At 33.5% G+C, this 144,179-nt stretch overlaps 2 protein-coding genes across 3 annotated transcripts; both read right to left on the bottom strand.

The window, feature by feature from the left end:
* Nucleotides 1-34,344: 34,344 nt before the first annotated feature.
* Nucleotides 34,345-65,559, bottom strand: LOC118185280 (galactosylceramide sulfotransferase-like). The gene is made up of 5 exons (XM_035355125.2): nucleotides 65,403-65,559; nucleotides 45,602-45,720; nucleotides 41,887-42,317; nucleotides 37,795-38,059; nucleotides 34,345-36,158 (listed from the first exon to the last, which is right to left on the bottom strand). Exons 1-5 carry the CDS (start codon nucleotides 65,547-65,549, stop codon nucleotides 35,747-35,749), a joined length of 1,374 nt encoding a protein of 457 aa, XP_035211016.2. The 5' UTR covers nucleotides 65,550-65,559; the 3' UTR covers nucleotides 34,345-35,746.
* Nucleotides 65,560-74,140: 8,581 nt separating this feature from the next.
* On the bottom strand, nucleotides 74,141-109,542 carry LOC118185278 (uncharacterized). Of its 2 annotated transcripts, XM_035355120.2 has the most exons (3): nucleotides 109,357-109,542; nucleotides 84,984-85,473; nucleotides 74,141-74,807 (listed from the first exon to the last, which is right to left on the bottom strand). In XM_035355120.2, exons 1-3 carry the CDS (start codon nucleotides 109,439-109,441, stop codon nucleotides 74,744-74,746), a joined length of 639 nt encoding a protein of 212 aa, XP_035211011.1. In that variant the 5' UTR covers nucleotides 109,442-109,542; the 3' UTR covers nucleotides 74,141-74,743. The 2 variants fall into 2 exon arrangements, with proteins under 2 accessions (XP_035211011.1, XP_035211012.1); XM_035355121.2 differs by lacking the exons at nucleotides 84,984-85,473; nucleotides 109,357-109,542 and adding an exon at nucleotides 83,748-84,977.
* Nucleotides 109,543-144,179: the final 34,637 nt, after the last annotated feature.

Below are 144,179 nucleotides of genomic sequence, written 5' to 3'. Positions count from 1 at the left end.
TGCGACTTGTTTTGAAAATGAGGCGTAAAAGGTTACCAGCGAGAATATTCCGTTTTGCATCGGTTGTACCATTATTGGCGACTTTATCGCTTTCGCCGGCAAAACGGAAAAAAACCCAGATTTTTCTTTCTTTCTTTTTTTTTTTTCTTTCTTTCTTTCTTTTTTTTTTTTTTAAGTTCAAAGGGGCTTCGTCCCTGAAGGACTACTGGTTTCGTTTTCCAATTTTGCGTTGGTTCACTGTAAATGTCCGTTTCACTTTTCAAACTGTTGCCACCAAATGTTAGAGTCCTGCATTATATTTGAAGAAATTAAATAATAAAAAATCTGCATAAATGTATGTATATTTATCGCATTGGGATAAAACAACGGTTCATAGAGCCATCGAATTTTGAACGACGTAATCCTACTGCGAATATGTGCATGAAGAAACCCAAATTTGAAATTTGGAATTTGCTTTTATCGATTTCATATTTCGTATATCTTCAATGAATTTTTGATTAACAAACTCAAGGATTTCAAAGCGAGCCATGGCAACGTTGTACAGAAAAAACATTTTTATCTCCAGCGCGTGAGACCACGTATCGGAAATTCTAAAGGATATGCTCAATTTAAAACTATTTTGCGATATTGCTCTTGAACTGAATTTTATGGTTTGAGTGCGAAGAACGTGATATTTAATAAATAAAGGTAACACACAAAAAGTTAAAAAACCGCCCCTTTGGTCTAATTTAAAATCTGAAACCTTTTAGATTTTTATCTTTTCATATTTTTTTTTAAATTCACCGACTGACGATTTGAAACAAAATTCATTGTGGGGTTCCTGAATTAGGGCAGTTATCTAGATTGGTTAGCTTATATATCATACTGATTACAGTCTTTTATTTGATATGGTTAAGCGGCATTGTAAAGTCGCTGAAATGTGTAATCTGCGATTTTTGCAAATATGAGAGAAAATTACTGTCTTCAGAAAATCAGGGAAACCAGTGAATGTAAAATTAGTCAGAGGACATTTATCACAATATCTGTGTATGCAAAATGCATTAGTAAATTGCTTATGCATTTATGCATCTGATTGATATAATAGCTCGGATCGTCTTGTAAAGCATGATAAATGCTTCATAGTTTGACAGAAAATTATACGCAATTTGATGGAGCTAAAAAGGTTTTTTGTTACGACTGCTGTTTTCATTGAATCATTCGGGTAAATATTTTGGGGGGTGATTAAAAAAAAAACTATTAGATTATTTTGCAAACTAATTTGAATCCAAAGTGACAAATAAATCAATTTGGATTACGAAGAAAACTATTAGCTAATTATGAAATTGGTTTGATTAAATGAAAAATTAGTATCAAAACATAAATCAGAAGAAGCATTTAAATGAATCTTTATAAAAATTAAAATTCATAAATAGCTAGGAATATTTTTTGTTTTTATATTAGCCACATGAAGGAATGTGTTATTTATATAGCATTTCAGCAGATAAGCCCACTCTTCTTTATCTCCGCAATAAATCCTGGCAAAAATGATGAATTATTATCATGTTCCTGGGTATGGTATATTTTCCTTTTTTTACCTGCTTCAGAGAACCTAACGGTGCGTACAATGGCTCCTTACCTAAAATGTGATGGACTATAAATTGTCACCACCTGGATGTGTTTTTTTCATGTCTCTATTCTCTTTTTAAGTACGGAGAGTTTATGAAAACGTTTCATATTTTCCATGCGTACTCTCGAGATTAAGAGAGGAAACGGCAAAGGGTAACCTATTTGAAGGAGGTATGTAGAACAATACTCGAGTACCTGCTTTGAGCAGCTGCTTCATTTCCGTCCATAGCCCCATAGATAAAATGAATGTCTCGAGTAGCGATACACACCGCTCGAGATCTGTACGGGAAATGACGATTTACGCCAGAAAAACGGTTTTGCTTACCGCCTAGCAGCGCAGTGTACCACTTCACGCGCCATTTCCACACATATATTCTATTATAAAATTTGCGTATGTCGGTCCCTTCTATCTGGCTTTACATTTCTTTTTCCAGATATTTTGAATTACCCTATATATAATCCTACCAGCGATTGGACAAAAGTTTTTCGCAGTGCAGAGAAAGAGTGAAGTAACATGTTGCAGAGTGATGCAAAATGGTGCAAAACGTATTCTTGAAGAGGGTATGTGTTTAATTAAAAATTATGAAGTTAAAGGTCTATTGCCAATTCGTTACAATTGAATTTAAGAATTTCATTTTATATTTTACGTATCCTCCTTCAAGGAAAAAAAGCCTTGGCGAGAGTTGCTTTTGAGAAGAAAGCATTAGTGTGTTAACAAAAAAGAGAAATTTTGTAGTTTGTAAATTTTGTATATATTTTTGTAAAGTATTTACAGTTGCAATGAGACTGCAATTAAGGGACACAGCCTTTATGTTTCACTATGCCCCGTCATTTATTTCATAAACTTCCTCATATTTGAATACAGAAAAACATACAGAAATGTAATAAAATATTGTATGATTTGGAAATGGAATTAAAATTCAATTTGGGAGTCTCTGTGTGGTAAGTTTGTAAAGTTCTTAAAAGATTGTTGAAACATTTTCTCCAAATGTTTCCTGTATTTTTATTATCAACCATTGAAAACGTGCAGAGTTCTTGAAAAGCAATCTTAAGAGCACATGAAATTTACAGTCAGGTGAGTCTCTTAAAACTGCTTCAAAATGTTTCTGATATTGTTATAAAATTGTATTTTGCGCAGTATAAAACAAAATCAGATTTTGTTATTGTAAAGCAATGTAATAATTAATATACAAAATACAGTATAATAATAAGCTTCGACGAAAAACTGTAGCTCTGTACAAGAGAATCAGCGTGACTACTTGCTGATGGCTGTGAGATGCTTAAATACAGTTCGAGAAAAAAAAACCTCCGTTCTCTCATGAAAGGTAATTGGTTTTTAGTATTGTATGATAAAATCAAAGTTTTAATTTAGGTTTATGGCCATAAAAATTCTTTTACATTACGTACGTGTAATATAAATGAATGTACAAAATGTAAGATTCAAATTAAGACGAATAACGTGTATCTGCATGCTATGTTTTATGAATTTAGTGAGCAGAATTTCCATTCCCTATAATAATAATAACAATTTAAATGTGTGTGTTTTGTTTAATTAAAAATTATAATTTAAAGGTCTATTGCCTAGTGGTTCAAATTACGTTAAATAAGTTTCTTACTAATATACATATACTAATATATATATATAATACATATACTAATACACTGACTACCAATAAGTATTTGGACACCTGTGATAGAAAAGAAAAACTAACTTTATTCAAAATCAATAGTTGGTAGAGCCTCCACGAGAGGTAATTACAGCGTGGACCCTCCGGGGCATACTTTCGTTGTATGACAGCTAGTTGTATTTTCTTCCACTCGGCTTGGAGAAGACATAGAAGTTTCTTCACCGATTTTGCACGGGTAGTGCACCCCGAATTCGGCGATGCAACTCGTCCCAGAGGTTCTCGATAGGGTTCAGGTCTGGACTCTGGACAGGCCAGTCCATTCGATAAACTCCATTGGCACCATACCAAGCCTTGGTTAACGTCGAAACATGACAACTGGCATTGTCGTCCAGAAAGTAACAGGGGTCCAACCCGTAAAACTGCCACAACGTAGGAAGCACATTGTCATCCAAAATAGGGCAGTAGGCATCGGAGTTGAGCTTACCATGAATGGGGACCAAGGGTCTCAGCCCATACCAGGAGAAACACCCCCATACCATAATTCCACCTCCGCCGAACTTGACTGTTGGCACAATGCATTCTGTCAGGAGACGTTCTCCAGATAGACGCCAGACCCAGACCCTGCCATCGGAACGGTAAAGGGTGAACCTTGATTCGTCACTCCAAAGAACCCGTTTCCACTGATCTACGGTCCAATTTCGATGTGCTTTGCACCACATTAACAGAGAAGCGCGGTTGGACTGTGTGATCAAAGGCTTATGGGCAGCAGCACGACCATGAAAACCAAGCAGATGTGCTTCCTTACGGATGGTATTCATTGAAACAATACTCCCGGATGCCTGTTGAAACACCTCGCGGATAAGGGCCATCGGTTGGGTGCGGTTCTTCCGAATTTCTCTGGACAGCACTCGTCAGTCTCTATTTCCCAGTTTCGCTGGTCTGCCGACTCGGGGCACATTCCGACAATCACCGCTCACCTTCCACTTCTTAATCACATAGGCCACTGTCGATTTTGAATACTTCAGATCGCTAGATATGTCCCTTAAGAATCGGCCACATTTGTGATACTCGATAATTATACCTTTCTCGAAATCAGAGAGCTTCGAATTGCGAGGCATCTTGCATGCGACTAAAGGCGATGCTTTTTCCTACACTATATATAACGGCGGAGTCCGTGACGTACCTTAGGACCGCAGATATCGTCACTTGCATAGGTGTCCAAATACTTATTGGTAGTCAGTGTATATATTATAATAATACATATACTAATATATCTATAATACATATACTAATATATATATTTCTGGTTTTTATTGATTCTACCTGCATAGTACCTTTATTGAATAAATAATGTTTATTTTGTTGAAAATATTTATCAGGTTCTTAGAAGAGAAAGCGTAAGCTGGATTTTGTTGAAAAATCATCATCACAGAAAGACTCATTAAATAAATATGTAAAGAAAGCGCAACACTGCAATGTGATTGTAAGGAAATAATGTGATGATACTGGTAGTAAAGTGAATTGACAGTGTGAAAATGATATAAAACTTGTAATTTACTGGGAGGTACTAATTCTGGAAAAATTTAATCAGTGTAAAAGGACAAAGAAGGAAAGTCTTGTAAATATAACGCAAATTATTAGGGGAAAATGTAGATGAGATCGAAAGCATAGAGAGCAGAAGTATCAGAAAAAATTTCAAATTCAAATATGTGACAAAAATTATAGTTCTGTTATACTCCAACTCCAGGGAGCAAACGAAAAGTTATTCAAAATTAATTCTTTTCGTGCGTAATCGACTCAAAAAATTTGGGAACTGGATCAGAAACTGAAGAAAATAATTTAAGAGTCAGTTTCTTAAGGTATGTCATAGCTATTTTGTTTCACATTACCTATTGATAAAGGAAACACTACTTTTGTAACTGCTTTCATCGTCTTAAAAAAGGCTTTTGAGGCATTATTAGTTTGCATACTTACACACACACACACACACAAAAGAGTATTTATTGCTATTGTTGCAAATGTTTTAATTCTTTAATTCTGGTGAGATATATCTACGCGGACTGGAAAGAAATCTTTAAATTTGTCTTTAATCAGGAATAATCTTGAAACCGTATATTTTACAGTAGTACCTCTCTATAAGGAACGCCCACCGAATCAAACGTCTTGTCCCTAAAACACAGGTGACCCTGCTTCAGAGGGTAAGCTCCAAAAAAAGGTCATTTAATTAGAAATTCGAGTTGTACCAAGCTTTAGATAAATCATACGTAAATAAGTAACATGGTTACATATATTTATTTGAATTTGATGGGAATGAAAAATGAAAAAATTTTAATTAAAAAATGTTTAATTATTGCAAACATGTGTGAAATGAACAATAGAGTTTTTACTTAAAATTTCTTGAAAACAGTAATTTCTTGAAAGCAATTTCTTGAAAAGAATCCAACGGATTAAGTATTTTTTGCACCCGTGAAAGCATTTTTTTTGCACGTGGATATTAAAGTCACTGATGATGTTAAATCCTTCACTGTCACCAACATTTATCATTTTTTTTTAAATTGAGAGGTGTATTTTAAGGCAAAGGTAGTTTTAAGTGTGACATAATTAGCTATTTTTGTTCAAGTTCATATCATCAATTACAGTTGAAATAATATAATAATTTTGTAAATTCTCACCCTGTCATCGATTACAAAAAATTTCACGTTTAAAAAAAATCATGGTTCCTAAATGCTGTTATTTCTGGTACTGCCATATTCTGAGAGCTTAATTACGACCATTTTTTTAATTAAAGAATGTACATCATATAATTGGAATTATGTTTAATGGATATATAATGAATATTTTTGATTTTGCTATGGGGGGGGGAATTTACTTGATAGAATGAAATTAGTTACGTTTTGAATTTATTAACACGCCTGAATTTTTTTCTCTAAAGGTTCTAAGAGGTTTACTATTTCAAATTAGATAGTGCTAAATGGGTAGTTCTAAAGTCCGATGAAAGAAAACTTTAGAAGTGGAACGAAATTTCAACATCTAAAATGTACAACTTCTCATTGATTATTCGAATAAAAATATATATGATAACTGAGTATGCATATGCATATCTGATCTTGAATTATGCTTTAGAAGGAAAAGAAATGCCTCAGTAAAGGTTTTTTCAAAATTCAACAAATCTGTCCCGGCTGCATAAGATTAAGCTAATTTATATTATAATGCAATGTTTGATTATTGCAAAGAGCAACAGCTTTACGCAAATTATTAAAAAAAAAAAAAAAAGGTATATGTTAAAAATGAAGGTGTAATGCTGAGTTACTGTTGAACGCGAAGAATCTTAAGAAATGATAAGCGAATAATCGCTTAAGTTCGTGTGACAGGAAACAACAAGATGGAAGGGTAAATAACCCTTTATTGTTCAAATAAGATTTAACATAACTCCGTCTTGGAGTGTACAATAAAAGCCGACACTTGGGCTTGAACTTGAGAGACTAAGAATTAAACTAAAACTAATCTAAACTAATGAGTTCTAACTAAACTAATCTAAACTAATGAGTTCTAACTAAACTAATGACTTCGGCTATAGACCGAAGCTATCAAGATTCTTACCGAGTTGGCCACTTAACGTTAATGACTGCGAAGCTATCAAGGGCCTAAAGTACGGCCGAGCGTAATAATAGCTTACGAGAGAGTAGTCTAAAAAGGAGGACGCGCGCAGACAGAATACCTGGTATCTCTCTCGCTAAGACCGAAGAACTTCGCGATCAAATACCGCTTTTCCTCATTATGTGTTCAGACGGGATTCTGAAACTACGTTCTGGCCGGAAGTAGTAAGTTGAAGTTAAGAATCGACAGGAAAGGAACTTTAACTTAAAATTTAACTGTTAATAAAATTAACATAATCCTTACAATCAAAAATTAAAATTTAGAAAGAAATGATATTTTATGCTGAATTTCGGGAATTTTCATAAACAGCTTAGTGAAGGAATTTGGTGTTAAAATATTAATTAATCTAAAATAATCTATGAGAGATTCTGTATGCGAAGGAACTTAATAAATTACTGTCCACGTTTGTAATATCTGGCATTAAATCACTGGAAATATTACTTTATCGAATGTGCAATAAAATTGCACACTAGTATTAAGAATTAACCTTTTTACTTCCTTGTACGAAGTAAAAAGGAAGTATTGTAATCGTGAAAAGTTTCAGGCAGCATATTTCAACGAAAACATCCATTTTGACCGCTATCGAATGCAATTTAACGATGTTTTTGCGTGATATCTGTACGTAAGGACAGAATAAAATACTCTTTTCCTTCAAAAAATTATAAAACTGCTTTAAAATTAATTCTGAAGAGAATTTTTCGTGGCATCTGTACGAACGTATGTACGTACGTACGTGCGTACGTACGTATCTCGCATAACTCGAAAACGAGTAGCCTCAGAACGTTGAAATTTTGTATATAGGACTGCTACAACATGTAGATGTGCAGGTACTACTTTGGTAGACGGTTGCACGGATTTTGGCGATTTTTTGGCGATTTTCCTTTGGCTAGTAATACAACTTATGGTAAGCCCATTGCTGGATAAGTTATTTATGGTAACCGATACTTTGTTGTCATTTTATTTAAAAAATAATGCGTTTTATTGTGCATAAATTCCGTGTTTAAAATATTATTTATGGCTTTTAAATATTAAAAGTCAATTTAATTTTGCATTTTTATTTGAAATAAAAATTTTATTGTTTATCATATTTTATGAAATTTTATGTTGTGGATGATGTAATCAATGACGTCACCTTACTTTAAAAGTAATTCGTTTTAATATGTATAAATTTAATCTTATGTTTTAAACATTATTTATGGCTCTTAAATATTAAAATACAATTTAATTTTGCATTTTTTAAAAAATGATTTTATTATGTATGAATTTTTAAATAATTTTAATTCTAGCCGTGATGTAATAAGCTCTCTGATTGGTTATAGAATATTTGTGCATTAACGAGCTGTAATCAGCTCCCTGATTGGTTACTGACAATTTGTGCATTTCCCCGCCGTTTTTAAATTTAATTCATATCTTCGTATTCCTTCAAAGTTGTTATCTAAATAATGATTCTGATTTTTTTTTGTGGTACTTATCAATAAACAACATGTTAAATACTCAAAAAAATGTAAGTACATATTTTTCTTTTATTTCATAATTGTATACTTCAATTTTTGTTAAAAAAATTAATACTCTATTTTCAGAAATTGCTGAGATAATTATTGTCCGTATGTTTTAATGTTAATATTCTATATAAGGTATTTTAAAGTATTTGAATTTAATAATATTCTAATGCTTTTAAATGTTGGTAGGATGGTTTTTAATTCGATATTCAATTTCAGAAATATTTTAATCTAATTAAACGTTGGCCCAATGTTTTTATAGCGGTGTTTTTATTCTCTTCTTTGCTATATGAAAGTAATAATAACCTTACTTTAGTATTTTATACTCATAGTAAATGTATTTATTTACACTTGCTTGCCATCTTAAAAAACGACATTTTCAACAAAAAATTAATCCATTACTTTTAACGATATTTATTTATTTATTTATTCATTTTTTAAGTTTCGACTACTTTACTATGCGTAAAAACAGCGTTTTTCAAGATGGCTGACGTTTGTAAAAATCGCGCCAACAATTGCGCCAGCGTAAATCGCCAAAAATCCGTGCAACCGTCTACCAAAGTAGCACCGATGTGCACCTAGTATTTTGGTTGCAATCGGCCGCATCAAACGTATATAAATATATTTATATATATATCCACTCTATTACCCGGCTCAGTGATCTCAGTTTCTTTACTCTTATATGTTTGTAAATTGTACATTTTTTGCTTTAAAAATTATTGAATTATGTTGTTTTTATCTTCCGATTAAGGATTTTATGCCTTTAGTAAATCTGTGTGCAATATTTTTTAGAATTATCAGAAATTTTAAAGTTGTTTAATTGCCGCTAAGCCTGTTTTTAATGGCGGACATTGATGTTTACATTTCAAACAGGAGACTAGTGGATTTCTTGCCAGTCTAGAGAAACTTAGCTTCGCAACAACAAAGATAACGCATTCATTTATTATTGCCAATTAAATCATGCTTAATTCTTTCTGGAATTTTTTCGAGGAAATAAGCGTTTGAGATTTACTTCGTAATTTTTAATATAGATATTTTGAGTTTTTATGTATTTTTGCCTTCTCGCGAAGTGAGAACTGAATTAATTAATTGAGAAATACTCAATCGTCTGTGAAAAACTGTTTCTTTTTTCTTTTGTTTGCTTAATTTCTTTTATGCATAGTTCTAGCTTTATTATAGTATTTGAATAGAACATGTGGCAACGATTAGATAATTCTTTAAATGATATACATTTTGTGCATTCTGAGTTATAATATGAACGAAACATAATACTGTTAAGTAAACCTAGCGCCAGAGTGTCGCTATGGTAAAAAGTGAATTTTAAAGAATGCATTTATTCTATTGTGGTTTATGCGCTGTCGGCGAAGTAGGTTTAATTCAATTTAATAAGTTTAAATAAAATGCAAGAAAAAATGCGTATAATTTAATATTCCGTACAAGGAAGTCACGTGGTGTACACATGAGATTTTTTAATAAGAAAATACTTATGGAGATACAACATTTTTAAAAATACTAAGCTTGTGTTTCCTTCCGTCAGCGTCGCGTGTTAAAAACGAACGTGGATTATTTCAACGAATGATTAAGATTACATGCTTACAAAAGTTTTTAGGGTTTTTAGAAAATCTGCTACCTATAAATAAAAGAAAAGTCTGTAAACTATTAAAGAATTACTAACTAGAGCTATGTGAGTCTAATAATTGCAGTCTATGATAATTTGAAATGTAATATAAATTGAAAGAAAACTTGAGAACGAATCTGCTGTAACATTTTATTATTGTATATTCTGAAAACACATATAAAATAGGAAACAAATGACAACAGAATTTTGATCAACAGTCTGAAGTTTTGACAGTTTTGCTTATTTCTTCAGAATTTAACGTAAGCCAGAGAAATATATTCGGTTTTTCCATATTGAAACCTAAAAGAAAAAAAAATCTGTATTAATATATATGCAGTTTTAACAGGAAAATTTTTAATCAAATAATTAATTTTTATGCTAAATTCACTTATTTATGAAGAAAAAAGGGCCAAAATCGAAACAAAAACTCGAAATTATCGAAATATGATTTGTTTTGCTTACCGTGATAACTTATCAATCTTCCTTTTTAGGTACTTTGTGAAAGGAACGGGAATTCATAAAATCAAGATATCAAACAGTTAGGGTCCCATTAAGAGAATCTGTGGCTCAAAGCACAGCATTCTTCCAGAAGCCCACAATTAGCTATTTTTCTTAATTTCAAGCCCAGCAGCGCCCGAGCGGTAAAGTCGCTGAACACTGGTAGTTCAGTTGGAGGCTCGATTCCAGGCGAACGGGCTGGCTGCATGGACGTTTTCATGGAATTCCTCATGTATAACATGTATACGAGCCAGTTTCACTGAGAGCGTCCTCTACGAAGCATCCCTCAGCTTAGACAGATACCTCTCGAGTACTTTGCCAAAATCAAGTAAGGAAAAAACTTTGATTTCAAGGAAGCAAAAAGAAATCACGAAGAGCTACAGGGTCTCTAAAACGTGGCCTGGAGATCCCGGATTTTGTGTGCCTAAAGTGTCCTATAATTAGTAACGCAGATTGTTCAAACATACATTAAAGTGACAGAGAAAATGCAATGCCTTGAACTCATGCGCAGATAGTGATGAAAATTGGCAAAAGGCGAGACACCGCAACGAACAATAAGCAGTGTTTGTTACAACACATGTAAAGAGTGATTGATTATACACTATTCTAAGCTGGGCGACTATACAGCCAGCAACACGTCTTGAGTACCGACGCAAGGAGCGGACGGATTATCCCCTAGGGGATAGATATCCATTCATCACAGTCATTTTCTGAACGCGGTGGTGCAACTTACACAAGCGACGCCAAATCACGTTCCAGACATGTTCGATAGGTGAGAGATCCGGCAAGACAGGTGGTCGGGCTAGCACCTGGCTACCTTACAGGGTATGATGGCCGATGAGCGCCATGGGCGATCTGACGTTATCCTCCTGGTAAATTGCATTCGGCACTCCATGAAGGAAGGAGATAGTGTTACCGAATGGAGCACGTCATTCGTGTTTCATTGGACCGTCATACTGCCAATAATACTAGTGGTGATCTGTTAAGCGATGGTGCCTCAAACCATCACGGCGCGATATCGCACAGTGTAGCTTTCCACATTGTGGAACCTGTCACGATGTCGCCGCCAGACTCCTAGACGGTGACTGTCATTGCTTAAACAAAAGCGTAACTCGTCGGACAACATCACATTATGCCATTCCGAAACGGATGTGGTTCTATCTCGATATCGACGCTAACGGAGCCCCCTTTGTTGATGGATAAATGGCAGCCTTCTCAATAGACACCACTGGTTTCTAATAGGGAAGTCAAGGTCCTTGCTGATATGGAAGAATCAAGAGCGTCCTGCACCAGCCACAAAATGTTGACAGAAACGGTCTTCGGGGTCGCCAACGCATGCCTGGTGATGCGTTGGTCCATGTGTGCTAAAATCACTCTGGCAGCACCGCCGGCCCTGAAACATGCCAAATTGTCTCCTACCAACCATTTTGTCCACAGTCGGTACATTGTAGATGCGTGTAAGTGCCTATCCGCTGCGATTTTGCAGCGGAACCAACCTGTTCTTCTTAGTCCGATCAATATACCTCTAGTGTACTCGTCTGTCTGCAGGAAATGTCTCGGTTGTCAGCTTCCTGGCATTCTCCATACTAACTTTCCTCTGCCCGACTTAGTAGCTCAACTATTGTCGATTCTGCAGATTCCTGCCCTTATTTCTCATTTAACCTGCACGAGAATACACATTTTGCATCATTTGCATAACTTGGTACACTGTATCTACCATGCAGTTTGCATTTTCTTTGAAGCATGTGTTTATATGGTTACATTTTCATTGCCACGTAGTGTATTTGTTCAGAAACACTTCTATGCGCACGCTCGTTTATAGGATTTTAATTGCAACTTATGTTTTCGCTTGTTTAAAATATCATACTATAAGAAAATGACATGTAAAAAATTCTAGGATGTAGATGAAAAACTACCGAACATGTTTTTCTTGATTCTGATATTGATATTGATTATGGTAATAACAATTGTTATACACAAAATCGATTTAATAAAAATAATTATTTTGTTGCAAATTTAGAAACATAACACATGCCTTATGAATTACATTGTTTATGAACATAATTTATGTTATGAACACAAAAATACATCCATATTTCGTGGCGTCTTACGATGTCAAAGACTCCTTCTAAAACACCACAGTTGAATTCTTTGAAATTTTTCTTTCATTATTTGACAACAATACAGGTTTGAGCCAGAGCTTGTTTGCTGTACACATATATAGAATGAATGAAATACATACATATGTGTTTCATTCATTCTATATATGTTGTAATTCTCAAACTGAAATGTTGAAAAATACCCCATTTTCATCACACAATGACATATCTGAAGTCAAATTTATTGCAAAACGTCGCTATATTCTGACATTACAGCAATTCTTGGACGATGTTCTTGCCGAAGATAGCTCGAACTTATTTAATGATACTTAACTTCAGTAAGTGGACTGTAATATTAACAATAACAATTTTATTTTAACAAAAACAACATTATTGAATACTAGCACACGCATGTGCTTATAGTTACCTATGTAACTTAGCTAAAGAGCGAGCAACCATATGCTCTTACATCAAGTCAGAAATCATTCATACTAATAAAGCAAAAACGAAATAACTTTAGGGTTACACTAAATCCAAACTCTGCTTGGCGTAAAACAATGCTGCCAAGCAATACTCTTTCAGACACCGAACAGACGACATTCACAGATTTCATCCTTTAGTTCTCTTAGCATCCACGATGGAATTTCTGATTGCGTAATAAATTATCGCTCAAAAATCTCTTAGTCCTAATTCTCTCTTTTAACAGTACCTTTATTAACTTCAAAACGACGCCGTAAAAAGAATTCAATAACATATTCTTTCTTTAAAAGTTAACGATTGCAAAATCGTCTAAGTTTTAAAAAAATTATCTGCTCTGGAAGATGCTACGTTATTTCCACAGTAAAAATAGCTTAAGTTCTTTTAAAGTTCTTTTGTTAGGAATATAATCTCACATAATTCGTATACTTTTTATATATTTTTATGAAAATAATGCTTTTGCTTTTGGAAGTGATGAGTTTTGATCTTCTCGGAAGGGATGAGAATTATTCTGATAGAATGAAATCTGTTACTTAAAAAAAAAAAAAAAAAAAAAAAAAAAAAAAAAATGCAACACAATCTTTTTTTTTTTTTTTTTTTTTTTGAGATTTAAAATGGTTTACTGTTCTTAATTATATGATAGAAATTGTTATAATTTCTTCTGAATTTTAACATAATTAAAATTCTAGAAGAAATACTGTTTTCTAAAAATATATCTACTCATTCGTTATTCAGATAAAAATATGTGTGATTTTTGAATCTAAATATGCATATTAAAGCTCGAATATTCTTTAAAAAGGTCTTAACAAAGATTTATTCAACATTTAAGAGGCTTAATTTTTAGTAACAGATAACTTTATGTTAATTTTAGTCCGGTGTTCCTTGATTTGTTACATTACTCGCTCAGACCAGAGGTTTATCCTAATTTTTGGCAAACTGAATGACACCAGTTACTACATGGAATGGCTCTATCAATGCAACATACTGACATCACCACAGATGAAATGGACGAATGAAAGTTCAAGTAGGTTTTGATGTTTGAAAACAAATGTGCCATCAACTCCTAATGTAAATAATATGTAAATGGTACATAGAAATTATTTTGTTTGAAGCTGCCAAAGGATATCCTAATGGTCACTGTAACGAAAACATGAAATCCGATGTCGAAAGTGTTCAAAAACTCATAAAGCTGAAATTTTTGTTCTATAAACTCAACTGTTATAATTTACATATATTAACATTGGATTAACTGGAATTATTACACCAATGCATTTGCTTCAAATATGAAAGGCATTGTTTAACAACAGGAAAGGTGTAATCTCAACCAGCCACTTCGTTGAAAATGTTTTGGAATATTGCTGTCCAATTGCAGAATTTTCTCCCAAAGTAGAATTCAAAAGGCTTGGTAAAACTGCAGAAATCTAATTGTAAAAGCTCAGATCGTTTCAATTCTGAACGAATATGGTGTTGTAGATGTCAGTAGACTTTGTTGTTCTAGCCTTACAAGACGCATTACACACTTAAATATTTGTTTCTATTCCTTATTTATTAAATATTACATAGGTAAGAAAAACTGCATTTTATGTTGAATGTTGCAAATTCTTATACGCAGTTTCTCCATGCGAATGAATAATTTTGGCCGACTTAGGCTTGACCTCTACTGAGGCCTGAATGGGTAGCCACTTTATTGTGGAAGCACATGATAGGTGGGCCATCGTTACCTCCTATGAAGAGACTGGCAATTACAGTCATGCCTTCTCTGGGATTCGAACTCAGGTTTTTTGGTATCGCAGTAGGCTCCCCAAGCCACTATACCGTCTCAGCGGCAACGAATGAATATAATAAATCCCTTTCAACATTTGTAATATCTGCCACGAAATTATTGTAAATAATTTTAATTTTTCAAGACTCAACACAATTATGTACTAATATTAACAGCTAATTTCGGTAGCATGAACATTCTTCCTAAGATCTCTCTCTACACCAGGCTTTAAAAGGTTAAGGTCAAGAAAATCACTTCGAGAATTTAAACTTAACTAATCAGTAAAAATTATTTTACTACCATTTCTGTATATTGTTGCTGTAGCGGTATAATCGGATATAAATGTTATTCAGATAATCTTACATAAACTTTAGTTTTGTTTATCGTGTATAAATGTTGGGTTTGTTTTTGCAGCGTAATCGGGTAATCTGATATAAGTGTTAGCTTTGTTTCTATCAACATAGTGTGCTGAAAACAAAAATGGAATGTTAGAGATTATAACCAAAAGGTATATCTCTAAAACATTAAAACTATCAGCTTAATTACAAAACACTGCTAATTTGCACTGTGGTGAAAACTACGCAAAGAAGTTATATTAAAGGTTCAAACATAATGATTGGTTAATTAATGTAATATGCTACGATGTCTATTGTTTAACAGTTTTTAATGAACTAACCGAAAAGCATAATATTTTTCATGCAGTAAATTAACTGTTTTATTTAAGAACAATTTTACAAAAAGCTTAGGACAAAATAGCGTGCTTATATATACATATATGTAATGATGCAGATTTAGATGTAATTTTGTAGAAATAATTGATTACTCAAATGTTAAAACATAATGAACTGAAAACTTCACAGCCGAGGCAGATTCAATATTCATTTTTATTTCAATTAATGTTTGTGGGTATTTTTAATATTCTTGCGATAGGAAGAGAGCAGCGCGACAGCACCTTGGCGGTAACTACAGGTAGAAACAAAGAACGTAGTTATCTAATATGGCAGCTATTAAGAGAAAGGTTTCTGTTGAAGGAATTTGAAATTCCAAATTAGCTACGTCGTTATCGTTATGCAAAATGTCATATGATATGAATTAACCTGGAAATGACGATGACGCACTCTAAAAAAGGTTTTTTTTTTTTTTTTTTTTTTTTAAAGAATAGAAAGGGGAAATACCCAAATTAAAACGAAGAATTACAGGACTATTGAAAATTTAACCTACCTTAAATTTTACCTTAATTTACGATTTTTTTTTTAATTTACACACACACACACATAAATACATACATACACATATATATATATTGGCTGATCGTAAAAGAAAATTCTATCTAGATATAATGTGAATTATTGTATATGTAATTGAAGAAGCCATATTATATTAGAGTCAAAAATGTTTTAAAACCATAAATATCACAAATATGCTCATCACAAAAATATTATCCTTTTATGCCATATTCTCCTTTTCATGTATTGGAAAGAAATTTATCTCAAGTTTTGTAATTTAAATCTAAAAATCTGCGAGGAAGAAATTTTAGAATGATATAAAATATTATACAAATCATATAAATTATGTGGAAGTAAATTACAGAGAGATCATAGAACAAACAGTGTTTATATAATTTGTACTCGTGGATCACGGACTGCAGATGTTGGCGTTAGTTTTCACATTTTTAAAAATAATTTATGTCTTCGTTATGAGAAATAATAATTTATACAGCTTCAAATTGACGTTCATATAGTTCTTATAATGATCATTCCCATTAATGAAACTTTTTTTTTCCAATGGCGGGCACCTGCCTGTAACGGCATTGTCTTTCCTAAGGCTAGACGTGGTGGCCATTTTATTGTAGAGGCACCTAATAGACGGCCACTGTGACCTCCTATTGAAAGGACAGACAATTTTACATCCAATGACTACTGCGAGTTTCGAACCCGGGACCTTAGGTATCGCTGTCAGGCTTCCCTAACCACTATACAGTCTGGGCGGCACGTCAATAAAACTAATATTTCTAAACTTTTAGAACTTAAACATTTGATGGTATTTTAAGATAGGATTCAAAGGGTGGGAAAACGCGAAGTTTCAAATTTTTGCAAATATTTTCAAGATTGGAGAATTCGTGTATGACTCGTTTCTAAGAAGAAACGTTTTCTAAGAGTTCAAGGCAGCAGTGCCATATTTACATTTTTAAGTAAAGGATTTCATACGTTACTCCAGCAATAACATGAACTACAAAAAAGTTGTTTATGTAATTAATAAATTGATTTCATACTGAAAACATTACATCCATGCTTGCATGCGACATGCGACGGATGACGTGGGCACCATCCCTCTGCCAATTGGTTAATTGGTATAGCGCCACGTCCACCTTTATCTAGAGTTTGGGCAGAATAAGTAGTTGCAATACAGGGCCAAACAAGGGCATAATTATACATTTGGATGCACATTTTACAGAGTTTGTGAACACAGGTTACATTGAAAATTTAAGTACATTTGGTTACATTTTACATACATTATATACAAATTTAAGATATTTATATCATATACACTGCTTTCGTATGCATTTACTTATTAGGCTCATTAAATGGTGCTATTTACATTTATACTGCATTTACCTTATACATTTACATTACATTACACATTCACGTCTAAAAATAAACACTTATAGAGGGTACATGCTATGCTCATTGTTTACTGATTGCCTATGTGCACCACCTTTACAGATTCATTACTTGTGTTGTTTACATTAATATTACATTGAAATTATGTTGCTTTCATAATTAAGACATTTAACAGACATTTACAAAACATATACACTGCTTTCGTATGCATTTACTTATTAACTTCATTAAATGGTGCTATTTACATTTATATTGCATTTGCCTTATGATAGATTTACATTGCATTACCTTCACGTCTAAAAAAAAAAAAAAAAAAAAAAAAAACCTTATAGAGGGCACATGCTATGCACATTGTTTACTGATTGTCTATGTGCACATGTGCACCACCTTTACAGAATCATTACATGGTGTTGTTTACATTAATATTACATTTGCATTACATAGAAATTATGTTACTTTCATAATTAAGACATTTATTACACATACACAGCTTTCATAGGCATTTACTTATTCAGCTCATTAAGTGGTGTTATTTACATTTATATTGCATTTATCTTATACATTTACTTTGCATTATCTCCACATCTAGAACATAAAAACTTAAAGAGGGTACATGCTGTGCACATTGTTTACTGGTGCTCTATGTGCACCACCTTCACAATTTCTTTCATTACTTAGTGTTGTTTGCATTTATATTACATTTGTGTTACATTGAAATTATGTTACTTTCATAATTAAGACTTTTGTAACATATACACAGATTTCGTATGCATTTACTTATTATGTTCATTAAATGGTGCTATTTGAATTTATATTGCATTTACCTTATGATACATTTACATTGAATTATCTTCACGTCTAAAACATAAATGCTTAAGGAGTGCACATGCTATTCACATTTTTTTACTAAATCTCTATGCTTACAAAAATGCTTACATTATCCATGCTTACAGATTCAGGTGGAAATGTAGTGGGACACCCAATGTTTACTATAAGTAATGTAGGTATAGTCCCAATACACTTCGGTTTATTTTTAAAGTTAATATTAAAAAAATACATAGTATAATATAACACATAATATAGCAGTATAAATAGTATATCGCTATTTTGATTGATATCATATCTATAATTATAGAAGTTATAATAGGTATAATAATAGTAGGCTAACAGTCATAATTTATAACAGTTCATAATAGTTCCTTGAGATAAAGTTTATTTTATGAATCTGTATCTTCTTCCTCTTCTTTTTCCTTTTTTTTTTACTATATCAGTATTATTGCAAGGGTTTGCTTTTAAGATAATTTGATAAGAAATGTTTTTGATGAATTGCAGCTTCAAAAATGAGTATTGACATTAATTACATTTGTGCTCACATAAATTTTTGCCTATTGAAGATAGATATTTAATTGTATTTTCTATTTTACTTTTTAAATGTTTGTTGGTAATTGCAAAACGAAGGAAGGCATTGATATTTGAATTAGGCAATTTAATATGAGTTGACTTTGTTAAGGGACATTGAGTAATATAATGGATTGGATCACCTTTATTTCCACATACACATTGCTCAGAGTTTGAGATGTTGAATTTGAAGAAGTATGTGGGAAATGGCCCATGTCCAGTTAAAAAGCGGTTTATATAACAATTGACCATTGTTATATAAACCGCTGTTATATAATACATGTTATATAATATGACCATTGTTATATAATACATGCATCATTTACATGAGGTGCTATTTGATGTAATTGTCTTCCTATATTTATTGTTGTCCATTCTTCTTCCCACATTTGGAGGCTGATTTTACATAGATAGTTCTTGAGGTATGATTTCGGCCAGGAGATTTTTCTTGAAGGGATATTATTGTTGGTAGTAGCTGATTTGGCTGCTGAATCGGCTTCTTCGTTACCAAGAATTCCGACGTGAGCCTTTATCCAATAAATGTTTGGTGATATTTGAGGATATTGGATACTTTTGTTAAAAATATCTTGGATTATTTCAGATGTGTGTTTGGGATTTTGTAGAGCTAGTATTGCGGATTGACTATCTGAGAAAATATTGATTTTTTGTAAATTGTTATCGATTGAGTATTCTATTGCCATTCGAATTGCGTGTAATTCTGCTTGGAAGATACTATTTTCCTTGGCGAATCGATTTTGGAGAGTTATTTTCTGGGTTTGATCTATTTGTATTATACATGCACAGCCAACTCCTAAGTCCATTTTCGATCCATCTGTATATATTATTGGTGGAGATATATGACTGGTTGGAGGTTTTATTGTGCTATATATTTTAGGATTAGAGGCAGGATGTCTTCTGTAGGGGTTGACTGAAATTTCAAAATTGTTTGGATTAAATATTTCATCATGTAATATGCAGGATTTTTTAAATTTGAGAACTGTGGCTTTTGCATGTTCAGTTTGTGCTAAAGTATGAAGAGGTGCTATTCCTGAAAGTACACATAGGGCAACATTTGATGTTGTTTTATAACATTTTGTGATCCGGAGAAGGAATGGACGTTGCATGGCTTGCAGTTGTTTTTGTTTCCGAACAGTCATAGGCTGCGCCCAAATTTCTGCACCATATAATACTATTTTTGTTATTACTGTATTGAACAATATTTTTTGAATATGAGAATTTCAAATCCATGCTTACAAAAAGCCTCTCACTTGTTCTTTTCCTGCATCCGCATGCCTTCGCCGTATAACGGTAACACACTCGGCGCGTATTCGAGAGGTCCAGGTTCGATTCCCGGCGAGATTATTACTCATTATCCACTTCTCCTATTTCAATAAAACCTAATGTCTCTACTGGGGCGTCCGAGCTGAAAGATGGTGACAATACTTCGTAACCACCAGGATTTGGTCCCCTTATTCCCTGTCATGCTTTAAAAGGGGGAGTGTATAACGTATTTATCCCTCTTTCTGCGTGGTGTCACAGTAGCACATTAGTCGTCCATTCGAGAGGTCTAAATTCGAGTCCCTAATGTCTCTACAGCTGATAATGAATCTTCGGTATACTTCTAAAAGCCTTGCTCTTGTTCCACTTCCAAATTTCTCATTTTATCTGACACCTTTTTTCATCCATTGCAAAGACAGTTGTTAGTTGAGTGTTCGTCGCGAATACGCGAATCCTCTGAGGCCGTGTCAGGAAACTGGATGATGGGTTACCAAATTAATCCACAAGAAAGGGGAATTCGGTCCCATTTTTGAAGCAGAAAATCCTTAGAGAAGGAATTCAAGATTTTTACTTCTGTTTGAGTACCATCAACCTTTCAGCTCGAACATCTTTTAAGTAACTTCATGCATATAAAATACCATACAAAGGTAAGCATCCGTGCCATCTCCGAAGATCGAAATCTCAAGACTATGGAAGCCGTCATCTCTGTCAGATACGAATAAGGCGACTTTACAAGATAATAAATGAATTATGAATATTTAATGAAATAAAATTGCTAAATGAATAGATAAAAATAGTACATACCTACTTAAGGCTACCCATTTCAATCCATTTCCTATCCTCGGTAAGGGACATTTTTTCTTAAAGGGACGAAATTACAACCCTTGTAAGGCGTGGGAGGGCCGCCTGGATTTCTTGAACTTTGAAAGCGATCTTGTAGCTCAGGCAGAGCTCGTACGATTATTAATGCTAGCATCATCAGCATTGCGAGGAAAACTACTCTGCACCTTAAAAATGTCATGACGAATTTGAGCGATATGAATATCTTACTTTCAACCCTGCTTTTATAAAAAAAAAATTGCTGAGAAAATACGCAGTGTCACGAAAGTAGATTTAAAGAGTGCAGAAGTAAAGGCTAGTGTATTATGGCTAAATTTGATAGATGGAAGGAATGTTTTAATCAACTATTTGATTTATTACGATGATACAGCTGTATTTTTTTAAATGCATTATGTGTCTCGAATAATAAATTAAGAGAAGAAAAAAGTATGTGCTATGTCATTTGAAAAAAAAAATCAAATAATTTCAACACTTTGATTCTCCGTTTTAGACAAATTACTGAATTATACAAGAACTAAAGAATTCTTTTCCCGTTTCCATGCGAATAATTCCTATATTCTTTCCACTGCATTTTTTAGTGTCTTTACGCAATATCTCGCTCATTTAGCAATGACACAAGTGAAATCTTTTATTTTGCTTTTTGTATCGCAGTACTTGTAGAGTGGTCAGTAGAAGCTGAGTGCTGATCCGAACGTTAAATTGCGGATTTGAATCACGAGTAAAGTTTGAGGACAATTCACACCAATCTGATGGTAACGAATCAGAAATGAATTCAGATACTATATTTTCCGATGGCCGCAGGTTTGCATGAGTTGATCCAACTTTCTATTTCTTCCATTTGCCATGTTAAGTTTCAGATACCTCGCTTCAAAAGTCCAATTTTTACCACAGTTTTTTAAATGAAAACTAGCGGGCTACGGCCAAAGTAATATTTGTAAGTTCTGTGTACTGAAAAACTGAAAATAAAAGGAACTATTAATTTAATGTACTGTATACAAAGTTGCTAGTTGGAATCAAAGCAAAATTTGTGAGTTCTACGTACACCTGAAAAGAAATTGCATAAAAACATTTCAGTATAAATGAAATCAGTTCACATTTCCCAAGCAATAACCAATTAGTAAATCATTTTTTTGTTGCCAACCCAGGAAACAAAAACTTTGGACACTTTAGGTTAATACGTATACGTATGACGTCACTATTTAAATTTAAGGGGACTCGTACAACTTAAACCCCTAATGATCTTCTAATATGTGACTGTTGCCAGAATTGGGATATTTTACTTGTTTTAAAAGCAATTACTTCCAACTTTTTACAGCTGACTACATAATATAGCTGCTTTGGAAACTAGTAACCAGAAAGTTTGTGTTGCCACAAATATTTTTGTAATTTAATTCTCTTTGTCACAAAATATTTCGCCATGTTTCCACCTTGCGCGCATGATATTTTAAAAATGGCTAATGGTACATACTTAAAATTTGATAGAATTCTTTATATGGGCACTATTTTCTAACTGAACCAACAATCTGATGAATATTTTAATATTGAAAAATTTTATGGACGAAAACATTACAAATTTTTTTAATAAAATACATTTTATAAACTCAACTCAAAATAAAATAAAAATTTAACATGAAATTTTTAGAATTTTAGGTTCACAGTAGTTTCCAAATGTTATAAAAGCTATATATTAAATATGGAATTAAATTATGAAACAGAATGTTTTACATTGTGCGCGCAAGTTGGAAACATGACGGAAAATGTTGTCACAAAGCAGATGAAATTATAAAAATATTTGTGGCAACACAAACTTTCTGATTACTATTTCAGAAAGCAGCTATATCATGTAGTCAGCTGTAGAAAGTTGGTAGTAATGTCTTTTAAAATCAATAAGTTATCCCAATGCTTGCAACCGTCACCTATTCGAACATCTTATGGGTTTTAAGGTGTATGAGTCCCCTTAATGTAATAAAACAACTTTTTCTCAATATCAATAAAAGAATTAATGTGACAATAACACGTCGTGTCAATTCTCGTAACATGAAACAAAAATGGTGCCAACTGCAGCTCTTTATTTAAACTGAGGACTTTAATGAAACATTCTCGACATACAGTGACGCCACAGCGCGGGCTTTGTTCAACTTCATAATATGACCTCATATAATAATTATATGCTTACTGTTTGCCAATGCTATTTTTATTTCATATTTTGTAAAACTTACAAATTGTTGATTAACATATTATACGATTTGAAAGCGAGCGGTGGCAACACTTTTCGAAATAAAGCACATTTTTATCTCCAGCAGGCGAGACTGTAGTGCGAAAATTAGTGTTTTCAGAGCTTTTAATTAATATCTTGTCTGAATAAAGTAGTACGAAGATGAGAATAGTCGAAATGGCTTCCCACAAATTTTTAAAATCCGGCGGGTGCCTTCATCGAAACCTAACTCCCCGCCGTTCCGGAAGAGATAATGCCACAAACAAGCAGAAAGAGATGCACAAATTTTAATAGCATAGCTGATTTCAAAAAAATTTCTTGGAGAAAATATGAAATCAAATAAAATTATTTTAATACAAATTTCAGGTGATAATTAAAAATGTCAATTAATACAGTAATTAAACAGATTATCTGAAATACATTCTCAAATGCATTAAAGGTAACAAATCATAATTATTAGCCATAAATGAGGTATGGTTAATAATGTTGTACAATAAAGACCATTCATATCTTCAAAGAAACTCAGAAAAACTCATAAACCATAATTCTTCACAAAATCCCTACATATAGAACTCGGGATAAGTACGCAATTTTCACTTCCACACATATTAAGACTTTAATCCAATACAAAACTTGTCCAAAACTAGAATTAACCCCAAACTCTGCAACAACTCCAACCAAGAAAGAAAAATCAGTAATTAAATCAAATCCAGAACGATTCACTAGTAAATCTAAGACAAACTACCTGTAATCAACAAAAATTCCCACTCAGAGTGCAGAACAAAAGTAACTAATCTTCTCAACCATATTTAAAAGTTTTCGCAAAAAAATTCCCGTTGTTACCAAACTTCTCATTAAAATTTGCCTTCATAACTCACGAGACTAAACTCTCTGCTGTTAAAACAATTCTCACGTGACAACTTAAAACTCAGAAGATAGGCAATCTCGGTTACTCATTAAACAATTCAAAACTTCACTCAAGCTGAAATATTTAATCCAAAGAAAAAATTTTCAAATTTTAATTTAGCCAAACAAACTGTGACTGATCTCCGGCAAGAATTCCATATCTAATCCATGGTAACATTTTAAAACAATTTTGCAATTTGGAAAAAAAAAAAAAAAAAAAAAAAAAAAAAAAAAATCTGAAATTTTTCAGATTTTAAATTACGTCCAAAGGGGCGTTTTTTTAACGTTTTGAGTGTTACCTTTATTTATTAAATATCACGTTATTTGCACTTAAACCATAAAATTCAAGCCCAAGTTCAAGAGCAATATCGCAAAATAATGTTAAATTAAGCATATCTTTAGAATTTCCGATATACACAGTCTCGCGAGCTGGAGATAAAAGTATTTTTTTTCTATATAACGTTGCCATTTCTCGCTTTTAAAGCATTGAGTTTGTAAATCAAAAATTCGTTAAAGTTTTACAAAATATAAAATCTATAATAAAACAAATTCCAAATTTGGGATTTCAGATGCCCATATTCGCAGTAGGATTTCGTCATTCAAAATTCGATGGCTCTATGTACCATTGTTTTATCACAATGCGAGAAATAGACAATCATTTATGCAGATTTTTCATTATTTAATTTCTTCAAATATAATGCAGGACTCTAACATTTTGTGGCAACAGTTTGAAAAGTGAACCGACGTTTATGAGTCCGACGCAAAATGCCAAAACGAAAGCAATAGTCCTTCGGGACTGAAATCCCTTTGGACTAAAAAAAAAAAAAAAAACTACAATTTTAAACTCATTTATTTGTTGCATATATTGTTGGGACAAAATAATGGTAAGTTTTTGAAATTTATTTAAATATACACCAATTTAAGCTTGCTTTTAGGGTCTCCTGTTGCGTAATGAATAAGGCGTTGGTCTTCGGAGCCAAAGATTGTAGGTTCAAGTCCTGCAATATTTGGCTCTAGAGAGGTGGTGCTGTAAATGAATTGGTATGTTTTAAAATATTTATAGGAAAGTTTATCGCTAGCTTCAGAGTAGCATAGATTCTTATTCAGTTAGCTGAAGATGGAGATTAAAAACTAGTTTTGAGCGGACGGAAATACGCTAACATGGATATAATGCACAGAGAAAGGATCAAGTTTTACTCATACTCCTGCTGCTTAATGGAACTGTGGGAAACATGGAGCTCACACATTGCTAGGCGGAAGAAGCAGGTTGAGCGGATTTGTCATTATGGCTCGTGAGTGGTGTTTGAATCTCTATGTGAACACTCGGCTTGTCTCACTCCTATTAGGCGGCAGGAGAAGAATCTGATACTACGTTGAATGTTACTATTTTAAACAAAAGGTACCCTAAGGCTTAAAATGCGCCCAAACAAAGGGTCTTGCGGAGAAATCTCTGCTTACAGCATAACTGTAGAGGTTCCCTTATTTTGCATAACAAATTATTTTAAGTTTGATAAATTTCCTGAATTCCTCAAGCTCCCCTCACATTTCCTCGCCAGGATGTAAATTTAAAGTTGAGTGAAGTGAGTATTTAAAGGGATGAATCTCTGAGTTTATTCAGAGCGTGTTTTCGCTAGCCAGCGCACGTTTCATTGTTATCTCATTGTTATACTAGTATGCCACTTGGCCATTTCGGATAATCGTCACGCCTGTTACGCTTTGTTGAGTCAATCTAAGTTAGATGTAACTTAACGTGCTAATCCAGGACTATTATATTTAAGGTTTGAATTGATTTATATTCTACGTTTAAGGTCCAGTGCAAGTAATCGGTGTTAGTGTAAAGCACGAAGTTCGTGCTTTTCTGTTCTGAGTTAATAAAGGGTTTACTTTTCACCCTTCTTCTGTGCTGTTCATTCATGCCTGTGCGAGAATTCGCCAGGTTCATTTTCAATAAAGGAGCTAGTTTTCAATAAAGGAGTTCATTTTCAGAGCTAGTTTAGTTTATGTGGAATAGAAGAGACAAGTCTTATTCCACCACACCACGATCTCCAGGATTGGAAGTTTCTCTAGCAAGAATAATTGTCGCCAAAAAATCGCTATATTTTTCAGATTTCAGTCTCGATCTGCTTAGACTTTCCTTTCTATAAAATAAAATTACAGAACAAAACAAAATAAAAATAAACACAAATATTACAATATTTACAAAACAAAAAAAAAAAAAAAAAAAAAAAAAAGGAGATGCCATGCATTTTCACAGGAGTTACGAAATGGGTGGGTTATGTATTGATTAAAATTTTGACTCCTCGTCTACAACTAGTTTAATTATCATTTTGATTATCTTCATACCAACTGGAAATTTCTTCAAGTGCTTTAAGTTCAAAGGTGATAGTGAGGGGGGTTAAAACTTCCAGGAGAGGAGGACAACTAGTAATACAATGAAGCGCGTCTGCTAGGAATCCACAGGTGTCGCATGAGCACTTTACCTTTCATCCATCGAAACATCGTGTAGTAGTTGGAGAACTCGTGGATTAATCAGGGCCTGTATTTCATAGCGATCAATCTTTTGTCGCTTGGGAAAGGATATCAAACGACTTTCTGATGTAGACTGTTCATATAACCAGATTTGCCATTATTTAAGTATCAGTTGGCGAATTTCTTTTTTTGTGTCATCCTTGGAAAGGCTGTGCATTGTGCTCTGACTGTAGATATTAATGGACGTCTGAGGACAACCAAATGATAGCTTGGTTTAGCAAGTGAGTGAGCTTCTACCTGGACGACTAGTGCTTCATCATTTTTATCTAATTTGTTATTTGTGAATCTCCTCAGAGTTATTATTATGTGACAAAAGACTTTCCCCCTTCATCATTCATTTTAGAGTCGTCTGTATAGGCTTCTATACTTTTGTTGTCTGGTGTATTCTTTTCCCATTTAATTACCTCCTTTGTGCCTGCTGTTCATTTATTGCAGGGACTATATCTGGGACAATATATCTGGGATTCTATATTTGGTTTTAAGTCTATTGCGATTAATTCCAGTAGCACTCGAAGCTCTGATGTTGGGGCCGTTGAGAAGGCCTTTGTAATGCATAATAATGCAATTCTTTGGATCTGATATAATTTTTTTCCTTTTGTTTCTCGGTACCCGTGTACTAGATGGAGCATCCATACAGAATCCTCCTTTCAGTGGCCTGAAAGTACAGAGTTTTAAGGAACTTACCTTTTAAGTTCAATGTATGGGAAACCGTCCGGTTCAGGTGATTAATTAGTTTTTAAGTCCTTTCTTTTCTTTTCCCTAAATGAGGGATCTATTTTAATTTTTTATCCACTGTGTACTCCAGATACTTCAGCGCGTCGCATCGGCGGATCGAGGCGTTCTGCCATTTAATTCTCGGGAAGACCTTTGTAGCTTGCTTCCTTTGGGACATAAGATTATCTTAGTCTTTGCTACACTGAGTCTGTATTTTGTACTCCATTTGAAGTTTTCTTTGAGTTCTCTGAGCTTTCCTTTCCAAACGAAGTCTCTTACCTCTTACTATGATAATGACAAAATTATCCGCGTAGGCTTCTGTTAACACCGGCTTCTCGAAATCAATGTTGAGAGCTGTGTTGTTTAAGATATTTAAAAGAATGGGCTTTGGATTCGAGACCTGGTTGTCATCCTTGTAATATGGGTGGGTTATTGTTACCCTGTTTCTGTTGTAATGAATTTTCTGTCACTTAGGTAGCTTTTCAGTCATAAGGAAGATAATCTTTGGGTAGTTTATTTCTAATAATCTTTCTAAGATCCCTGGCCACCACAGATTGTTGAAAGCGGAAGCCATGTCTAGTGATAAAACGCATGAATGCAATTTATTTCTCTTGTTATTTTGTATATGCCTAGAAAGATACTCTAGGGCATCAAATGTACTTCTGTCTGGGATAAACCGAAACTGCTTCTCATTAAATATGTTCTTGCTAATTAGGAAGTTAGTCCTTTTGCAAGCAACATATGATATTTTTCGGCAAGCTAAAAGAAAGCATATAGACCTGTATGCTCCTGGAAATGTTCTCTCTTTACATTCCTTATGGAAGAGCACTAGATTTCCCGTTTTGCAATTGTTGAGGAAATACTCTGTTCTTAAACGGTCATTCAGAATTTTTGTGAAAAGTTACCATCTGCTATAAAGCCTTCTTCTGTTATTTCTATTGAGAGATCGTCCTGTCCCGGGACTTTACCTTTCTTTATGGAATTTATAATTTCTTTGATTTCCGCTTTTGTGAAATTAGGGTCATCCTCTTTGGGGGGGGGGATTAAATTGGCTTTTTTTCTAATTTCCGCATGATCCTCATTATCTTTTCCCCTGTCATTCTGCGTGAAGTGGAAATTAATTTGATTGCATTTGATTGTCTCTTCTATGGGTTTCGTCCAATCTTCATTACTGTTTTTAATTCTACACATTTTTATGGTGTTTGTATGATTACCTTTTTAAGATGTTATAATAACTTCCGATGATGATGACAATCTTTATTAAACTGTTCCAGAAATTCTTCCACGAATACTCTAGGAAGAAAATTCAGGTGTTAGTAAAGACTTCAGGTGTTCATTTTTTTCAACCTTTGATGACGTTGCGAATTCAAAAAACTTTTATCTACGACAACTTTTCTTTTCAGTGCGCAAGGATTTTAAATTTGTTTTCCAATGACTACAAACTTGATTTCAGCCTTCCATGAGCCACTTTGTTCATTGTCCATCTTATAACAATGAGGTTTTGTCATAATTCACAAGGTGATTTGTCTAAAAGCCGTTTCTGCTGAGGCTATACTACCAAAATTGATATTAGTATTGGCATAAATTTGCATTTTTTACCTAATTTTAAACAGCGAATCCTTAGTTTTAAAGAACTAATGACTAAAATATTTGTTTAAAAAATTTAGAAAAACTATTATTTATACAGAAAGGAAGTTTATCAATATGTGATATTTAAATTAAGACAAAATGTAGTCTGGGATTGATGCTTATTTTATGGAATTTTCTAGATATTTTAATGTCTCCATCTTTGTTTTCCTAAAACGGTATAAGGTATTTCTTCCACTTCCCTAGCGTGCCCTCGTGGTGTAGTGGTTCTGGACGCTGGGCCGGTATTATAGAGGTCCGTGGTTCGATTCCCGGCGAAGGCGGTTGCTAATTTTTCATCTCTCCGGCCTCCAAAAAAAAAAAAAAAAAAAAAAAAAAAAATCCTAATGTCTCTACGAAGGCATGACCGTTTTTCACGCAAATTTTATAAGTACCAAGCAAGAGGTTTAATTTTGATGCTAAATTTTCATTAGTTTAGAGAACACTTGTGTGAACATTAGCAAATTTACTAATTGTAGAATAAATTTTTCAAAACAAGAAAAAAAAATTACATAAACTGCAGTTACTTCAGTGACTTGCTAAGGTAGAATGTTTAGACCAGTGACGCTTCGTTTATATGAATGGTTATCTAATTAAGTAACAGTTATATTTAAGGATAAAAAAATATGTTTTAATATAGATTTTTAATTTTTTTTTTTTACAAACTGTGTGATGTTTGGTAGTCTTATAAATCCTACACACATTAACATAGCAAAATACATTTTTATTGGACTAGTTTCGATGGTTTTACCGAACCACCATCCTCAGCTGCAAAAGCGCAGATGGTGCATTTGATGAAGTTCAATCGCATCTCCTCAGTTAAATTATCTGCATCTGCTTGCTGCAGTTGTCTCTCACATATTGGTCTAATCCATTACCTTCTTCTTCTCTTTGCATGTAAAATAAGAAGTAAAATACGTTTTAATCTAGCAGAAACTGGATCCATTTTAATTAAAATATAAAATTACAGGAAGCCAAAATTCTACACAAAAATTCACGTTTTCTTCAGTTTCCGATGTCAAGCGCTGTCAAATGACAAGTTTAAAGCGAAAATGTCTACTCTGGTCAGCTTCCCCCCCCCCAAGCTCGTGTAAGCTTTCCGTGTATGTGAAACTTACACGGGAAGCTTATTTTTTCTCTCGCGTTTCCGCTTTCCGCATTAACGGAACAAAGTGAACATAGTTTAGCTGGAAAGCACGTCCGCCTGGCAATCCGGAAAGTCGGGATTTCCTTTTCTGAAGATGATATTGCATATTTTTTCCCTACTCCAAACTGCTTAATCATCCAAACTTACAGATTTACTTGAACAATTTGATGCTGAACTCGGAATGGGTTAAGCTGCCATTCCTTGTACGAAGGCAGAAAATGTTGGAGGTAGAAGAACCGATGGTGGATGCAGAGTTGGATCTATAAAATTCATATATTATTGTAATGTTGCTTCCAGCTCACTTTAATCCTCTGCTGAAAATACAACTTTCATTTAGTTTCTAATTATGTTGATATTGTCTAAGATTTTTCAAAAACAAAAATATATTTCTCGTATTTAACATTTTACATTCATTTTGCGAAAATGTTTGAATTTATTTTCTGTCTATAATTTTTTCACCCGTAGTTGTTAATAAACAGTTAAAATAAAATTTTGCTGCAGAAAGTTGCAACAAATCGAATGGAGATGTTGTAAGGATTATATTAATTTATCTAACGGACAAATTTTAAGTTTAACTTCCTTTCCTATCGCTTCTTAATTTGAACTTATAACTTCCGACCAAAACGTAGTTTTAGAATCCCGTTTGAATGCAAATTTGAGGAAGAGCGGTATTTAACCGCGAAGTTCTGCTGTTTTAGTAACAGAGAACCAGAGATTTTGGCTAGCACGCGTTCGCTTTTTTAGGCTGCTCTCTCTTAAGCTATTATTACGCTCGGCCGTATTTTAGACCCTTGATAGCTTCGCAGTTAATCAGCTTTAAGGGGCCAACTCTGTTAGACTTTTGATAGCTTCGGCTATATCTCTTTAGTTAAGATTAGTTTAGTTTAGTTCTTAGTCTCTTACTTTCAAGGCCGAGTGTCGGCTTTATTGTACAAATCCAAGACGGAGTTCTGTTACACCTTATTGGAATAATAAAGGGTTATTTCACCCTTCTTACTTGTTATTTCCTGTACCACGAACTCAAGCGATTATTCGCTTATCAGTTCTTAAGATTCTGCGCATTCAACTGTAAATTTATAGTACAGAAGCTTATCAATTTTTCAAAAATGCATGAAATTAAAAATAGCTTAAAATGTAAATTTCCAGTTAATACTTCTTAATTTCCTGCATTACTCGAATGATGTTTAGTAAAGGCAACGATTTCTTCATAAAACATACATTTTATATAATAACTTCAATGTTAAAATCACGTTATATTATCTAAGCTGATGTAGTTTTCGATATTGTGCAGTTTCACACCTCGAGCTTAGAACTGTTTGTTTGCATGTCTGAATACAGCAAAACATACGATGGGTATTTGCTTAAAGAGAGAATGAACCCTAAAAGGAAAGAATGAAGCCTAAAAGACCGTTATTATAATAAGACAAATTATTAAAACGGGATTATAATCGAACTTCAGAAAGATGCCAATGGTGACTGATTACATAATTTCCTTTGACTGAACAATGGAACAATTTTTAAATATTAAATATACTGATAGTTTTTATTCGATGTCTCATATAACTATACTCGAGGCAAACCTCGATAAATGAATAAGGAAACAAGCGTTTATACCCGAATACTGCAACATAATGTTTCACCAATTCGCTTCTTGCCAAAACGTTCACGAAAACGGTCATTTCGCGTTCATGAAACTTCAAGTGCTTGAACGTAGTTGCCAGGGGGAGTTAGCGTACTTTGTGTACGCAAGAAATATATGAAGTGACATCATTTGATACAGCATATATGTAAATAGAAAGAAAGTATGTTTCGATCATTCCGCACGAGATCTCATTTTGTGCAAAGGTCTTTGAAGCAGAGAATCTTGGACTTCTTTGGTCATAAACACAAGATTCAAGAAAACGGTTTCTCTTTACCCACAAAAGAAATCTGTATAAAAATTTTTCTGCTTCTGAAGAAGAGGAAGCTGTGTCTGATTGCCCTCGCAATCGATAGAGTTTTGTTCAAAACCTTTCCAAATTAAGGTTGCTTATTTTGTTTATTGGCCTAATTTAAAAATTTTCATGTTTTTCTTCCCAATGAACGTTAAATGAATGTGCACTCTAATATCTAGAAGAGTCGTGACTTCAACTTTTAATTATAAGCATTGTAGAGACATTAGGAGTTTTTTGGAAGCAGGCAAGATGAAAAATTAGCAACGCCTTCGCCAGGAATCGAACCGTGGACCTCTCAATTACGCGCTGAGCGTGCAGACCACTACACCCCGAATGCTCACTAAGAAGGTGACAGAAATATCTTATAAATTAAACAATTTTAAAATAATGTAGGCAGCATAGTTAGAAAATTAACACCGGAATTTACTATCAATTCCATTTTGTTCCTTTTTTTAGTTTTGGAAAAAAAAATGGTAGTAGAGCGTATTTTCCCTAACGTAATTAAAAACCCCAGTTTGAGGAATTTCAATAAACATCTTGAAATGTATACATGGATATCATGAAAAATATGTGCATTTAGTTGTTGCTTAGGCTCTTTTATCACGCTTAATATACTCAACATACTGAACGTAACATCATCCAAGCGTCGCTACTGTTCTTTGAAAGCTCGAAGCCATTTTTTGAAAGTTTCTTCAGAATCACAGAACCGTAAATGCTTTAGCTGTGATTCTGAAGAAATAGTACAACCTCGGTTATCTAAACAAATTAAAATCAGTATGGTTTGGATAGGGAAAAATTAGAATAATTGCAGATTCAAAAAATTCTTATAAATGCTCAGGGGTGACAATAATCTCTTTGTTTGTATTATCTAAAACTTGGTAATTAAATTAAGCATTTAATCAAATTATTTTAATATTAATATCAAAAACAACTAATATACCAATTTTAACAACTGTGAGGTTTGAAATAGGAGATTACATAACTTCAGTAGTTACTTAGTTTCTCTACCAATTTTTTGTTTTGGAAGCTGCCAGTAATCAGAACTAATGAATCATTCGGATCGCTTTAGTCTTCTTTATCATGCCAATCCATCGTAAGTGCATTGCAAGCTTTGGAATGATATCAAAATAAATTTGATCCAGTTAACTGTGCTGGAACTGTGTTACTGAATAAGCCACATGTAAAGCGCATTCTCTATATCAACAATCCTCGCCGCTTTCATAAATGTTTAATCTGTAGCTTAATATACACAAATGATGAGACCTGTGAAGGATTGCAGCTCATCTGTTTGAATTTTTGATACACGAAATCGTGGACAAACCCATATCATATTGATCTCCCAGTGACTTGCCACACGCATCCTAACTATGAGCATTCGTTCTATTTGTTTTGTTCTGAATAAATAAATAATAAAACGGATGGAAGTTTCGAAAAATAAATGACTATCGAAGTTTCTTAAATACACCTCGTATGCATAAGTTCGGTACAAATACTGCAAAGGTTTCAGTAAAACTGCAACATAAGTAATGTATGCTAGTGAATAAATTGTTCGATCATATTAACCTCTCGAAACGTTACATCGCTTACAAATATCTGAGTCTTTCCAAAGAAAGCTAAGTTTAAAAGTGAAAAACTAGCATAAGTTACAATGAAAACTAAAACTTAAATATCCACACCTGAGATGAGACAGTTTTTTTATATTTCTCATGGTTCATTCTCCAACTGCCGCAGTTACTACAAAACATTCATTCTTCAAACGGCCAACATCGAAGATTGCCTTTCCATGTACAGTAGAGGTAGTTCTCATCCTACATATGTTTTCTGTCTTAAACATTGTTAATATTTCTGATATTTAGAGAGAGACATCTATTCAAGTGTTTCTCATATCATTGGTTGGGCAAGAAATTATTTTTGGTTTTTGTACGATAATTATGATATATTCGAAACATAATAAAATATGCATCTTTGTCTTTAAGCTCATTCTAAAACATCGAAAATAACCAAGAAAAATCACTCTAGCGAAAACAGCAGAAATGTAAAATTACGGTTTCGTCCTGGTGCCGTCCTTATACATCTCTAAAGTTAAAATGTACAGTGTTGTTTTGAAAGATGGGTTCAGTTTTATCCAGCAGTTTGATGCACATTACAATACACGTTTGATGAATGCGATCGTTACTGAACCAAAATTCTTTAACAGGTTATTTGCTAACATAAATATTTTTAGCTGCGAAGGCTAACAAATATGTGCAAAATAAATAAAAAATGTCGTATTTTTGAACAGGAATTCTACATCATATTATTCAAAATATTTTTATTTTTTCCACATTTTTTTGTACATTTCGTATTTAACAGGTTACTTTTAATGCACATTCAAATATCAACTTGTGTAATAACGATTGAATTATTTTAATGCTTCTAAGTGCTCGAAATCACATATTAAAGTAGGAATCACAAGACTCCAGTAAGACATCTGCGTAGGGATTAAGAGAAATAATAGCAAAAAAAATGAAAGATGAAAATGAAAAGGTTTTTCTTGCGTTTTATGTATTAAAATCGTTATTTTGTACCTGAAACATCAAACTACATTTCTAGTCATCACTATTAAAATTTGTAAAGGCATAAAAACACCAGATTCTAAAAATTAAATGAAAAATTACTTAAAACAGGATTCAAATTTTTCTGCGTCATAATATGTATGCATTCCAGTTTCTTCTCCAAATGGGAATTTCAAATTTGAATGGAAGACAGGAGGGCTAAGCATACATGACCAGCATTAAGAAGATATTTAGTGATTTTCAGTGAACCGAGTAGATACATCTGAATTTTTTATTTTACCAGAATGCAATTAATATTTTACAATAGCCGCAAACGTATTTCCAAAATACGAAAAAAAATTAGGTGTTTTCAGCAACGAAAATTACAACCAAAATCTTAATGAAAAAAAAATTTAGGGATATTAAAAAAAAAAAAATCCTTCTTCTGAAATTTCTGTTACAATAGCTAACAACTTTGCGCAGCGCTTAAAATTCTTCATTTTAAGAAAAATAATTGAATATCTAATGCAATATCTGCTCACAAATCCTTTTCAGCAAAATAAAGTTTCATGAAAACATGCGAATGATAATTGTGTTAAAAACCCCATCGGAACAGATCACATGGGAGAATGTGCAAACCTTGCAGGTCGAATTACCAACTATTTTTCTTCTTGTCTCCCTCCTTGTTAACGTAATATATCAGAATAAAAAACTGTGCAAGACTGCCTGATACATTTCTTAAAATTAAAATAAAAGGTATATACAGATAATTTCCTTACTTTTCTTTAAAGTAAAATATAAATTATATTTAAATTAAAATACGCTAAAAACATTTCTTTGAAGTTTTTCAATTACTTATCCTTGCTTTTTTGTGCATCTTTCAAGAAAACATATTAAAATTTTCGAAAGGAAGCTTCATGGAGGTTATTAAACATTTGAACTTGAGTTTTTCTCGAAAATGCTTTTCATCCGCATTTCTTAAATATTTTATTTAATTGATATTTATTTTTCTCTGCTGTTCTTTTAAAAACAGCGTGTCTTTAACTGTTTGTGCCATGTTAATGTTATAAATAAAACAATATCTTTACAAACGAGTTTGAGCAAATGTTCTCACAACAATTCCTGAGTGAAGAATATGGAGAAAATTAACCAGAATTTTTTTTATTTTCTCCACTGCCGTACTCTATATTTGTAACGGGATCGATAAGTTTTTGGTTTGGGATACATAAATCTCTGTTTACGAAGCAATTTTTCAGTGAAAACCGGTTCCTGAGTTGTCAAATCATCACATGTTTCATTCTGGTTTTTTTTCACGTACGCCATGACCATACGGTTTGTGTAATATCGTTTGGAGTTGATGACTCTGGACTGGAAATCCTGTTTCTGCACACAAATGTTATACCACATGCTGGTTCTGTTCTTGAGCTCTTCAACTGCGACTGACATCTTTTCTGAACCGTATTCTTGTATTCTCTGTTCCAGCCTGCGCACAAAATACTTATATAAGATCATATCTGCGCTGTTGAACTTCAGTAGACGTTGCAAAAGCTCTGGATTCATTTTCCGTTTGTACCTGCAACACAAATTCAGAATAAAATCTCTCTCAATATGAAACTTAAATCAAAATGAATGTGTCGTTAAAAGGTAAGAATAAATAAATACAGGTCATATAATTAAGACACAATAACACGCCGAATAAATACTGATTCAGAAGTCAAACAACAAAAATCAGCGTTATATTTACAAAATTTTCACAGGACTAGTTTCAATGGTTTTACCGAACCATCATCTTCTTTAAAAAAATTTTTTTCATTTGCGGTTTTGCAGCTGAAGATGATGGTTCGGTAAAACCATTGAAACTAGTCCTGTGAAAATTTTGTAAATATAACGCTGATTTTTGTTGTTTGACTTCTGAATTAGTACAGGTCATATATTCATGTGGTACTTACTGCACGTTATGTTTAAAGAAAGTTACACATTCTTTGACAGTCAGTTATCAGATTAGATGCCATCTCTTCGTTAGTTAAAAATTTGATAACTTTGCAATGCATGCTGTTACTATGATGGGCAGGCTCACCCGATCAGCAAACATTGTGTGTAAAACCAAGTAATGAGTGTCGGATGCCCAGAAGTTGCACTATTGGAAAAAGTGTTGAAATACCCCATAGCTTTTAAATCCAGTTGTACTATTTTGTGAAGAGGTCATATTAAATTAAAGGCTTTGGAATTATTACAACCTTATAAAAACAGCTAAGAGATTTCACCTGCTTCTGTTGGCGACAGTTTTTGCCGATGGGTTTGTTGTCAAATTACTAAGCAATTTCTTCAGACAAGAACTCATTTCAGCTTGTTTGATAGGTGAGAGGAATATTATCATTGGTTGCTCTTCTCACTGTGGAAATATTCATTGGCTGAGATGCTTAACTGTTGGTTTAATTAGCTTAAAAGCAACAGGAATTTGTGAACTTCGTCACCTTTTGCTGCTTTTATTCTTCCAGCTGCCTTAGGCTTTTACCACTTTTTCGCGGTTGGCTTTCCTTCGCGTTCTATTGCGGGTATATGAGTGAGTGCTATTGCAGCATTATTACTGAAAGCAAGCACTTTTACGTGCAGATGTTGTGGTGATGGCTGCACTTATTCACACCCTCATTTAATGCGTGTTACAGTCTGTTATTTTCTTCTGGAGTTTGTTCCTTGGTTTGGCTTTTCACCCGCGCTCTCTGTATTGGAAGATGCTGTTGGCTGCTATTACGAAGGCTGAAGAAGCTGCATGCAGAGCATAAGAATACCGTTTTTCAGTGCCAGGAATATGAAGAATGATTCTGCAGTGGCAGAAATCGAATAATCACTGTGGTGCACAATCTAGCATGGCGCTACGATAAACTGTCTTTGTAAATGTAACAAGTCTTGTCATTTTTTTTTTGATTGGACAGATCACTATGACACGGCAAAGACTAGGAGCCTACTTTAGGTAAACGAAACCACTATACTTGTTTTTTTAACATCTTCACACCTAACACGCCACCCCAATTTAGTATTCCACCTTAACATAAGCTTAAAATTTATTGAACGTTTTTAATATGTTCCCTTCTGACTGAGGCATTTTTTAAAAATGCAATTGTACATTACTATTTAAAATTTTTAAAGTTTAATTTGTAAAAAGTAATGAACCTTTTGATAGGTTCTAGCTGTTTTGCAGAAACAAATACCTTTTATTCCTGGCATTCAAATGAAATACTATAACATCATCTATGCTCCAGCATAGGAGTTCCCGTAAAAGTACCAGGGATTCGTCCATCCTTTCTCTTACCATAACGAGGTCGAAAACAGAATCCAGATATTCCACGTATTCATGCACGGCAGTTGAGTTGGAAAACGCCTTACTGTCCATACCCAAGTCGAACAGCATTTGATTGAAACCAATTTTGCCACCCATTCTTTTCTCGTAAGCTTCGGGAGGCTTTTGGTGTTTTCCTGAAAAGACACACAATTCAATATAAATTTGCTAAGTAGTTAGGGCAAATATTAATACGAGAAGCATTAATTTTCCTTTGTTTTTCAGTTTATTTTCAAAACCTCTTACTAATTTTCGCAAGAAGTGATTTGGACTCTACTATTAGTCTTTAAGTATCTAAAAATGTATTATGTTAATTACAGAAACTAAAAAAAATGATTCTTTTTTCATCTAAATAAAACATTTTTCCTTTCTAAGCAAGCAAACGTGTTCATTTTTAAGCCTCAGAACTTTTTATGCTTGTAAGCATTAACAGATGCTTCATATTGAAGGATATCGTTACAGAAGATTATCTGAGAAAAGTGGTTACATCCCAAACAAATCTGCTGCACTTGCAATTTTTATTCATCTATTAGACCTCCATTTGGAATTAATTTCTGTACCACTGAAAAACCTTGAACTCCCTATCTTTTTAAAGATAAATTATGAGCACAACAGATAACTCTTCAATTATGAAAAATTACTTAGATGTCATTCGATATCAGCGATCTGTATTTAGGCTTTAAGGTTTGTTGTTTATCAATGAGCATCTGAGTTACATTTTGTACAAATGTATTTGTAAACTAAAGTGCGATGAGCCTTTAAACAAACAAAAAAAGGATAACAAAATATACGGTAGAACAGTACTATATAACTGAACTAGTTAAAACTGAAGATTATTCTGATAATGGAAAAATTCGAATATTCGAGATTTTCAAAAACGAAGAAAAAAAAAAGTTTTTTATCTGTTTGCAACGATGGATTCTTCATACTGCGTTCTTGAATAAGAAAATGTAAAGCGTATTCTTTACATGAATATTCCTGGATGATTTCTTAGATTTTTGTCCTTTTTTACATCCTATTTAGAAACCATAGGATTACTATGGTAGTCTTGGTTTAAACCATTAAATTCTAGACTAAAGAAATCTTGAATCGACCTAAAGTATACTACAAAGAGTTCGGCAATGAATTTTCACTCACATATTTCTTAATAGTTTCTCATCTTGAAGGCACAAAGCATATCGTTTGCACTTAGGGATTGCGATTAAAAATTTCAAGAAATAAGTAACGGATTTAATAAAATCTCTTCAAGATGCACAAGTCAGATATAAATTGTGCAAAACATTTACTACGCTATACATGGTAGAAAAGTACACATATGAGTAAGTATGGAGGGGACAGAAAGTCCTGGCAGTTTTTTAGATGAAATACTACAGTAAATAGAAAGAACTCATTTTAATCTATCTTACAGTATTATAGCTTTACAATTTATTACATGCCAATATTTAAAACGAAATTACTCTAATATTATGGCAGCTTTTAAGTGTCATCTTCGATCAACGCACGCCTGAAATCGATTACAGCAACTTGCATAATGTTTCTCAATATTTCTTTAATTGAATAGTGGCTGCCTCACATTGATTGCTGTTAGTTCAGGTACGAAACCTGGTTTATGTACACTGAGGAAAAAAATGGAACAGTTCTATATCTCCCGTTCTATTGGACCAATTGACGCAATTTAATTTGCGTTTTTTATGGTTTGAAACGCGGCTTAGGATATATGTTAGATTAATATAAAGCCTTATTTTAACATAGGTATTTTGACACGAAATCAGACGTTTTCTGAAAAAACACACCTATGTGTTTCATGTTTCGCTTCCATGAATCAAATTAAGCATAAATATTAAATTTTGTACTATTTGGCGAGAAACTTACTGAGAATTAAAAACATTATCTTGGAGCACTTTTTCCAGTTTTCTCCAAAAATGGCAAAATTCTTAATTTATAGTAACCTGCTTTCCTTTTCCTTTCATTGTGCACGAGTAGAAAAAAGAATTCTCCATTTGGTCTTACTATCGCTTATAACGAATATACCAAAATTCAAATCCTGCTGATATATAGATTCACGTATATCTTTGGAAATTTCGAATAAAAACTAATTTTTTTAGGTATGCCTAGAATACATTTTTTAAGATGATGGTAAAAATTTTATAATTCGAAATTTTTTTCGAAAAATGTATAAAAAGTAAAGTATACAAATTTTAAAAATAAATCAGAAACTCTCTGAGAATTTTATTTGGATTGAACCTAAATTTCGAATTGTGAAAGAAGAAATCAAGTAGGTTTAAGAAAGTAAAGATCTTAATAAATATACACTGAAGTGACAAAAGTCACGAGATACCTCCTAATATTTTATCGGTCCTCCTTTTGCCCGGCGAAGTGCAGCAACTCGACGTGGCATGGACTCAACAAGTCGTTGGAAGTCCCCTGCAGGAATATTGAGCCATGCTGCCTCTATAGACGTCTATAATTGTGAAACTGTTGACGGTGCAGGGTTTTGGGCACGAACTGACCTCTCGATGATGTCCCACAAATGTTCGATGGGATTCATGTCGGGCGATCTAGGTGGCCAGATCATTCGCTGGAATTGTCCAGAATGTTCTTCTAACCAATCGCGAACAATTGTGGCCCGGTGACATGTCGCATTGTCATCCATAAAAATCCCATCGTTGTTTGAGTACGTGAAGTCCATGAATGGCTGTAAGTGATCTCCAAGTAGCTGAAGATATTTATTTCCAGTCAATAATCGGTTCACTTGCACTAGAGGACCGAGTCCATGCCATGTAAAACAGCCCAGACCATTATGGAACCACCACCAGCTTGAACAATGCCTTGTTGACAACTTGGGTCGATGGCTTCGTGGGGTCTGCGCCACACTCGAACCCTACCATCAGCTCTTATCAACTGAAATCGTGACTCATCTGACCAAGCCACGGTTTTCCATTCGTTTAGAGACCAACCGATAAGCTCACGAGCCCACGAGAGCCGCTGCAGGCGATGTCGTGCTGTCAGTAAAGGCACTGGAGTCGGTCTTCTGCTGACATAGCCCAATTAAGACAAATTTCGCTGCACTGTCCTATCGGAGACGTCCCTCGTACGTCCCACATTGATTTCTGCGGTTATTTGACGCAGTGTTGCTTGTCTGTGGTACATTGACAACTCTATGCAGACGTTGCTGGTCTCGGTCGTTAAGTGCAGGTTTTCGGCCACTGCGCTGTCCATGGTGGGATGTTATGCCTGAAATTAGATACTCTCGGCACACTCTTGACACTGTGGATCTCGGAATGTTGAATTCCCTAACGATATCCGGAATGGAATGACCCATGCGTCTAGCTTCAACTAACATTCCGCTTTCAAAGTCTGTTAATTCTCGTCGTGCGGCCATAATCACGTCAAAGCGTCTTCACATGAATAACTTGAACACAAATGAAAGCCCTGCCAAAACACTTCCCATTTATACATTTTCTACGCGATACTACTTCCATCTGTATATTTGCATATTGCTATACCATGACTTTTGTCACTTCAGTGTATGTATAATTCAATTAAGACTGAGGAGCTAAAATTTTGAGAGCTAATTTTTTAAAACCTATTTTAAAACTACTTTTACAAAACTTAAGATTTTGTCATAGTCCGATTTTGTGTCAAAATACCTATGTTAGAACAATGTTATAAGTCTAAATTTTGTCAATTGGCCCTGTAGAATGGGAAGTATTGAACAGTCCCATTTATTTTTTGTGCAGAATGTGCTGTGTCTGAAATTACATATTTTAATTCTCCCGCGAATTTTTGAGATTTTGGAAAAGGTGTACGAATGAAGGAAAATAAATTGACTTGCTTGAATTAATTGTTTATTTATATTTTTCTAATCCTCTAATTTTTATCTTAATTTTCAGCTCACATTTTTAATACGTAAAATGTGGTGGATATCTGTTATCCTTCACATTTGTTTAAATTGTTCACTTACCAAGAGTATCAAACCTTTCTTTGTAGAATCGATGTAAACTATAGAATGAAAACAGAGATTCGTACAGTTCGACAGGCTGTCTGACTATTGTTACAAAAACAACATCGTTTGGAAAATTTCGTTTCATTTCATCGTAACTGAAGCGGCAATGGTGCGTCAAGATATTGTACCGAAGACCGAATTTCCTTGCATTCGGTACCATCGACCAGTTGAAAGGCTCCGGGTGGCCAATGTAACTTCCTTTTGCAGGCAACACAAAGGTGAGACCATTACGATAACCATATCTAGTGAAGATATTCTGTATGCTGGAACTGGCACACTTGTGTGTTTTGAGGAAGACGATGTTTTCTCGGGGTCTGCAAGAGTTTGTAAAGGTTTCAGAAGTCACTATTTCATCTTCCTCTTCAGCATTAAATACTCCGCTTAAGGAACTGAAAAAAAAAGGGTAATTAAATACAATGATTTTTTTCTGTCGCCGATATCGTGATACATAATATTAATTTATATTAAATACATGAACAACATTACCAGAGTAAGTTTTATAAAAATCATAAGATCCGTTATAAATGTGATTAGAAGATGAATTATTTAAAAAAATGTTTAGGAAATAAGTTACTAAAATACGATATGGAAAATTAAATTTTTTTTTCAATTGCATAATTTAAGAGATTTTAAGCAATGAATTTTTATAATTTTAAAGAAAAATTTTTTTTTCAAAAACTTTTAATTCATTAGATTTTAGATTGGACAACTTGTCAGGAATATGTTACTTATATTCTGCCATACTCTCATAGCTGTGTGAACTGTGATCAATCAAGTAGCTAAGGTGATCAGTATTGCGGTATCATTACGTAACTAAAATGATTGAGTCAATAGAAAAGTAATAACCAATAAAATAATTCGTTGCAAAGGTACTTCATATTTTTTCCTCTAGAAAGTGTAATTGGAATATTATAAAGCCACTTATATTTTTAATTAGCTGAAGCACCCGACATTGCCCGAGTTTTATGCAGAGTGAAAGGCTTCATTTAAGGCGATGGAGGTGGCTTTTTTCGAATTCGCAGGAAAACAGTTAATTTTCTCTTATTTTGTTTGAAGGTGGATTGTTCAGAATTTTACCAATCTGGAATAAAACTGCAGATATTATTTAGAGCAGAAAATAAAAAATATTTTTCTCATATCTTTTATTACAATGCAAATTTTATAAACGAATTTCATAATAATGGTATTATTTTGAACTCTTTTCACGCAGATTCAGTTAAAAAGTAATAAAGGGGGAAAATGGATCCTTGCTGTATGATGTCTTTCTTTTACAATTGAGAATTATGTCTTGCGAAGCTAGAGATGTTGTTGCTATTTCCCTCACAAACAACTGAGATATGAAATCTTAGATGCATCTGATGAACTGATTATTCAGTTTTCAAGTTAACTGATCGCATATCAGATGTTTTCCTTTTTTTCAATCAGGTTGATTTGTTCTTTTCCTAAATACAGCAGAACACTAAAGAGATATCTGGCTGGAAAAGTAACCCTTTGTAAGCCTTTGCCTGGATGTTGCCTCAGAAGAAAACTTTCTAATACGATAACTCACTGAAACCTCTTAGAAGAAGACGTAAGGAATATATATTGATGTCCAAAATTAAGAAAAAAATTAAGTACGAAACGGCAGATATCTCAAAATAACTGGTTATTGGAATGAAAGTTTCATATAGATGCCCAATATTATAAGACAGTCAACATTAAGATAGCAAAATAAATGAGAGGTAAAGTATTTTATCTTATGCAAATGAGAAAGAAAATATAACTGTAAGTAAATTTATAGTGTTACGCATTTGGTATTTAAATAGCTAATGTTAGTTGAATTGTAAATTAAATCATTTTATTTCCCGCGCAGTGCAGCGCGTGACGAATATTAAAAGAAAGCTAAGCCGGAAATTTGAAAATACAAGAGCGCGTGCATGTAACATTTAATAAATATCTCTTTTTGATTTCGAGAAAGTACTAGAAAATTCTCGTGCGCGATTTTAAAATCTTATAAAAAGAGGAAAACCTCTCAGTTCGTAGTAGTTACTTAGTTTGTTATTGTTTAGAAAACTGCTCTTGTTGACTGTAGCGAATTCGCGGATTAGCTTTCTCTAGCTGTTTTGAACTAAGTTCTCTTGAACGTTTGAGTAGTTAAAAGATAACTACTGTGAGATATTGTAATACTGCACGAATATTTTAGGAAATTTAAGCATTTTTGTTGTGATAATAATAAATTTTGTTGATTTTACATCGGTCTTGTGCATTCATTTCGTAACGAACCCGTACGACGCAACAATAGCAACAAATTCCATTCCTCTAAAAGCAAGGCGTTTATGGAAGGATGCTATGAGGTCTTATTGTCTGGCATCATCGTTCATAAAAGTATAGTTCTGTGCAACAACGGTATAGAAAAGTCTCACAAAATGTTCAGAAACTTCATCTCTGTAATATTATGCGGTCTGCCACAAATGTATGCAATGGCGTTAGAGCATTCAACAAGATGTCTTCCCACACAAGATTTCACAGCCACCAAAACTGTTGATTTACTTTATGTGTAGGTAAATAAACCTTATATTAGGGAATTCAATGTAAGGGAAAGTAAAGGTTTTCTTTCCAAATGTAGCATGTTGCAGACTTTCACCACATGAATGCTCACCGAAAATCACTCTGCATATTCAATCATCACTGAAGAAGACATGATTTCAATTTTGCTTATACGAGAATAACGTGCCTGGATGCGCGAAAGGTAAGCTCTATTTCGTGATCTGTTGAGACGGGTGCATATCGCTGGTGTCGGGTGTAAAAATGTCTGCCTCTTAGGCGTCTGTATACAGTTTGTTCCAGACGCAGCAGCGAGGACTCGAATGAGATTTCTGAGTAACATCGCGTATTTAATGCCACGTGTCAGTCCTCCATAAGTGTGGTAACTCAATTCCGGCCTTGACAAATTTGTCCGGTGACAGAACGTATAATTTGAAACCGTTTGCCATTTGTGATACTCCTGTCTATCAAGACGCATCCACTTGACAGCGACCAGCCTGAAGCCTACCAATAATTTTACATCTCACTCTATCGTCCAAACGATTTCAAAAATTCATTTTAATCGAAATTTGTTAGTACTGGAATTCTTTTCATACGAATGGCAGTTCTATAGACAAACTGATTCGCCAAACGATAGCTTTCATATTTTTTTGTAAAAATTGTATCCATGAAAGGAACGAAGTCTTTTTGCCATTACATCCATCAATCTACAAATCATGTGACATTAGTTTCTAAATTATTAGTGATAGTTTCGATTTATTACAAAAAAGTAACTAAAATCTTAAACATCAATGTAGTTTAGTCATAGTCGGATTCACCTAACTGTACATTTATTATTTTTTTGGCCTTTTACAAATGTGTTTATTATTAAATGAACTTTAATGCATGCCTTTTAAGAAAGGGTCTTGTTTAGTTATAGTTGGATTAGGCTAAAAGGTGTATTTATTAATTTTCGCCTTATATAAAATGTGTTTATTATTATTATTATTATTAATTGTATTTCAGCGCATATTCTTTAAAAACTGCTCAGAGATTACAATTGATATTATTGAAGAATAAGCCGCAAAAGATTTTTTTCAATGTTTAAAACCATTTTTACGTGGACATAAACTACTATGAAAAGAATGTATAAAAATTTGGCAATACATACTTTACTCCCGGTTGTTCATACTGAACGAAATAAACTACAAAAGCCATGCACACAACAAATGAAATGAAGTTGAAACTCCTTTGATTTGAAGATGTTTTCCATAATGCGTCATTCGCTTGCTGGAAAAAAAATAATAAAGGATAAATGCATAAAAAATCGTTTTTCTATGAATAAGCATTAATGGTACTTTTTGATTTTGAACAATTAAAAAAAGATCAAATACCAATCCTTAACTAAGCCTAACTTCACTCTGTATTTTCTACGTACACACTTGTAGTTAAAGTGAACGTAAATAAGCTATTGACTTTAGGCAATAGTATTTCTCTATTTGTAAAACAGGCAAAACTCACAGACTCTTACCATAATTTTATACAAATCTTATTGGTTTTCTCGAAACATTTTTACGGCTAGTTAGTAGTATTTTTAGTGCAGGTAGAAACAGATTTGGAATTTTTAATTTATTTGCTACGAAACATGAAATCAGTCAGACTAAGTCCAAAATTTAAATTCATAATCTTAATGATAACTTTCATGCTTTCGCAATAAGAAAGAAACTGTAATGTGTGAAATGAAACGGCAATAAATAATTAAGTAAAATTTTAAATGCTTCCAATGGAAATAGTTTTACTTTTTGCATAGTTCTAAAGCATAATATACAGTCTTTCTTCTTTACTTTCTGTTTTTTTAAGATCAAAAAGGCTATTAGTCCTGAAACATAATTTTGCGTTATTTTAATTTAATGCGTCATTTCATTTTTTATTCGAGTCTGTTGCCATTCGGAAATAAGTAAAATAGTTTCTTTCATATTTTATTAACGAGTTAAACTACCCAAAAGCAATAGATGCGTATCTTAAAAATATGATAATTTACTTTGTAATCTGTTCTATTTAAATAAAAATGCATTTAATTCGTGATTTTTTATTTATTATTATTCCGCCTGCTTCACCTCTCAATGGGCACTACAGGTCAGTCATGTTATCCTGATCCGTTTCACCAGCAACTTTTTTTGGTTGTTCATCTTTTCAACCTTATTACTGAAAAACAGATTTAACACTAGTGTATTACGTCTGTTGCGTACTCCAACTTACAATGTTTTGAGAATGTTAGTATAAAATTAGCAAAAAGGGTTAGTTAGTTTACAGATATTTACATATATACATGAGTAAAGGCTTGCTGCCTTTACATTTCGTCAGGTGCTGACCTGGTTATCTGCTATGATTATGTTTCTCATAGAATAGACATGCTCTATGATGGTTATGATTCCCCGCTCTCCGTAGTAATCCTGAAGAAGGTTTTTGAGGCTATGGTATCCCTGAAGCTGAGAAAGGAAGGTTCTGATGGGAGAAGTGAGTGGACAGTTGTGGATGTAATCTGAGACGTCTGCTGAAGAAGCTGAAGCACCGAGGCGTATTTGACGTTTTGATGGCAGAACCTACTGAGGTACGCGGGAAATCTTCCATGTTTTGTGAAAGCTTGTTGTAGATAGAAGTCTGCTTTGAGCCTCTTGGTGGAGACCACGGAAAAGATGAATAGGTGGAAATTTCTTTGATTTGCCGACCGGTCTCTGAGTCGTCCCAGCGAGCTTGCCAGATGAACATAAAGGCGCAGAAGATCTTGTGTTTGGCAGCGACTATGAAGAGTAGGATCTCTGCGTCCATGGAAGGATGATTTTTGGCTTTTTTAGTTAAAGAGTCGGTTCTTTTGTTACCTTGGTTACCTTGATGACTACGTACCCAGCATAGAAACACTTGTATAGAAGAATACAGTGTAATAAGCACTTCTTTTAATGAGGAGATGTGGAAGGCGTGCATTCCGTTCTTGTTGAGTGCCAGTAGGACGCTCATGCTGTCCGTGTAGAAGCTGATGGATGGAAAATTGGTGTTGCCTGCCCAAAGCGTTGCCTTCCTTAAAGCGAAGGACTCAGCATGGAAAACGCTAACCGTGCTGAGTTAATTTCTGTATTGCTGTGGAAAAGCGACCTAGGCTGCACCTACTTGCTCTGAAACTTTAGAGCCATCAGAAAAGATTTTTTAAGTCCTGTCCTTTTGGTAGATGTTTAAGCCATTTTAGATCTTTCGTGGGTGCTGGGTGGACAGGAGTATAGTGGCATTGTGGTTCTAAGGAGCGCTGGTCTATGAATGAGGAGTCATCAAGCTGAAAGGAGTGCTTAAAATGAATTAACCTGTATCTAATTAAAAATATTAAATATTTTCTATTTAATTACATTGCGTATTTTTTCTATTTTTAAATGTACAGAAGATGTATAATGTTCCAATGTTAGTGTAAATGCATTTTCTAAGTCTAACTGCGTCTAATATCGTATAAAATGTTTCGCTACTCCACCTAAGCCTATCAATATTCCCTACTGACAAACCATATTAAACTTGAATTGGGCGATATTTAAAATTTAAATCATTCCACATCTTTTTTTTTAATAATTTGCGCTTTCTTTTCTAAATTATTTTATTTTTTTTCCGACACATTAACGATGATCCACTGCACTCCCATTAATGCCTTCCTAATGAAATTCAGGTAACTTACAGATTTCGTTCCAGTGGAACATTTTTCCAGTCAAAAATGTTCCAGTGGAACATTTTTGACTGTGATGCAAAAAGTAACCATATTGTTTTTGTCGAAGAATAGCTTGCAATTCCGAAGCGTCTATAATAAAGGCAATTTTTAGATGATTATTGTGCATAATATGCCGTATGCGATATACCTTACAATGCAAGATCAAAATATTTTAGAAGGAAACTTTAGATATTAGCAGGGAACATGAAAAATCAGCTATGCTGTAACCGGGAGTGGAGCCACGAATTTTTATTATTTTGTTTGGGGGGGGGCAGAGGTGAGGAGATTGATAAATGAATTTGCATGGTCCATAAAACTACTACTTTCATATCCAAAATCTATTATCCGAGATTATAGCGCGACTTTCCTTATTCTCGTATAGGGAGTGTTCTCTGAACAATTAAAAAACTAATATTAGTTTATTTTTGACATTAAATCCTGCTTATCATGTAAATGCAACAAATTTAAAATTCATCTGACAATATCTGGTACTGTTGCAGCAACAGGAAAAAAAATCTGATGTGTATACACCACATGACTTTTCTTGTATGGAATATTAAATTATACGCATTTTTCCACATTTCATTTAAACTTATTTCCTTGAATTTCATTACAAATATATTTCTCATTCAATTAATTCAGTTTTCAATTCCCGACAAGGCAAATATACATAAAACCTCGAAATATCTTTATTAAAAACTGAAAAATGTAGAAAAATATAAAACACCAAAACAAATAAAACATTTAAACATTTTGTATAAATTAGATTAAGCGTTTCTACGCAAAAAAAGCAATTTGGCCAACGGGCAAAAAGGCAGATTTTTCGGTGCAAAAAACTTAAAGTTTACTTTTGGTCCCACACGGTAAAAAAACGCTGAAAGTTTACGCTGAAATTTTTTTTTTTTTTAAGTAAGAAAATTGCAAAACACATTCTCATATTTTTCAATCATATTATTAAAACTGGTAAGCTTTCGATATGGAAATCAATGCATTTTTCCTCTAATTTCGATATGAATGTTTTTTCTTCTTTCTATAGTTTGCAGAATTCCTATTTAGCGTTTAACTACACTGTGCACTTTTCCAATGGCTAGACACATTAATAACTAAAGACTAAAAAAAATCATATATCTTTAATGTACGAAATTATGCAGAAGTTTATTCATTTTATTTTTATTGAAGTTATTGAGTTTTGCTGGAAATATTTTCACATTAAATATATTTAAAACTGCTACAAGAAAAGCTACAAGAAAGTCCATGATCACTATGTACAAAGATTTTGATGTAATAGTGTTTCAAAGTGTGAATAAGTTACGGCTATTTTCTGAGACACTTACAAAGAGTCACTTACGAGTAAAGGTTGCTATAGAAAACTATTGAAAAAATTCAAATTTAAAAAAAGGCTTTTCTTTGTTTATTGTATATGTAATATACTATATACGTTTTACTATTACTACATGTGATCCGAAAAATACGTAGTTATAACACATGCAATGACTTCATGTTAACGGCATATATCAACTGATGATTGTATCTATATATACAAAGAAGAATGCCTGTGTATTTGTCCACGATTAACTCAGTCACTACTATAGCTATCGCCACTATAGTATCAAACTTTCTACAATTCTTTTCTGGTTCTGGGAAAGGTCGACGTCCACGTTTTTCCAAAAAATGTAGCTAAAATCAGAGATATTAATTAACTCTGAAAACGCTAATTTTCGCCCTCATTTTTCCGAGTGGCAACAGTTTCGCAAGCTAGAGATAAAAATCTGTCAGAAAAAGAAGTATTGCCACTTCTTTCTTTCAAATAATAGGGTTTGTTAATAAAAAAATTCTATTAGTTTTACAAGAAATAAAAATGGTATTGCCAAACATTAAATACATTATTCCCGATTACAAATGTTCGTGGGAAGCCATTTCGACTATTCTCAACTTCATTAGAATTTAATCAGCCGAGATATTAATTAAATACTCTAAAAACACTAATTTTCGCACTCATTTTTCCGATTGGCAACAGTCTCGCGAGTTGGAGATAAAAATGTTTTATTTCGAAAAGTCTTGCTACTGCTCGCTTTCAAATCGCAGAGTTTGTTAACCAAAAATTTGTAAGTTTTACAAAATATATATATATATCTGTTTGTGTGTTTGTTGGCAACATTTAATCGACTAAAATTGAATTAGATGAAATATTGGATGGAACTTGAGCTTTTAGGACCATTTGATTAGAAAGACGAAAATCATTAAAAACTGCATTTCATTGTTGCACATATAATGGGAGAGAATTAGTCTATTTTGCTATCGAAATTTTTATGTGGGTTCCATATCGCATCAGACTGAAAAATGTATGACTATGAATCGTATTTTTCTATCGATATTAGAGAAGGATTACAGCGTTATCATTCTCTTTGTTGTTGGATACATTACTCTCAATGTAACTTAACTGGCATCTTAACCGCCAGTTTAAAATATAGATAATATTTTGCTAATGTCCAAAAATGGGATTTTTTAATGTTGCTTTGCTTGACGTACATTTCATATAGAACAAGTTTTATTGAATAAAAATGCTACATTTTAGAATGTTTCGTGATAAAAATATTTTGTTTTTAACTTTCCACGAAGATAATGCTTAAAATGAAGCATGTTTATAATTTCCAAGAATATTTTGTTATACTAATTATAATCTCTACGTACGTAGAATCAGCTACTTGAACTTAAGTACACAAAATGTACAAATTTAATAAAAGATAACATTTCCAACTAAGCTACTTTTCTAATTTTTAATTACTTTTTGCAAAGAATTTTCTCTGTTCAATAATTTTCTAAAATTATTCTATTTATGAGATTAATGTTTTATTCAGAAAAAATTACGAAACTTTTGATCTAGTGGAAAATTTTCTTAAGGATTCGCTTCTTGTACACATATTTGTTAAACTAAAATAATGCTTTACTAAAACAAAGGTTCATCCTTGCAGTAAGTATTTTGTTTGTTGTACACGAAGAACTTATACGAACAGTTTTAAAAGTTATAACAAAACTTTAAAAGTAATGGAATTTTCTCCAAAGTGTAACTGTTCTTTTTCAAGTTAAATAAGCAGTAATTTTTCCTCTCTGCACTTTGTTTACATTTCTTTTAAAAATTAATAATATGCTAAATAAATAATCTATTATATATATATTTCCAAAGCTGAGTAAAAAATAAAATCTGTTTAACTACTAATATAATTATGGGCGTTCTTTAGCCAAAATTAAAGTAGGCTACTATTGAGAAATCTGCATCCTCTCTTGTAGAGATATTAGGATTTTTTGAAGCAGGATATGTAAGAAATGAGTAGTGCCATCACCGGGACTCGCACCCTGGGCCTCTCGAATAGGTGCTAAGTGTGCTACCGTTACACCATGAAGCCATGCTAGAAGAAGGGAGAAAATATTTTATATATTTCCACTTTTAAAGGGTGAATTGTGATTAGGGGACCCAATGGCCAAATCCTGGTGGTGATGAATTATTGTCTGCCACTTTTTAGTTCGAGATCCAGTGTAGAGATATTAGGATTTCTTGAAGCAGAAGGCGTGAAAATTGAGTAATGACCTCGCCGGGACTCGAACCTGGATCTCTCGGGTACGCTCCGAGTGTGCTACCGTTACACCAAAAAGGAATGCTGGAAGGAAGGAGAAAAATCTTTATACCGTTGTGGTTGCGTGGAGCTGAAGATGTGTAAAATTGAATGCTATATAGTCCCGCTGGTAGAAGCCAAGGAAATGTGTGTCCTCCCGATGTCCTGGTGATCGGCATGGTCAGTAGCCGCGACTCTCTCTTCAACGACGTGTGGCGATTTGATGTATAGAATCATAACATGAAAAGGAGTTGTACACGATTATAATGGAAATAGGAATCTAGCCAAAATGTTCTGGACATCATCGCATGAATAAGTTGTAACTACATACCTGATGTAAATACGCATATACATTCTTTGTCGCGTTCGCTAAAATATTCTAAAACTCAATATTCAAATCAAATAATAAAGAAACTTCGCTAACCTGTCAGAGGCAACAAGGATTCTCGCCTTTTGTCATTTTATCCAATTTTTATTGACGACACAATAAATACATTTACAATAAAGAAGCACATATAAACTTGGTTCGCAATTCGCACTTAAATTGATTTCCTGTTATATAACTCACAGTCATCCAAGTTCTGAAGTCCTCAAAAAAATTCAGGCGCACACAGCGCCATCTGGTGCAATTACAGTGTCTACACCTGATGACATGCCAGTCAAGTTAATCCATTATCCAACTTCCATCCTGTTTATGTTATGTTTATTCCTCACATGCCATAGGTTGACATATCATGTTCATCGGTTTTTGTTAAGCTCAAGGAAAATACCCAATAAAGTTTATGTTTAACTTACAGCACGTACTATGCCCTTTTGATAAGCAACCAAGTTTCACACTACGCCTACTTATCGTCATCCCAAATTAAAATTCAACAGCATTAAATTAAGTGTAGGTGAAAAATGAAATACAGTATATAGATATTATCAATAGTAATAAAATATATTTAAAATCATATATATTAAAAAAATATATGAATATTAATTTTTTAGCATCACAGAGAATGAATTTTATTAATAAGAGTTTAAGTATTAACCGGTTTTACTATATAGTCCTTTTAAGCTGCAGTATCTTTTAGTTACATTGATTAGAGTTCTTAACTACAATATTATTATTATATTGGCTTATTAGTGGTCGAGCGGTAAAATCCCTGTCCAACGGTCATTCAATCCAGGTTCAAATTACAGCGAACGAGCAGATGGCGAACATTTTCGTGTTTTCTATCCATGTTTAATGCAAATACAAGCCAGTATGCCCTAGAAAATCCTCTACGAAAGCATTCCTTCTCATAAGCAGATATCTCTTTAGCTGCTTTTATTTAATCGATTATCTTAATTATTCGTAATAATCTTACATAATTATTCAATCGTCTTTTTGCCAGGTTTCCTAAAATAACAGGCTTTAAAATAAATTTATTTTTTAAAATGACACAATAATGGAATAATTTATTCCCGAAGCTCACATATTTTCCCAATTTTATCAAATTAATTAAAAATTTTTTTAAATTTCGGGATAGCAATTTATATATATACATGACATCGTAATCTGATTTTATATATATGATATTATAGTTATATTATGTAATTTATGTACATGATAATCGATCTCTGTTAATTACCTATTACTCTAGAATTATAGTCCTCTATTAATTATATATTACATTAGAATTAAAGTTAATTTCCCTAATTTAATCGTTTCGGAGATGTAAAAGAAGATATCAGTGCAACAAAACATTCAAAATTTATCTGCTTTGGGAGAAATGCCGTTATAACAGAATTCTAAGAATACAATATACACCTTGATCACATAGGTCCTTACCCCGCCTTTCTTTTCACTACCGTTAATTAGAGATATATCGTAGATATATCACAAAAATGATTTAAATGGCGGGAATTTCTAATGGTTTGGTATTAAATTTAAATAAATCATTTTAATAAAAAATACGAAATTTAACTTTTTATACGGTCTCCAGGACCTTGTACTTATGTTTACTAAAATTGTGTACTCATTATAAAAGAAAAACACACTTGAATTCTGTATGATAAAAATTGACCGAGATATTTAATTTCAAAATTTGTGGCTTTTGATATCATTTTTTTATTTGTCTTGAAGGGCGGTTAATAAATAAATTAGAATAATTCGAGAATTATTTTACCCTCCTTAAACGCTAATCTGTACTAATCCTTTGCAATTTAGTAATAGGCAGCTTTATTTAATTTTTAATTTTGAAACTTATGGTATGCTATTACATTAATCAACACTTTTCACGATAATTTGCTTTAAAAATACCTGATACTTAATTTATTAACAACAGAAACGTTTTCCAAAACTTATTTTTAGTACATACAAATACAAAAACTGCACTTTTCAATTTGTGTACAATCCCTGATAAAGATGACCTCACCAGTGCCAGAGCGATAAAATCGCTGAACACTAGTAATTCCGATTTAGGTTCGAATACAACGTGGGGACGGGGTGGCTGTATGGGAGTTTTCGCGATTTTACCAACTGTAACGTGTTTAGCAGCTAGTTTTCCTTAGAAAGTATTCCACGAAGCCATCCCTCCTCTTAGGAAGCTAACCTTAGTGTGTTTTGCCGTAATGACCTAAATTATGCCAAAGCCTAATTAAGGTTTTCAGACTCGAACCTAAATATCTCGGCTAATTTTTGTGGTATTGGGCTCACGCATTTTGCATTTCATTTATCTATTTTTTATAATAAGCATAAAAGTTTGCTAAATATAAACGTACAAATATACATATACATATATATGATACAGATTGAACGGACAAAACGTTAGATTTCGTAATTTTTACGAAATGCATTATTTTACATTTAAAAATTTAAAACACGAATATTTGCATCATTTAAAATATTTTTATAATTGGACGTACCACAAATGTTTTTATGTTTATTACCACCCGCCAGTGACCGAGTGGAAAAGTCGTTGAACTCGAGTGCCCTTCCATAAGTAAATACACATATACATTTTTTCTATTATAGATATTCAGCCCACCAGCGGCCGAGCGGTAAAGTCGCTGAACACTGGTAGTTCGGTCCGAGGTTCGAATCCCGCGAACGGGCTGGTTGCATGGGTGTTTTCGTGGTTTTCCCCATGTGTAACGTGTATACGAGCCAGTTTCCCTTAGAAAGTCCTCCACGAAAGGCATCACTCCTCTTAGGCAGATAGGCCTAGTGTGCTTTGCCATAATTAAATACACCACTATTATAGATATTCAAATTCATAATCGTTCCTCTATTTTTGTCCATACATTAATATAATGCATAAGTTCCACTTAAGCAAACGGGCATGTGTGGAAACATATCGCAATACGAAATAAAGTTACTGGAATGCAAAGAGCAGAACTTTTTCAATTTCGATTTTAGTAAATCTTCATTACATGTACAACAAAATTCATTGTACTACTAACCCATGAGCAGCCATAGGTCAATGCTAAATAAGTGTTTATATAAATCACAACACTGTGCTGTTCAAAGTACTTTGCAGCAATAAAAACGACCAGATATGTATTAAGCAACAGGCCTTGTATGCCTGTAACAATTGTGTTGTTTCCTAATACTGCGAAAAGCCTAACAGCGGCTGAGCGATTAAAGTCGCTGAACACTGGTAGTTCAGTCCGAAATTTGAATCCTGCGAACGAGCTGGATGCATGGGTGTTTTCGTGGTTTTTCCGATGTGTAACGTGTATACGAGCCAGTTTCCTTTAGAAAGTCCTGCATGAAGGCATCTTTCCTCTTAGACAGGCAGTCCTTTGCCGTAATCACCTAAACCAACTATGCATGGAAAAAAGGTAAGTTGCGAGTTATATTATGGCTTCCGCTGAAATGGCATTCAATTCCATATGGCACGACCTGGAACGTCTATAGCTAATCTGTAAAGATCGTGACTTGTAAAGATCGTGACTTAAAGAGAACGTGAAATATAAATAATAGGATAAGAACTTGCATTTTACAGTGTGGCAACAAGAAGGGATTCGGAAGATTTTTATATTTTTTGTTTAGAGAGTTTAATTTTTTAGTATTTTAATAGTTGTAAGAGTTTAACTGTAGTAGTTAAGAGTTTAAAATTTTGATAGTTAAGAGCTGCAGCATCTATTTTTTTGGTTCTGTTTTAAAATTCAAATAAATGTATTTTGTTCATTCTGAAAATTTAGCTTTGTTCTTCCTACAAGGTTCAATATCCATTTTATTGAAATGAGGAATTTTTACTTAATCGATGGAGAAAAAGGAATGACTATGAATTCCTTTAATCTCCTAAAACGAGAAAGTTCTTTTCGTTGTGTTGACAAAAGACTTTTTTAACCGCTTGGTCAATATTACTAAGTAAAAAGTCTTAGGAAGCAAGAGTTTAAGCAGTGTAATTTGATCAAGAGCTGTCTTGGAGGAACAAACTTGGAGTGCTCGAAAACGAAAGAGTGAAAGGAAGCTAACTTATGTTTAGTCGGATGACAGGATCTGAAGTGCGGTGAAAGGCAAATACAGAAGGATTACGATATACAGTAGCATTGAAATTAGATATATTTCGTGTGATTAAGTTATCGAAGAACGGAAGAGACTTAAATGTCTCAACTTCGAAAAGGAATTGAATAGCAGGTTGAAAAGAACTCCTTACTGATAGAAAGTTATTAAATCTTCTATATAAGAACCAAAATAACAAAGTAAATATTTGAAACAAAGTAAATGTATCATCAGGGTAGCGGAATTACGTAAGGGAATTTAGTATTTCAAATAATTTGCGTATATATATCAGCAAGAATAGGACTGAAAGAACTTTCTTTGGCCAATCCCTCAATCTAGTGGTAATAGTTATTTCGAAAAACAACATTTGTATGTTTGAGAGTCCAGATGTCTAAGGGTCCAGGTACAGAGTATGAAAAATTAACTTCAATTTCGGTACAAGAGAAATTAAATTCTCGAAGTATAGTTTCTAGATGCTGAAACGTTGGGATCATCATGATTTCTTTTTATTCAAAATTGTTAAACTTCGCACTAAGAAGCACCAAACATATGTTAAGAAAAAAAAGACACATAAATCATTTTTTTCCCAACATTATTGGCTAAAAAATCCTAATTTCAATTTTTCTCCAGCCAAAATTCTTTAAAAAACATCTGTTGGTGAATATATATTGTAGAGGTATTTTACTTTCCTAAAAATCATAATTCTAATTAATGATCGAAATTCCAGTCTAAACTTAACTCAGCTTTTAAAGAAAGGTTTGTTATATTTTTGTTTAGTAGTTTTCATTTTTATCGATAGATGGCGTTAGTAGCTGTGTTTTTAGTTGCTAATGGAACTTCCTCGAAAATTCTAGTCTATTGTTTTCACTGAATACTACGTTGAACACCCACTTTCTCTTTCGTCATTTTCACTCCTGCAACTGAAGAAGTATTTTCTATAGTCAAACCTTCGAAAACTGGTACTGGAAATCTATAAAAATTGCCCGATTCCTGGTAGCTGAAGACTTAAAAAACTAAATAATGTAAATAATACAATGAAATAATATTAAATTTATACTCACAGGAAAATATAAATTCTGAAGCTTTTTGTTTATTTTAAAAATAGATTTTAAACCTAGGGCTGAGAAGTCTTTTGATTTGTTTTGAGGGGAGGAAACGAAACCTTTAACAACCAAAACAATTGCTTTCATTTTATTTCAAGTAAGTTTAATCTTCCCAGAACTTTCTGAGTTTCCTCTGCTTTTGAAAACCTTTTAAGAACATTAAATTCTCGATTATTGCAAGTAAATGATGGTTTTCTGTATTCACTAACATGTTATTCAAGGAGAAATAATTATTGTCATTCTTCCTGAAAATGAAACTATTCCATTTTAGTAAAATTGATTTGATAGCCCGTGGAAATGAGCATCAATCAGCATATTGAAAACTATTCTGTAATTTAATCTCATAGTGAGACATAGAAAATACTTTATCTCTTACTTAGGGCATAATTCCTTAAATAAAAAAAGTACAGTTTTAAAAATGAGACACTATTACTACGTGTTTCTTCAACAATAGAGAAATTTGATACTAGGAAATGTGATTTGATTGTCCGATAGAGTAATTCATTAGTAAATGCAACCAAATTTAATTATTTTAAATTTTATGAAATTTTAAAACAGTATTTAGGGGAAGATGTTTAGAAAAACAAACAGTGCTGTAAAATCTTTTTTGAATTGATAATTCTGTCTTGTAAGTCACTACCTGATTGCTTGCCACTAGCAATATGTTTATTTAGTTCCAAATACCTTTTCTTTACTTATTTTTTGATTTCGCTTTATATTTGTTCTAATGTGCTTTTGTGGGATTTTAATCTCCCCTTTCGTTTCCTTGTGCTGAAATATTCTTTCGACGTAATTGCCATGCTGCGGTTGAGTTAATCCTCTTTCGTTTTAGCTGAAGAATGTCTTTCAGTTTTAGGTAATTTCTTAAGCCTAATACATTTATAGGCCATTTTGTCTTGAAAAACTCCCAATACTGAATACTCGAAATTGTCCTTTCAGGTAAATGTCACACCATATATTGCAAATGTTACATTTATGCCTAATTGTAAAACATTACTTTAGATGGATCACATGAAAAGTATGCCTCATTTTTATTCTCAACTATTTTACAAGTATCACAGAGATTCAAAGATGTTATCAAATGCTTAATCTTATTATGTTTAAATCCTAAACTAGGAATGGTCTTTAGGCTGAATCCTTATAGCTTGATTCCAGTAGTTTACGTTTCTTAAAACTAATTCGATTACATGAATAACAGTTATTTTAATTGAAAGTTACTGTACATATTATTATTGCAAGTCATTTAATATCAAAATCAGCAACAACTTCTAATTCTCCTTTGCTTTGTAGCAAGGTCCCAAATTTACTGTAATCTTCAATTTGATTCCAAATTAAGTTTTTGAGTTGGAATACGGTTCCTTTTATAATCTTGGATTCTATTTTATAGTCTGACGTACACTGATTTTACCGCTGAATTCTTGTGGAGAAAACTTAAGTTAAAATTGAAATCAATATGCCATCCAATATCTAACCTAGTGGACACACTACTAACATTTAAAAAAACAACCACGCGTCTCCAAACTATATCCTGAAAGACTAGTTTAAATATGCATCATGTGCAAAAGATGGTAGCTTCATAAACTGCGAATAGATAAGTTTTATAGAATTTTCCCATTTTGGCATTAAATAATCGAACAGAAATACATTGCAATGTAGAGATTTATTTCTTGGTTGATGTTAAAAAACAAGAAACTGAAGCCTTTGTGTTCAAATAAGTTTTGAAAAAGTCTCCTTTTTCTCATTTAAAAAAAAATTTACAATTTCTTTAATTCTTCGTCATGCTTAACTAATGCCTAGTGCTGGAAAATTTTGTAATTCATATCATATTATGGACTAATACTAGATAATAAAACAGGTTTTATCGAAAATTTGCGCTAAGCTTTATTGAATATATGTATAGAGGCAATGGCACTGATGAGTGAAATGTAAGTACTTAAAACTTTGAATTCTTCTTTTTCACTTATATTCTGCTTATAGATTTTATGCAACGTTGTCAGTGCCTTGGTTATTGATAAAATTCAATTTTCGCCTTGTGTTTATTTTTATTACAATGTATGAGTTCTCTTTGAAAGCTAAATATCTCGTTTCATTGTTTAAGACAGCTGAAGATACGACACGCTAGCACATTAATTCTCTTGCTTAAAATACTTCTAAGCTGAAAAAATATAAAACATGACAGCTGAAGATAACTTTAAAGTGCCCTCTTACTGTAAACATAAAATTATTCTCTAACTGTTTATCTTGCAATTTACACCATCAATACAATCATCATCATCATAATTTACTAATCTGGCAATTTCCATTGGTTTCAATTTTGATTGCTTTATTTGTTTTGTCGTCCATTTTTTTAACCGTTTGACAATGATAAGATCCTACATCTCAATATATTATCAGTCCCTTTTCTGAGTAGATGGTAACAGCCAATTACCTACTTTTAAAACAAAGAAATGACGGAGATTTTAGGCTATTTCACTTTAATTTAGTTTACTGGACTAAATGTGATAACACTTAAAAGCAGGTTTAATTTCTTTAATTTGCGTAATTGAAAAATATAAAGCACTAATGGGTGAAAGAAGCTGAAAAATCTCAGGACTGGTTGGCTGAGCCGGACCTAACTATGAATAAATGAATTTTCTCTTCTGAATTTTCTGTTTGAAAGTAGCAGTTTTATTTCTGCTTGCTTTTCGCTGGTAACAAATTTTAAATCATGATCATTTTACTCAGTATCATAGAGCTTCTCAGAAAAATTGTGCTTTTTAGAAAGTAATTACCAACGATTTTTTAATTGCGAGGCTAGCTGTTATTCTTTTAGATAAAAAATTATCTTTCAGATTTTAAACGTGAATTTCAGATCATTAGTTGCAGATGCTATTACACGACAACGATTCTTTCTTCAGTTAGTCTCAGTTTCTCCAAAAGTGGTCGCAATTGTATTTTGGAGAAGAGGTCTTATTTCAAAGATGTATTTGTTTTAGCAAAGTTACTATAAAAAATCAATACTTATCCCTTCCCAAACATTTGAATATTGGAAAGCACAGTAAAAAGTACTGGAAATGGTTCGTTTAAAATACTCACGTGCAAGAAACTGCTTACAGAGTAATTTTCAGAACTTTTTGCATATTTCATGAATATATACCAACAATTTCTATTTCGTTATTTTTCAACTTATGCAAGCAAACTGCTTTTTGATGAAAAATAAATGTTTTCTTTGACGATTTTTCAAAAGGCGAATGTAATTAAGCAGAAAACATCATTTTTTCCCCTCGATGGAATGCTTTTTACAAAAACTTTGAAGCATTATAAAAGTCTTTTAAGACAATACTTTAATTAAAATAAGTGTTACGTGAAGTTAGATTTTTAAGAAAAGCAGAAAAGGCATTAAAGTTGAGCCACACAATAATTCATCTATTTTAACCAATGTCGATAGATATAATACGTCAATAGATCAGATAGCTAATGGTTGGCGATCTTCGTTTAACAGTTAGAGATATTATTGAAAAATTTCTATAACGTTTAAATTCTGTCAAGCAGTTGCGAAAATTAACACTTTGGTTAAGGCCCTTCGCTTCTAAGCTAATTCAAAAACACGACCATGTTTAAATAACACAGGAAAAGCTTTCCCAAAAGGATTCCGTCCTAAAATGCCTTGTTATTGATATAAACATGGATCCATACTTCTAACGCCGCATTGGGCTAAAAATAGAAAATAAAATGTTGTAGATATGATATATAAATGGCTGCTTTGGAAAATAAACCTTTACACATTTGCTGTTTGGTTTAATGACTTGAGTCTTCTGCCGTGTAAGGGAGAAATGAAGGCAAAAGTTTCTCTACCGAAGTTTCTCTACCAAAACATCCTGTTGCATAATTTTATACACCGAGAAAGAGGTGTGACATACCCGTCGACCGATGTAAGATAACGAGGGCTGTGATTACGAAAAAAATGAGTTTAATTGATAATTGGGGAAACGGATAAACAGAGAAAATATCTTTCCGGGAAAAAAAGAAAAGAGGAAATGTGAAGAAAAAAAATAAGAAAAAAGACAATACTGTGAGTTATACTGTTTTTTTACATCCAGGAAAAAAACTACGGAGATAAAAGGTACGAAGAACCTAGGAAGATGGAGATTTCGGACTCAGTTTTATTTGCGAGAACAAGAAAGACTAACTGACGTTACATCGTCTACTCCAATGTTGGTTAACTGGTCTGTTATATGACACGTGATGATGAAAGAGGGTCTGCTGCAATGAAACAGGATAGTTTTCATAGAGTACCATCGCTGCGGTGTAAATGCTTCTTCTTCCCTTCTCAAAAGGGGCTTTTGGACTCTTCCTCAGAGAGTGTTGGAAAAATATACCCTCCTTCAGCTTCGTGCAATTTTTGAAAAGGTTTAGGTTTCCCCAAAACCGTGGAAGGCGACTCAAGACAGTACCACCTTTCCTCCTAGATAGTTCAAGGAAGTAATTCTCCGGACTTACGGACTAACTGCCTATGTAAATCTAATTCTTGGTGTTAATAAATGGTATTTGTATCGAGATTAAATTGCAAACTCATATTTATTTAAATACTTTTTACGATTTATTGTACTTTTATTTATTATTATTTGAATTATTTATAATTTGAATGCATTTATAGTAGTTTTGTATCGTATCCGATACTGGAATGTACTATATTTTGTAAAAGCTTAAGGAGGAACTAAAAACGAATTTTTTGAATTTATCTAATTTTCTTGTTTATCTGTTCGCCATATTTGCGGTAGCAGAATTCTAAATTGTTTATCAAATTAAAACTTGCATTAAGTACATTGGGACCATTTTCAAAAGTTACATTGATATTCAAAACACATCGATTCACTTTTCATTCACAATAGGATAATTACTTTCTATGCTATAAAATCTATTTTGCTTACCAGGATCGATGGAAAAAAATAAAAATAATTCTAATATTATATTAAAATATTTCAATTAACCTAATTTTAAAGAACTAATTCAAAATACCACACGATCATATATTTGAAGAATTAGCTTATATGCAAATACCTTAAAGAAAGGAACTAAGACGCACGGATTTTCCTTTGGGACAAGCGGAAATTCTATCATAATTCGGAAAAAAAATCGTAATTTAAATTCCTTCTTTATCAATGCAACAACGTATTTAGAAAAGATAAATAAAAATTTTGAAGCATCATTTATAGAATATGGTCTGTTTTATCTACCTTTTTGATATGCCACCCTATTTGCAGTATGAAAAAATTCTGATATACGCTTGACACGTATTCTATTCTTTGCGAAGATGAGAACAACGTTCTGATTTAATATTCATACTTTAAAATATTGTCAGTTAGAAATAAACGAGTAGTGTAATCGAGCAAAAATGATTACCTCATAACCGTTCATCATACTGATAGCATAAATGTTATCACGCAAAAGTTTGTTTGTTTTTGAATGTATTCGTGTATGCTGAATTCAGATGCACTCTCCGATTTTGCTATCAACTGCAATTTTTGAGTGGCATCGTTTCCTAAAATCACTTGATAACGTTAACTTCATGTAACAAAATGCATTCTAAATTTGATTAGGTATATTGAAATTTAAATTGTATATGCAAATATAATGAAGACTAAATTGCAATAGGTGTTTTAATTTTTATCTGTGAGCCATTTCTATTATTTTAGTCGTAGTTTCTTCTATTAGCTTCATGTGTTTGGTTACATGCAGTCACAGATCTAAATATTAGAAATGGATTATGATTAGTGCCATTTGATCCCGCTTTTAAAGTTAAAGAAATACATGACAATTTCGAATCTCCTAAAAATTATACAGTATGAAAAATATTGGGATATCTATGGTGATTAAATAACTGTTTTTTTTTAGCTTTAGCCCACGACTGTGCTGCAGAAATTATTGCTATTATTTTATGAAGGAGGTAATAGAGACAAGAAATGTCGTTATGCTTGAACATATTAAGCAAGATAAAGAACACTAACTTCACTTGATATCAAAAACAGAACCTTTGTGAATTCTAAAAAATTACACCATCTTTCGCTGCACATTTTACTAGAACTTATGAGGAAGCTGTTTAAGACAACAGGTACAGGGGGTTAACACATACTTGAGAAAAAAAATTTCCTAACCTAATTGATGATGTAATCCAAAGAAGACGTTATTGCAAAGCAGGAAAATATTTCTGGATTAAAATTTCGTCAACAGTTGAATTAACGGCAAAAACTGTATGAAACTCTTCCAAGATTGTGCAAAGAAGAAAATGCAAATTTCCTTTTTTAATTTTTTTTCTGCTAATACCATAGCAGTCCGCGATGATCACTTTGAGAGCTTTCATCAGGAAATTTCCTATATTGAAAAATGATATCAAATGATATAAATACGTTTGATGCATTCTACTGAAAAGATGTTTGCTGAAATACTGTACAGCAGAAAGTCGTATACATTTCAATATTTGATTACCTCATATGATTATCTCATAACCGTTCATCATACTGATAGCATAAATGTTATCACGCAAAAGTTTGTTTGTTTTTGAATGTATTCGTGTATGCTGAATTAAGATGCGCTCTCCGATTTTGCTATCAACTGCAATTTTTGAGTGGCATCGTTTCCTAAAATCACTTGATAACGTTAACTTCATGTAACAAAATGCATTCTAAATTTGATTAGGTGTATTGAAATTTAAATTGTATATGCAAATATAATGAAGACTAAATTGCAATAGGTGTTTTAATTTTTATCTGTGAGCCATTTCTATTATTTTAGTCGTAGTTTCTTCTATTAGCTTCATGTGTTTGGTTACATGCAGTCACAGATCTAAATATTAGAAATGGATTATGATTAGTGCCATTTGATCCCGCTTTTAAAGTTAAAGAAATACATGACAATTTCGAATCTCCTAAAAATTATACAGTATGAAAAATATTGGGATATCTATGGTGATTAAATAACTGTTTTTTTTTAGCTTTAGCCCACGACTGTGCTGCAGAAATTATTGCTATTATTTTATGAAGGAGGTAATAGAGACAAGAAATGTCGTTATGCTTGAACATATTAACCAAGATAAAGAACACTAACTTCACTTGATATCAAAAACAGAACCTTTGTGAATTCTTTCCCCCATGTGCTGTTAAATTAATGTATATATGCACATACCATTTACATATCACAAAAACCCTTATAAGGATTTTTACTATCTTCCCTGCATGCCTTCGTGATGTAACAGTAGCACACTCGGCGCGGATTTGAGAGGTCCAGGTTCGAGTTTCGGAAAGGGCATTGATCATTTTCACGTCTCCTGCTTCAAAATAACTTACTGGATCTACAGTAGCGCCGAATTAAACAAAGTGATGGATGAAGATTCTTCACCACCAGGATTTGGCGACTGTGTCCTCTAATCCCCAGTCGCCCTTTAAAAGGGGAGTATATATATAAGGTATTTTCTCCCTCCCTTCGTGGTGTAACGGTAGCCCACTCGACGCATATTCGAAAGGTTCCCAGGTTCGAGTCTCGTCTAGGACATTCCTCATTTATTTATCTCTTGCTCCAAAAATAACCTAATGACTCTACACCCTTGCCTAGAGAAATTGCAATTAGGAATGGGAATTCAGCAAAAGAAATGCTTTTTGCTTCTTATATTTCGATTTCTGTGATAAAAAATTAAAAATGTTTTCCTGGGATAGCTATTAAGACAACCTTAAAGTAATATAGTTGAACAAAAAATTATAGTCCACAATTAAACGAGGAAGAATGTAAATAAGTGATTTATTAACTAATAGTCATGAGTTTCTACTGAAATTCTGAGTTACATACTTGAGTTCTTGTCTGGAAAAACTTAATAAATTTAAAGAATAATTTTCTGGAACAAAAATGAAATTTTACTGGAAAAAAAAATTATTGAAAACAATTATTGTACTCTTTCAAATTTACTTCCGTATCACTTTAAGTGATAGCTAAGGATTTTGTGTCCAGTGTTGCATATATATATATATATATGTATATAACGCATGAAAGAGAAATTGTTTTATACAGACCTCTGTGGCTGCATAGGCTCGGCGCAGCGCAGCTTGTTTTTTGCGCAAGGCTGTCCAGTTACGTATCTGCTTCTTCGCTTTGTTCATTGATAGACGATCGGAAGAGAAAGGCCCCTTTTTTCTACCTAAAAATAACAATCTGAGCATGGAGCATGCAAAAATGGCCTGAACTCGGAAAGTACCTCTGCATGATCTGCCACGTGCATCAGAGGGTGTGGCTATTTGGATCGATTGCACAGAAAGTACCTCCAAAAATGCCGCCAATTACCTTGACGACCCAGAGATAGTAGTCACATTGGACGCAAGAAATCCCCCCATCCCACCGAGTGGGGAAAGAAAGTGCGACCGTGAATGTTTTTTATTAATGCAGCGAACAGTCTTCTGACACTAGCGTTATTTCGATTACTTGGCGGAATAATTTTTAGTCCAAAGGGATTTGAATCCCGAAGGACTATTAGTTTCGTTTTGGCATTTTGCGTCGGACTCATAAATGTCTGTTCACTTTTGAAACTGTTGCCACAAAATGTTAGAGTCCTGCATTATATTTGAAGAAATTAAATAATGAAAAATCTGCATAAATGTATGTATATTTCTCGTATTGTGATAAAACAACGGTACATAGAGTCATCGAATTTTGAATAACGTAATCCTCCAACGAATATGAGCATGTGGAAGACCAAATTTGAAATTTGAAATTTGTTTTATGATCGATTTCCTATTTTTTAAAACTTTGACGAATTTTTGATTAACAAACTCAAGGATTTCAAAGCGAGCAATGGCAACGTTGTGCAGAAAAAACATTTTTATCTCCAGCGCGTGAGTCTCTGTATCGGAAATTCTAAAGATATGCTCGTTTTAAAACTATTTTGCGATATTGCTGTTGCACTGGATCTTATGGTTTAAGTGCGAGGAATATGATATTTAATAAAGAAAGGTAACACACAAAATGTTAAAAAAACGCCCCTTTGGACGTAATTTAAAATCTGAAACATTTCAGTTTTTTTTTTTTTTTTTTTTTTTTTTTTTTTTTTGCATTTTAGAAAAGAGAGAGCGATTATCAACTGTGTGTCTGTGTCCAGAAAAGAATTCAGAAATTCACAACTACTTAATGCATTTACTGAATAGGAATTAAATTAAAAAAAAAAAGACTACTGCATTAGGGATAGGTGTGATCAAGCAAATGTCTAAATTTTTTCAATAATAAAAATAAATAATTAATTTAATTATGATTATTATAATATGTATAAAGTAATAAATTTAATGATGAATTTATTGCAGTATTATACTTAATAACCCGTAATAAAAAGTAAATGTTAATTAGTTTTATTTAGTTACAATTAATGCAAGTTACTTTTGGCACTATTTTTTTATATGAAGTATATTGCTCCATCCTTCCAACATGCCTTTGTGGAGTAACGGTAACACATTTGGCCTATATTCGAGAGGTCCAGGTTTGAGTCCCCGCGAAGGCATAACTTATTTTTCACTTCTTCAGCATAAAATAACGTAATTAATGTACACTTAATAATTTGTTTTTCATAACCAATGTTTCTTTTCAAACGTTCCGCTCTATGAAGTGACGAGAGCGGCATGCAAATGGCTATGGTCGCCTGGCGTACAGACCTCCTTCGTGAAACCTTTTACGCACGGTTGACGTCGACACCAACCTTCCAGTGGCTGCAGCAAGGGAGGTTCGAAGCTGAGATTCTTTTCCTTCGTGCGCGTAACAACAAATTTTGGTCATCAATGCTCGTCGTAGCGGTTGGTAGTTCTTGGCTGAACCTCCTGGAAGCCGAAACTGTAGTTAGAAGTTGTTGCTAAAGTCTATGAACCTCTGAAGGACTCACATGTACCCCCCATCTGGCCAAGATTGAAATATGATCAAAAAAGAATAAAAATGTGTGAATACGTTTAAATAACTGGGTGCAGTGATCGATGATAAATTGAATTTTATAGAGCATTTTAAGTCAATACAACGAAAGATAGAAAAAAAATTAAATTATTATAAAAATACTTATACTCCGATCACAATTTCTGACAAGAGCTCTATCCTGAGGGATATTTACAAAAATGTTATTATACCGAAAATCCTTTATGGTATTGACGCATGGGGTGATCGAGCAGGGAAACTGGTCAAGACAAGGCAGGAATTAGACTCATTGCAGAAGGCCTGGACACTTGCAATTATAAGATCATTTAGAACATTCCTGACAGAAGTTGCGGGCTTGCTGCCTGACGTACCGCCTCTCTCACTACAGGTACAGGTAGAAGCTAGGCCAGCACCTCCGTAGTACCACAGGTAATTGAGGTATTGCTGAACCTAGCTAACTGTTAAACTTTCCACCCCAATTTTGAGGGAGAACACCCCGGGGGGTGGTCCGAGGTTCTCCCGCCCCTCTTTTTTTACCATCAACCACTTGGGAGAACTTTCTGAGATGAATGAGTTCTGGTATTAACAGTGTACACAAATCATATTGAGAAAAGACTGTCCTTGAAAAGTTCAACAACTGATGCTTCCAAAAGCAGAAATAAGCATAAATGTCTTTTCTTACCAGCGAGACCTGTTTTAAAAATGATCTGAGTTCAAGCTATCCTAGCGAATATTACGGTATATCTTACGATAAAGACTATATTTCAGCTGGTGAAACTGAAATTTATACAGATGGATCAGGGTTTGCAGAGAGCGTCGGCTGTGCCTTCGTTGTATTTTCCCACGGTATTGAAATTAATTGCAAAACGTTTACTTTAAAACCAAGAAATTCAGTTTATCAAGAAGAATTGCTGGCAATTAAAAGGGCTTTATCCTGGATAAAGAAATTATCCGTGGGGTATTAAATTAATTTATACTCAGATGCCTTGGCTGCTCTTATGGCGCTCTCCCACCCTTTTCAATAGAATAATATTGTTAATGAAATCAACCATATATATTCAGAACTAGGAAAGAAGCATATTTTGAATTTACATTGTATCAAAGCTCACGCTGGTCATTATGGAAATGAGAGGGCGGATGCTCTAGCGAAAGATGCCGCCCTGGGGGTTGGGACTGAAAAGGTTTCTATTCAAGATTCGAAAAAGAAGACATGTGCTATAATATATGACAAGCTTATTAGAAACTGGAAAAAATCTGTGGGATTTTTCTGAAAGAAACAAAAACTATTTAAAATGTTTAAAAATTAGCAAAAAAATGCGAATTTTAGGAGATGTAGATGTCAATCAAATTCTCACTGCGCATGGAAGGATCCCTGCTTCCTCAAAAAGGTTCCACCTCCGAGCAAATGATATATGGAAAGTTTGTAATAAATTCGGCGATTCAAAGCATTTCGTCGAGGACTGTTGCCTGACTGGAAGTGTGAGAGGAAAATATAAATTTGCGAACTTTGAGGATTTATTTAGTAACTATAAATTGTTTAGAAAATTTGCAAGAGATATTATGCAAACTCTGAATGAGAATAAGAAGAATATTGGTATCGAGATATAACAAAGCAGAAAATCGTACTGAAAACAGAAATAATTGAAGTAACTTATAAATTTAAGGGGAATTTTGATAATATATAGAAGATTTGAACAATAATAACTAATTGAAAGTAAAACTTATAAAGATTTTAAACTTAGGAAAAGCACAGAAATGGAAACGACACATCTACAGGTGTATATGTTACCGTGAAAGACCGAAATTGGATGATGTCGACTTTCACCGGAGAGTCAACATTCACCAAATACGTCGGTGAAAGATCGAATATTTCTTTACATTCTTGTACATTCGGACCCTCACCGGTGTATGTCGACAATCACAGATATGCTCTGGTGTAGGTCGAAAAGAGAGGAGTATATGTACACACTGCCATTCCAAAAGGAAGTGTTCCACAAATAAATGCAGTTGTAAAAGCAAGGGCCTCTTGTGCAATTCAAAGTGTCATAATAGTTTAAGTTGTTGCAATAAATAAGATTTGAATCACATAATTTGGTAAGTTTATAACTTCTATTATTTTCCTTTCTCATTTTGAATGTACCGTGTGTTTTAAGTTCTTATGTTCTTAGGTTCTTATTCTGAGTCTCAAGTGCGTTTTTTCGCAAATGAATTACGAAGAAGGAAATATAATATACTTATATGTTCAACATTCACCATTACTACATGGTGAATGTCGACATTCATCGGTGCAAGTCAGAAATAAGAGTATTTGGAAAATATTTCGGACATACACCAAGCGACTATGTGAATGTTCACATTCACCGGTGGAAGTCGACATTCTCCAGATTTCGGTGTTTCCCCGTAACATATAGACTACTTGTATTTCACCGAGAGTGTTTGGAATGTATCTGCTTTACGTTTGTTTTTCCGCTTTTATGTCCGTTTTGTGCGATTGTATGATCTGAACTCATTACCAGATGTTTATTAAGTTTATTATTTTCCGTTGTGTTAACCTTTTTCTTTGTTATGCTTTGTGGCTTGGCCTGTCCCCTCATAGCCATATGGCAGGTTTCGCCTGCTAGGCTGGCTGGGGGCCAGTGCTTAGAACTAACTAACTAACTAGTCCATCTGGCCACTTCTGTCTGACTGTTCCTCATTCTTCTGGAAAACGATGCCTGGAGGTCATTGTTACAAATTGGCTATCCCAGATTTCTCATCTCAGTATCACAGCGAAATTTCCAGGTTTGCTTTGAAACATGCAATTTTATGCTGCTCGCAGACGACGCATTTCGATTGCAGTGCCACTAGTTTGCATACTGCAGTTTTACTCAGCAATTCTTATTTGACAACATATTCAAATTTTATAGAGATTGGCTTGTAGAGACATTAGATTTATTTGGAAGTAAGAGACATGAAAAATGTACAATACCCTCGCCAGGACTCGAATCTTGGACCTCTCGAATGCGCGCCGAGTGTGCTGATCACTACACCACCAAGGCATGCTAAGAAGGCGGCAGAAACACCTTATATACTCCTCTTTTAAATGGCGACTGGGAATTAGCTGGGGCCACTGGGAATTAGCGACTGGGGGCGACCAGTCGCCAAATCCTGGTGGTGGAGAATCATCATCCGCTACCTTTTTATTATTCGGGCGTCACTGCAGGGATATTAGATAATTTTTGTGCTGGAGACGTGAGAAATGAGCAATGCCCTCGCCGGGAATCTCGAATACGCACCAAGTACACCAGAAGGCATGCTAAGAAGGCGGGAGAAATAGCTTATAGGCTTATTCTTGAACGAGTTATCGCTATTTTTGAGATGTTCCCTAACTGTTTGGAAACCGGTGATTTATATATCAATTAATACGTAATAAATCTGACATAAATTGACTTTCAGTTTTAAAAGAATTGCAACTTTAAACAGTCCATTAATTGCAATAAATATGAGCATGACAAGATGAAGAAAGTTTCACAATTTGGGACGATTAGCATCAATTAAATTTAAATAAGATAACTTTAACAGATCTGTTTTTCTCCTGCAGTATAACCCGAAACTTGACCTGACACTGAATACGAACGCAGTTTTCTTAGAAATACCCTTCATGGAAAGACTTTAAATCGCATGCAATTTAGGTAACTTTTCCCATTATTCATATTTTGAGTAGCATATAGAAATATACTATTTCACGTTCGATTTAAAACATATATGTCGCATGTCAAAGACATCTAACTATAAAAGCATATCATTCGGTTCAATATTAAAATTTCAGAAGCATTTAAATGATTGTCTGGAAAAATATTTTTGCAGTTGTGGTCATTTTATTTTGGAAGAGACAGGCAGGGACTAATTTGTAATTCTCGCATATGTAATTTTGTTTTAATCAAGATACGCATAATTTTATTTATTGAAATTTTGTATTATTTATAATTGTTGTTCCTAAAATTATTCTTATTTATGTTAAATAATTATATGTAGAAACTAAATCATAATAACTTCTTTTTAAACTTTGCAATGTTTTGAAAAAATAAGAGGCACCTTTTGTCATTTCTAGTTGTAAATGTGAACTGTAGAAATGCTAGTTTAACATTTTATGCTATCAAAGCGTTCAACTCTCATTTACACACCGCAGCGGACTCAAACGAACAGACTCCATATTACAAATTTACGACTTACAGATATATCTCGCATATTTGGGAAGAAAGAACTGATTAATCTCGCAACTGCCGAAGAATAAAGCTATCGATTACAAAGAGGGTAGATAAGACCAAACAAATTAGAAAACATAATTCAATTCGGTTATTTCTTTCAAATCAATTTTCTTTGTGATTTTATGTGCTGATCTCCATTCTTCACCACCACCGGAATGTTCTTTAAATTAGAAATTTTAATTCGAATGACTAGAAATCTCTGATGTTATTCTTGAATTTCGTTTACCAAAAACAGAGGTTTAAATTTAGTTTTCAATCTAAGTCAAACAAAAATCAGAGAGCTCCAAATTTACTGAGTCGGAAAATGAGAAACCAGTGCACATTTCGTTTAAAAAATGGTTGCATCTTTACAGTCATTGTAACTTTGTATAATTACGTGGTGAAGCGATGAATTCTCATCTCTCCACAGCTGAGATCTCTTCGACGAACATCCCTTCTTAACTGCTGGAGAAAACTTCAGTAAAGTACCATATTGAATGTCTGACTGTTGGGAGGGAATCCTCTGTGCACACTTTGTACATCCATCAGGTTTATTTTGGAGGAGAAAATGGGTGAAAATGAACAATGATTTCGCTTGGATTCTAGCTCCGAACTTCTATATTGTCAGCCGTCTATATTGTTCTTTAAGTTACATCCAGAACGTATGCAGCAAAAAACGTGAAACTCCTCATATGTGGCTAAGACGCAGTCTCTAAATCCGGGAGGTGCAAAATCATTGTACAGAACACTTTAATTCGGGCGTTCCTTGTACCATAGATTAAGTCTTTATTGAAGGCAAGAAACTGAAGAAACTCTCAATATCCTAGTCGGGATTTGACTTCCAGATCTCTCGGCTGCTACCTGGATGATCCTTCAATTATACCACTAAGGCATGCGGAGGGCGAAACGGAGGGAGAAAAATCCCTTACATCTTGTCTTCATATTAAAAAGAAGTATCAGTACTGTTTGCATTTCTCTCTTAACCTTCCGTACCCTGTCTGGTTTGAGGATTTTAAAATCCTCCAAAGTGAGATTTGTAACTTTATGTCACAGTCATAGCTACATTTGTTCCTGAGGCCGAAATCTCAGAACTAATTGTCCTTAGACTACAATTAGGCTTGGACACGTAAAAGCGCTAAATTAAAAGACTTATAGGAAGTATTGGAGTATTCCAGTCACAGCACAAGAGTTAGGATACGTGTATTAATGCAGAAGAGGGCTGCGCTTTGAAGAAGATAGGAAACAATTTCAAATAGGTTTCCAAATTTTCAATGGATTTATTTGATTATTTTTTTCAAACACATATCAAAAATTTTAGGAAGCTTATAATGTTGTGTATTCTTATCTATCGCAAAATGTACACGACGCTGAAGATTCTTTAGTGATTCACCACCAAGTCTCTTATAATACTACAAAATCAGTAGAACGGTATATCTTCATTAATTCAAATAAAGTTTAACGGTCGGCATTAACTGCAACTTAACTGTCGGAATCAACCATTTTTTATCTTAGACAACAATTTTTGCTTAAATTTAAAGGTAATCAATAACTTAAAATTGATGAAGTTAAGTATAGCCTAGCGGCTTAACAGCTTAACTATCGCGCAAGCTGGCTGTGACTCGAAGCCGGCGTAAACGAGCTTAATGGCATGAATAACTTAACGCAGCAGCATGCTAATCGCTAGAGAAATCAAGTTAGCAATGTTGTCTTCAAACAGGCGGAACACGCTCTGATTTTACCCTCCAAAATCTTCCTTTAAATACGTCTTTCGTCTTGCCTAAATTGAATATCTAGCGTGCTGGAAACTTGCATTCTGTAAGGGAAATGAAATGAAGGTTGAAAGGTAAGGTACTTAAAATAAAGGGTTAAGAAATTAAATGATACACTGCAAGCTTTATAAAATGGTATAAATTCTGCTAATTCAAGTGAATTATTTATTTTTTAGTAAGTTTAAATTCGATCATTTCAGATTATCTAATAATATAGAAGAAATGCGTTTAAGTGTCGATTAGTCTAAAAGTAGGATTAAATTAATTTATTATATAAAATCCGGGAAAGTATCCACTTTTTATTAAAATGTATGTACGGAAGATTTTTGAATTCAAATCTTGAACTTTGTAGTCATTTATCGTCATATCTTGCATTCTTAGGCAAATTATAGCTATCAATAAACAATGTAATTGATACACATCTTAAATACAGATAGTGAGTGCAATGATTTTTTAGCTTATGTATCTGAATTAGCATTAACAATTTTAAACGTGTTTCTAGGTTTATACATAGCTTGTTTTAATTGGATTCAACTCTTAGCAAGCTTTAATAGCTTGCTTTAATTCAAGAAATGAATTAATTATTATTTGAAAGTAACAGGATTTGCATCAAATATTAATGCTCAGATTGAATTTTTATTCGGTAATTTTCTTACTATACGAACGAAAATCAATAATTATCATTTAATTTCATGTTTTAAAATTTAAATAATGTTGTTTCATTACTTATTAAAACCATGTAAAGTAGATAAAATAAAGCAAATTTCGATAAGTATATCAGTATGCATTTCAAAATGCTGAAACACTGCATTCTACATTTAAAGTGCATCAACTATCTGTATGTTTATTTATTTTTGCCATTTATGTTCATCATTTTAAATAAAAGTACACTTTATTGAAGAATACAGGACAATACAAAGTAACACAACATTCTAAAATAAATAACGGATGATAATGTAAGAGTCCTTTGTGATGGTTTTCAAAATATATAGTCATGTAATATTCGAACAGTGGCAAAGTGTAAAATAGTTTAACTTTTTCACATAATTTCTGAACAATATACATCAAATTTTCGGAAATATGAATTTGTGCTACCTCCACAAGGAATTCGAACGAAAGGTTCTAGAGTTCTGTGATATAACAACTCGAGGAAAACTGTCTAGAACTTTCTCAAGCTCTTCGCTTCCATCAAGTTCAGCATCCAAAGATCTGCAATCATATTCAGGCATATTCTGAAAGGCTGATGGTTGTCCTTGAAATGGCTCTTTGACTTGTAACTGTGAGGATTGAAACTGAGGCCATAACTCATCATCACTATCATCAAGCAATACTTCATCCTCGCTTTCAGTGCAAGTCTCAACATTCTGTCCAATATCGTATTTGTAGGGTATCTTCAGCCACCTAATAATGAGAAATCCAACAATAGCAAAGAGCACGAAGGAAAAGAAAGAAGCGACGCCAATAACTATATATTGGTTATACACGGGGTCGATGGAGGGATCTATAAGTGAAGCAGCTGTTGACCAGTTCTTCGCTGATTCTGCAAAAAAGACAATTCCATTATTAAAAACTAAACCATTTGTTGCAGGTTGTTGCTTTTAAATCACAGATAATTTTTATATAGTTCTTTAGCAATTACCATGATGATTAAAGCTGTCGAGTGAATTTAAACATATGTTTTCTAAAGCAATACTCTCACTCAATACTTAAGCCTTTTCCCGCTCTCAAGAAATGTTTAACCAACATTCATACCCGCTTCAGTGTTCGCACTATAGTAACAGACTGCGAGACAACTCATGACACGCTATGGAAACACAGAAGCTAATCTTTGCCACATGATCTTAAATTTCGTATTTTACTACGGGCTGGAAACCGTTGTTCTAAAAATGAGAGACATACATTAGCAATCATTAGCAGTTATTTATTTCTTCTGTCATGATATAAGATATTTTTCCTTTATTAAATATAGTTTTCATAGCTTTATGAAATTTTGATGAGATTATGAATTACAGGCATACCTTAAATTACTGCGGGTAGATTCCATACGTTCAAATACAGAAGGTGCTCACTGCAACTTGTTATTTGAAATGAGAAATATCGTATGCTACTCTTAAATCTATTCTTCTTTCAAAATGTCGCATGTAAAGCAGCTGTGGATTGAAGGATAAGTGTTTGTGCTTTTCGAAAAGAAATAATCCTATTACATACTTCAAAAACGTTGTGAAATGCATGGTATTAAAACTTCTAGTCGCAAAATGAGCAGCATTATTAATCTGAAAGGGGAAAACCACAAATCATCACTTCTTCCTAGAAAATGACTCCTAACATACACTCGAAAAAGGTACGTACTGTTTCTAATGTTTCAAAAGTTAAATCTTTGGTAACAAGAGTAAATCATCCAAAGCATAAATCACAGGCCTATAGTTTCAAACAAAAGATCAAAAATTTAAAAAAAAATCCTGTTTACAATTTAGCATTAATTAAACGGCCTCGAAATAGTTCTAAAAATATGTTAACACCGCCTGCAAATATCGCAAAAAAATCGAGACGCAAGTTTATTCTGTCCAGTGCATTTAAATATTAGGTTTACCTAACACAGTACGACCCATTATAAAGCTATGTTTACATTTTCTTATCATTTGGGAGTTCACGCGCTCTAAAATAGTATTCGAGAGTTTTTCGTTAGTGTTTCAAGTCTATCAACCGTTTAGTGTAAGGAGTCCAGTTTGGGGCTTTGTATTTAACAGTTGGTTTTTAATCTTTCTTTACGGATAAACCCTTGTAGCATTTTTTCAAGAACAAGAAACTGGAGCTTTTCTGTTCGATTGAGAATTTCAAAATGATTATATTTTTATTGATTCCAATTTGAACTAAATAATGAAGAAATTTTTTGCAGTTTAAATACCTGTTTACGTATTAAATGTATAAAGTTTATTCGCATATTCTAAGAAAGTATTTATGCGATAAAGAATTTTAACAATAAACAAATTAAATTATAGACTTAAAAAGACTAAAATAACAGACTCAGTATTATGAGTATAGCATTTTGAAGATTTAAAGGTAAATACATGGCCACAATCAGAATTCTTTTATGTTAGACCATTATTTAAATTTAATATAATAACAAAAGAAAAATTTGAAATAATCAGGGAATTATCAGATTGTCATACAGGAAATGTAGCATGCAAAGTATAAGCAAGAAATGTAGTATGCAAAACATCACAGATGAATCAACTTGACGCAGGATTGTCATCAACTTTTGATTTCTAAATATACGCAATATTAGCAAAGATCAATTGAAAGGAGGTATCTCTGTATACTGAACTTTATTTTACACCTTACAACTTCCCAAAATATGAATCGATATTCGTCATCGGATATCAAATGGCGCTTCTAGTGGCGTCTAAATATCGATATATAATCGCGACTAATGGCAGACTTCACTTTTTTTAAAGGTTTCTAACTTCTTTGGTCATTAAAAGACCATCTTTTGACAATCATCCGCTTACCTCTGTTGCCTTAATCACACTATCGATAAAACGCGAGAAGTGGGGAAATGTAGAATTCTAAACAAAGGCAACACACATGCTTCACATTTCAAAATTTCTTGGAACCATTAACAACAAAAGAAGCAACAATCCTCCAGTTCTGCAGTTATTCTGAGAAGATATCAAAGGCAGACGATATAATCATTACGAAAGTCATTTTGGATTTAGAGACAATTTCCTTGCAAATAGCTTTCGATTCTGTGAAAAATCGTGAACAAGAACTGTATTATTTTCTCTTGATGAAATCTAATAAATCATTTTCTTTGCGTTTTACGAAAAGATTTATTTGTAGAATATTTGTGCATTTTATGAGAATAAAATAAAATGAATATTCTATTGTAACTGATTTCATGTTAATTGCATTTTTAATTGAGAAAGAGAGTAAAACTTCATTATCGAAAATAATGGAGGCCACAAATTTCCAGAAATCCAGAATTTGTGTTTTTCTCTGCAGTCTATTTGTATGTATTTGTCATAATGTAAAAAGTTAAATTTTCTTTCTTTATAGAAATTTATTTCAATGAATAATTAATTTTTCTTTTCTTTTTATAGAAGTTCATTTCAATAACAATCGTTTGAAGAATGCATGTTTTGCATTTCATTTGCAGAAAGGAATGTAGTTTTGTTTAGAAAAATAAATGTGAAACATGTATTCTTCAAAAAGAATAAAAAATTAAACAATGAAATTAATTTAATTTGACTATATGGAAAATGTATTTCTGTTTCAACTAAGATGAATCAATTAAATTTACTTTCTTTACATAAGAAGGGTTGGTTTAGTTAGCATATTAATGTTAATTTATTAAGCCAGGGAAGGTTCTTTAAACTGTATTCCGCGGAACTCTGGGAGTGCATGGAAATCCTTTAGGAACCGAAACCACAAAAATTTGAAGGAATTTTTAAATGTCATAGGAACAGCAAAATTACACATCTAAAATCATTTATTAAATAATACTGCTTTTGCTTTTATTACATTGAAAATTTTAATTCTATTTATACTTAATTTAATAACTTGTGTTTAAATTGTTCAGTAAAAATTATAATGAAATAATAATTTGCTTTTCATTCTTCGTATAAAGTATTCTCAACATCGATAAAAGTTCAATATTTTTTCCTTGGAATAGGATTTTACAAGAATAAAAATGTGTAGTTTTGTGGGTTACTCGAGTCGAGAAAATTTGCAGATCACTATTCTTATATTAAACTATTTTTATTATTATTCCGTTAAAGTAAACAGAAAAATTGTTTTTATTTGCATAAAAATTATATAATCAATTTATATTCAGCTAAATTAAATTAAACTGTTATTTTTAAACAAATAAATGAGAAAAGCCTAATGCATGTTATTAAAATTTTCACTTTTATAATTTTATCATTTTAATGAGTATTTATCATTTTAATGAGAAACGTCAGACAGGGACATGCATATTGCTTCTTTTGTTAAATTAAAGGATAATAAAAAGGTACTGAATGCAATTACACAGCACACTGTAAGACAAAAATTATTTTTGGTTAGCAAGAACTGGCATGACATTAAAAAGCTTATTTAGCAAGTTTCTGTAATTTGCATGGCTTAAGCAAAGGAAGCCTTATATACAGCATGTTTTGCTTCTCTTGTATGTACTTCTGCTTAATATTCAAAAGCTGTTATACCTGCGATTAAATTTCATGCCGAACTCATTAATTACTCTAAATTAAATTCATATACTCGCTCTTTCAGATCATTGGCAATTCAATATCGTTATGAAAAATAGATGAAAAGTATAAAATATTTTTACTTTAAAAATTTTATTAAGTCATGCAAGTGCATGTTATTTATATATTATTTATTGTGTTTATATATAATTACGACATGTAGCGATAAGTCGCCCAGGGGATGTAGTGGTTAGGAAAGTCTACTACAGTACCGAAGGGCCCGGTTACCAATCCCGGAGAGGACATGGCTGTTGGTAAATGTATTGTGTCGGTGTACCATGGCGGCACCCTAAATATGCAGCGAGCCAAAGGTCCTCTCGTGTGGATTGGTGGAAGAAGAGAGGAGTGGGAGATCCCCGGATCCCTCGTCTGGGGGGCTTTCCTTAAAACTGGGGGTGAAAAATAGAAGTCCAACCTCTCTTTGTAGTAGGCTCTGGCGACTGTTGTTCCATGAAACATGGACAAGACAACAACAGCAACATGTTGTGATAAGGGAAGCTTTTAAGAATTTTAGCTCACAGCCACGTTAAAATTATTTCCTACCTATGCAGAATGTTTCATTTATGTATTTCATAAAAGAAGTTATTATATGTCGTGAAATTATAACTTATTATTAATTTGATAAAATTTACGAATATGTAATCTAAGAAATCCTTTTACACATATAATGAAATAACTGTTTCACTCGTGGAGTGACAGATAAGCGAAAGTTATTTCACCTCAACTTATGTGTTAGAAGATATGTAGGGGTTAGTATAATACTGGATCACTTTTATTCGATTACGATGTACGCAGGCTATCTGCCTAAGGAGTTCGGGAAGGCTTTTCTAAGAAAAACTGGTTCGTAATCAAGTTGCACATAGGAAAATCCAGAGAACATCCATGCAGTCATCCTATTCGCTGGAATTCGATCCACGTGCTACTGGTCGGCCTCTTTCAGATTATACACTGGTATAATGTGTGGAAGGGTTTGAATAAGTCTATATGTGCACTGCACAGTCTTTAATAGCCGCTTTAGGAAAAGCTAAGTAAACTATGGCTATGTGGTCTGTAAGCACATCAAGTGAAAGCACATCTTTCTTATCACTTAGTTTGCTCTGATGTGGTGATTTGAGAAATATGCGGACTTCATTAACTAAGGGAGAGGGGACATAAATCATATTAGAAAATTATTCCTTTAAGGTGCTGAAGTCTGCCGCATTCCTGTGAAAAATCTCGATATATTACATGATTTAAACTTGGTCTTCGTGAAAACAAAGGGAATTAGATATCAGAAGAAGTCAGAGTTGCTCAAGTCTCAGTGTCGTTGGCGCACAGCTTCCGCAGTTTCAACTAGCAGATTGTTATGTTCCGAATTTTTCTTTCATTATACATGAGTCATTATTAGTTCGATAAAATTACAAAATCTGGAAAGCTGGCTGTTTGGTTGGATAAGTGACATTGACGAAGCATGCGAGAAGGTTTTTCAAAAGCTATTTTTTGGAGGACAATCTTTTTGAAGACTAGAAGGAGTTGTAATATCCTAGCTAAACTAGAGTTCCTTGGAAGCTAGAATACTGAAGAAATGTGTAGCGACTGTTCGCTGAGTTCTTGTAAGTAACAAGTACAAAGAAGGGTTAAATTACCTTTTATTCCAACTCAAAATGAATGAACAAATTGACCGTACAATGAGCCTCCACTTGAGCTTTAACTCCAAATAGAAAATATAGAACTAGTGTAATCTAAGACTGAATGAAATTATCCACCCGAAGCTGCACAAAATCAACTCATGGAGTCGGCCCTTTATTTAAAGATCACCATCGTATATTAGCAGGCAAGTAGAAGTACGGCCGTAGAACAGTAACCTTAGACTAATAGCAATAACGTGGCTGACAGGCAGAACACGCTCTTCTTCTGAAGTGAGCGAAAATTCAGCATAAATAATCGTTTCTACCTCATTTGTATAAATCGTATTTCTGAAAACTCATTCTGATAGGGAAAGGTAGGCGTGAAAATAGGACGTATAGGAAAGGCTTGTTCCAAAATAAAAATAACTATTAGAAAATTGAAGTAAAACTCTACAGAGTAATTAGATGTGAAAATATATTTTTAATCTTTACCTATAGGGTGCTTATAGAAATCGCAATATGCTCTTTTATTTAAATATTGATACTAAATAAGAAATTTAAATTTAAAAAATCTCTTGAAGTAAGTTGAAGAATTTTTGGAAAATAGTTTTAATACTATACATGAACAACGTAAATAAAGCCTCTAGCCTCTTTCTGTGAACACCTCATATATTTGAATTCCAACTCTCTCTCAAAAAAAGTATGAAAGTTTTCAGATTTTATATTGCGCACAAAAGAGTGTTTTTTTAAAGTTTTGTGTTTTACCTTTATTTATTAAATATCATGTTCTTCGCACTTAAACCATAAAATTCAATTCAACAGTAATACCGCAAAATAATTTTAAAAGAGCATATCTTTAGAATTTCCAATAAACAGTCTGGTGCGCTGGAGATAATTTTTTTTTTCGTACAGTGTAGCCATTGTTCGCTTTCAAATCGTTGATTTTGTTTATCAAAATTTCTTTATAGTCTTACAAAAAATATGAAATAGATAATAAAACAAATTCCAAATTTGGTCTTCTAGATGCCCATATTCGACTGGAGGACTACGTTATTCAAAATTGGATGGCTCTAGGTACCGATGTTTTTTCACAGTGCAAGAAACATGAAAACATTCTTGCAGATTCTTCATTATTTAATTTCTTTAAATGTAATGCAGGACTCTAATATTTGGTGGCAACAATTTGAAAAGTGAAATGCCATTTACAGTAAACCGATAGAAAATGCCATAACGAAATTAATAGTTCTTCTAGGCAAATTGTCCCTTTGGGCTAAAACAAAAAATTCAGTAAACTGAATAATATGAAGAATTACAAAAATTCAGTCACCATATAAAAAGGAATTTATACAAAATTTTAACATTTAATGAACTGTTGATAAAGTTCTAGACATACCATGTGTTGTATTTTAAATTTTTTTATATCGTTTCAGGAGACGTTTTAAGAATCCGAGCATTATTTACCTGCAAAATTTTAATTAGTTGCGTCAATTTATTTAAAATATAACTTCATTTATTAAAAAAAGCAAAAGCAAATTGCTTTCAGTTTTTGAATTAGAATACTATTTAATAAATTAATTATATAATATATAAAATGATAATAATAACGCTTACCGTTCTCATAAACTTCACGGGGTTCTCGCATCTTGAACGTATCCATTCTTTAACAAAAATATTCATACAAGTCTTGGTACGAATTTTGAATGCTTAAGATAAAAACATTAAGTGAAACGTCTAGCGTTCTTTATGACGCTGCCATTCTTTTGTATATGAACAAAATTTATGTATTTTAAATTGAGATACTGAGTCACAAATATCACGTTTTCTTTATCAAACTTTTTTATCATTTACTATATGATCATTGGCTGATAACTTTGTAATCATCCCTAAAAGAAAACAGTAATCAAGTAAAATCTGATAATATCCTTAAGCTGCGTAATCGTACCTTTATACGCTTATTTTTATTTGATCTTTTAAATAGAAACATGGACGGTTACAACATTAGAACCATTATTCTGATGTTATAACGGTCCATGTTTAATGTGTTTAACTAGAATGTATCTCAAAGGAAAGCATTTAGAAAGTATAACTATGGTCTGTAACACTGCTATTGATGTGAAGCTATGTCACTATAATTATGGATTTGTTAACTTTTTAGGTTGTAATTACAGCAAGTGATAAAAGTTTCAGTTGCTCTTTTTAAGAAGTTATTAGAATGCAAATAATAGTTATTTATTTTATGTTCATAACGTTTAAGATTAAATATGATATGGTTACGTATACTTTGAAATAATTGCACTGTTAATGCACCGATCCCTATGATCGTTTATACAGGGTGTCTCAAAAGGCTGCTGCTGAACTTAAAATGCTGGTCTGTTATACCATGAGAAACAAGATTTACATAGATACTTGTGTCCGAAAATGAGTATAGCCAGCGCTAGAGAGTAATATTCGCAAGCGCAGAGGAGAAAGAAAGGATGTCGATGAAGTTGTTAATACGACATTTTTTAAAGAACATAATTAAATCATAGGAGATGTTCAAAATTCCTTCCATTGACCACAATGCATGCTTCATACCATTGATGCAAAGATTCACTGACACGTGTCCCCGCATCCACGATCCTGGCGACGAGATATATGTCTGAGTACACAATGGAGCTCATGTATCCCCACAGGTAGAAATCCAAAGCAATCACGTCAGGGGATCGCCCATGCGACTGGTCCACCTCTGCCAATGGAGTGATTAGGATATGTCCTATCGAGGTATTCCCGTACAGTGCTGCTAAAATGTGCAGGCGCTCCATCATGCTGAAGCCAGATGTTTCGGTGTATAGCTGCTGGGACGCCATCCATGAGATCTGGAAACACCCACAAAATGTCACACAAGATGTCCGAAAAGATATGAGTTAGTAAACCGATTCATTCTTCTCTTGCAACGATCTGGCCTGAAAGGATCACACTTCCCACTCTCACATAAGCTTGCCAACACTGCCCTCTAGAAGTCGCCCTTCGCTTCGGATACAAGTTCCTATGTAAATCTAATTTGTCATTTTATGACAGACCAGCATGCTGAGTTTAGTAATGACCTTTTGAGACATCCTGTATAGTATGCAATGGAATTCATTTCAATGTCCAATAGATGTAACAGGTATTATTTTTATTACAAAATAAGAATGTCGTGTCTCAATTTTGTTGATCAACGTAATGTCATTTTCTAACTACCACATTAAACAAAATAAAATATTTTAGTATGCATTCAAATAAAATTCTGAATGATTGTCTTTCAGTTTATGATTTAAGGTGAAACTCTTGTTGGCAGTGTTCCGAAATTCGTTCCTATGATTGAATTCTACAGTAATATGCACATTAGTTTAAATATAAGACGATATCTTAACTTTTAAAAATACTTTGAAAAACTATACCTGTCTTATAAACGCAGCCTAAGATTTTAAAAAATGTATTAATATAATTTCCTTAAATTCAGGTAAAACAATCGTCCTTAAATTTATTTATGGTATGCTATTTAAATTTTTTTTTTTGTGAGATGCCCTCAGTACATTAAGTTTATAGGTAAGATTTTATAACATTTGGATCAATACATAAATAATATTTGTATGTCTCTTAGCCACTTACCACTTATGCATCCATTTTCAATCCCAAGGGTGAAGACAGTGAACAAGCTGCATGCATTTTCTGTATATTTCATATTTCATTCTTGTATGCGCATCACCACCCTTTTTAATTAATTTATTAAATTGCAATAAGTCAATAATTTGAGTAGGAGATGAGATCCACGAGGATATATCATAGTCTCTTATTCTAGCAACAGTACAGCAACAGCACTTATCTACTCACGAGACATGGGAAGATACACATACCCGTAAGTTCCCTTTTTTACTTCCAAAAACTGTTATCAGAAAGCAATAAATGAATAGAAATTTGATACAACTAGATGTTTTATTATTTAAAGTAGCGCAATTTATGTCTTTACATATTGGATCTCTTCAATACTGTGGATCATTTCACATATTATTGGCCTGAATGGTAATGAAATGGCTGATGCGTACTTCAATGACTTTAACCATTGGCACCTTGACGTTTTTGGAGATTTACTCGAGAGTTAAATCTACTGTTGCATCTTCCTGTTATTCTCTTCTGGCTCATGACTGGTACCTTGGCCAAGTAGTCGGGAGGTGCTATTGCCTTTGGAGATAATCGTATTCAGCAGAGTACTTTGACGAGGCTGAAACGCCTTAAATTTGACCGGGGAAATAATCTCTATCTTATCATCCCATCTGTAGATCATCCCATCTGTAGGAAATACAGATCATCCCATCTGTAGGATCATCTACGGATCATCCCATCTGTAGTAAATGTAATTCTGATCATTTCCCTCCTGAACATCTTCTCACCGGTTTGGGACTTATGAAAGAGGACCTGTTGAAAAGACCTACCTTCGATTTGGATTTATTGACAGTTCTTGGGCTCATGGGTCTGTCTAACTTAATAGGTAACCAGTTAAGATCAACAACAACAACAATGCCTTTCTTATATTATACTTACAGAAACAACATATTTTACCACAAATTACTTACACACGTTTCTCTGATATTTCTCTACTCCAGTGCATATAAAGTAGTTTTTAAAATTTTATTTATTAAATGTACGAAACACTGTTGAATATCTCAATTTTGGGCAATTCATATCGTTGGAGATACTGTTATATCTCACATACGTATGGCTAGTTATTGTAATACGGTACAGAAATGAACGATTCATATTAAAAGCTTATATATCATTCTGTTGTCATGTACAGTTTAATTCCAATATTTCTTAATTTGAACACATTCTCAAATTTTAAATAATTACCGGGATAAACCACTGTTATGCATTTCTGCTGTGTTATTCTGAATGGCAGTTTCATAGCTTGGTGGTAATTCTTCATTAGACTGACTTCTACTCTTGGCAGCTCCTATCTTTCTTCGCAGCCAGTTTAGAAATCTATTTCGTGATGCTTCTTCAGAATCAGCAACTCCATCTGACACAACCGTGTCGTAGTCTGGAGGATTATCGTTTACAGGGGGTCTTGAATCATCACCAATGAACGAAAGATTGAAAATTCCACCAGCATGTTCAGATCTGCTGGATTCTAAAGTCGATAAATGAGAAATTACTAACGCATATACGCAACGAAGAACGAAACCTCCTATAAATCCTCCAAGGAAAGCCATTCCAACTAGATAAAATGTGTAGCTGTTTGGATTTACGCGCATCTTTATAAATCCATTCGTGCGATTGTCCCAGGTCCATTCTGTTTCATTTGTCCTTGAAACTGTCAGTGTAGAATTACTAAAATTACCTAGATGGAAGTAAAAATCAGTGATTAATTGCAACCGCTTTTTTGAAAGCCTGAAAGAAAAAAAAAATTAATAACATTTAATGATAACTAAAATTATAACCAAGCATCAAGAACTGTAATAAAAATAGAAGCTTTAATCTAGAACATGAAACACCTAAAATTCTTTTACATAAATATATCCTACTTAATGTATACAGCAATATCTGACACTCTTCGCTATTATAAAGTAAACTGATATCACTTAGAAACCTGGACTAACAATTTAATTTGTGCTGCACTAACAATTTAATTTAAGGCTAACCAGGCTGACTCAACAACCTACCGGGCGATATACTTATTAAATGGCCAAAAAGGTGTATCAGTAACTCAGCGTAACAGCAAGGACAAAATAGTAACGTGCGCTGGCTAGCGTAATCACGCTCGGAATAGACTACCCGTTTCATTTGATTTTATACTCATTGCACTTAACTTTAAATTTGCATCCTGGCGAGGAAATGCGAGGAAAAAATGAGAAGTTCAGGAAAGGTATTAAACTTAAAATAATTTGTTATGCAAATTAAGGGAAACCTTACAATATATGTAAATAAAAATTTCCTTCTTAAGCCTTCATATATTCCTTTTGTTTGTTCTAGACCTGTAGAAGTTGAGTAAAGCAAGGAGAAAAGTGACTGTGTATTATAGCTTAACAATCTTCTGCAGCTCCTCGAAACGAGAGACATAAGAAACATTAGTTAATATATAAGAAAATATTATCGAAAACATTTAGTTGCAATTCGTGATGCAACTAAATGTTGCACGAAGTGTTTAATGCCGAAAGATGCGCGGTTTTTGAGCAAAGGAATATCTGTAATTGCCTAGCTATCTGATTTAAAGATAAAATAAAGCAATATATACATATATATATATATTGCTTTTAAATTCAAAAATAGATTTAAAGCGATATATATATGTGGGAACTGTAACTGTTAACTAAGGATTATGTAAGAGCGCCATCTAGATTAGGGTGTGGTCAGATGAGATGAGACGTGAACGAGAATGAGGACAGACGTGTCCAAAATGTTCTTTCATAATTTCTGTTCTTTCCAAATTATCGATTCAAAATCCGTCAAAATGGTATACACACGTCGGTGAAGTTCAGCAAGTGATCAATTCAACATACCAACGGAGTATCACTACAACCCCATTCGAACTCATGTTTGGAACTAAAATGAAATCTGCTAATCATGATGAAATTACAGAGCTGTTAAATGCAGAGATGCAGTCAGGTTTCGTCAACACTCGTGAGGATCTTCGAAAGGAAGCTAAACAACAGATTTTGAAAGTCCAGGCTGAAAATCGTAAAACTTACAATCTGCGACGTAAACCATCCCGTAAGTTCATGATCTAGTAGCAATCAAGCGTACACAATATGGACCTGGTCTTAAACTGAAACCCAAGTTTCTCGGACCCTATAAAATCGTGAAAATCAAGCCAAATGATACTTACTTTTCTTTTCATTCTAATGTAAATAAATAAATCCTAGTTTAACTTAATGAGTTGTAGTTATTCTTATCATCAATCCTTCCCCATATTTTGGTGTCAGAAGTTTCGATTCCGTGCTCATAGTTGGATTGTGCAATTTGGATTACTAACGTTCACCCAAACGGATTACAGGTGAGCAATTAACATTTACCTATTTCATTTTGACTGTATAATTGTTTCAAGTAATAACCATGTCTTCAGAAGAAAATTTTGAAAAGTTAAAACGAAAGCATAGTATTGAAAAAAGCAGTACTACGAAACTAATTTCAAAAATTGATGTTGCTTTAGCAGATGAAAATGTTACATGTGATATCTTAGACGAACATCTAGAAGTTTTAATAGAGAAAATGAATAAACTAAAGTGCTTAGATAGTCAAATTGAACATTTCATTGATGTAAACTTAATTGAGGAAGAAGTAAACACTAGTACTGATTACCAAGAAAAATGTCTTAGGTATACTAACAAACTTAAACGTTTATTGAAACAGAAAGTGAGTTTTGCTATCTCATCGACATCTGAAAAACTGTTAAGTACTCCGAATGACAGTTTAAATTTACCCTCTTCAGTTAAACTTCCTAAGTTAACAATCAAACCGTATTCAGGAGACCCAAAATTGTGGAATGAATTCTGGAATTCGTTCGAAACCACTATCGATCAAAATGATTCCCTTTCGAAAATTGAAAAGTTTGCCTATTTAAAAACATATTTGACTGGAGAAGCTTTAAGTGTAGTATCTGGTTTTCAATTAACTGATAAAAATTACGACAATTGTGTAAAATTACTTAAAGATCGTTTAGGTCGAAAAGATATCATAATTGATTCTTTTATGAGTAAACTTGCAAAGTGTTAAGAACTCTTCAAATGTTCCAAATTTGAGAAAGTTATATGATGAGCTCTATATAGCTATACGAAATTTAGATTCACTGCAAGAGGATTCAAAATCCTATGGTCCACTTTTGATTTCATTTGTTCTAAATTTATTACTAGAAAATCTTGTTTTAGATTTTAAGCGAAACATATAATCAAATTGCGATGTAACAATTTCTGACCTTTTTTCTTTTTTAAAGTGCGAAATTCAATCTCGTGAATCTACATTTTTAGCTTTACGTGACAGAAAAGGTTTCTCAGCAAATTCCAGTAATTACCAGTCATCTAAATGTTATAATTGTAATGGATTTGGTCATTTATCTAAGTTTTGTTCCGACAAACATCGCTGACCCAAATGTTTATCTTGTGGAAATTTCGGTCATAAATCATTTACTTGTATTAAGAAAACTCCGAAGCAAATTGACAAAAACAACAGTCCAATATCTGAAAAAACGAATGCTGTCACATCATATAATTTCAGATAAAGGATCAGCATTTACTTCCAAAGATTTTCAAAATTATTGTTCAACCAACAATATACAGCACATTCTAATTACTACAGGACTTCCTCGTCCCAATGGACAAATTGAAAGATTGAATTCTTTCATAATTTCTGTTCTTTCCAAATTATCGATTCAAAATCCGTCAAAATGGTATACACACGTCGGTGAAGTTCAGCAAGTGATCAATTCAACATACCAACGGAGTATCACTACAACCCCATTCGAACTCATGTTTGGAACTAAAATGAAATCTGCTAATCATGATGAAATTACAGAGCTGTTAAATGCAGAGATGCAGTCAGGTTTCGTCAACACTCGTGAGGATCTTCGAAAGGAAGCTAAACAACAGATTTTGAAAGTCCAGGCTGAAAATCGTAAAACTTACAATCTGCGACGTAAACCATCCCGTAAGTTCATGATCTAGTAGCAATCAAGCGTACACAATATGGACCTGGTCTTAAACTGAAACCCAAGTTTCTCGGACCCTATAAAATCGTGAAAATCAAGCCAAATGATACTTACTTTTCTTTTCATTCTAATGTAAATAAATAAATCCTAGTTTAACTTAATGAGTTGTAGTTATTCTTATCATCAATCCTTCCCCATATTTTGGTGTCAGAAGTTTCGATTCCGTGCTCATAGTTGGATTGTGCAATTTGGATTACTAACGTTCACCCAAACGGATTACAGGTGAGCAATTAACATTTACCTATTTCATTTTGACTGTATAATTGTTTCAAGTAATAACCATGTCTTCAGAAGAAAATTTTGAAAAGTTAAAACGAAAGCATAGTATTGAAAAAAGCAGTACTACGAAACTAATTTCAAAAATTGATGTTGCTTTAGCAGATGAAAATGTTACATGTGATATCTTAGACGAACATCTAGAAGTTTTAATAGAGAAAATGAATAAACTAAAGTGCTTAGATAGTCAAATTGAACATTTCATTGATGTAAACTTAATTGAGGAAGAAGTAAACACTAGTACTGATTACCAAGAAAAATGTCTTAGGTATACTAACAAACTTAAACGTTTATTGAAACAGAAAGTGAGTTTTGCTATCTCATCGACATCTGAAAAACTGTTAAGTACCCCGAATGACAGTTTAAATTTACCCTCTTCAGTTAAACTTCCTAAGTTAACAATCAAACCGTATTCAGGAGACCCAAAATTGTGGAATGAATTCTGGAATTCGTTCGAAACCACTATCGATCAAAATGATTCCCTTTCGAAAATTGAAAAGTTTGCCTATTTAAAAACATATTTGACTGGAGAAGCTTTAAGTGTAGTATCTGGTTTTCAATTAACTGATAAAAATTACGACAATTGTGTAAAATTACTTAAAGATCGTTTAGGTCGAAAAGATATCATAATTGATTCTTTTATGAGTAAACTTGCAAAGTGTTAAGAACTCTTCAAATGTTCCAAATTTGAGAAAGTTATATGATGAGCTCTATATAGCTATACGAAATTTAGATTCACTGCAAGAGGATTCAAAATCCTATGGTCCACTTTTGATTTCATTTGTTCTAAATTTATTACTAGAAAATCTTGTTTTAGATTTTAAGCGAAACACATAATCAAATTGCGATGTAACAATTTCTGACCTTTTTTCTTTTTTAAAGTGCGAAATTCAATCTCGTGAATCTACATTTTTAGCTTTACGTGACAGAAAAGGTTTCTCAGCAAATTCCAGTAATTACCAGTCATCTAAATGTTATAATTGTAATGGATTTGGTCATTTATCTAAGTTTTGTTCCGACAAACATCGCTGACCCAAATGTTTATCTTGTGGAAATTTCGATCATAAATCATTTACTTGTATTAAGAAAACTCCGAAGCAAATTGACAAAAACAACAGTCCAATATCTGAAAAAACGAATGCTGTCACATCATATAATTTCAGATAAAGGATCAGCATTTACTTCCAAAGATTTTCAAAATTATTGTTCAACCAACAATATACAGCACATTCTAATTACTACAGGACTTCCTCGTCCCAATGGACAAATTGAAAGATTGAATTCTTTCATAATTTCTGTTCTTTCCAAATTATCGATTCAAAATCCGTCAAAATGGTATACACACGTCGGTGAAGTTCAGCAAGTGATCAATTCAACATACCAACGGAGTATCACTACAACCCCATTCGAACTCATGTTTGGAACTAAAATGAAATCTGCTAATCATGATGAAATTACAGAGCTGTTAAATGCAGAGATCCAGTCAGATTTCGTCAACACTCGTGAGGATCTTCGAAAGGAAGCTAAACAACAGAAACAACAGAAAGCTAAACAACAGAAGTCCAGGCTGAAAATCGTAAAACTTACAATCTGCGATGTAAACCATCCCGTAAGTTCATGATCTAGTAGCAATCAAGCATACACAATATGGACCTGGTCTTAAACTGAAACCCAAGTTTCTCGGATCCTATAAAATCGTGAAAATCAAGCCAAATAACACTTACTTTTCTTTTCATTCTAATGTAAATAAATAAATCCTAGTTTGATTTCATGAGTTGTAGTTATGCTTATCATCAATCCTTCCCCATATATATATATATAGCTATCTGATTTAAAGCAATATATATATATACATTGCTTTAAATCAGATAGCTAGGCAATTACAGATATTCTTTTGCTCAAATACCGCGCATCTTTCAGCATTAAACACTTTAAAAAACTGCTTTAAGTGAAGAAAGCTTTAAGTTTTATGAATTGAAAAATAATAATATATTTAATAATTTTAAATAAATATTGTGTACAAATTAGAAACAAAAAAGCAAATGATCTCACAATGCAATACTTTCAAAAATGATTTCAAAAACATCGAGAAAAGTGTTAGTGTTAATTTCAGGCTTCCTTTTTGCCAATAGCATTCCTCCCCCAAAGCTTTTTAACGCCAGGTTCTGAAAATTTAAAAAATATTCGCGTGTTATTTCCCTTCCGAAATGTATATAGAGAAGGAACTCCCCTAAATTTTAGAATGAATTCGTCCATGCAGTGATTGTTTTTATCTTACTGAGAAGGACAAACCGTCTCAAACTACTTACGAAGATCACGCTGAACCTTTCCCTTCTAACCTCCTTTTGCGGAAGTAATTTTCGCTTCGCCGAAATCTAATTGTTAAATTTTATGCCAACCCCATACAAGAACCGACCAATCACAGCGAAGTAAAACGCAAACTGGCTTTCAGTCTACGACAAATGGTTTTCAACCTGTTCTACCGAATGCACTCATTTTATCACTCCTAGAAGGTCGTTCCTTCTCTCCTCGTTTTCCGAAATTCCACAAATACACATACATTTTTTTAAGATATAGATTATTTTTCAACGCTATTTATAAATTGAACAACATAAAGTACAGAAAATGTTGATAAATACCAAAACTTCAATAAAAGTAGTTTTTGAAGTAGTTTGTACATAAGCTATAACTGAATACTTAACAACCAAATAAAAGGCTGAACTCATCCCCCCTGAATCAATGAAATTCCCTTACAGGGAGGAATCCCCCTCTGGCTAAGAAACCACAAGCTGCTCTACGTTTCAAATGTTACTTGCAAGATGGTCAAATGAATTCTATTTTCTACAGTATCGAGATGAGAGAAAATATAGGCTAGATGTCGTTAACATGAGACTGCGAATTTATACTGTCAAGCTGGTTCCATGTGCTAATTATATAATGCTGTGCAAAATATTATCCTGAGACACATTAAGCTGCTTAGTGCATGAGGGAAAATCCTCAAACGCTGTATATTAATAATATATGCTGAACGATTTCTCACTCATGGCTTTTAAGAATTCTGAAGAAATACTTTATTCCATCAAAAAAATGCGTAACCACTGGGACCACTATCGCATAGGCATGCCTCAAAGAAACATCTCTGAATTCCAGTTTGTTAGTTAAGCATCATTACAGTTTTTATCAATAAATCTACTGCTGCTTAGCATATAAACTCTGTTATCCTTCTTAGATGTTATTGAGGTAAACGTCTGATCCATAAATAAGGCCACCAAGCGTAGAATTGCGAACAAAGAATTAGAAATTTTTTTAGCAACATTTCAACATCAGGTAGATCAACCTTTTTGTCGTATGTAGGCTATCATTAGTGATAAAAGATATATATTTGTCTGTGTGTCTCTAGTGCTTTTCATTCAACTGACTATCAGTAAAAAATGCATAAAATTAATCACAAAAAATCTTAATTTCATCAGCAACTTTTAATGCAACAAAGAAAAAGAAATAAGTTTATAATAAAAAAATTCATGTTAAAATATATGTGATAAATTTTAATTTTATTCAAGCTGGATGAAACTTTTAAGCTTCTTGGGAGATAAAAAAAAAACATAACTGTTGTGAAATATTAAATTTAAGTCATTTTATATACAAATATATTTTTAAATGACACTTTATATTTTTATATATGAGAAAAATTATTAATTAAACAGAAACAGGTTATGGAATTCAAAGTAAAACTTTCAGCCAATAAAATAATTACTTGCCACATAAATTCTCAGAAGTATTTTGTAATATAGTATTTCTTTATATTTGCTTATATTTACTATTTATGCAGTTTTCTTACCCACAGTGTTTTCTGTAGATAAATCATGCGATGTTTCTGGAATGGTACATTTTTAATTTGCCCGATTCAGAATAACTTCAAATTTGAAGGCAGAAATTCAGAAAAGAGAAAAATGCCTTTCACATTTCTAGAACGTTTTGTGATTTTGTTGTAACACTTCTCACGTCTTGATATAATTCTTGTGCTCGATTTGAATGAAATTTATAAGCGTCTTTTTAATTTTTGAAATGAAGGATAATTTTCTTTTTAGCACACCTTTCAGGCATAGGTAAGCTTACGATGACGCAGTGATGCAAAAGAAATTGGAAATTTGTAGTTTTGGAACAATGTGAATAGCCGTGGTATCAAAAGGCAGCATTATTACCCTTTAAAAGTCCTTGGATGAGGATCTTTTATAAACGAAGAGTGAGATTTGATATGAATTTGTTACGAGATAAAAAGAATTGAAGCCACTCGAAATGAAAGATCAAGTTTTCAGCCAGATAGGTCTTATCACAAAATTTTGATAGAAGGAAGGAAGAAGTCATGGAAAGCAACAATACATACTCTTCCGAAAAATAAAATAAATAAAAGATGATCATTTTAGGCTCAATGATTTTACATTGCACGCCAAGAACATGGGTTCCCTATCGGTCCTGCTTACGGTTTCTTGATGACGGGTTTCGTGAGATTCACATACGGATTGTTCTGTGTGCAGTCCCATATTCCAAGGAATTTTGAATTTTCTTTTCGTCTTTGGCCAAAGTTAGTGGCAGAATTTTACTCCTGGGCGTGGGATGCGAGAGTGAGGCACATTATCTGGTCGTTATGTGTCTGATAGCTATCAGCAATGGGATTTGGCGAGTTTTAGCACCTGTCGTTTACCGTTTACATCATTTCACTTCTGGTATACAATTTCTCAGAATTTTAACTAGTTCAATCTCATATGCCTTATAAGGCCACTCGCGGTAATTTATAAGCTAAGGGTGCAATTTGCGCCACTCACCCGAAGGGGAAAATAGTGTCTGAAAGTCTGATGTTGCAAGTCAAGGTTGGCATCACTTCACATACTAAGCATTAATTCATTTTTACTAATAGTTCTTTTGAACACAATCTAGTGAGAAATTCAAGTAGGATTTATCTTAGGATAATTTCTTAACATTAATTCTTCCTGAAATCGCAGCGTTGGGTTACTGAGAGAATTTCGAAGGTCACGTGATGAGCAGCGACGAATGAGGATGCGTACCACAGCGGTGGGTGTTGTGACTTCATTATTTTAATGAGCCCATTAATATACAAGTAAGTAAATTCTTTCGCCTGTCCACCAGACACTAAGCCCATAGGCTTAGCCAAAGCGTTAATCACAAATAAGTAACTAAGTATCTTGGTTAAATAATTGAAGATTAAAACACAAAATTTTAAAAATAGCACAAAAAGTCTATACCCTGCTTTGCTTAGAAACAGAGTCCAGTTTCTTGGTCGACGTATGTACTACAATATATACAGTCACCATTTCGCGTTATGATGAACAGACCGGGGTCTTTTCACACACTATCCACCGTTGGGTCGTAATTCGTGAGTTCTTTTAGTTATGATGAATAGACCGGGGTCTTTTCACAACACTATCCACCGTTGGGTCGTAATTCGTGAGTTCTTTTAGGGTGTTTACTGAGCAGTTTTCCATCTTTTCGAAAGAATTGCGTCCATTAAAATTTGCTCGGGAATAGGTTTAATCTTAAAATTTGAAAATTGTATTCCTTACAAACGATGGCGCGTTGGTAATAGCTCTCAAAATTTTGTTCTGTACAATTTCCAGTTTTCTTCTGTCTTTTTTATTTGCGATGGCCCACGCCGGGCAGCATAGAGCATAACAGGCCTAATTAAACCTGTCCTAATTGGCGAGAACGTAGGTTTTGCTTGAGTAAAGATTGTCCTAGGAATTCTGGCTTTCCTTTTTCCATTGCTGAAAGACCATGTCAAGAAAAATCATGGTCAAAGTTGTTTAGGAAACATATTTCTGGTATTATAAAATTTTAGTTAGCCATAATCTAAGAACACTTCAGCTCAATTACCTATGTTCTTAAAGATAATATCACGTTTTTAGCTTACACCATCCCGAATAATTGAGGCAAATAAGAAGAAAATGTGGACTTTGTTCATTTCAAATAGTCACAATGTGGATCAGAAACCTTACAAACAGCGAGAATTTGGTAAGCCTGGAAGATATCTTACGAAACAGGAATCGAAACTTTAGGATCTATTTACAGTTATAAAGCAAAAATTATGTTTCGAGGCCAAGAGAAACACAAAATAAGTGCTTCATAGACTTTGATTTAAGAGCAAAAATTAATGACTAACGATCATTTACTTAACAGTATGGAAAACTTCTACACTTCTTCATAAAACTGGGATTAGAATGAATAGTCTTACCTCAAAGCGTTTAAGATATGGTCTCCTATCAGCCTTATCATTGAACACGGTAAATATCGATTAAAAGTAATTTGACTAAATTATCAGGAAAAACATAGTGCCTTACAACCGTTATCTACGAACACAGAGATGTCAAACATTTCATTTTACCTTATATTTTTTAAGTTGCAATAATAAATAGTGCATAAAACTGAATGGCTAAAATTTATTGCAAATTTTAAAGATGTTAGTATAATAATCTGTGTGTTCTACAGTATTATTAAACTTAGATTGCTTTATAAATGGGAAATATTGATTTTTGAAATTCCAGTTATATTTAAATTGATTTTTTTTACAGTATTTTTCATTTGAAGCTCATTCGAATGCGGAAAAATGAAGCGATTGCTCCATTATTTGATGCTCTATTATTAAATTTAATAAATGAAGAAATTCAATTCTTTATTTTACAAAGCTATAAAATATTTACTCAGTTTTAATAAGAAGAGTAAATTATTTGTTTGCTATTAAATATGCCTACTCTCCTTTCTAATTACATTTTCTATTTAATCACCGGTATATATAAAGGTTTAAGAGTATGAATTACTTATAAGTATAGTCGGTTGCTTTAGAAAAGCCACTTCAAGGCCCTCTATAACACCACATATACCATACCTCATACCTATGGTAGCAATTATTGCGAATTTGCTAAAATCCTCTAACTTTCGTTTTTGCTCTGATGACGACATTCGTCACGAGAGTGAATGAGGGGAGGGTCGGTGCGACCTCGATGTTCCTTTTTTAAAGTAACAATCTCTTTAAAACAACGTATTGGGTGAAAACATTGATATTAAAATTTAGCTTATGTAAAACTAATTAAAATCTGTTTATGTTGTATCTAAGAATTATTATTTGAGAACTCTGAGAAACGTTCAGCTGAGTTCTTCTAAATGTTAAAATCAGCACAACAATAGACTGTTTATTTTGTTTCTTATTAGAATCTATTTGTGAAAGTTAAATGCATTTCCCAGAGTCCACTGAGATGGAGTTATTTAGGTTATGGCAAAGCACATCAATGGTTATCTACGGGCGATGACGATTTCAAGGAGGATGTTTTAGGGAAGCTGATTACTATTCATATTAGATATAGCATTCTTTGGGAAATAGCCACTTAATGCTTTATCAGCATTTTCTGTGTGAATGCTCTTCATACAAAAGTAACAAAACCGTAGGAAAATGGTTGGTGAGTGAGATGATGTATTATGGTAAAATAATGAGCAGCTATTTGCTTAAATGAAGAAATGCCTTCATGAAGGACTTTTAATTTGCCCGCATTACTTTATACATGGAGAAATACACAAAAGCATTCATACTGTGGTCCGTTCACTGGCAATCGAAGCCACCATTTTTGAACTATGATTCACTAAAAACGTGAACCATGAACTTTGGGGCATGTTGAACTACCATCTTTCAGTGGTTTTGTCCATATGGCCACTGGTAGGCTTTCCAGAGATGAAAAATGGAAGAAGAGTATTTTTAGACCATAAACATACATTTAAATTTATTTACCTCCTTCATTAATGGCTTTAATTTTTTACAAGAGCAGAAATATCTTTCGCGACGTTTGCATGACAAGTCCGGTAGATACTGCAATTAAGTTGCAAACTGGCTAAACAAGCAAAGAAACCCTGATAATTTGATATAATTTTAATTCAAGATTTTTTTCCTATAAACGGCTGTTCGAATTAAATGATAGCCCTATTAAATGAAATCGTTTATTTGTCATTTCTAATAACCTGTAAAACCCATTAACGCTAATTTTTATGTGTAACATGCTTTACTGGATTATATTGTTACGAAATGCCCAGCCGCGGTAAGATAGTTTCCCCTCAAAGCGAGTTTAGGGTTGCCAGAAAATGGCAAAGAAAGGGCAGGGTTGCCATATTGGCGCGAAATCGTCCATTTGGTGATATGCCATAGACGGAGCGAGGACATTCTAGAACGAATTCTTACCGGTTTGTCCCAGCATGTTCTCGAAGGTAAGTCCAAAGCTATATACAAATCCTGCCTGTAGCGTCGTAGCAGTGTATCTTGACAGTACCGAGAGTATGCTGAGTTCCGTGGTAGTGTCTTGAGTTCAGAAGTCAGCTTTACTGAGTCGGAAGCTGTACTTTAGTGTTTTGCCTTGAAGCTGTCTTCACCGTTATAGCCTGATATCCTGAAGTCTGTGTTGCTGATTGTTCAGCATGTTTATCGTAGTTTTTCGACGGCTGTAAACGTGTCTCTTGAACTCTCCTGTGTAATACTGAAGAATAAATTGTTTTTAGATTCGTCATCAAGTGTTCTCATCAATCATTCCAAATCCACGAACCCGTAAAACTCAACAATATTTTTGTCAGTATCACGTTCTCAACACGTACTGAAATGCAATAGTTACTTTTGTAGTTTGGTTCAATATTACTCACAATACAAATCGGTGAAAAAATTCCATTCTGAGAATTTCATGAAAGTTTCAATACATATTTCCTGGTACTCCACCTTTGATCTTGGGCTACTGTATAACCCTCCATTGAGACATAAGTTATTTTTTACTGCAAAATGATTTTTTAAGCAGAAAAGTCTTTTTTATTCAATAGCACATTTTACCAAAGACAACTATAGTTTGATTAGCATAATTAATTATGCTACTGTAAAAGAACCACATAAAGTAAAATGATAAAATTTGAGAAAAATATTAGTTATCATAAAAGTAAAAAAAGGATTTTTGTAGCTTAAGCTTCATATTATTAAAAAAAATGCAGACTTTTCATCGATTCGTCTAGAAGAAATTTAAAGGTAGCATTTGTTTCTAATATTAACTCAGCTCCTTTATCCCTGTAATTTATCTTGAAAATATAAAAAAGGGCTTATATAAATATTCGAAGATTTCTTGAAAACATATACTGCAAAGACCTTAGTAGAATGTCTAAGCTGGTCTAAAGGCTGTAGCGTTATTTATGGGAATTCAAATCAAATAGGCTTTACCAATATTGTTTTTTTATGCAAATGGAATAGTCGAGCATGTGCCGATCCCTACATCATATAAAATAGCCCTTTGCGTAAAACGTCTGTCCGTGGGAACAAAAATACACATGAAGCTTAGTAAAGAAGAGAAAGATTTATTCATATTAACATAATCTCATTAAACTGATTGTTTAAGCTGTGCATGAAAATAGATTTTGTTCTTTAAAAGATAAATTTCTCTGTATATGCGAATCTAAGATAAAGAAGGAATTTTTATAAGGCTACAAATTTCTAAGAAAGACAGTTTGAATAAAATAGAAGAGAATCCCAGAAAGTATTGCAAAAGAGTTTGGTGCAATATGTGAGTGGCAAGAAGTTTTAAAATCATGATGACTACGGAGAAATATTGTTTTCTAAGATTTTGAATTGGTAATTCCTCTTCTTCCATGTGGATTTCATTCTGAAAATTTCGTTCCTATATTAGATAAGTAAAGGCTTCGTATATAAATGCATTTTTAATGGAAAAAGAAACCAAAATACAAATGAAAGAAAACTGTTATACTCTTAATTCTACAGACTTGAATTAATGCTAACAATGAGAAAGGGGGAGGGAAAGAAAATACTGTAAAAACAGTCACGAGGAACAGATATTACCTTGATCATTAATTAAAAATTTAAAAAAAATCTGAAAGGTTTCGTGTTTCAACAGTCGCCCAAAAGGCTTTGGACGTTTCTTACGCTTTCGCTGAGCTTGCAGTCTACAAATCACTCCTGTTTACTCATTCTTTTTTGCCCTTTTAGCTTTAATATTAAGTATGGTTTTCTTGGTACTTACGCCAAATACAATTCAACAACAAAACCGCAAATATTTTAAAAGTAGCATACCAGCATTATAAGATTATTTTTCCCCGCCTTCTTAGCATGCCTTCGTGGTGTAACGGTCAGCACACTCGGAGCGTATTCGAGGGGTCCGTGGTTCGAGTCCCGGCGAAGGCATTGCTCATTTTTCATCTCTCCTGTTTCAAAAAAATATCTAATGTCTCTACAGTGGTGCCTGAACTAAAAATGGTGGTGGATGATGATTTTTCCTCACCAGGATTTGGGGATTGTGTTCTTATTCTCCCTTTAAAAAGGGGTGTATATAAGGTATTTCTCCTATCTTTTTAGCATGCCTTCGTGGTGTAGTGGTCAGCAAACTCGGCGCGTATTCGAGAGGTCCTTATTTCGAATCACTCATTTTTCATCTTTTCAGCTTCGAAAAACCTAATGTCTCTACAGCATACGTTTAGAATTTCGATGCAGTGTTAAATGTTGGCATATATTTTTTCAGTCTTTTCCCAGTTCATCATATCAGTTTTCAGTATTCTTAGTAAGACGGGGCACAAAACTTGTTTATTGCCTTTTCTAAATTAACATTTTTGCGTGTTAACTTTATTTATTAAATATCGTGCTTTTCGTACTATCGCCACGTAAAATTCAACTCAAGTGCAAAATCACAAAATCTTTAAAATACAGCATATTTCTAGAATTTCCTAATTTCCGATAGAAATTGAACTTCCCCCCCCCCCGTAAAGTATTGCTACTGTTCGCTTTCAAACCGTTGAGTTTGATAATAAAAAATTCGTTAATTTTACAAAATATGAAATAAATAATAAAAACCATCTGACGCCGCTGTATGAATATATCGAATATTTTGTATTAGATAAATCATGGATTAAGTGTATTTTTATCCCAGAAGGGATATTGTCTCGAAATGGCATTTTGCGTCGAATCACTGTTGAGTCACTTTTCAAATTGTGACCACCTAATATTTTCGCCCCATATTATGTTCAAAGAAATTAAATAATGAAAAGTCTGCATGGATGTGGGTATGTTTCTCGCATTGTGAAAAAAAGGTACCTAGAGACATCAAATTTTAATAACGTAATCCTCCACTAAACTCGAATTTTGAATTTTTTTTTATTACTTATTTCATATTTTGTAAATCTTTGAAGAATTTTTGATTAAAAACTCAACGATTTCAAAGCGAACAGTGCAACACTGGACGGAATAAAAATCTAACATGTTTATCTGCAGCTTGCTGAACTGTCTATCGGAAATTCTTAAGATATGTTGTTTTTAAATATTTTTAACCCTAAGGGTCGTTAGCTAAAGTGCTCTCGAAATATATGTGTTAATGAAAACATTGCTTCTTCGGTTTTTATATAAAATCTGACAGCTTTCAGAAAATGTTTTTTAAATTTTTAGTCCAAAGGGATTTGAATCCCGAAGGACTATTAGTTTCGTTTTGGCATTTTGCGTCGGACTCATAAATGTCGGTTCACTTTTCAAACTGTTGCCATTAGAGTCCTGCATTATATTTGAAGAAATTAAATAATGAAAAATCTGCATAAATGTATGTATATTTCTCGTATTGTGATAAAACAACGGTACATAGAGTCATCGAATTTTGAATAACGTAATCCTCCAACGAATATCAGCATGTGGAAGACCAAATTTGAAATTTGAAATTTGTTTTATGATCGATTTCCTATTTTTTAAAACTTTGACGAATTTTTGATTAACAAACTCAAGGATTTCAAAGCGAGCAATGGCAACGTTGTGCAGAAAAAACATTTTTATCTCCAGCGCGTGAGTCTCTGTATCGGAAATTCTAAAGATATGCTCGTTTTAAAACTATTTTGCGATATTGCTGTTGCACTGGATCTTATGGTTTAAGTGCGAGGAACATGATATTTAATAAAGAAAGGTACCACACAAAATGTTAAAAAACGCCCCTTTGGACGTAATTTAAAATCTGAAACATTTCAGATTTTTTTTTTATTATTATTTAAATCAATTCGATTCAAAAGTAAGAAATGAATGCTCTTAAAGAAATACACCTATTGTTTTCAAATATTTTAGTTTGTTAATTCACAACAAACCGGTTCAGTTTGAGAGATCCGGATATGCATTAATGTAATACCTTACATGTTGCTGAACGGCAACAGAAAGTGAAACGATGCAATTATAGTGATTGATTGACTGGTCACAAAATACCATTTCGAGACTAATAGCTTCTTTTGGATTAAAGAATAAAAAAGGAAAGAAAGAAAGAAAAAATGAAGTTTTGAGGAGGGAAGGGGAAAAAAGGAAGATTGTAAAATGAAGTTTTTTAGGGAAGAAAAGAAAAGAAAGATTATAAAATGAAGTTTTTTCTTTCAGTTGTCTTTGTTTAGACAGCAGAGTCACTAAGCACGAAACATAAAAAGCATTATGTTAAAGAACGAACCTTGAAATAAATGTGTAGTGCCTCCGCCGGGTTTCGCACTTGGGAGCCTCCCGACTGCTAGCCGGTCGTGTTCCAATTACACCATGAAAGTACACGGGTAAGAAGAGAAAACTTATGTTACGAGATTATAAAAAATACAAATAGTAAAGATCAGTTACTTCCGTACTGAAGTATCTTCTGTGATTCAAAACTGATAAACACTAGCTTTTGAATAATATTTAAATGCTTATTACTCTTTGTTTACCTCAAAACTCGTGTTTGAAAATAAAACGAAATCCATCAGTATGAAGAAAGAAATGATGAAAATGTTATGGGCAAGAAAAATCTTTAAACGAAGAACAGTGGAACAATCAAGAAAATTTCTAGTATTATTTTTGATATTTAGAAATAAAGCCAATCTTTTAAACTCATCAATATTTAGAAATATTAATTTAATTGTTTTTAATCGCTAATAGTGGCCAAGTAGTAAAACCGCTAAATTTTGGTAGTTCGAAGCGGGATCAGATTCTGGGGAATGAGTTGGCTGCATGTGTGTTTTCATGATTTCCCACTTGTGTAATGTGAAAACAAGCCACTTTTCCTTAAAAAATTCTCCACGGAGATATTTCTTCTGTGAAGCAGATGGTCCTAGTATGTTTTACCAAAATCCAAGTAACCCAACTAAATTAAAATTCAATTAAATTATTATATGTATATTTATATTCGTATATGCACACGCGTGTGTGTGTGTCATTGCGGTATATTATGCATGGTTTCTCCCAAATCGGGTTTATCTGAGATGCTGTTAATAACATTGTAGAGATTTTAGGCTATTTCGAAACAGGAGAGATGAAATATAAGCAATTCCCTCGCCGAAACTCGAACCACTGACCTCTCGAATACTACACCACGAAGGCATGCTAAGAAGGCGGGAGAATTACCTTATATACTCCCTCTTTTAAAGGGTGACCTGGGATTAGGGGACCTAATCGCCAAATCCTGGTGGTGGAGAATCATCATCCATCACGCTTTTTAGTTCGGGGGTCACTTTAGAGACATTAAGATGCGACGAAAAATGAGCAATCTCTCGCTGGGACTCTAACCACGGACCTGTCGAATTCACGTCTAGCGTGCTGGCCACTGCACTACGAAGGCGGGAGAAATACCTTATAACATGATAAACTTTACGCTGACATCAGTCCAAGGTAAATGTCAAATTGTGTTCGTGTATATGTGGGTGTATTTTAATCCTCGAAAAATGCAGGTTTGAATAGGTCAGCTCCATTCATACGTAAATTATGAATATATTTCATTTATCTAATGAGCAATTTCTGGAAATTATGACACCTCGAAAAATTCGAAGACAGTTCCATAGCAGAGAAATATATATAGAAGAAGGAAATGTTTTATATATATTATGAATGCCTATATACATATGTAGATAAATGTTTGTTGTTTCTATCATTTGCTATTACTATGCACAAATGTGCAAGGCATTTAAGTTTTGGTGTGTATATGTATTAATGTGTTAAACTGCTACAATATTTTGCATCATACAAAGCAACACAGGTATAAATACTGAGGAAAAGGTGCTTTTTCTTGTAATCTGTGCACTAAACATGCTTTCCATATTTCCAGTTTTAGCCATGTTTTCTTTCGAAAGTTCGTTACGGAAACGAAATACCTGTCGCTGGTAGGTCTTATATGCGTTTCTTTTTTTCCAGAATGGGCTATTAATTTCGAAACGAGATATTAAGCCTTCGTCTATAAGCGGGTGCATGACTTTTTAAACTGTTGCCACCAAATAATATCGCCTTGTATTATTTTTTAATAGAAATTAAATAATGGAGAAATCGCATTATGGGGAAAAGAAGGCGGTACCTAGAGCAATCATATTTTGAATAACGTAGTCCTCCATCAGAACATGTTCACCTGAAAGCACGAATTTTGAATTTCGAAATCTACATTTTATATTTTGTAAAACTTTAATGAATTTGATTAACAAACTGAACGATCTGAAAGCGAATAGTAGCAACATTGTACGGAATAAAATATGTTTATCTCCAGCGTGCGAGTCTATCTATCGGAAATTCTAAAGATACGCAGTTTTTAAATATTTTGCGATTTTTGTGCTGAACTGAATTTTAGATGGCGTAAGTACGAAGAACGTGATATTTAATAAATAAAGTTAACCCAAAAAAAAAGTTAATAATAAAAAGGTAAAAACAAGTTTGGCACGCCATTTTGCTAATAAAATATTGATTATGATGATCTGAGAAAAGAATGAAAAGCTAGAATAATATAATGCTAAGGCTTAACACTGCATCGGCAATTCTAAACATATGCTGCTATGCTTCTTTTAAAAGTTTTGCAATTTTAAAAGCTGAAGAGAAAAGAAAAGGATGTTTAATAAAAAAGCTAAAACGAAGAAAAGAAATGTGTTAGCAATGCACCAGGACATTGGTAGACTGCGAGCTCAGCGAGAGCGTAAAAAACCTTCACAAATCCTTTTGGGCGACGCCTTAGAATCTGAACCCTTTCAGATATTTCTTCTTTTATTAAATAACATACTTATGTCTTTTTTTTAATCTATTGTTTGCGCTATAGGCAAGTTTCTAGTTTAGCAACAAGCTGTTAGAAGTTAGAGCTAAGAAAGTTGGTAGTATAAGGCCCTTTTTTACCATTATTAGTAACAATTACGTTTTGTAGAAATAAAACGTTGTATGCAAGTTCTTTGACTGGGGAATAGCAAATTGGGTTCTGAAAAAGGAACTTACTTAACAATAGTGTCGATTATAAGAAGATTATCTATTTATTTTAGGGATATTTACAGATAAATATTTATATGATTTTATAGCTATAAAATAAGTGTAAAATGTAATTTCTTCTTGTTCTTATTACTTCTAATAAATGAGAGCAATAATTTAATAATTTTTATTAAATGGGAAAAGCATTATTGCCTTAATTTACTGTCTTAAAAATCTTATTGTTCGTTTTTAAATGGGTCACAAAATTAGAAAAAAAAAATTAGCAATTTCTAATTGATGTAAAAAAATCAACAAAAAATACAAATTTGTTGTACTTCTTTTTCACGATTTCAAAATTCGTCAATGAAAAATAAAACTATTGAAATGCTATTTACCTTACTTACAATCTAAATAACTATTTAGAAGCCGTACTTGAAAAAATTTCACAAAAAAAGCTATTGCACCTTCCTTTACAACAGTGAAATTTCTAGCCTAAATACCACATTATTTTTTTAATGCCCTGGCGCTTTATTTAATAGCAATTAACCTTGCTCCACTACAGGGTCCGAAAGCGGTGGCCATTTCATTTTGGAAGCACCTAGTAGGTGGCCATCGTTGTCTCATATGAAGGGACGGACAGTTACAACCATTCCTTCTAGGGCATTCGAGCCCGGGCTCTTCGTTACGGCAGTCAAGGTCACTAGCCACTATACCGGCTGGCCAGCAAACTTCCGCATTATTTAGCTAAATAAGTTACTAACATTTTGACGCTTTTTAAGCCGCTTAAACGGTAGAGTGGCTAGTGGGGCAAACTGCCGTACGAAGTGTCCGGGCTCGAATCCTGCAGAGGGCATGGATGTTTGTAAATGTATAGTGTTTCACGGCATGGTGGCGAAATGAACGCCGAGGAAAACTCTCTGGAGTAGTTTGGTGGTAAGGGAAAAGGGATGGAAGACCCACGGACTCGTCCCCCGTCTGCTGTTTTTCAAAACTGGGGACGACTTTGCCAAAATAAAATAGTACTGTCACTAGTATGATGGTCAAGGCTTATGACAACGACAAGTACAAGTGACGGGGGACGTGGGCATTGTGCCTCTACCATATTGGTTAATCAGTACAGCACCACGTCCACCATTAACTAGAACAGCCCCAGATGTCAAGAGGGGGAGGCACACGTCGTTCAAGATAATCTTGCCAAGATTAAATCGGCTTGTGCCGATTAGGCTAGACAATACAATAACCCCAACAGAAACATTTAAAAAGAACCGCCCTTAATTAATGCCTTTATAATAATGATCCAAATGATATGGGAAAATTACATTTATTCTGTAAATTTCTAAAAGAAACTTTCAAATGTAATTAGCGACAAAATTGGAATTTTGGGGAGTAAAGGGGGCTATTAAAATTAACAATAGTTATTTAAACTGGATGATTAATAGTTATTATGACTAATGATTGTAATGAATTATATTTTTATTTTGATAGATTTAAAAAAATGTTGTAAAACAACTTCAATGCATTTAAAAGAGAAAAAGAATGCAACCTACTTTAGCATCCTTCGCATAATATATAATTCAATCTCTGGAAATTACTTTTCCAGATATATTTTTCATGCAGAAAGAAATATATATATTAACTAGTCTCTAGTAGACAACTTTAACTAAACAATAAGTTTATTTCTCCAACTTTATGGCTTCAATATCTTTTGAGATATTGAAGTACAGCACTTCAAGAATACAACACGTCAAAAACCACTGCCTTCTCCAACTAAATGCGACAATCCTATTACATTCCACCACTGAGTACATTTGCAGCCATTTGGTTTCAAATTTTGCAGACAAAATCTTTGCTAATTTTTAATCTTTGCTAATTTAATGTATTAATTTGTACACATTTCTATTGTTTAAAATATCTTTTTTTACATATATTTCAATTATTTTACACTGCTGGCCATTTAAATTGGAACATCATGAAAGAAAATAAATACAAAAAAAAAGCTATTTATTGTACGTAAACAGTAATGCATGAAGACAAAATGATTAAATTTGTATGTATTTTGGAGGTTTACAGGGGTGTGAAATTAGTAGAAACAGCTGCCACTCCTGGTAGCTAACACGGCCCTTACCCCATTTCCATCCCATTAGCCATTAGCCATGGAGTCAAACTGGGTTTGGATGACAGAAATGGGCAATTCATTCCATGCTGCTTCAAGTCTATGCCACACTTCATCAACTTTATTAACTTGAGAGGGGTGGCGAGCCAGTCTTTAGCAACCCATGACCAGATATTTCCAATGGGTGACAGATCTGGAGACCGTACAAACCAGAACAGCAGTCGAATACCCTGTGTATCGAGGAAGGTCAAGAACACGACATGCAATATGTGGTCTTGCATTATCTTGTTGAAAGATGGCCTTTCCGAACCTCAAAGATAGGGCACAACCTCTGGACGTAAGATGTTAGAAATGTACCCATCTGCCATCATATTGTGTCCTTGGACACTCCAGACACGTATACAGTCATCAGTATACTACACGTAGAACCGGGACTCCTTTGAAAAGGCGACATTGTGCCACTCCTGTACCCTGCCTTGTCGTTTGGCATACCAGAGTAACCGTCTGTCTATGCTTCATTATCAAGGGAAGCCTATGTAATGGTCACCCTACTGATAGTCCACGCTGCTGCAAACATTGACGCACCTTACGAGCTGATACTGGGCGTGCTGCAAACATGCCCATTTCCTGACTAATGGTCCGTGATGTGGTGGTACGGTTTAGAAGCACTGACCTCACAATATATCTGACCTCTCGGGCGTTAGTCGTAGGAGGGCCTTGAGATCCCAGTTCAGTATGACTCTCAGCTATCCATTGATTCCAGATTCGCATGACAGTGGTTGGATGCTGACCAGTGCAACTGCCGATATCACCGAACGATAATCTGCACTTTCAATAGGCAACGATGCTGCCTCTATCCAATTTCGAAACTTACTGGTAAGCATTTGCTCTTCTTATTCGAGGCATAACACGATATTCTGAGCAAACTCCAATCTACCAAGCACTTTCCGAATGAGAAATCCACTAAATGTTTCTTGTATGCAGTGCTTCAGGTGTCGTTTTTCCCTCCTGCGTCTTCTAATCGCGCTGAAATACTAATCATTTGCATATCCCGACTTCTTCCTTTCCTGTGATTTTGACTTTCGTCAGATCATTCCTTCCTGATGTTTCAAATTTGATGGCCAACAGTGCATACTAATTTGTACAGGTCTCAATAATGTTTCATTGCTTTTACTTATACTGTGAAAGTGTCGGGGAATGTTTTTTCTAGAATGAGGATTTCACTTAATTCAGTTCTTAACAAGAACTTGTAGGGTTTATATTTATTTTAACTAACATTTATTTTAAGTTTAAGCTATCTTTCTTGTCAAGCTATTACTTTCCCCTAGAATTGCCAATGCCAGAGTATGTAAATCGTAGTAGAACGCGCAGAGTATTCAAATTTTAGCAGAAGTAAATTGAGTTAAATAGAGGGGAAATGAGATTGTAAGTGTGCTTCTTGAATCACGAGCGTGAAGGTTGCTAGGTAGAAATTTAAGAACCGCGCGTTTCGGTCTGTGTGCCTATTTCGGCAGTTCGTTGAATCTTTCAACTTCTTAATCAGAAAGTTTGCTGAATCTCAGCTGTATCTTAGAACGCGGTTAAGTTAGTTACGATTATAGAGCCTCGTAGGTAGTGACCTCGTTATTTATTCATCCTGTCATTTATTTTTAGTTTCACATTTCTGTTTTGTTACACCGCCGGGTCGGCGTAGTTTGTGAGCATCAAGTGAACGCAACTGTGATTTCTAAAGTGAAATAAAACGGGATTTAAACCCTTCTTACGAGTTTGTATAATTTGCAGTTTATAGCAGTCACTACTACTGTTGCTGACCAGTTGGGGCCACGCAACATCATAAACTTTAAATTAAAAAGGAAATCTTACTCATTCTTTTGGGTTTTGTTTATAAGTATTTTAGTTCAAAAAGAATAATTATCTTCCTCTTTTTTGAGTTTTGTGCATAGCTTATGATTTAACTCTAGCAAAATAACTGATTTGATTCATTCTTGGAAAAAAGACGAAACACTGTCACTTAATGTGGTTATTGTTAATAAATAGCGGATTGATTTGTTCCCCTTGACAAGACAATTAATACACGGCCAATAACAGTAGCTACCTTTTTAGTACTTTAAATTTTACCTTTTAGTTTTACTTTTTAGAAATTTTCCTGTTTAAAATAGTATTTCTATGCAACTTATTACAATAAATTTACTACAACAGAAATTTAAATTGCTTATACTTTAAATACTGACTCAAATTTATTCCAAAAATTCATCACATTAATTAAATTGATGTTCATTGGAGATGATATATAAAAAAACTTCTCTAATAAAAAATTACATATATATATATATATTATTTACGGAAATGGATTGATCCTTTTTTATTTGAATTTCTTTGGCAAACAAAATTCGTATTTTATCTACATTAACATACTATTTTCATCTATGTTTTAAAAAGGATATCGTAGCATTATGAGTATTTTTATTACCATTGTATTATCTATTTTAAAATGCATTCTTTATTTAAAAATTAAATAGTAATAAAAAATTAAGTTTCAGATAACGTGAGCAAGAAATTCTAAAGTTTTTGAAGTATAACTGAAGTTATGCATATAGCGTTATAAATCATTTTAATGCAGTCCGCATATGAATGATGAACTGAAACATATGTTAGTCCATACTGTATGTATATCTATTAAATATACGTAATATAAACGTAAACTAGGGACAGTGCTTCTTGTTTTATAATCTATAGGGAATGCTAATAAGGTTTTAAGTCATATTCGCGTTTATAAGGAATACACGTGTTTCCTCCTGTTGTATAATAAAATTTTGCGCATGTATACAATCATCCAATAATATTTCAGGATAATTTTGAGTAAATAATTTATATTCTGTTTCGGAAGATTTAAGTTAAAATTAAAACTTACCAGGTTTGGTAATAATAAATGAAGTGACCAAAGTGTAAGTCGAAAAAAATATGCAAGAAGCATAGTTCCAATAACCGCTCTTCATCTTAAAATTTCAAAAACCACTAAGCCTACATAGATTAATATTCCTCCGGAAAGAAAAGGCGTCACCAGCCACACAATAACGGAGCAGCTCGTAAATGATAACAGAACCTTCCTATCTCGACAGTCTGAAAATTTTTATCGGTTCCAGGAGAAAAATTTTATTCACGTTATCTTACTTTTTTCTCTCCAAAGTCCAAATACATGCCTCGCTCGCTCATTATAAAATTTACACTGCCCTAGATATATGTAAGCTGCAGACTTAATTCACAATCCTTCGCCGAATAAGATGATTTACTCTTTTTGTAACTGGGAAGTATAATCAAAGAGATATTGTAACTTATTTAGAATTTCAAACAAATTGTAACAACTTTTAAATGTATGAATCCGAAACTGCGTAAAATGGAAACCATTTCATGAGTATGTAATGTTGCGCGCTTCCAACCTGCACGCAACAATAGTGGTGACTGCTATGAACTGGAAAGTATACAAAGTTTTGAGAAGGGTTTAAATCCCTTTTTATTCAACTTTAGAAATTACAGATGCGTGCTCTTGACGCTCACAAACTACGCCGACCCGGCGGTAAAATAAAAATAAAAAACTAAAAATGAATAATAACAAGTGACTACCTACGAGGCTCTCTAAACATAACTAACCTAACCGCGTTCTAAAATACCGCTGATAATTCAGCAAACTTCTGAATATTCTGTTGAAAGATTCGACTATCTGCCGAGGCAAGCACACAGGCCGAAACGCGTGGTTCTTCAATTTCTACCTAGCCACCTTCACGCTCGTGAAGCAAGAAAGCACACTTTCGAACTCGTTTCTCTTCTATTTAACTCAGATTACTTCCGCTGACAATTTTGAATACTTTTCGCGTTCTACTAAAATTTACATACTCTGGCATTGGCAGTTCCAGGGGAAAGTAAGGCTTGACAGGAAAGATAGTTTAAACTTAAAATAAATGTTAGTTAAAATAATTATAAACCCTACAAGTATAAAGAATGCTGTTAACGTTATGATGTATTCACCCTTCCTTTCTGCATGCCTTCGTGGTATTAGAGTGAGCACACTCGGCGCGCATTCGAGAAGTTCAGATTCGATTCCCGGCGAGGACACTGCTCATTTTTTACGTCTTCCGCTTCAAAAATAACCTAGTAAATCTACAAAAGCACCCGAACTAAAAAGGTGGTGGATGATGATTCTTCACCACCAGGATTTGGCGACTAGGTCCTCTAATCCCCAGGTGCCCTTTAAAAGGGGTAGTATATCAGCAGACCGTCGTTTATGTCATCATGGATAAGGGGGAGTATATATTTTCTCCCTCTTTTCTGCATGCCTTCGTGGTGTAACGTTTAGCACACTCGGCGCGTATTCGAGAGGTACATGTTCGAGTCCCAGCGAGGGCAGTGCTCATTTCTCATATCTGCTGCTTAAATTAACCCAATGTCTCTACAACTTTTCCATAATAGCTTAATTCATTAATATTTTCCGAACCCGCCTATGTAATCTAAGCATAGTGACTGTTATTAGTTTGAAATATTCATCTGTATCGCTTTGTAAAATATAAATCCATTAAATCTGGGCATAAATTAAGCTTCAAATTTATTTTATCTTTTACTAATTAAGCTCGTTAATCAGTGTTTAAAGAACAACAAAAAGATCTGGGTTAGTCAGGAAGGAACTGCTAATAGCGCGTACAATGTACAATATAGGGAAAGGTATATTGTACATAGTGTTCGGAAACTGTATGCGGGATTGTACATTGTATACAGAATGGTATATTGTGCATTATTTTCTTGAATGTTAAGGGTACACATGTATATCAGAATATAAAATGTTTTTAAAGAACATTAAGTTTCATGAAAACTGTTTTGCTCATAACAAAGTTGGTCCTTTGTTAATAAACAGTTCCATCTAAGAACAAATCGGAATCCAATTAATATTGTAGCTGGCGCTTTCGAAATATTTATTACTTTTTTAATATGGCAAGTAAAGTTCTCGAGCTTTTTCTCAACTTATTAAAACGTAACAATACGTATTAATGGAATTAATGGATAATGCCTAAAAAGTTAAAATTTGTTTTTACACCATCTTCCCCAATTGTTAAGAGACTCCATCTAAATACCATTCATTCAGTCCGTTCTCCAGTTAAAAAGGATAAAAACTGAAAGGTTTTAGATAATTAACTGTAGCCTAAAAGGGTTTCTTAAGGTTTTTACGCTGTCGCTGAGCTCATAGTCTATTTTTACACACACTCCCACTAACCCATGTTTTTCTCTTTTTGGCTTTTTTATACAATTCAACAGAAAATTACAAAAATTCTAAAAGCAGGACAGAAATATAGGTATAGAATTCCCGATGCGGCGTTAAGTTGTTGGCATATATTTTTCTTTTTTTTTTCCCCTATCTTTTCTTAATCCATCATATCAATGTTAAGTTTTCTTAGTAAACTGGCTCACAAAACTTTTTTCTGTCTTTTTACTTCCTTGTACGAAGTAAAAAGAAAGTATTGTAATCGTGAAAAGTTTCAGGCATCATATTTCAACGAAAATATCCATTTTGACCGCTATCGAATGCAATTTAACAATGTTTTTGCATGATATCTGTACTTAAGGACAGAACAAAATACTCTTTTCCTTCAAAAAAATTATAAAACTGCTTTAAAAGAAATTCTTAAGAGAATTTTTCGTGGCGTCTGTACGAACGTACGTACGTATGTATCTCGCATAACTCAAAAACGAGTAGCCTCAGAACGTTGAAATTCTGTATATAGGACTGCTATAACATGTAGATGCGCACGTCATATTTTGGTTGCAATCGGCCGCACCAAACGTATATAAATATATTTATATATATATCCACTCTGTTACCCGACTCAGTGATCTCACTTTCTTTATTCTTACATGTTTGTAAATTGTACATTTTTTGCTTTAAAAATGATTGAATTATGTTGTTCTTATCTTCCGGTTAAGGTTTTTATGCCTTTAGTAAATCTCTATGCAATATTTTTAGAATTATCAACAATTTAAAGTTGTTTAAGTGCCGCTAAGCCTTTTTTTTATGGCGGCCATTGCTTGTTTACATTTGAAACAGCAGGATAGTGGATTTGTTGCCGATCTAGAGAAACTTAGCTTCGTAACGACAAAGATAACGCCTTATTTATTATTGCGAATTAAATCATCCTTAATCCTTTCTGGAATTTTTTCGAGGAAATAAGTGTTTCAGATTTACTTCGTAATTTTTAATGTAGATATTTTGAGTTTTTATGTATTTTTGCCTTTTCGGGAAGTGAGAACTGAATTAATTGAATGAGAAATACTCGATCGTCTGTGAAAAACTGTTTCTTTTTTGTTTTATTTGCTTAATTTATTTATACATCATTTTAGCTTTATTATAGTATTTGAATAGAACATGTGGCAACGATTAGATAATTCTTTAAATGATTTAAATTTTGTGCATTCTGAGTTATAATATGAACGAAATATAATACTGTGAAGTGAACCTACCGCCAGAATTTCGCTATGATAATTAAATAGAATGAATTTTAAAGAATACATTTATTCTACTGTGGTTTATGCGCTGTCGGCGAAGTAGATTTAATTCAATCCAATACGTTTAAATGAAATGCAAGAAAAAATGTGTATAATTTAATATTCCGTACAAGGAAGTCATGTGTTGTACACATAAGATTTTTTTATTAACTTTGTGTGCGAAATATCAAATTCTCGATGCTTGCATCACATAAATTTATTTCAACAACAAAATCACAAAGTATTTAAAAAGAGCATATCTTTAGAATTTCCGATAGACATTCTCACGCGTTGGAGATTAAAATGTTCTATTCCGTACAATATTAGCACTGCTCGCTTTGAAATCTTTAAGTTTGTTAATAAAAATTCGTTAAAGTTTTTCAAAATATGATATATATAATAGCACAAATTCGGGCTTCCAGGTGCCCGAGTTCGGGTGGAGTACTACGTTATTCAAAACTGGATGGCTCTAGGTACCATTGATTTTTCTCAGTGGGAGAAATAAATATTATTTAATTTCTTTAAATATAATACAGGGCGATGATATTTGATGGCAACAATTTGGAAAGTGGTACAACACATTCAAGTGTTTCGACGCAAGATGCCTTTTTGCGACTCATATCGTATTTGGGACTAACGTCTCTTTTGGGCTAAAATAAACTCAAAATAGGAATAGGAATTAAAATAAAACAAGATTTCCACTTAAGAACGGAAATACTGTGCATCGCACATCTTTAATATTCTTAAAATTTTAATTTTTAGTGATGCCAAAACAAGAAATAACTTTAGACAAATTTACGTTTACACAACTATTGAGTTAATCGCTGTACCAAAACGGCGTTGAGAATATTGTCATAAAATCCCTTACCTTGAAAGCACATATCATCTATGAATATTTAAGGAAATAAAACTTCTAGCAATATTCTTATCTTTTAAGATCTCTCATTTAAGATTTGAGCAACTGTCAGACTAATGAGAAAATAAAATTTTTTATCAGTTCAACGGGGCTATTTGCCCTGAAGGACTATTATTTTTGTTTTGGCATTTTGCGTTGGTTCACTATAAATGTCCGATTCACTTTTCAAATTGTTGCCACCAAATATTTTTGTCCTTTATTGCATTTAAAGAAATGAAATAATGAAGAATCTGCATAAATGTATGTATGTTTCTCGCATTGCGATAAAACAACGGTTCTTAGAGCCATACAGTTTTGAATAACGTACGTTTCCACCCGAATACGGGTATCTGGAAGCCCAAATTTCGAATTTGTTTTAATTATTCATTTCATATTTTCTAAATCTTTAATTAATTTTGGATTTTGATTAACAAACTCAACGATTTAAAAGCGAGCAATGGCAACACTCTACGGGGAACAAAAGACCTTTTCATCTCCAGCGTGCGGAACTGGGTATCGGAAATTCTAAAGATATTTTTTAATTATTTTGCAACATTGCTGTTGAACTGAATTTTATGATTTAGGTGCAAAGAACATGATATTTAATAAATGAAGATAACACACAAAACGTTAAAAAAACGCCCCTTTGGACGTAATTTAAAATCTGAAACCTTTCATATTTTTATTGCTTTTTTAAACATGCTTCTAACTTTATGGTTAACTGTAAGATATAATTTTCTGTAAGGTAACTGTAAGATATGGCAGGAAATCGTCTATGCGGTTCTAGGATTTGACATTTAAAATTAATGAGAAACTGTATAATTTGTAGTTGAATTTTTTTAAATATGAACACTTTTTTAATTCATAATACTTTATACTTTTTAAATTTAATAATACTTCATCTGCGGTATATAAGCAATAACTGGTTTCAAAGAAGGTTATTGGTTCACGGTTAAAAATATTTTCATCTATGAGTTATCTAGATTATCACTGCAATTTCATTGCGAAATCTCTTATCTTTCTCACATAAGGATGTAAATACCAAACATCGAACAAAACTTCTCAACATAAAGCAGAGAAATTTATGAAAACTATTTTATCATTGATAATGGGATGATTCTACAGAAATAAGGTGCAATATTTTATAACCTCCATACTTAAAAAATTGAAAAAAAAAAAAGTTTTGGCCAAAAGAAAGTATTAACTAAAATTTTAAAACGAAATAAAAAAATCTAGCTACATATATATATATATATATATATATATATTTATATATATCCATATAATCCGATATATATATCCATATATATATATATGCATATAAATGAATGTTTTTTTGTTTGTTTGTTTGTCTTTTGTACAGATCTACAGTTTAATTCCAATCTTTATGAAACTTGCCATACTCGACCTTCAAAATAAGAAGAATATTGCTCTCTATATAATATTTCTCAAAAACTAGCCCATGGGGTCCACTCTGATTACATATGTATATTTTTACGCTAATTTAACGAAGTATTGATTAAAACATCAGCCTATTAGAAGCTTTGCGTCGCAAACTCTGCAAAGCGTAAGATAGATATGTTTCAAATTTAATCACAAAATACTCGGTGATATAAAATATTGTGTTGTCACTTGTAGAAACGTAGTTGTAATTATTTGTCGTTAATGCAATGAACAAACTCGGCTGTTTAAGAGAAATGTATCGCTACTGTCCAAATTAAAACAATTTGTAATAGTCGTCGCGTAGTATTTCTTTCTCTGCGAATTCAATGATGTTACCAAACCGAAAACAGATTGCTCGAGCTACACATCAAGCACGAAGGAAAAATGCATCACGAGCTTCAGAAACAAAGAAACAACGGGAAGCAAGACTGGAAAGTATTCGAGTGCGCACTGCTCAACCCCGTTTGTCTGAAACAGACGAGTAAGGACTGGAAAACGTTTGAGTAAGCACTACTCGATCCATACCAACATTGCACTTTGAGTTAAATCGTGGTGCATTCCATTACGATGTTAATGATGATTACTGTCTTCATCCAAATGTGATCGTTCGAGAGATGAATAAATTATGCATGTACTGCTGATCCCTCAAATTTAAGAATGAAGCACCAGGAATGTCCTGCTCGTTTGGAAAAGTGAAATTGCCAGAATTAAATTCTCCACCGGAACCGTTAACAGCCTTGTTACCAAGTGACACAAGCCAATAGAAACATGCAAAATACGCATAAAGAAAAAAATCATAACAGAAGTGAAGCACAAACATGTTCTTTTCTTTAAATAGCGTTGCAATGCATGCCAGGTAACCCCTAGTAAAAGATAAAAACTTGTGAGGTTCCACCCTTTTATCTAACAGCTAAATGTGTACGAACCTCGTGAACAGATAACGAATAATCGCTTGAGTTTGAGATTCAAGAAGTAAAAGTCAAGAAGGGTTAATTACTCTTTATTATTCCAAATAAGTATTGCACAGTCGGCTCATTTCTCGGAGCGTACAGCAAAGCTTCCACTTGGGCTTGAACTCAAAGTAATAAGAAATCAAACTTAACTAATGCTTAGCTAAAAGTTATACCCGAGGCTATATCTAAGTAGTTGGGTTACAGCCGAAAACATCGCGGACGAAAACGTCGTGTAGAAAACAACGCAAGGCAAAAACGTCGTGCTACAAAACATCGTGGGAGAAAACATCGCAAAGAGAAAACATCGCAGTTCTAAAACATCGTGGTACAAAACATCGTCGTCGAAAATAAAGCGGTTCAAAAACTTCGCAGTTTAAAAACATCGTCGTCGAAAATATCGTGGTAAAAAATAAAGTATCTACAAATCATCGCATGACGATAAAATCGCAGACATGCTTTTTTCAGGCTTTAATAACTGTAATTGGACATTCCCATAATGATTTGTGAGCGCAAGATGGAAAGAAGCATAATTTTTACTTTCATTTTTTTTATTAACTAATAAATTTTTGCTGAGAAAATAAGAAGAAAACTTAAGCATAGAACATTAATGTAACTTATAGCACTTAATAAAATTTTAAACCGACATAGTTAACTAACAAAGGCCATTAATAAATCATTTTTATAAAGTTTTTACCGGTAATTTGTCATGAAAAGTGTAATCTAAAAGTTGCATTTAATTTTCTATGCTTAAGTTTCCTTCTTACGTTTTCAGCAAAACTTTATTAGTTAATAAAAAAATGTGAAAGTAAAAATTATCCTTCTTCACATATTGGGCTCACAAATCATTATGGGAATATCCATTTACAATTATTAAAACCGGCAAAAAGCATGTCTGCGATGTTATCGTCATGCGATGATTTGTAGACACTTTATTTTTTACCACGATATTTTGAACAAAGATGTTTTTATGTTTTCTCCGCGACGTTTTCATACTCGATGTTTTTGCCGCGATGTTATCAGTGGACACCAAGTAGTTGGCCCCTAAATATCAAATAAGCTGGCAAAGCTATCGAGGGTCTGAAATGCTGCTGACCGTAGTAATAGCTTATAGAGAGACGTAGTCAAAGGGCAAAAGCACTCTAGTCAGAATTTCTTGCTCTCTCTAACGAAGTCAGTGGAACTTCGAGTTAAATACCACTCTTACTCATTTGCATTAAACGCGATTCTAAAATTACATTCTGGTAGGAAATTGTAAGTTGAAATTAGGAGGGACAGGATAGTAGCTCTAACTAAAGATAACCATTAAAAACTTAGGATTAACCTTACAAACTGAAAGATAATAATGGTTCTCTGCAAAATTTGTGGTTTTGTTCAAGAAACGAACTAACGGTTTATGACCCTTTTAAATTTTGTTTTGAATTTTAGTCTTCTGTTTTAAAAGACTTAGGGTGAAAGATAACCAATTAAAATAATTGCTCTATGAGATTCAAGTACAAAACAGACTGGATTTTAGCTTTATAAAATGCTCTATCTATAACGTTAAAACTGCTTCTATAAACTATCTACTTCATTTTTAATAAGGTTTCCACAAAAAATATATGTCTAAGATTATAGTTAAATGCGTAAAGTTTAAAAATTCTGTAGATGAAGGGGGCATTTTATTTTTAATGCGTATGCTAAGTTATCGCAATTCGGGCTTGAGGAAATAAATTATACTAACTGGATTTATTAAAAGTATCATATATTTTTATTTTTTACAATAACACTTATAGGTGGTAGGCCGAGTTCCCAACTAGGTTTTTGAAAAGAGAAAAGAATGGCAAAAGGGAGGTTCGTGATTTTCTGCGTTAAAAAATATATGCCAATACTAATATCCTATCAGGAATTCTAAAGCAATACTATTTTTAAAAAATTTTGTGATTTTACTGTTGAACCTTTGTGTAGCGTAAGTGGGAAAAACGTGGCGTTTAATAATAAAGTTAAAAAGAACAAAAATGTTGTATAGGCCATCTTGTTAAGGAAACTGAACACTGATATGTTGAGCTGAGAAAAGGCTGAAAAAATAGCAAAATGTATTTCAGCACTTGACATTCTTTCGAGAATTCCAAAGATAATGCTACTTTTAAAAAGATTTATAATTTTACCGATGAATGTTATGCGGGGCGTAAGAGCGAAGAAACTGATAATAATGCTAATACGACACACACACGCACAAAAAAAAAAAAAAATCCCTGAAAACTTTTAGATTATGTATTACCCCCAAAGGGACGTTTTCTTAATTTCCACATACTTACACGTTTCGAAAGCAGTTGGGCTGACGCTTCTTTGGGTTAAAAATATTTAAAAACAGCTTATCTTAAAATATCCGATAAACAGTTTCGCATGGTGGATATAAAAATATGTATATTGCCACTGATCGCTTTGAAATTGTTGAGTTTCTTAATCGAAATTTTGTTAAAGTTTAAAAAATATGAAATAAATATTAAATCAAATTCGAAATTTCAGACTCGGGCTTCCGGGTGCTCATATTCGGGTGGAGGAGTACTTTAATCAAAATTTTATGGCTCCAGGTCGCGTTGTGTTTTCCATAATGCCAGAAACATACGTACATTTACGCAAATTCTTCATTATTTAATTTCTTTAAGTATAATACAGGGCGATAATATTTGGTGGCAACTATCTGAAAAGTGAAATAGCCGTTTATAGTGACTCGGCGCAAAATGGAGCTCTGAAACTAATATCCCTTCTGGGCTAACGCTCCTTAAGGTTAAAAAAGTTATGTGAGCAATAGTGAGCCCAAGAGTAGATTGATAAACTTCGAGCTGAGCGACACCATAAAATACCTTAACAAAAACTCACCGTTAAAAATCTGAGTCCTTTTATATTTTTTCTTTTCTTTCTTTCTTATTTATTTATTAGTAAATGACCCTTTTATAGTTATCTCGGTAAAATGTTTCAAATCAACTTAAAGTATTTCTACTAGAAATAATATGCAATTTTCCTTGAGAAAATGCAGAGATAATGGGAAACTATTTTCAGGTCCGGCGCTAGGCATTATTGCCGTCCGGTGCAGTCTGTGTCTACTCTTAAATTCTGCTGTCTTGATCTCCTTAAGATAAAAAATGTGCCGCTCTTAAATTCCGCTGTCTTGATCTCCTTAAGATCTAAACTTTGCCGCTCTTAAATTCTGCTGTCTTGATCTGCTTAAGATCTAAAATTTGCCGCTCTTAAATTCTGCTGACTAGTGCTTTTCCTAAGTTCTAAGATTTTGCAATCCCTTAATTTTGATGCTTTTCTAATGCGTGTTCTAAATTTACTTAAATTAATTTTTAAAATTACTTTTCTTATTCTTTTCTAAATTTTTACCTCCTCTAAATGTTTCCGTCCCTTTGCGACCGCACCGGTAGAATCAACTATTCCGCAGACTTTGACTATCCTCATTTATGAGTGAAATTCTAGTGAAATGCCTACTTGAAGCAGAAACGCTTTGTCGTATCCGTGAGCGTCAAAAAGAATTTATGATTCAATAAATTTGTAAAACGTAGTTTGACGAAGAACATTAAAACATCGTAATCTAAAGCTGATAACAATGATCGTTTTATGACAAAGTACGCAATATTCGTTTATTACTCATTTAAAGAGATTTAAAAAGTTAATGATTGTGGCTTCTATATTTTTGAGGTTTTTCGCCTCTATTTTATAAACACACAAAGGAATATTGAGTCACTAATACATTTCTACTCTCAAATAAATGACATGATAGTCATTAGCAAAGTTTAAAGCTTTATTCTGAGCTATGAGATATTTTCATCAGGTTGTCGATAATACATTTACATCCCACAATATGAAAGAAGAACTAATCCTTCCTCAATCAGAATAAGATAATCTAGTTTTGTTTCCTTTCATTAAGACTTAGCGTAAGGTTTAATTTAATTAGCACATGTAGTTTATATTAAAATCTGTTCTTGCTCTTATTGTTTTGCCTACACCACCAGACTGCGTAAACAGGAGGTGTTTTAAGTAAGGATCAGAAGTGAAAAGAATAAGGACTAGAAAAGCCAACTGGCCTTACAGATTCTTTTGTTTGTTTCCAACATAAATGATTTTGTTCTATTAGTTGGTGAGTTTCTGACTGTTGCTGTAGAATATTTATTAATAGTTCGTGGAATAAATCGAACCAGGCGTTAGGATAATTTGCTAATTATGAATAATTTGAATTCCGCGTAGATTTTTATTTTAGCAAAAAATGCTGGTCAGTTTGTGTTTCTTTTATTTAATTTTATACTCCGAGATGAAGGTACAATAAATTTTTATTGCTTTTATTTTTGTTGCGTTCATTTAGTGTTCTAATATTGTTGTAAAAATCAACCAAAATATTCTTGTTAAGCTAGTTTTAGATTACGCCAAAGTGAGTTTAACCTTGTATTATTATCGCAATAGCTTAATTTCTCACATGCGTATGTATGTTATGAAACGTAATTCTCTTATCTAGAACAAATATTTTTGTTTACATATCACTATGCAAAGGAAACATATTATCCTCAATCATCTTCAGATTATATTATTTTTTGTTTCGTAAGAGATTGAATGCACACAGGTTCGATGATAGGTTAATAAAATTTATTTATTCAAATGAAATACTTCAAAATTTTGGAATTTTCCACAGAAATTCTCGTGCAAGTGTTCACAGTATCACAGACTACAATCAGTAGTTACGTTTGAAACTACTGAGAACGTTAAACACAAATGCAAATCGCATCTAAAGAAAAAGCTAACTCACATATATCTCAGTTCAAACGGAACTAACAACTCACAACAACAATAATTAAGCAACTGAGAACAGATGACTGACTGACTGACTGATAACTTATAGCCAGAATACCACTGAGATCAGTAGTTTATCTGGCTCAATCAAATTTATGCCGGATGGGCACAATAACATAGAACTATCTTCACATAATGTCCGCAGTAAGGAGGAGAAAGAATGATAAAGAATAGGAAGACCAGCAACTTATAGCCAGAATACCACTGAGATCAGTAGTTTATCTGGCTCAATCAAATTTATGCCGGATGGGCACAATAACATAGAACTATCTTCACATAATGTCCGCAGTAAGGAGGAGAAAGAATGATAAAGAATAGGAAGACCAGCAACGCAAGAGCTCACTAGCAAGTAACCGGCCCGGCAAAGTGGGAGTCATAAAATGAGTGTAGAATGTGAATAAAACTAGTGAATTTAAGAAATACACAGTACAATAAATGAGTAAGATACAAAATTAAGAATGCTAATAAACACATTGGGTACATTATTTACAGGTGGGCACTAGGTGGGAAAGTTCGGGTCCCTGATAAGATGGGCCGCAAGTGGGCGCAGTTTGGTGTCCTCGTTCAATATTTCGTAGGTAAAGATATCAAAATTTCTCATATGGTCACAGTTCAGAGCTTTCGTGAAGAATTTCCTGTTGATCTTATTCAGGTGCTCTTCTAGAGTGTCCAGTTTTAAGACACAGTGCAGTGTAGCATTGCTCACAAAAAAGTGAGCATGGGTGATAAGCCTTAAGACTTTGTTTTGCATGATTTGAAGTCTTTTTATATCCTCCTTGGTAGCCGTGCACCAGGCCGGCGACGCATAAGTCATCAATGGCCTAATTGCCGTGATATAAACTAGCCTCTTTTTCCTGAGGTCTAAGCTAGAATAATTACCCAATATAGGGATGAGACTATTTACGACAGTGAAAATTTTTCTTCTGACCTCTGTTATATGATCTCCCCATTTTAATCTTTCATTTAGCATTACTCCTAAATATTTCGCCTTACTAACTCTAGGAATCTCTTCAGAGAATAAGAAGAGCTTGCTATTAATAGTCAACTGTGTATTTTTCCTCCTTATCAATAATAATTGCGACTTGCTGGCATTAATAGCAATTCTCCAAGTCGTACACCACTTTTCTACCACTGGTAGAAGCTCCTGTAATTTCTTGATTGCATGGTGTGCGTTTGCGGACTTTACGGCTAATGCCGTATCGTCCGCATAGCACCCAAGAAAGTGATTTCTGCCAATGTGAGCCCTAGGGAAGTCATTAACATAAAATAAATACAGAACGGGCCCTAAAATGGACCCCTGTGGGACGCCTGCATTCATGGTGCGTAAACTGGAGATGTCCTTTCCAATAGCCACAATGAATTTCCTGTTAGTGATGAAAGACATTAGCTGAATCAGCTCTCTATCCATAGGGAGATTTATAAGTTTATAAATAAGCCCCTCATGCCAGACGCGGTCGAATTGAGAAAAGATGATCTCTCTTTGGCCTTAAATAGTTTCCAGTCGGCCGCGGAGATATTCTAACACTTTCTGCTTCACGAAATTACTGAAAAGCAATACGAGGGCGGAATTACGGTTACAGCTAGCATAGCACAAACACAGCACATTTATTCAGTTACAATACTTATTAAGGTGTTATCGGGACGCATATTTCACAAGTGCACATCAGCGTAGCTACTGAGGGAGGAGTTTCGAAAATGGACCAATGAGCTGCTATTGCTCTGACGCTAAATCTTCGTGCATGTAAGCGTATGTTGTTTAGGTTTTAATTTAGATTTGTATCGCAGTTATGGCGTAATAGTAGAATATCTCGTAGTGCTTTCGTTTTCTGAGTTTGATTAATCGCTGACATTTCACTTTCGCGATTTTTTATCACGCATTAATATTAGGATTGATGTTCACGGCATATTATGTGGATTAAGAGAATTTAAGTGTATATTTTTGAATTGAGCTGAGAATGACTAAAAGTGTTACAATGAATCTAGTATTTTCTTATTTCAGTGCCTGCATTCTTTTGATTTTTAAAGTGTAAAATTCAGAACACGTATGATCTGATTATATCCATTGTTAACATTAAAAATTATATGTGAATAAATTGAATATGCTCGTTGTGAATACGATAAATTCACTCAGTTTGGTGAGCATTTCTTGTGTAGACAGTACATTTAAGAGTGAGCATTTATTAAATGTGAAATTTAATGCAATAAATGTATACGAATCGAAATTAGTAAAGTTCACTTTGAATAAAATTCTGCATTGGTTATTATAACATCTTTTTCATATAGAGTGTAATAAAAATTACTGTGTGTGTGAGATTATGGCAAAGCCTCGAGAGCTATCTGCCTAAGATGAGAGATGCCTTCGTGGAGGACTTTCTAAGGGAAACTGGCTCGTATACACGTTACACATGGGGAAAACCACGAAAACGCCCATGCAGCCAGCACGTTCGCGGGATTCGAACCTCGGACCGAACTACCAGTGTTCAGCGACTTCACCGCTCGGCCGCTGGTGGGCTAAAAATTACTGACTTCTATTTACATATATAATTCGTATAAATATTTTTCCCGTACGCATAGTTTTACGTAATGATGTCATTTGGGCTCAGATGTTATCACATATTTCTTTCTTCATCTTACTTACCACTTATTAAGTAATATTTCACATCGACATTTTTGCGAATTATCTAACATGTGTTTGTATTTATTTCAACCAGGTAGTGAAATCTTCATAATTTCCTATATTTGATCTAACTTCGCAATGAAAAGTTTCAGAAGCAATCGACGATGCTTTATTTATTTTGTACAGAAAACTGCATAACAGAATATTTTCAACCATCTTGCTTAAATTTTAAAGCACGCGAAAGGTCATGTGACCTGACAAGAAATATTACTGGATGATCATTGGTCCATCCTAGAAGCCACACCCTCAGTGGCTACACAGATGTACACTTGTGAAATATGCTACCGAGACTAGACCTAAATGTCGGTAAATGGTCGCCAAGTTTGGCGACTTTTGGCAATTTCTCGCCAAATTAAAGAGATACCCATTTACTCAATGTTAAATGGACTTTCACCTGAATTCTTACTTTTCCGGCATACCTTTCTCTTATTATTTGTTTATATTTCGTTTACACAGAAAAATACAACAATTTCACATATAATTGCACTAAAATAATCTATGTACAAAATTCGCAACGTTATCTTAACGTTTCTACTTTATACGGAATTTTTTTCCCTCTAAAAATTTTAAACATAATTTTATAAAATATACCTCACCTAGAAAATAAAAAGATTGTCATTATTTTGGCACATGCCATAACGAGTTCACACAAAATGGCATGCTTTGCATATTATAAAGAAAAATTATTTAAAAGTGAAAAAGAAATAAAAAAACAAATTGGTTGGACCACTTATTCACCACTGTCTTTCTAGTTTCTTGCGCAAGTGATAAGCATCAATTATTAAACACGTTCAGCATAAAAGCTTTGGTTGTGATGTAATTAAAAACAGGCTGAATTAGTAATACTAATAAAGAAACTTAAGGCTCATTCTTAACTCTGTCTTCCTTATTTCATTAGCGAGAAACCACTTTTATTACTTCCGAAATACTTCAGCTGATTTAAAATTCAATTAGAGCTAAGAGAACATTTTCATTCGCCTACTTCCTCGCGGCTTAATGTAATTAAAACTATGAATCCATTCACATTGGTTACAGCGTTAGATAAAAAATTAATTACTGATTTGCATTCATTAAGCTAATTACTTGAAATGCTCTTTCCTTTGATGTGCAAAATTTTATTAATTAACGAGTCACTAATGCAAGACACCCATTTATATTATTCAGAAAAATAAATTTAACTTTAGTAATAGATATATACATAATGTTACGATTTTCTTTCTTCTTCTGACACCAGTTGTTACGTTATTTTCCTGCTTTATGTTCGTACGGGGTTCGTAGATTTGGAGTGAATAACGACGACACTTGATGAAGTATCGAAACACACTTTATTTAGCCAATATTAATCAGGACAGCTCCAATAACACTTTTTACAGTTGTCGAAAATCTACTATAAACACGCTGGAACAATCAGCGACACAGCCTTCACATTGTCAGGCAATAACTGTGGAGATAGCTTCACTGCAAAGCACCAGAGTACAGCTTCCGACTCCGTTTGGTCGGTCTCGGAACTCCACGTACTCTCGAGACTCCGCACGCGATGCACTCGACGATACCCAAGAGCTCTCGATATAGCTCTCGACTCCCATATAGCTCTCGACTCACCACAGTCTAAGACAAAACTCGACGATGCACTAAAAGACTCTCTCGATGCACTCAATGACCAATTCGGAGCTTGACTTCGAGACACTCGCTCAATGAATGACCATCAGCTCGCTAGACGAGGCACACACACTATGAGAGACACACACTCCCTGATTGAGGACCAGCAGGGTTTATATAGCTTTTCGCTTGTGTTCGAGAACATTCTGGGCTAAACCAGTAAGAATTCGTTCCAGAAGGTTCTCCATAAGTGCATGGCATATCGCCAATTTTGTCACCAAATGGACGATTTCTCGCCAAATGTGGCAACCCTGTCTTTCTCGGTATTTTATGGCAACCCTAAAACTGCTTTGCGGGGAAGCTATCTCACCGCGCCTGTACATTTGGTAACAATAATAAACACTGGCGCATTTTGGCTAAGCTAATGGTTTATAAGCTAGTGTAATAATAAAACATTTATCTAGAAAGGGTAACGAATTAAATATGAGGTAACATAAGAATTAGCATTGATTTAGTGGATACGGCTCTCATATTTAGCGTCCGTTAAAAAAAATAAAACTTCATCTTCATTTCATAAAATTCATAATTTTTTACGTTTATAAATTATAATATTTCAAGTAGTTATGAAATAAATTAACGTTCATTTACACAAACAAATGTTTCATTTTCATTTGCTCCTCTTAATTTTTATGAAACACTTAAGTAATACTTGTTCTTCCTACTTTCCTTCATTTGGTGTAAATAATTTTCGTTGCGTGAAGAAAACGCACATTTGTAAGATTTTTTCTCCTTTTTATTACGCGTCTTCATGGTGTGTAATTGGAAAGTACGTCAGGCTGATAATTGGAAGGTCCGGAGTTTCAGTCCAGGCATGGGCATTGCGCCTTTTTCACGTCGCCTACTTCGACGTACATAATTGACTGTACAAATGATGCCCGAATTGAAACTGTGATGGAAGATAATGCATGACCATCAACGTTGTTCCCTCCTCTCCAGTCACTCTTTAAGTGGGAAGGATATAAATATTTTTCCTCCTTACTGCGTGCCTACGTTATATCATCGATCTTAGTGATATATACCGTATATTACTGGAAAGCAAGTCTGGCAAGTAATCGCAAAGTCCCGAGTTCGAATCCCGCCGACAGCACTGCCAATTTTTTACGTCTCTCGCTTGATACCTAATGACAACATATTTTCTTAACTACTACAGTCTTTAATTTTACGCTGTTAAGTAACAAATACTTTGACGAGAAAACTTAATCTGTTATGCCTAGATATTGTTCTTTTTATATACATTTTAGAGTCATTAGGTTATTTGAAGCAGGAGACGTGAAAAATGTGTAATACCCTCTCCGGGTCTCGAGCCTGGAAGCATATAAGCATTCTGTACCGCGCTACGTGCATAGGGAAAAATCCGTACTTGTGATTGGACATACTTTCCGATGGCATCATTTTCTCTTGGCGTAATGACTTTTAGGCGGGATTCTCAGTTTTGGTTTCGTTGAATGACGCGCATGAGTGATACGAAAGCATGAAAATTATTTGTATTCTTTGAATAATAATGCCAGACGAAAAAATTAACATGCAGCCTTCTGCAGATGAAATCCTGTTTATATGGAATAATAAAATTTTAAAATCCTCCAAGGATCCTGTTAATATCAGAAGCAATCATAAGTGCTTAGATTATAGTATATAAATGACTGAGTTCATAAATTTAGAGCCAAAAAAAAAAAATTAGATTATACGACGATCTCGACTCAAATGTAAAGGCATATGTGCTAGTAAATATATTATTATTGAAATTTTGTTGGATTCTGTTCCTTTCATATTGCAGAAAACATCTTTCTTCTCGGATAAAGAGTATTTTTATTCAAAAGATTTTACAGATGAAAAAATGGGCAATATTCATAAAGTACATATTTATGGGAAATATTCAATTTATATATACTTATCTCTATTTCTGTATGCCAAATCTATAGTAGTGTAACTTCAAAAACAAATTTTACTTTTTCAGTATATCGTGAATTTACTGTGAGTTCTGTTAGCTCCCAACGTTTTTGCTGCTTGCGAAAACTGACTTGTCTCATCCTTTCGCAGATTGCATCTGCAAAGAATCTGTATTTAATGAACAATAAAACAGTGAATTAATAATCACAAAACCTTTAATATGAAGGCTTTTAAATTAAGAATACATTTATTAAATCCTCTGCACCTAATATGAATACACTTTTACGGAGCTAACGCACTAGAATAAATAGTGATTTTCCTTGCTATGAAAAACGCACTACATTTTTTATATTAAATTCGCCATACTACGATGTCGTAATAAATGTAATCAGTAACAAAAATACAACGCACGTCATTAACGGTAATAATCTTTTCGTCACTGCTATCAAAATTTAAACAAACGGCATGGAGGTTCACTTTCGAGCCCAAGCAAGAAATGATGTCATCGGAAGACGTATCCAATCATGAGGATAGATTTTTTCCTATGCGCGTGGCACGATACAGAATGCTTATATGCAGCCTGGAACCCTCGAATACCCGCCGAGTGTGCTACTTTACACCACGAAGGTATGCAGAAAGAAGGGAGAAAATACCTTATATACTCCCTCTTTTAAACGGCGACTGGGTATTAGGAGACACAACCTCCCAATCCTGGTGGTTAAGAATCATCATCTGTCACTTTTAGTTCGGGTGCCTCAATAGAGAGTTTTTTTGTTTTATGCGGGAGGCGTAAAAAATGAGCGCTTCCCTCCCCGGTACTCGAACTTGGACCTCTCGAATATGCGCCAACTTTGCAACCGTTATACCACGAAAGCATGAAAAAAGGAGGAAGAAAATCCCTTATACATTTTAATAAAGTTTAATTTCTATCTTTCACGAAAATCTGTTATTTATGATGTTCTGTAGGAATGCTAAAAATGGGATATACCAAAAACATTTAATCAGAAGGACGAATGATTGCAACGAAAATTAGAATAATGAATGTAAACGCAGAAGTACGCGCTTTAAACATTTCTTATAAGTAGCAGAAAACTTTCAAAACTCTCCAAAGCTTTCAAAATTTTTCTCAGTTTTAAGCACTACTTTCAAAATTTTAAATTTATTTCAGATTTTTTTAAACACTATTTTCAAATTTTTTTTATAATTTTAAGTCAGTTTGTAGATGCATTTAAAATAAGTCATTGGACTAGTCAATATTTACACTTCTTTATCTTTTGAACTTCAGAGTTGATTTTTTAACTTTATAAAGTACTTCTCCCGCATTCTTTCTTAGCGAGCCTTCGTGGTGTAGTGGTCTGGACGCTCATCGCGTAATTGAGAGGTCCGCGGTTCGATTCCCGGCGAAGGCGTTGCAAAATTTTTCCTTTCTCCTGCTTCCAAAAATACCTAATGTCTCTGCAACATTATACGTTAATTTTTTGTTGCGTTTCTTCTGCTCTGAAAGGCCACAAGACCTGAATAATATGTCATATGTATATTTGTATAACCATTGTACCTTTGTAAAATTTTATTTCAAATAAATGCTGCTGATATTGAATGGTAGATAGTTTCCATCAATAGAGCACAAAAGTTGAAAGTCAAAATCATAGTGTAGCTGCTCTATTGATGGTCTCCTGCCTCCTGCCCTGAAAGGCAGGAAACCATGCATTAAAAACACCAGAGATTTAGAAAATGTAAGTAATGTAATATTTTTCCCAATTTTACGGCTAATAATTCGAACGTAAGTGTATGAAATGCTTCATCCGATCATTCAACAGAACACAATTTTGCAAAAAAAATAAAGAAAGCTACAGAAATTAGAGTCCTAAAAATTAATTTTTCAAACAGAAGAAAAAAATCACAGTAACAATTAGCGCTTATGTAGTTTCTTATTTAATAAAAAAATCTGACGCGCACATGATTTTCTTGTACAGCTTATTAAATCGTACATATTATTTTCTGCATTTCAATTAAACTTATTTCCTGAAATTTGATTTAGAGATATATTTCTCATTCAATCAATTGAGTTCTCACTTCGCGGCAAGGCAAAAATACACAAAAATTCAAAACATCTTTGTAAAGATTATGTTAATTTTATTAACAGTTAAATTTTAAATTCCTTTCCTGTCTAATTCTTAACTTCAACTTACTACTTCCGGCCAGAACATAGTTTTGGAATCTTGCTGAATATTTAATGAGGAGGAGCGGTATTTAAACCACGAAGTTACTTACTAAATGAGAGAGAATCAGAGTTTCTGATTTACGCGCGTCTGCCTTTTTGGCCTCTCTCTCTCTCTCTAAGTTGTTATTACGCTCCGCCGTACTCAGGCCCTTGCTAAGCTTCGCAGTCAAATAAATTAAGGAGCCAACTCGAATTGAACCTTGATAGCTTCGTCTATACTTCTTTAGTTAATCTTAGTTTTAGTTTAATTCTTAGTCTTTTAAGTTCAAGTCCAAGTGCGGTCTTTGCTTGTACACTCCCAGGCGGAGTTTTGTTAAATCTTATTGGAATAATAAAGGGTTAGTTACCCTTCTCTCTTGTTGTTTCTTGCCACCGAACTCAAGCGATTATTCGCTTATCAGCTCTTAGATTCTTCACTTCCAACATTAACTTAGAATTAAAGAAGTGAGGAACTCTACATCTTCATTAAAAATTGCAAAATATAGAAAAACATAAAACACCAAAAGCAATTAAAGCAGATAAAGAAGCAAATTTTACAGTTAAATGTTTTGTTTTCTACGCAAAAACAAACAAAAAAAAAAAAAAAAAAAAAAAAAAAAAACCCAAATCTGAAATGTTTCAGATTTTAAATTACGTCCAAAGGGGCGTTTTTTAACATTTTGTGTGTTACCTTTCTTTATTAAATATCATGTTCCTCGCACTTAAACCATAAGATCCAGTGCAACAGCAATATCGCAAAATAGTTTTAAAACGAGCATATCTTTAGAATTTCCGATACAGAGACTCACGCGCTGGAGATAAAAATGTTTTTTCTGCACAACGTTGCCATTGCTCGCTTTGAAATCCTTGAGTTTGTTAATCAAAAATTCGTCAAAGTTTTAAAAAATAGGAAATCGATCATAAAACAAATTTCAAATTTCAAATTTGGTCTTCCACATGCTGATATTCGTTGGAGGATTACGTTATTCAAAATTCGATGACTCTATGTACCGTTGTTTTATCACAATACGAGAAATATACATACATTTATGCAGATTTTTCATTATTTAATTTCTTCAAATATAATGCAGGACTCTAATGGCAACAGTTTGAAAAGTGAACCGACATTTATGAGTCCGACGCAAAATGCCAAAACGAAACTAATAGTCCTTCGGGATTCAAATCCCTTTGGACTAAAAATTCAGCGAGCGTGCAAGAAAAGACTTTTCGATGCACAAAACTGAAAGCTTACTTTTAGTCCCACTCAGAAAAAACACATGGAAGCTAGTGCGGAAACTGACTTAAATTATATACTACTAAGAGGTTTTAATGTAAACCAGTGGAGGCTTCGTTAGGCTTAGTAGCATGTAAAACAACTTTTAATTTTTGATAATTCTACTATTGCGTCCATATTAACCAAGGGCATAAAAAACTTAACCGGAGCATAAGGATAATATAATTCAATTATCTTTAAAGCAAACAATGCACAATTTACCAATATATAAGAATAAAAAAACTGAGCTCACCGCGTCGGGTAACAGAGTAAATATAAATATTTGGTGCTACCTATTGCAACCAGAAACGGAGGTGCACAACTACATGTTATAGCAATCCCACACACAAAATTTCAACGTTCTGAGGCTACTCGATTTTGAGTTATGCGAGATACATTCATATATACGTACGTAGGTACGTACAAACGTCACGAAAAAAATCTCTTCTGAATTAATTTTAAATTCATATTACAATCCGTTTCGGGATGAAGTGTCCTTTATTCTATCCGTACGTACAGATGTCACAGAAAACATCGTTCAAATGTATTGGAGAGTGGTCAAAATGGATATTTTCGTTGAAACATTATACCCTAAGTTTATTGCGATTATAATACTTCCTTTACATCATACAAGGAAATAAAAATAAACCTAACTTTATCTTGTTACTATTTGTGTTTTAATAATTCATTTTGTGCGGGAGCATAAATATCTATTTGTATAAATATGAATGTACAAAAATGAGATATTTATTCAAAAATAATGATATTTGCTTTACGTTTTAAGCTCTTACAAGAAATATGTTCTTGGTTATATTAACAAATATCCGAATATAAAATAGAATTTCTTAGATAGTTATTATGTTATTGCAAATTAAATCCGAAGTTCCGAATTCGCAAAGGCAAGCACTATTTGATAAATATTCACGAACAACCACTGCAGTTAATAATCCGAATGCATAGATTAGAGGTAACATCTCCAGCCTGCGTTATTAGAAATATCTATTCGCCTGAACTTCCTCCAATCGCTGCTCACCAATACACAGGAGAGCACTCTAAAGCTTCTGAGTATCCCTTGAAAATTATATTCTCGAATGAATTAAATAATCTATGCATGCGAAATGACATTTCGGGTATCCTTTTGAACGGCTGAACGCTTTCTCGGCAATTATTAGGAATGCGGCATGCTTTCTCTGTCATTATTGCATAATACAATGAAATTACCTACACTACTGCTGGCAAATGCGTAGGAAACTGACGTGTGAAACCACTGCGATGATTTCTGCCGTGATTATTGCCAATGGTTAACGGCATTAACTTTTAACAAGAGTCATGACGTCATATATGTATATACTTTATTGTAACTATGCAAGTACAAGCTTAGTAATATATACCGCATATTAGCCGCAGCTCCACCATAATTTATTCCGGAAACGTAAGAGGTTCCTTGATAAGTTTAGGAATAGTTTAACTGTGTTGTTCGTACCAAAAAATGTTTTTATTCATGTTATATTTGTAAGGAAGTTTAAAATTCAACGCAAGTACACTCTGGGATTTAACTATCTGCCCTGCGTAATTGTTTTCGCACTTCCTCTTGGATACATCAGTTAAGAGAGTAGTACATCCCAAGAAATAGCTTCCTTCTGAAAGGCATTTCGATCAAATCAGTCTGCTTCTAAAAATATGCATTAAAACTTTCTCAAAATGTCGATGGCTTTCAATGCGAAATTCTGATTTCGATATTTATATGAAGTCTAATTTAACTTTTGTTATTTCTTTCCCGAAAGTTATACATCCGAAAAAAACTGTGTTCCTCAGTGGCAAAATGGTAAGACGGCTGTGAATACTGGTAGTTCAGCCCAGGTTCAAATGCCAGCAAACAGGTTTTCGTGGTCTTAACTTAATGTGTAACTTAACAGATTTTTTTTTTTTTGTGTGTGTGTGTGTGTGTGATTATGGCAAAGCCTCGAGCGCTATCTGCCTAAAGGGAGGGATGCCTTCGTGGAGGACTTTCTAAGGGAAACTGGCTCGTATACACGTTACACATGGGGAAAACCACGAAAACGCCCATGCAGCCAGCCCGTTCGCGGGATTCGAACCTCGGACCGAACTACCAGTGTTCAGCGACTTTACCGCTCGGCCGCTGGTGGGCCAATGTGTAACTTAAATATGTATAACTAAATACATGTGTAACTAAATATATGTGTAACTTAAATATGTGTAACTTAAATATGTAATTTAATGTTATGTAACTTTAATGTGTAACTTAAATATGTGTTAATGTTCAACTTAAATTAATTAATGTGTAACTTAAATATGTGTTAATGTTCAACTTAAATTAATTAATGTGTAACTTAAATATGTGTTAATGTTCAACTTAAATTAATTAATGTGTAACTTAAATATGTGTTAATGTTCAACTTAAATTAATTAATGTGTAACTTAAATGTGAGCCAATTACTCTTAAAAAAAAAACCCTTCATGAAGTCATCTTTGTCTTGGCAGATAGCCATGGAACGCTTTGCTTTAAAATCAACTGATATTAAAGGAGCTATTATTAGGTAAAATTTAATTAAATTATTAAGCAAAATATCTTTTTGAGGTAATTCATAAAACAGTTAAAACTTGAAAATGGCATTTAATTCTACACACGTGTTTTGTATGCTAACCTTCAGCTATTCTTTGAGCATTCAGGTGTAAGGTATAAAAACAGAACGAACTTTCTAGTTTAAAGTTTAGAGTTCTAACTGTGTAGAAGCTTAAAGCAAAGTCCTTCAGACCCTACTACACCGATAGGCGTATCTTGCTCTGGTCTGAATCAAAACGACAAAGTCCTACGAAGTTTAAAATTAACTTTTCTATTAACTCTTTAAACTGAATAAAAGGCACCACTCGTAAGTACAAAACAAAACTCCGCCGCTTGAGGGTATTTAAAATAACATAAGATAAAATTCCGTTTCAAATGATCTAGTTGGAGACTGCACAGAATAATCTATTTGAGCTGGCACAAATGTTTAAATGGCGTGTATTTAATATCGGCTACCAAAACGGCTAAAGCCGGAATAAATCTTAGCAGAGTTGGTAATAGAATGTAAACTGAAAACAAGGCTGCCAAAAGCTCCAATACTAAGACATTCAAACGTTTGGCTTAAATACTCACGCAAACACAGGGCTGCCGGTATAGTCGTTAGCGTCTCTGACTGCCGTGCCGAAGGGCCCGGGTTCGAATCCCTGAGAAGGCATGAATGTTTGTAAGGTACAGTGTCCGTGCGGCATGAGAGTACTCTAAATATGTGGTGATCCGAAAGCCCTCTCGAGAGGTTGCTATTAGAGAAGAGGGATGAGAGACTTTCGAACTCCTCCTCCGGCGTGTATTCCATTAAAATTGAGGGCGAAACTGAACTGAACCACGCACTGTCACCTGTATGGTGCTCAAGGCTGTTGCCAACGATAGGCGTATCTTGTGCTCTTTGCCACTAGGAATTTCGTGAGCTTGGGCTGACTAGGTCAGACAAGTGAGCATTAGTCAACAACAACTCAAACAAACTGGTTTCCACTCTGATGAGAACTACAGAAAGAAAATATAGATAGTAGATTCAAATCCTAATAACTGGTTAATAATAAACATAAACCCTAATTTTCATATTTTAAATTATCTTTTTTTAAAGTCATCTGTTTATTTGCTTCTCGAAGTTTGCATTCATTTACTTCCAAAAATGTGTACATAAAAATTGAAAACTACTCAACATAACTTAAGTTCACGGCATATCATGTAGGCCTGTATCTGAAAACAATTTAGCCTATCAGTGGGCACTTAGAAAAGGAGAGCTGAACAGTTTTTGTACATTGTAATTCAACTCCCTCGTTCAAATCTCGGCGAAGGGACCGACTGCGGATGAACTTGTGGTTTTTTTTTAATATTTAACTTTAAATATAGCCAGGTTTCCTTAGCAAGTTTTCCAAGAAGGCAGTTCTGTCCTTAGACCTCGAGGTTTTGTATCCGTCAGTTCGACGGTCGATTTAAAATACAAATTTTATTTTAAACTTTTACTTCAGTTGCGATATTTCTAGTTAGCAGTCAGACGAGTCGAAAATTAGTCCAGTAGTTAATTATGATTACAGAGTGGGTGATTTGTAATTTAGAATAATTAATTCACCGTTTAATTTTAATTATCAATATTTCTCAAACTACTTTCAGATATTTTTGCCTACATGAATAAAATATCAGTTTTACATAAAATATAGTACCATAAATTAATCTTAAATCATATTTATTAGTGAAATGATAACCTGCATCAAGTGCACGAAAAGAAAATGTCTTCCCTCTGAAATACCAAGTTCATTTAAAGCCATTCTTAAATAACAGAATTCTCAAGCTGTTTCCTTTACACGTTTTTTAAACTAAAAGTAATAGCTAGTATTTTGCAATATCCGAAAGTAGTTGAAGAAAACTCTAGTTTTCCTCCTACGGATAATTTCTCTTCTCTGTTTTCCTTACAATAAAACAGTAAAGCAGTAAGAAAACTTAAATATATATTTAAAATTTTTCTAAATAAAACTATGTTTGATATCGAAAGATAAAACTAGTAGATAGTTTTGTCGCTAATTAAGAAAATGTGTATTTTTATATAAAAATTTAAATATGTGATAAACTAATTAGAACCCTTGGGGTCCGGATTTACATATGAATTATCAAGCTTTTAACCCACTAGATTGTTTCTGTCTTAATAAAAAAATATATATACTCAACTTCAAACACAAATATACACACAAAACGTTTATAAGCAAATTTTAAATTTCTAGTAAACTTTTAAAGTTTTATAGTTTAAAAAAAACATGCTTCTCTACTCCCATTTCTTATTATCGGATTTCTCTGACGTTAACAGTGACTTTAGAAAATAAGGTATATGTGATTTATATATATAAACAATAAAATGAAATTTAAAATAGAAAAATAAAATTTAAAATAAAATCTCTCTCTGTATATATATTTACATAATCTGCGATTATATATGATCATTTTTCAGTTATATATATATATATATATATAGGATAAAAAACACGTAAATCAGCTTTATGATTTAATTTAGTATTAGCTTCTTAATTCCTCATTTTTAATTTCAGTATTTCCTCTCCGTATTCTAAAAGTAGTAATAACTTTTACGACTGCGCCATTTCTAGATTAATCTATGTCACCTGAGTTGCGTAACGGTGAAGACGTAACTAATACGGAATCTAAACTCAATATATCGAGAACTAAAACCTTTCTAACCTAAACCAAAACTTTCCTTTTGGTGAGCCTCCATATTGGATAAATGCTTACTTTGCTTCTAGCTCTCTTGCTGTTCAGATACTGGTGTGACACTGACATAGGCACAATCAGAGTGCAAGCAAATTTTTGAAACCAATGTCAATTGAAATAAAAAGGAAGATTTAATCTTACTCGGCAGCCAAGTTTCCTAGTCACAACATTTTAGAATTCTACAAGATCAGAATGCTTCCTCTTCAATATTAATTTACGTTCTAAGTAATCAAAGCTACGCCATCAGTGTTCTTCCATCAATACCTCAAAATTTGTTTTCACACACAGATATATATATATATGTGATAATAAAATTCCATAGTCAAGATTACACTTAAAGTTCTAATTGTATGTTCTTTTCATTTTTTAATGGCGACGCTCTCTTATTTGAAAGTACGTGGAATTAAATCCACAGCCCCGTAGTCAAGTTGTTTTTCCCGCCTTTTCTATACGTACAATTATAGAATGTTCTGGAAATATTTAAAGCGAACTGGATTGGCTGACGAGGCTGACGTCGTTTCTTGGAAGCTCCGCCTTTCCAGAGGCTATAAAAGGACTCGCAAAAGAATATCGGCGGCTTTTCTTTAATGTAATGATGCAGTAAACTTCATACAAAAAGTTACTAGTAATTCTTTTTATTTACTCCGGATAGCTGATTTTGTAACTGCTTTTACTCCTGAATAATAATAAATGGATCCTGTTTTTTAAATTATCGTCTGATTATTTAAGCTACGACTACATCTATGATTCTTCACAAATCTATTCATTCCGGACAAAAGCTGGTACATCATATATATATATATATATATTTAAAATATAAAATATCTATCTTTCAAATTCTTTCAAGTTATAAATTAATAATAGACCTTTAACTTCCATTTTCATTCTAAAAATAACAGAGCAATAATTTTTCTAACTAAACTCCCTGTAGTTCTGATGCGCACTTATCCATGAAATCTGCATCTAGACATTAATCTATCACGTGATCTGAAATGAAATTCGGTATAAAAGGTTAATTGCGTCGCAATTCCCTCTCTTCTCTTTTTTCTTCCGCTTCGGCTTTTCAATCCGATGCATCGCACTGCCGCTAGGTACGCAGAGTTTACTTTTCTAATTTCGTTCATTGTTTAAGAAATGTAAGCTGTACAAAACTGGGGGTAGCGCACCCACAGTGCTGATGTGCATTATTAAGGAATAAAATTATGTGTGGAACACAATTATGTGCGTTCTTCGAGTGTCATCTTTCTAACTACGCAGTAAAATATCTTCAAGTTATAACGCAGAAAGCCAACGTCAAAGCATTGCACCTCTCTCACCAAGTCATCTTATTACAATACTGATGCAGTCTTATTACATGTATATACATATATATATTACATGTATATATTACATTATTACATCTATATGTATATACATGTAATAAGACTGCGTCATTATTGTAATAAGATGACTTGGTGAGAGAGAGCCAATGTCAAAGCATTGCGTTTGATGGTTGAAACATAGCTTTTATTTTTCACAGGAACAATTATTCAGAAACACATCTTTGCGTAAAAGTAGTATAACACTACGGGGCTGAATACGTCCCGAAATTTCCATACACGCAGTTTACATTTCAGAGAATAAAGAAAGAACGTGAAGTGGTTTACTCAAACAGCAGCAGGCGAGAAAAGGAAATGCTTACTCACTTCGGCCCTATTTATAACAGGGAAGTCTTTATAATAATTTTGAGCAGCGATTGGGTTAAAGCTTTCGTAAGGCATATAAATTGCAGGGAAACGGTGGCATAACATGCGACAGAGTGAAGCAAACTGGTGCGAAGGGGTACGTTTGAAAATTTATGAAGTTGAAGGTACCTTTCCAATTGATTCCAATTAATTTGTTTCATATTTTATATTTTACCCCTTCGCACCAGTTTGCCCTCCTTCAAAGAGAAAGTTTATAAAGTTCCTCCCCTCCTTCAAAGAGAAAAAGGTTTGGTGAGAGAAAAGCCTTTTGAGAAGAGAGCAGTAGTGTTAGCAAACGAAGCGAAATTTTGGAGAATATTTACAGTATTTACAACTACAGTGAGAAAGAAAATGAATCTTTTAGGGACATAACGTTTGAGTTTCACTATACCCCGTCATTTGTTTCATGAATTGTTCATATTTGAATAGACAAAAACACACAAGGTGTATTAGTTAGAAATTTAATAATAAAATATTATATGATTTGGAAATGGACTCACAGTTCAGTTTGAAAGTCTCTAAGAGATAGCTTTGTAAAGTTCTTAAAATAGTGTTGAAATATTTCCTCAAAATGTCCTGAATTTGTTGTATCAACCAATGAGAACAGGCAGAGTTCTTCAAAAAATCATAAGAACACATCATGAATTTTACAGGCAGTCGAAAGTCTTGTAAAAAATATGCGTTATAATCAATATGAAATCACACTGTTTCTAAGGCATAGTGATGATTATGTTTTACACAATATAAAAGAATTCAGATTTTTCTTCGTATAGCAATATCATAAAGAATATATAAAAAACAAAAGAAAACACAATATAATTATAAATTTTGAGAAAAAGTTATAGGTCACAAGAGAATCAGATTGATGAACTGTGGGATGCTTGAATACAGTTACACATCAAAACTTCCTGTTCGTTTTAAAAGTAACTGGCTTTTTGGCTAAGGATGTCGCAGTGCAAAAGCACTGCAGGGAAAAATTGACGTAACATGCCGCAGAGTGACGCAATATTGTGCATAACGTATCTTTGAAGCAGTATCTTTGAAGCCTTTGCAGTAGTCGTGAGTGAAACTGACCCCGTCTCGCTGGTAAGTGACTTTACGATTGTGAAGATAACTGCCTATATGATCCGAAAGAGAATCTTACGACTTTGAAGATGTTTGAGTTGATCCCTGAGGACTGGCCACCAGAGTTGGTTGAAGACCGAGGCCACGTCTAAGGAGATAACACACATGTGGAGACCTCGCTGCTTGTTATGGTGTATTTGCTCTTGTAGATTGTGAAGAGCGTCGATGGTTCTCTTTCCCTTCGTGAAACCGTATTACGCTTTGTTCATGAGGTGGTTTTTCTCCAGGTGGAAAATGAGACGTCTGGTTATTAATTTGTCTAGGACTTTTCTCCAGGCGGAGAGAAGACAGATAGCTCTATATGCTTTCGAATATTTAATGTATTTAATGTCTTTGCCCCCTTCTTTTGAAAAGAACAAGCTCAGAATTCTTCCAGGCATCTAGAATGTAGCTTTTTTGAAGACATGCATTAAAAAGATGTGCTAGTTGGTCTTCGTTTGCGATTCTAAACTCTTCGACGAAGTCTATATTGAGTTTGTCCAAGCCTGGGGCTTTGCCCCTTTGTAGCTTGTCCAAGCCTGGGGTTTTGCCCCTTGGTAGTTTCTATGATCTTTCAAATTTCTGTAATAGTGAAGGGGGACATTTACGGTGTTTGGAGGGCTGCTTACTGATCTCCCTGTGATGTGGGGTGTCTTCCTCTTGAGTATCTTTGGGAAAGTCATATTTGACAATTTCTCTAATAGTGTCTTCAATTGAAGTTGTGCTTGTCTCATCTGGTTTGAGTATTGAGCTTAGTTGTGGGGGTCCTAGGCCCTCCCCACAAGTAGTGTGGACGGCATAGGACCCCACTACGTGTGGGGAGTACCACAAGTAGTGGGACCCGAACGGCGAAGAGATCTGAAGATTTTCCCAGAATGTGTCCCAGGAGGCTCTTTTGGCCTCTAAGATCTTTCGTCTATAAATAGCTTGTTTAAGAAGGCGGGAGAAATACCTTACAAACTTTGCTTGAATTTGGTAAAGCACAAGAGTGCTACATGCTGAAGGGAAGGGATATTTTTTGACTCATATATACGCTCTTCGAGAAAAGAATGACTTTAAACTAAGCTGTATACTTTTTCAGTGTTCTATACACTATTCTATATACTATAATTCTATATGCTATTCTATATAGTACTATATATATACCTTTACTGTTAAGACGAAAACCAACATACTAAGATCAAAACCTAACCTCAAGTTTGAATTTGATTATCAGTTACATTTTATTTTTTAAAAAAATTCTGAAAGCTTTCGTATTTTATATTACGTCCAAAAGAGCGTATTTTTAAGTTTTTTATATTACCTTTATTTATTAAATATCATGTTCTTCGCACTTAAACCATAAAATTTAATTCAACAGCAATATCACAAAATAAGTTTAAAATGGGTATATCTTTAGAGTTTCCGATACACAGTCTCGCGCGCTGGAGATAAAAACGCTCCCCCCCCGTACAGCGTTGCCATTGCTCGCTTTGATATCGAGTTTGTTAATCAAAAATTCGTTAAAATGTCACAAAATGCGAAATCGATAAAAAAAATTTTAAATTAGGGCTTCCAGATTTCCCTATTCGGTGGGGAATTACATTATTCAAAATTTGATGGCTCTAGATAACGTTATTTTATCACAATGCGAGAAAAATGTATACATTTATGCAGATTCTTCTTTATTTAATTTCTTTAAATATAATACAGCGCTCTAATATTTGGTAGCAACAATTTGAAAAGCGAACCGACATTTATAGTGAATTAATGCAAAAGGCTAAAACGAAATTAATAGAAATTCTGGGCAAATTGCCTCTTTCGACTAATAAGCATGAAACATTCAAATTATCAGATCTCGCGAATCTTCAGAAGGATTTAAATTTCAAAAATTCGAATCTTAGAATCGTTTTTTTAATTCACATTTTTCGAATCCTAAGGTAAGAAATCACCAAGCATTTAACTGAAAAATTTGAAAAGATCAATTTTATTATTCGCGAAAATTGTACACGATGGTTAAAATTTCAGCGGTATTTGATTCACAAAATTTACCCTTCGATGCCCTAGAGTATTGTACTGTTAAGCATGCCATCCGAAAAAGCTTCAAAATTCTCACTCAAGTAATCTTTGCGCTGCACTTTCTCAAAAATTCTTGAAAACAACTGTCGCATCTTCTCCATAATTAAAGACATAGCAAACCTATTTACAGATAGCTCTTTGTTATTTCTGAGAGCTTTTGCCTCAGTGTAGCAACTTTCAACATGAGCCTCACTCCTGTTCAAATATTCAGACCTTGGTTGCTGTATTTTTTAAATGTTAATTGAAATCTATTCTGCTTCTCAAATTATACTGAGAAAATGTGCCTAAAAATTCTTAATTATTTAAATATCTAACCTATTAATTCAAGCTTATTCATGTATTTCTTTTACTAAATTTTATTCACAACTGTTTAATAAATATAACACTGTTAAATGTTTTTAAAAAATGAATTTTTATAATTTTTTTCATTAAATGGAGATTTTACACTCTACTTTACTTAAGCCGCCCAACCGGTATAGTGGTTAGCATTGCTGATTGCCGTACCGAAGGTCCCGAGTTCGAATCCCGGAGAAGGCAGATATTTGTAAATGTAAAGTGTCGGTGCGGCAGGGCGGCACTCCAAATATGCGGCGAGCCGAAATTCCTCTCGTGAGGTTTGGTGGAAGGGGACAGGGGTAGTAGGCTCTGGGATTCGTCTCTCCGGGGGGCTTTCCATGAAAATTGGAGGGGCGGAATTGAGCCAAATCGCATTATCACCTGTTAGGTGCTCAAAGCTGTTGCCGACGGCAGGCGTAATCTAGCGCTGCTTGCCACGAGGAATTTCGCGGGCTTGGGCTGACTATATCAGACAAGTGACCATAAGCAGCAATTTGGCCATGAGACTTTCAAGGTTACAACATCTTATGCACCTCTATAATGCCTGTTCAGTGCGAGGAATTTCGCGGGCTTGGGCTGACTACGTCAGACAAGTGACCATAAACAGCAATTTGGCCATGAGACTTTCAAGGTTACAACATCTTATGCACCTCTATAATGCCTGTTCAGTGCGAGGAATTTCGCGGGCTTGGGCTGACTACGTCAGACAAGTGACCATAAGCAGCAATTTGGCCATGAGACTTTCAAGGTTACAACATTTTATGCACCTCTATAATGCCTGTTCAATGCGAGGAATTTCGCGGGCTTGGGCTGACTACGTCAGACAAGTGACCATAAGCAGCAATTTGGCCATGAGACTTTCAAGGTTACAACATCTTATGCACCTCTATAATGCCTGTTCACTGCGAGGAATTTCGCGGGCTTGGGCTGACTAAGTCGGACAAGTGACCATAAGCAGCAATTTGGCCATGAGACTTTCAAGGTTACAACATCTTATGCACCTCTATAATGCCTGTTCAGTGCAACCTATGCTTGTAAAAGTACATTGTCTAACCTCACTCCTAAGATAGGGAAGGGCGTGGGACATACGCCTGTTTACCTATGTTAAACATCAAGCGTCCCTGTCCTCCGTCACCTGTCTTTCAAGGTTTAAAATACAGCGACTGAACGGCAAAGCATTTAAGCGAACGCCTTATGAATCAATCCCACTGGATTAAGGGCCAAATGAAGATGGTTTGGTTAGCATTGTTCAGGGTTTTTTAACCCTCTCAGCGTTACGGCCGGAAAATTCCGTATAGAAGACTGCCTTCTATATTCATTGTACATGAAAATTTCTGCTAGCTTTTAATGTATCTGATTTCAGTTTGGATGTATATTGGAAAAAAAGGAATCAAGGTACAAAATGAGAAAGTCATTTTTTAATTAAAATCAAGAAAATACCACTTATTCAAGACATTTTGAGGAAGTTTAAAATTTCAGGTCTAAACCCGTAACGCTCGGAGGGAAACAAGTGATAATAAAAGGGCATTGCTTGTATAGATAACAGTGATACGAAACTATTTCTTGCTATTATGGAAGTCCGATCCAAGAATGAAGAAACTATAACGAACTGAAGCAAAATGTAAGCACATCATTTGGTGGTAAAGGCCTGCTCATTGTTAAATTAATCAATAATCTAACAATATAGCATGAAAATGAGATAAGATTACAATAATAAGATTATGGTTCGTCTGGTATAAATATAATTTGGGGTGTATAATTTTGTAGATGTTTATATTGTCTCTGAGCTATTATATACTTTTTGTTCAGCAGGATCGTTTTCAAGATGTGAATGCCAAAGGGTGGTGCTAGTGGTGCTTACTGCGAATAATATTCTACCTAAAATATGTGCACTATAATAAATCATGATTGCAGTAAAAAACAAATGTTCAGTAACCTTAAGCATCCAAAATTACTCCAGACGTACCTTGGCGAAAACCCTGACCATCTTTAAATCTATTAATACAACCATTTGCTCAGAAAGAAAACTCTAGAACCGGCCGTGGTCAGATATTTTTGATTTGTTCCGATTTCTGAAGCAATATTTTCTGCTTGGGAAAAGATGATTTGTTACGTAATTATTCTGTTCCGAACTTCCGATGCAACCATTTAGTGCAAGAATAAAATTGTTTTTTACATTTGAGTGCTTTGCAGCAAATGAGATTAATTTTCAGTGAAAAGATAATAATTGTAATGGAACCATTTCCGCAAAGATTTAACTCAAAATTAATGCATTAGATAGATGAATTTTTGAGACTGAAAAGATAAAAAAATCCTCTTTTCTTTTTGCTCATAATAGAAAGATTACTTGCAATGAAAATAATCATTTAAACTTAACAACGATCGAATATCACTAACAGGACAGTTAATGACCTTGGTGTCTCACATCAGCTATCAAGCGAATCTTCTTCCCAAAATATCGACATTTTCTACATAATTTTTTAATGTTACGTCATTGATTGCGTAGAATGGCGGAACAAAATTCCAAATACTAACGACAGATGGCACTACGAGTCACTTACGTCTGCGACTTTCTTCTCCTCCCTTTATTAATACAAGATTTCTACATAAAAAGGTTTCAAGGAATAATAAATTCTAGGATTATTCAATTACGTATGAAATTTGTAGTTAGTTTTTAGCAAAATTAAGTTCCATTGATCCTCATTCATTCTGCTTAGCAAAAGCTTTAATAATTAACTCCTAAGTACCCTGACTTGAGTTTGTTAGATTAATTGGACAAAAGAATAAATCTTTCGTTTATGTGTTATTTCTTCATTTTGTCAACGGACATATTTTGACGCCAGTGTTTCCTTTGACGGTTGAATGATAGAAACAAAT

Source organism: Stegodyphus dumicola, chromosome 10, assembly GCF_044657685.1.
Source record: "Stegodyphus dumicola isolate Sdum_Otavi_A_Nest chromosome 10, ASM4465768v1".
NCBI lineage: Eukaryota > Metazoa > Arthropoda > Arachnida > Araneae > Eresidae > Stegodyphus > Stegodyphus dumicola.
Note: the sequence above shows the minus strand (reverse complement) of the source record. Positions and strands in the feature narration are given on the sequence as shown.

Excerpts from the sequence above, each read along its gene's own strand:
- LOC118185280 (XM_035355125.2), bottom strand. The coding sequence starts at position 65,549 with ATGCTCAGATTGTTATTTTTAGGTAGAAAAAAGGGGCCTTTCTCTTCC. Across the intron at positions 45,721-65,402 it reads GAGCCTATGCAGCCACAGAG|CAAGCGAATGACGCATTATG; the intron begins GTCTGTATAAAA and ends TTTTTTTTCCAG. Across the intron at positions 36,159-37,794 it reads TTGAATGCCAGGAATAAAAG|GTACAAACGGAAAATGAATC; the intron begins GTATTTGTTTCT and ends TTTGTGTTGCAG.
- LOC118185278 (XM_035355120.2), bottom strand. The coding sequence starts at position 109,441 with ATGAAGAGCGGTTATTGGAACTATGCTTCTTGCATATTTTTTTCGACT. Across the intron at positions 85,474-109,356 it reads ATTTATTATTACCAAACCTG|GTAATTTTAGTAATTCTACA; the intron begins GTAAGTTTTAAT and ends ACTTCCATCTAG. Across the intron at positions 74,808-84,983 it reads CATAACAGTGGTTTATCCCG|AATCAGCGAAGAACTGGTCA; the intron begins GTAATTATTTAA and ends TCTTTTTTGCAG.